A 121896-nucleotide genomic window follows, 5' to 3' on the forward strand; every position below is an offset into this window, starting at 1 on the left:
TTAATACAGATGCCAAACTCGTAATTCTAACGAAGGGTGACAGGGTCACCTTGAATCCCAGATGCTCACATTCTGACAGATGGTGCTGGCAAACCTGATTAGCTGCCACTGTGCCAGCGCCAATGCCACCTGCATCCCTCCCCAGCTTCAGCATCCTCTACCTCCATCACATGGCTCACACCCCACCCACTTTGTGCTTTTCCCAGAGTAGTCATTATCTAGCCACTTCAAAGGTAGAGCATTTGACTGGGAAGCAGAGGCTCTCTGTGAATGGAAGTCTTCCAAGGCCATGGGCGAGAAGTGGCTGGGGTAAGTGAAGGAGAAGGCCAGAACCAAGGGCCTCGAATAAAGAAGAGAGATGGACACTGGGAGATTGATAAACCTGAATCACCGAATGAAGAAAAGATCACAAATACATGTAGCGATTTGAGCCACAGGGACACGTCCAAGCAATCTAAAATGAACATTTATTTTGAAAAGCAAACAAAAAGGGACCAAATCATTTTAAAAGTTGCACCTTTACATACACCTATTGCCTATCATAAATTATCAGAAATTTCCCTTCTATGTGGTGCCCTTAGAGAAGGCACAGCAGTAACTAATGAATAATTTGCATAGCAGACTTTCTAAAACAATAAGACAATAGGATTTTAAATCTCCTTTCCCCCAGACATGCACACTATTTCTTCTTCAAAATCTCAATTTATTTCTTCTTTGTGAACATACACATATGATACCAGATCCTTGTGATAGAAATATGTATCTGAAGCCTGGCAAGAGCAGGGAGCAAATGAGGACAAATGATTACAAGTCTATAATATGTGAATTTTCCAACTCTCATTTTTATTTAAAGTAAAAATGGTCTAATTTTATATATAACAAATAGTTACTGCAAATATCAGAAATACTACTGAAATGTTTTTATTCGTAATGTCTGTTTTTTTACTTTGTTTAGGATACAGAAAAGGAAGAAAGAAAATAATGAATTCATAAATCACAAACCAATAAATATTTTACTAATTTACTAATTTAAAATATCAAACAATAATGAATAATCCATAAAGGAATGTTGATAGTGGCATCTAGATTGGGTTGCTTAGTATAGCATCTTTTGGTTTTTATGGCATCATTTTAATATATTGGGTTCATTCTGACTTTTAACATGTGGAATACAGGCTTTTCAGTGGATGCCAAAATCTTCTTCCCATGTTTATGTATGTACATTCATACGTGAGCCTGTCTTGTCTGTCTGTCTGTCTAGCTATCTAGCTGTTATCACCTATAAGCCGTGGTGGCGCAGTGGTTAGAATACAGTACTGCAGACTACTTCTGCTGACTGCCGGCTGCAGTTCAATTCTCACTGGCTCAAGATTGACTCAGCCTTCCATCCTTCCGAGGTTGGTAGAATGAGGACCCAGATTGTTGAAGTCTATATGCTGACCCTGTAAGCCGCTTAGAGAGGGCTGTAAAGCACTGTGAAGCGGTATATATAAGTAAGTACTATTGTTACTGCCATTACTATTTATCTATCTCTATAGCTATCTATTTAATCTATCATCTGTCTATCATCTCTATCACTATCGGATAGCCTGGGGTTTCAAGCTGACCCACAAAGTTCTTTGGTATGACACCTAGTGACTAGCACTGTGGTTAGGAGCATGAGCTATGTGCTGTTGCAGTACGGCCTGTATACTTCCAGTTAGTTTTACATGAACTTCTAATTCCATAATATGAAGCCAGTGTCCCACTTCATAGTTGGCTTTAAGAATTATTGTGGTTATTCAGATTTAGAATTTTATAATGTGCAATACTTACTTAGGTTTTTTTACATTGCTTTTCTTGTTGTGTGCTAATTTAACAGTATGCATTCAATTTATGTATAATATACAGTCAGCCATGTCAACACAAAGTTTGGCAAAAAGTCTACAATGCTAGTAAAATGTCAAAGATGCAATACAAGGAAGGAAAGCATACAAGAACATAGAATAACAGAGTTGGAAGGGACCTTGGAGGTCTTCTAGTCCAACCCCCTACACAAGCAGGAGACAATCCAGACAAATGGCTGTTCAGTCTCTACTTGAAAACTTCCAGTGAAGGGAACAGCATCTTGGCCAGAATGTGATGGCACAAGAAAGATGTGACAAAAAGAAATATAATGCTATCACGGGTAAGCTGTGTTTCATGCCACTTCAGTCCCAAGCCGCAACCTACTTGTCAGCCTAGGTTTATATCATTTTGAGAACTGGAGCAGAGCAATTTTTCATAGTGATTGACTTTGGGTACACAGTTTTAAAAAGCTGCCTCTCTTATCACCAAGAATTTTATAACTCAGTCCCATCTCGCACATTTGCATTAAGGAAATAGTGACCCTTACCATGCAAAAGAGACCCATACTTCCAATAGGGAGATGGGCAGTGTGATTCAGTTATCTGGGCTTAGATTATAGTGCTGGGGGGGGGGATTGGTTGATGAGAACAACAGCCAAATGACACTGTGCAAAACCAACCTGAGTTCCCATGATATACAGAACCAGAATTGTTGTAATGCCTAAACTTCTTTGCCTAGGACTTTCAGAGGCACTTTGTCTCGGGATACAAACAGCCAAAAGCCTCCTGTAATCCAACATGAGTCCCATAGGCATCAATAGAAGACCTGTCATCCATTATCTCCACTTCATCTTGTTACAATGGGATAGTATCAACATCACGTTAAGAGTTAGTACCACTTTATACTGCTTTGGTAAGACCCCTCTTGGAATACTGCATCTGTTGTGGCCCGCCAGCAGCCAGCAGAGCTGGCAGCAGAGTCGGACAGTGAGGAGCTTGGGGAGAAACTTGGGCCAGTCTTGGGGGCTGGGTAAACTCAGACGAGGGCTCTTCGTCGGAGGCAAAGAGGGAGCTAGACAGCAGTGAGACAGAGGAACAGCTGGAGCCTGTTCCCAGTGTGCGCATGTGCAGAGATTCCAGAAGACAAGAACAACTCAGAAAGCAGGGTTGACTTGGGAGTAAAGCCACACCTTGGAGGTGATTCGCCCTTCCCTTAGGAAACAAAAGAGGAGCAAACAGGGAGTGGGCTTTTGCAGAAAACATTTTGTTCGTTCCGTGACTCTGAGAGACTCTGTGCCAAGTTTTGCCTTGTACTGCGTTTGGAAACACATAGTGTTTCATGGCAGCTTGCCAAGTGAGATAAGGTGTGTTGATAAATATTCCTCTGAAAGACTGTTTGGACAGGACTCTACTGACTCTGAATGAAAGTAATTCACAGTTGTGTAAATTGCCGCGACCAAGACTCTGCTTCCTGCTTTAAGGGAGCCTAGGTCAGAACAGCATCCAGTTTTGCTCACCATAATACAAAAAGAAGTTGAGACTGTAGAAAGAGTGCAGAGAAGAGCAACAAAGATGATTAGGGGGTTGGAGGCCAAAATAGATGAAGAACAGTTGCAGGAATTGGATATGTCTAGTCTAGTAAAAAGAAAAACTGGGATTACATGAGAGCAGTGTTCCAATATTTGAGGGGCTGTCACAAAGAAGAGGGCAAAGACTCTGCTCCAAAGACTCTGATGGCAGGATAAAAAGCAATAGGTGGAAACTTATCAAGGAGAGAGCCAATCTAGAACTAAGGACAAATCCCCTAACAGTGAGAACAATTATTTAATGGAACAGCTTGCTTTCCAGAAGTTGTGGGAGTTCAATCACTGGAATTTTTAAGATGGGATTGGACAGCCATTTGTCCAGAAGAGAATAGAGTGTCCAGCTCAAGCAGGAGGTTGGACTAGAAGATCTCCAAGGTCCCTTTTAACTTTGTTATTGTTTGTTGCAGGTAACTGTGATGACTTGTTGCATGGTGTTGATGTCTGCAGGGAGCAATTGATATTGGGAAGGGATAAACTTCCTTCTGCAGGCAAGTTGTGGCTGGCAAAAGTTGGAAACTATTCCATCTTATGTCAAAGATTCAGGCCATGGCACTTCTGCTTTGCTTAGTGCAGACAGGAGAACAAGCTATGTCATGATAACTGCAGGTTTTTCCACTTCTCCAGTAGGAGTCCAGATTCAGCAGGCATCTCAGAAGTCTCCATAATCTGTTCCATCTCTCACAAATCTGCACCCATCTAGCCATGGCAGAGTCATCCCACACTTTGTGTCACACTTTAATTTTAATTATTAGGTTCACCTGAGTTTGTATGGAGAGACTCTAACCCCCAGAACCCACAGGAATTAGATATATTGCAATCTATTTAATTCCTGCCTCTTGTGGATGAATGCTCTGTTCACAATAGTGGACCCTTGGTATTAACTGTTCATTAAAAGATCTATTTTCCCCCAGATGGGCCTTGAATTCATTTCAGGTGATGGGTGCTTTCTACAGACCTTCAGCCAAGTGAGCTATGTGGATGCTGTTTTGTTTGCATGGGCTGTTCCTTCTCTCTTCCCCGTGCATTGCATTCCAAAGCAGGATTTGTGAAAGGTACAAAGAGGTTCTAATCCCTGCCTACTCTTGGGAAGGACTGGCAATGCACTGGGCTCTTGATATCTGAGCCACCAGGGCTGATGGACTGGGAAGCTCTGACTTTGCTGTGCCAACTGTCAGACAGGGTTCTCCCTGTGGTTCTGAGATCATTGCTCCCTTCCATCTTTGGGCTGCATTGGGGTGTTAGCACTGGCATAATCCTTGACTGATTCATGGGTGAAATGTTTCATATTTCATATTTCTGCTGAGTTCAATTCTTATTCAGGCTGAAAATTCACAGATAATGTTGGCAGTTTCATTGGCCTAGTAGTTATGTATTTCCCTACCTCCCTAGTGAAACCAGAGAATTTGCCTATACATACAAAAATCCATACATCCATAAAAATCAATTCTTCATCTCAGTAGTTTCGTAGCCAGGATAACCAAGACACCCATGAACTGAAGTTAGCATATCAGTTTATCTGGCTAGAATCCTTTGGATTATGAGGCTGAGTTTCCACCTGTGGTGCTTAGCTGAAATAGAACTTTTTTTCAGAATACACACAGTGGTTGACTCCTATACTATGATCATGTGCATTAATCTTCATTGGCTTCTGTACTGAAGCCATGCTCAGAGAAGGGCCTCCGGGTCCACCATCAGACTGGAAAAGAAAGTATAATCCTCTGCCACCAAAATAGTCTGTTGAAAGAAAGACCAGCTGCTTTACTCCTAGATTGGCAAAGGTTTCCTGGTCCATCTCCGAAAACATCTCATTATATGATAGGGGATGAGATGGGAACAGGAGCAGGTTTTGGCTCCCTGGCATCACTTAGCAGATGTCTTACATGCAACATTATTATTAGTAGACATCAAAGCTAGCACTCAGGGAGATTAATGGATCAAACAGTCACATCAGCTGCTACTCCAAACAGTTGGCTTCACTGGGTGGAGTTGTGGGACGTGGCAAGCCTGAGAATGCTTCCAAAGGGCAACTTATGGCCTGAATGGAGCCAGACACCCACCTTTGCTACAATGACTTAACAACTGCCAGGAGTCTTGGGCAAAACAGAAAAGTTACTGTTTTCTCCTGGGTGCAGATCAAACCTTGTTCTTGTTGCACTCATAAACAGAAATAATATTATTTACAACTTGGCTATGCATAGGATTACATAATACCTTTCAGTTTTGTCTTCTTATATTAAGGATGTTAAGCATTCATCTTTATAGGTAAAGGCAGTCTTTACCTATATAGCCAGTCTGGCTATATAGTCAGTCTTTATAGCCAGTCTGACCACCGGTATCCACATTTCCATCAAAGTAATCAACTTTCAAATACAACAGAAAATTGCATCTTCCAAACGTTTAAGAAACCGCACAGCTTCCTAATCTCTTTCTTTTTCAGACAAAATGTAACATGTGTTTAGGAGTAAATATTTTGAAATATTTGTGAGCTCCTAGATCCAGCTTCTTACTAAAATACCATTAAACATGTAGAATCCAATTCATGAAGAATACTTTAGATAGTATGAGAGTTTTAAATAATATTGCTAAGCAGCATCACTGAATGAATGTTGGACTTCTTTATGTCACCTTCTACAATAAAAAAAAGTTATTTGTATAAATACTTCACGTATGGTGGGGAATTTTTTAAAAAAATCTCAAGTAGCTCAGTAGTGCCCCCTTGAGTATCTGATGAATTGACACTATAACTATGAAAACTGAATAAACCAAGTCGCTACAGAATACAGAACAACAGAGTTGAAAGGGACTTTGGAGGTCTTCTAGTCCAACCCCCTGCTCAAGCAGGAGACCCTATACCATTTCAGACAAATGGCTGTCCAGTCTTTTCTTTAAACCCTCCAATGATGGAACACCCACAAATTTTGGAAGCCAGCCATTCCACTGGTTAATTGTTCTCATTGTCAGGAAATTTCTCCTTAGTTCTAGGCTGGATCTCTCTTTGATAGGTTTCCATCCATTCTTGTCTTGTCCTCAGATGTTTTAGTGAATAGGTTGTTCCCCGCCTCTCAAATATTGGAAGACTGCTATCATACTCCTTCTGTCACCTGACACCTTCTCTTTGTTAGACTAGACATATCTAGTTCCTGCAACCCATTCATATGTTTAACCGTTGCACTCCTTCTATAGTCTCAACATTTTTTTGTATCATGGTGATCAGAATTGGATCAGTATTCCAAATGTGGTTTCACCAAGACAATGTAAAGCAGTATTAGTACTTCATGTGATCTTGATACTATTCCTCTATTGATGCAGCCCAAGACCGCATTGGCTGTTTTGGCACCTGCAACACACTGCTGGCTCATATTTAAGTGTTTGTCCACTTAGACTCTTAGATCTCTTAGACTCTCACAGTTACTGTTGTTGAACCAGGTACCAACTAGTCTATAACTGTGCATTTAGTTTTTCATGACTAAGTGTAAAACCTTACTTTTATCTACATTGAATTTCATTTTGTTGCTAGGGTCCAGTGCTCGTCAAGATCTTTCTGGATTTTGGAAGATACTCAAGATCCAGAAAGATCTTGACGAGCACTGGACCCTAGCAACAAAATGAAATTCAATGTAGATAAAAGTAAGGTTTTACACTTAGTCATGAAAAACTAAATGCACAGTTATAGAGTTATGTTGCCTATCCCCCCCAGGTTGATGCCATCTGCAAATTTCATGACTTCCCCTTCTATCCCCTCATCTAAATCGTTTATCAAGAGATTGAAGAGTCCTGGGCCTAAGACGGAATCTCGGGGGTACCCCACTGGTTACTTCCCTCAATGTAGATGTAGCTCCATTGAGGACTATACACTGAGTGCAGTTTGTCAGCTAGGTAGAAATCCATCCAGTGGTGATGCGTCCATCCCATATTTTTCTAGCTTACCAAGAAGTTGTGGTCTTTTATAGTCCAGTAGAAATCTCCAAATTCTTTGCTAATTTTTACATGAAATCACATAACTTTTTATCATTCCAGTGCAGAATCATTAAGAAAATGAGCTTAACTATTAAGTAATTTTTTTTTAAGTATCATAAATCCTGATCTAGAAATGACATGTATTTACAGCTAGACAAAATTCAGCCTTCATTAGCATTCTTGGCTGTCAGGTCAGAAGTACTCCCAGGGAATTCCACTGTAAGGTAAAAGTAAAGGTTCCCCTTGCACATATGTGCTAATTGTTCCCGACTCCAGGGGGTGGTGCTCATCTGATTTGAACCGCTGAACTGCCAACCTTTCTATCAACAAGCTCAGCATCTTAGCCACTGATCCCCCCTAACAATTGAGCCACGGTGGCGCAATGGTTAGAGTGCAGTACTGCAGGCTACTTCTGCTGATCACCAGTTGCCAGCAGTTTGGCAGATCAAATCTCACCAGGTTCAAGGTTCACTCAGCCTTCCATCCTTCCGAGGTCGGTAAAATGAGGACCCAGATTGTTGGGGGGAATAGGTTGACTCTATAAACCACTTAGAGAGGGCTGGAAAGCACTGTAAAGCGGTATATAAGTCTAAGTGCTATTGCTATTGCTAATCGCTAAATGACCTAAGGAGTACCTGCCTAGACTAAGCCATGGCCCACTCTGCTTGCATGCTGCTTGATCTCCTCCAGATAGCTCCAGTTTGCATTTATTTCACTTCCCAGTTGCTGAATCTACTACAAATCACTGAATCTTGGTGGCAAGATTTTTAAGGCATTTTGAAAAATAAGGGCTATAAGAAATGATCTTCAAGGAGGGTGGTAGCCCCATATTTGCTGAAAAAATTCATCTCTCTCCAAAAGACATTTTTCTAATGAAAACCTCTCTCTCTTTACACGCACACACACACACACACACTTATTCACACCCCTATTAAAGCTTTCAAAATCAAGCAAATCTTTCTTCTTCCTCCAATTCAACAATTATGGGCGCCATCATTTCAAGAACTTTTATTGAACTTTTTTTTTTCACTTTCCTTGCCAACTGCATATTCTTTCACATGTCCAGACACTTAAAAAGAAACCATCTGTAGTTCTGCTCCATCATCAGTCAGTTATATGGGGCAAATATAAAAAAGAACATAACTGTAAATCACAATCCAGTAAGTCCAGGAGAAACAACACAGATGCCAGACAAAGAGCAAAAGTAAAACATTAGCCTTTCTTGGAATTGCAGATCCCATGTAACTTTAAATCAGAATTACAGAGTTGGAAGTGACTCTGGAGGTCTTCTAGTCCAAGCTCCTGCTCAAGCAGGAGACCCTATACCATTTCAGACAAATGGTTGTCCAATCTCTTCTTAAAAGCTTCCAGTGTTGCAGCACCCACAACTTCTGAGGCATGTCATTGCACTGATTAATTGTTCTATCTATCAGGAAATTTCTCCTTAGTTCTAGGTTGCTTCTCTCAGTTTTCCATCCTGTTTCTTGTCTTCTCTCCTGGTGCTTTGAAAAATAGGTAGACCCCCTCTTCTTTGTGGCAGCCTCTCAAATATTGGAACACTGCTATCATGTCACCCCTAGTCCTGCAACCATTCTTCATGTTTTAGCCTCCATGCCTTTAATCATCTTTGCTGCTCTTCTCTGCACTCTGCACTCTTTCTAGACTCTCAAAATCTTTTTTATATTGACCAAAACTGGATGCAATATTCCAAATGTGGACTTACCAAGGCTTTATAAAGTGGTATTAACATTTCACATGATCTTGATTCTATCCTTCTATTAATGCAGCCTAGGACTATGTTGGCTTTTTGGCAGCTGCAACACTCTTCTGGCTCATTTTTAATTGATTCTCCTCTAGGACTCCAAGATCCCTCTTGCAATTACTGCTATTGAGCCAAGTACCACCTATTCTATACCTGTGCATTTGTTTTTTCTTGCATTAATGTAAAACCTTACTTTTTTCACCACTGAATTTCATTTTCTTAGATAGGGCCCAGTGTTCAAATCTGTTGAGATCCTTCTGGATCTTGAAACTATCTTCTGGGGTGTTGGCTATTCCTGTCAGTTTAGTGTCATCAGCAAATCTGATTTCCCTTCTAGCCCCTCATCTAAGTCTATCCCCATCATCTAAATCTTTCAAAAACCTACTAGCTTCTTCACAGAAGGTCTTAGCATTGACAAAACTAAATCCTCCTGTACTGTATAAAGAGGGATCCTCACTGAACCCTGGCCTAGTTCTAAGGATTTCATTAGAACTTTTTATTAATTGCTTTTAAAATGAGAACAGTAAAGAGGGGAAAAACAAAAGGAACAAAATACCACGATACATACATACATTGTCAAAAAAGACATAACAAGTGCTTCAAAAAACTAAGGAAAAATAAGGGTGAAAATAATATATAAAGCATAATATGTTGTTCCAACAGTAGACAGTTACAATTATATATAATTATCAAACACAAGCATTATGCAAGTAGAGATAGATGAATAGATATATATATAGATGATAGATGGATACATCATCATTATCATTTTAGCCATTGCCTATCCACTATAGAATGAAGGCCTCTTCTACATGTTTTCAACCAATACGGTCCTGAGCTTTCTTTTGCCAATTGAGCCCACAATACTTGCCATCTTGTTTTAGGTCTCTTTCGTGTATGCTTTTATCAAGTGGGATCCATTCTATGACTGTCTTGGTCCACCTGCCATCACTTCCTCTTGCTATGTGACCAGCCCATTTCCACTTCAATTCTTTTACTCTCTTGATGATATTGTATACTTTCGTTTGTTCTCTAATCTATGTGCAGGTCTTTCTCTCTTGTCTTGTACAGCCAAGCATGTATCTTTCCATGGCTCTTCGTGCCACTTGTAGCTTTTGTATCGATTGTGAGGTTAGTGTGCATGTTTCACTGGTATATCTTAGAGGAGGGAGCATACACTAATCAAAAACTTTACTCTTCAGGCATAGGGAGAGGTTGTTCTTGAAAATTATGCTTAGCTTGCCAAATGCCTGCCAACCACATTTAACCAGCCATTCAGTTTCCTTTATTGTATCACCTACCATTGAGATCTGTTGGCCAAGATGGACTTCCGTGAAGATGGCCAACTGAATCACGATCAGGGAGGGATGCAATTTGTTCATGGTTGAAGAAGCCGCCGTTTCAAAATTTATCTTTCAAATGGACAGTAAGTTGTGCCTTTCACTTCTTTTCTACGTTAAATTAAAAGAGGCTCTCTTTAGTCACAGCTTGTTATGCCTTTTTGAAGACTTGCACGATTTTAGGGATTTCTTTTCTGTTAAATAACATAGAAGAAGGCTCCTAAGGCAAGCCAAACTAAGTAAGTATAGAGCAAAAAAAAAAAAAAAAAAGCTGACAGAAACATAAAGACTGAAAGCTGTGATTTTAGTTTATTATTGTAGTAACTTGTAGCTTGGTCTTCTTTGCTGTGGGTGGCTAAAATATTCTGATCCTGATTAAAGATAAAGCCAAGATGGAGGAACAAAATATTAGAGATATATTTGAAAGGTCTCTAAATAAAATCCATCAATTTGTTGACCAGCTGTGCTCCAAGGATGATATGTATATATATGTAGGTATGTAGGTATGTATATATGTATGTATGTATGTTTTTCTTTCTTTTTCATAGGTTTTATGTGTATTTCTCTTTAGCCAGGTTCTACCTACGTAAACCAAGATATTATGCAGCCCTAGTTCAGTGAAATCACAATTCACTAATTTCTGGGCTTTTTTTCTTCTGGCAGCCAGCAGCAGCCAGTCTCCCAATGGGCAGCAAAGGGTCTGCTGGCTGCCAGAAGAAAAAAAGCCCAGAAACTAGTGAATTGTGATTTCACTGAACTAGGGCTGCATAATATCTTGGTTTACGTAGGTAGAATGTGGCTAAAGAGAAATACATACATATATACATATATTTATGTAAGTTTTCACGGGTATATATGTGTGTACAGTTAATATCTCGGGTTTCTTCCTGTGTAATTGTAAACATATCCTTAAAAGGGTAGTAGCAACGTTTCGACAAAATCACATTCGTCATCTTCTGGCTGAACTTCTCAGTTTGGTGCTTATGGGCAAAATAACATTTTATTAACATTTTATTTAAATAACATTTGCACACTTTAAGAATTACCTTTATATATATATATATACATATACACACACATACATACACACACACACGTGTGTGTGTATTGTTTAAGTAATTCTTAAAGTGTGCAAATGTTATTGAAAATGTATTTGAGAGTACCTGTATTAAGAGAAAGTTAAAGAAAATGATGTACTAGTTTAAAGAAAAAGTTTGTGTTTTAAAAAGGATGTTTATAAAACAAAATATATATTATTCTATAAGGATAGTTTGGAGGGAGGGATCTGAATTTAATACTGAAGTTCAAAGCCTGTATGTTAAGAAGTTAAAGAAGAAGATGCATTAGAAAGTTTAGTTTAGCATTTTTTTTAAAGGGGGGAGGTGAAAAAAAGTTTTTTTCCCCCTGGTAAGGTCAAAGAATTTGAAAGAAGACAATGAATCTTATAAATAAAAATGGCAACAGTTCACAAAGATTACTAGGTGCAAATAGAAATATATACTATTTCCATAGCAAGGACGATAAAGCAGGAATGGTTAAATTGATTATTTTATTCAAAGAAGAAAATATACTGTATTTAAGTACGTTTTTCACTTGGATATCACTTCTGGATTTTGTGCTTGTGATGAAAAAAAATGAAACTTTGACTTTGGTTTTGATAGATTTGTTGTTCTGATCTGATAGATTTGTCGTTCTAGAAATGGCTAGAACGTAAAATGCGTAAAAGCAAAAAGTTGAGGCTGGAATATTTTTATCCTGTACTGCGCTAAGAAGAGCTGGAAGTCAATGGCTTTTTTCCTTTGTATCTCACATCTTCTTTTCCCTCTTCTTTTCCTTCCCTTAATTTCCTATTTCTTTGTATTTTGTATAATCAATCAATCAATCAATCAATCAAATAAATAAATAATAAATAAATAAATAAATATTGACATCTGTTGGCCAAGGTACTATATGTAGTGCTCTACCACGTCTAGTTCTAGTGAGAGAGGGGGGAGGGAGATATGATAGGTAGATAAATAATTGGTATTATACTTACATAACTATTGTTCCCTTTCATGGATCACTGCCTTGTCGTGGCGAAGAGGCTTGTTCAGTGCAATGAAGCTATGAGCTATGCATTGCAGGCAGTGGTGGGATTCAGCCAGTTTGCACCACTTCAGGAGAACCGGTTGTTAACTTTCTGAGCAGTTTGGCAAACTGTTTGTTGGAAGAAATCATTAGGGCAGAGAACCGGTTGTTAAATTGCTTGAATCCCACCACTGTGTCCACCCAAGATGGACAGGTCATAGCAGAGAGCTCTGACAAAATGTGATCCACTAGAGAAGGAAATGGCAACCCACTCCAGTATCTTTGCCATGAAAACTCCATGGACAATACCAAAAGGCAAAAAGAAATGACCCTGGAAGATGAGCTTGTCAGCGTTCCAGAAAACCCCAACTCCAATTAAAAACTCAGAAGCAAGCATTTTCTCAAAGTTCCATTTTATTGAAGTAGGTATACTGGCACATCTGGGAAAACCCGAATCTGAGTATTCCGGGTTTTCCCTCAGTAAAATTGAAATTGATTGGTTCTATGAAGACCTACAAATCTTCTAGAATTAACACCAAAAAATGATGTCCTTATCATCATGGTGGATTGGAATGCTAAAGTAGGAAGCCAAAAGATAACAGGAATAACAGGCAGGTTTGGTCTTGGAGTACAAAATGAGGCAGGGCACAGGCTGGTAGAATTCTGTCAAGAGAATATGATGGTCAGAGCAAACATTGTTTTCCAACAACCCAAGAGACGACTCTACATATGGACATCACCAGATGGTCAACACAGAAATCAGATTGACTATGTGCTCTGCAGCCAAAGATGGAGAAGCTCTATACAGTCAGTAAAAACAAGACCAGGAGCTGACTGTGGCTCAGATCATGAGCTTCTCGTGGCAAAATTTAGGCTTAAATTGAAGAAAGTAGGGAAAAGCACTAGGCCACTCAGGTATGAACTAAATCATATCCCTGATGAATATACAGTAGAGATGACAAATAGATTTAAGGAATTAAATCTGATAGACAGAGTGCCTGAAGAACTATGGATGGAGGTTCGCAACATTGTACAAGAGGTAGCAACTAAAACCATCCCAAAAGGAAAAAATGCAAGCAAAATGGCTGTCTGAGGAAGCCTTACAAATAGCTGAGGAAAGAAGGGAAGTGAAAGGCAAGGGAGAAAGAGAAAGATACACCCAATTAAATGCAGAATTCCAGAGAATAGCTAGGAGAGATAAGAATGCCTTCTTAAATGAACAGTGCAAAGAAATAGAAGAAAACAATAGAATAGGGAGGACCAGAGATCTCTTCAAGAAAATTGGAGATATGAAGGGAACTTTTTTTGCAAAGATGGGCATGATAAAGGACCAAAATGGCAGGGACCTAACAGAGGCAGAAGAGATTAAGAAGAGGGGGCAAAATTACACAGAAGAACTATACAAAAAGGAGCTTAATGTCCCTGATAAATACGATGGGGTGGCCACTGACCTGGAATGCGAAGTCAAATGGGCCTTAGGAAGTCTGAGCAACAACATTGCTAGTGGAGGTGACAGTATTCCAGCTGAGCTATTCAAAATCTCAAAAGACGATGCAGTAAAAGTACTATACTCAATATGCCAGCAAATTTTGAAAATTCAACAGTGGCCACAGGATTGGAAAAGTTCCATTTACATTCCAATTCCAAAGAAGGGCAATGCCAAAGAATGCTCAAATTACTGCACCATTGCACTCATTTCACATGCTAGCAAAGTTATGTTCAAAGTCCTACAAGCTAGGCTCCAGCAGCATGTGGACTGAGAACTACCAGAGGGGCAGGCAAGGTTTCGAAGAGGCAGAGGAACTAGAGATCAAATTGCCAACATATATTGGATCATGGAGAAAGCTAGGGAATTCCAGAAAAACATCTACTTCTGCTTCATTGACTATGCTAAAGTCTTTGATTGTGTGGATCACAACAAATTGTGGCAAGTTCTCAAAGAGATGGGAGTACCAAACCATCTTATTTGTCTCTTGAGAAATCTATACATGGGTCAAGAAGCAACAGTGAGAACTGGACACGGAACCACTGATTGTTTCAAAACAGGAGTAGGTTCTACTTACCTTTACTACCGGTTCGCAACGCGGCATGCGCAGAAGCGTTCTGATGATGTCGGGGTCGGTGGGCAGAGCCTCCCGTCGGTTTTACTACCAGTTCTATAGAACCGGTGCGAACCGGGGGCAACCCACCACTGGTTTAAAGTTGAGAAAGGAGTTTGACAGGGCTGTATACTGTCACCCTATCTATTTAATTTATATGCAGACCACATCATGAGAAAGGTGGGGCTAGATGAATCACAAATTGGAATTAAGATTGCCAGGAGAAATATCAGCAACCTCAGATATGCAGATGATACCACTCTAATGGCCTGCCAACAAAAGTGTGTATAGTCAAGGCTATGGTTCTCCCAGTTGCAATGTTTGGCTGTGAAAGTTGGACCATAAGGAAGGCTGAGTGTCAAAGAATTGAGGCCTTTGAACTACGGTGCTGGAGAAGACTCCTGCGAGTTGCTTGGACTGCAAGGTGATCAAACTGGTCAGTCCTAGAGGAGATCAACTCTGACTGCTCTTTAGAAGGCCAGATCCTGAAGATGAAACTGAAATACTTTGGCCACTTAATGAGAAGGAAGGACTCACTGGAGAAGAGCCTAATGCTGGGAACTATTGAGGGCAAAAGAAGAACGGGACGACAGAAAACGAGGTGGCTGGATGGAGTCACTGAAGCAGTCAGCATGAGCTTAAATGGTCTCTGGAGGATGGCAGAGGACAGGAAAGCCTGGAAGAAAGTTGTCCATGGGGTCGCGATCAGTGGTGGGTTCCTCCCAGTTCCACCCAGTTCCACCGAGCCAGTAGCGGTGACAATATGATGTCACCGAACTGGTTCTCTTTGTTCGGGAGCTGGGCCCTCCCGCCCCACCTGTGTTCTTACCTTTTATTTGGCCCCACCCCCAATCTATTCGCTGCCTCCCAAGTCCCAGCTGATGGCTAGAAGGAAAAAAACTGTTTACACTCTTGCCGCGGGGCTTCAAAGGGCCGCCCTACAGCTGATCAGTGTTAAAAGGCAGTGTGATGGTAGACCGGTGCCTCCAAAAACAAATGGGTAGACCGGGACGCTCGAAAAACAAATGGGTAGACCAGGATGCTCCAAGAACAAATGGGTAGACCAGGATGCTCCAAAAACAAATGGCTAGACCAGTACAGCTCTGCAAGCAGTTAAAAGCCTGGTAGACCAGTACCTCTGCTAAATCCTAAAGAATTGTCACATGACCATCAAGCCACACCCACAAAATAAGCCACGCCCACAGAACCAATAGTAAAAAAATTTAGAACCCACCCCTGGTCACAATGGGTCGGACACGACTTCGGAACTAACAACAACAACTATCGTTATGAGTCGTGGTGGCGCAGTGGTTAGAATGCAGTACTGTAGGCTACTTCCACTGACTGCCGGCTGCCAGCAGTTCAGCAGTTCAAGTCTCACAATTAACTTAGCCTTCCATCCTTCTGAGGTTGGTAAAATGAGAACCCAGATTGTTGGGGGCAATATGCTGACTTTGTAAACTGCTTAGAAGGGGGTGTAAAGCACTGTGAAGTGATATATAAGTCTAAGTGCTATTGCTATCATGCTTATTACTTACTTACTTTCTTACTTAACTTATTTACTTACTTACAATAATTACTTACTTATTGCTATTGCTATCATGCTTATTTATTTTGTATGTGTCCCATATTTTATTATACTTATCCATTCAAAGTTTACACATACACAAGCAATCCACCAGTCATTTCAAGAAAAAGATGGGTGGCATATAAATTTAACAAATAAATAAGAAAATCTACTCACAAATATAAATGTAAGAAGGTCTTCAATCCATAAAGTAAATAGGACTTACATTTACCTTTCCAATCCTGCAGTGTGTCAGTATTTTGGCTATTGTAAGGGCACAGAGAATCCATTTACATTATCCAGTTGTCAAATTCCATGTACTTGGTATGTAATTCAAAAGAATATTACCCTTTGAAAATTGTAGTTTTTGTCACATAGTTACATTTATATAGTTCAGTACAAAAATTTGTAAGTATAGATTATAAAACAGAGGTTTTAAAGAACCATTGTTCTTATTAGATTTCTAGTAAAATGCTATCCCTAGACAATCATTTCTGTACAAATATAATGGAGTCCAATAAATTCTAAATACTACTTTTTGTTGTATAAATCAGGATTGCATTAGAACTTGATAATGTAATCATTTTGATGGAAAGAGGCAAAATCGGAGGACTAAGTCCTATAAGACACAAGCCCTGGCATTGCCCTCTGCAAGAGAATGTATGGGGAGCCATAGGCCTTTAACAATTCAATGAATTGCTTTCCTGTGTCACATTAACTCCTCTCATTCATATTGCATGCTTTTCATCCATTCTTTCAGACTGAGTGGGTCTGCATAATTGAGAGAAGGGTAAGTATGGCTTTGTCCTTGCAGAATAAAAGGTCTGCTGGAACCCATGGCAGATTTTGCAACAGCCATCAGAATTACAGAGTTAGATATTCTAAGACACCAGAAGTTTCCCTGATTCTGTTTGTTGTTGACAGAGAGAAATGTACTGCAAATGTTGACTATTTTCATTCTTATCATTTCCATGTATCCTAATCTGGAATTTATAGTCAACCCTAGTTTGTTATAGCTTACAAATTCAACGATAACAACCATCAGTTTTTCTGATGGCCCCACTTTTACGTTTACATGGAAAAGCCAGAATCCTCACTATACATACTATTGCAGTGAAAATGATCCATGAATGGAACAATGGAACATGCCAACCTCTTCCCACTACTGGCCCACTGAAATGCATCCTACAACCATGTTTTCCAGCTTCAGTTCAGGGCCATGGCTGGGAGGGGAGGTCAAAATGTGTGTGCATCAGGCGCAATGGCGTAGCTCCATGACACCGTTTGAAGGATGAAGGTTAAACTCCTATGTACCTACACTGCAGTCACGATCACACATCGCCAAACAGGCCCTCCCCATATGCCTCTCTGCCCGACCCAATACATCTCTTCATTCAGAAACCACCCCTCCTTTTATTTTCCACATCCCAAACATCTCTTGCGCTTATTTTTCCTTGCGCTGTGAAGTTCTTTGCGTATGGGGCTGGGGGGATCTTGAAAGCTGCCTTGAAAAAAGGGGTGAAGAGTAAGGTGCTGGATCTCCATCCCAAATTTTTTTCTTCTTGCCCCCAACCCAACAAAACTTCACAAGACAAACAAGCATGCAAAGCTAAATGCATCATTATTTAAAGACACAGCAAAGGTGCCAAATGAGAGAGATCTACAGACCTCAGGAAGCCGGGACAAGCATTTCCATGATTCTTTGATACTGCCCAGGTAGAAGAAGAAGAAAAAATGCATTTGAGAAGTGGCAAGGAAGGGGGGAGAAAGAGGGGACCCCATGTCATCAACACCAATTGACAGGGCACCCTTGTGCTAAATCACTCCATTAAAAGCGGAGTGGGGTGGGATCAGCAGGAAGGCAGCCACAGCTCAAAAAATCTGAGGAGCCTTGGTAGTACAGTGGTCTAAAGCACCCTGTTATTAAGACCAGCTGCCTGCAATTACTGCAGGTTCGAATCTCGCCAGGCTCAAGGTTGACTCAGCCTTCCATCCTTTCTAAGGTAGGTGAAATGAGGACCCAGATTGTGGGGGCAATAAGCTGACTTTGTATAAATATACAAAAGGATGAAGGCTATTGCTTAGCGCACTGTAAGCCGCCCTGAGTCTCCGGAGAAGGGCGGCATATAAATCAAATTAAAAAAAGAAAGGAGTGGTGGTGCCCATCCCAGTTGCTTGGCTACCAGCATCCAACAGATTGACGTTGTCACAGTTGCTGAACCTTTGACAAAAAGAAAGCTAGAAAGGGGAAAAAATGGGAAATTGGAAATAATTTTAAAGTAAGCCAGCAACAACCTGAAACGCACACACCCCTTCTGTGGCCAACCCCAAAGTTCATCCCAGCCGAACCAATGAATTAAGACATGATTAAACCTTAACGTTATTTTTTCTAAGATAGTTAATGTTTAATCGTCTTTCAGTTCATTGGTTCAGCTGGAATGAATTTTGGAGTTGGCCACAAAAGGGATGCGCATGTTTGTGCATGTCTCTCTCTGGAAAGGTAGGTTACAGATCCTGGTAATAAGAACAGTACATTTCAGCCATTCCTTTTGCCTCCCCCCCCCAGTCCTCAAATGCTGCTGGCCAAGCCGGCCTGTCATCCCACCCCTTGCCATCCAAATGCTGCTGGGGAATGTGACACCGAGGGGGCCCCACTGCCACCTATACCGCCGCTGCCAGAAGCACCAGAGGTGTGTTTAATCATGCCACAGAGGGAATCACCTGTGAAGATGTGGGTCATGATGCATTGGTCACCACAGCAGCCTCTGAGAAGCAGCGTAGCAGCAGTATATCACCAGTGGAGGACCAGCCATGGACAAAGGCCCCTGTGGGTTAGCCAGGCTGAAATGGGCAAGGTCATGTGGCTGTGATGAATTGCCCTAGACCCCTAACACTTCTTTTAAGTAAGTTAACTGTACAAACATAGCCCATAATTTTTCAAACTTAAACTATTTAGTTCATATTCTCCATATTCTGTCCTGTCTCTTGCTTCCTCCTCATCCTACAAATTCTTCAACAGGCAGATCAGGTGTACCAATATAACCATGTTTTTAAGAGTTACCCACAATTTGCGATAGTCTACAAAATCTTAATAAAATCAATAAAGCAGAAAGAGTTATTTGGGGACATGGACACCTTTGCCCTTTCCATTATCCTCCAAATAATAACCCTAGCACCCACTCTGTAGGCTGTAACTGCCTTGACTCATAAGATTTTACTAAATCTATGTCAACCCCTGAAGCTTTGTGGTTAACAATATTTTCTAGGGGGCATTTAACCTCACTTTTCAGAATGCCTGTTTGTTGCTCAGTGACCAAACCTTTGTACGTGCCATTGATTTGGGGGTCCTTTTGTACAGTTCTTCTGTATACTTGTGTCATGTTTTCTTTACATCTTCTTTCTCCAGAAGATCTTTGCCTTTTTTATCTTTTAGCACGGTCATCTTTGTATAGAGATTTTCCTTGGTTTCTATGATTTTCTTAAATAAATATCTTGATTGTTGCTTTGACTTTCTATGTACATGATGCAAGAGTATTGGCAATGACAGTGGCACAAGAGGCACCTTTTATATTTAATGTTACTCATCTGGGTCCAATCCTACCCCAAATTGTCATCTCAAATGGTTTGGGTTGTGCCATTTTGTTTGAGGACATCTCCCATGTCTGCCTGTCCTGCTTGCAAAAGCTATGCTATATTAGATCAAATTGTTTGGCAAGGGGATTTTCATTCTGCCAAATCTGGATGGGGGGTATGAGGGACCTTTTAAAGAAAACTAAACAAAAAAGCCAAAACTGGTTAAACCAGAGACAAGTGAGTTGTGCTGTCTAGAAAGGGATTCCAGTGCCACTAATATTGCCCAACTAAAATATAGCAACTCTGCAGTGGTCCAGAATCCAAGCTGGCGAGAGCTACAATTTTGTAACTGTTCCAGTTTCCCAACTATTGTTCTCAGCTGCCTTCCCTAGCCTTAATCAATGCATGTTGGGTTTAATACAAGTCAGTAAAAATACTGTCTGGTGAATGGACAGTGAGCAAGAATTGACCAGTCAAAGAGACAGAGTTTCTCCCTGGGTCTATCTTCTCAAAGCCAGAAATTCTTCCTCCAGCACTTCTCAGGCATCAAGGTCAGGGAAGCTGTTGCTACAATTTTCCCTGGTGGTTGAAGCCAACGTATGCCTGCCCAGCAAGTGCAAGATTGCAAAACTGGCCCTGTCTTTGGGAATGACTAGGGAACAGCGGGATTGCCCCTAAAGTCAGTGTGAGTAACAGGTCCCCGGGGGACAAAGGCTTCCTCGCCTTTCTGGAAACGTTAGCGAGGAACAGAGATCAGAGGAGATTGGCTGGTTATTGCAAGTCAGATGGGTTTAGGGTATTTAAGCACCTGAGTCTCATGTCTGTAGCAAATGGGAAGCCAAGCAAGTTGTAATATAAAAGAAGGCCGACATCTTCACCAGATGGGTGCAGACAGATTGCATGTAAATATGGATCTATCTTCCAGCCAGATCTTTAGAGAGTGGCAGCCAAGGCAGGAGGGGGAATAAGGAGAAGAATGAGTGAAGGAGTCCTTTAGTATTGTGCCCTCTTTATAAAAAGCTTTAATTCTGGGAGAGAAAATGCTTTGGAATTAATGCTGGAGGGAGCACAATCCCTTCAATGGTTGATATGAGATAAACAACGGAGAAAAAGGGGGGCCAAGTCCCATCTTTTAAAACAGGCAAGTTTTGTTTACTGGGAAGTCGACTCTTGCATTCCCTCTGGCAGAAAAGCACACAGATGCACAGCCCTGAAGAGGTTACCCCAGACTTCTCAAAGAATGACACCCTCACCAGTGATAGTGCACCAGGTCAGCAATGATAAAGTTGGAAGATCTTCTGAGGGTACTTCTCAATGGACAGCAGTTTCTAGGGGAAAGGGACCAACCGTTGCTCTTGTTTTGAGGCCAATGAATGGCTACCACATTGGAGCCCTTATCGAAGGGGCTGCATTTCAGCCCATCTGCCTCTCCCATTGCAACTTGTTCTGCTAACACCCAACTCCCAAGTGACATCCAGCGGCCAATTCCATGCATTGCAAGATACCCTCCCCGGAATGGTTGTTCCCAGGGGACCTTGCTCCTCTTTGTGCATCTGTGGTGTCTCTTGCCTCCTTTTCTGCCAGGGTGTCAGCAGGGATGCAGGGTAGGAAGCTGAAAAGGGCAGGAGCAGCATGGCAGAGAGGATGAGCGGGTTGATGGTTGTCCTTTGGACAAAGAGGGATCCCTGGGAAGGAGGAGTAATGTCACTGAAAAGGGACTTCTTCCAGGTAAGCCAACTTCTTTCCCTTTTAGCATGGGATTAACTAGATGGGTGCTTTAATATGAGAAAGATTTTTATAAGAAGAAAGGAAGGAAAAGTCATACTTATTCTTAGTTATGCTCATTACAAAATAAAACAAATCCACTCTTGCTATAAAACATACAGACGTCTCTGCTTCAAACTGTTAGTTCACACTTATAAGTGTCGGGATGCTGTAAAAAAATCACATTCCGGTGCACTTAAATACATACATATAGATAACTTGTTGGGTGACAACAGGGAGGGATAGAAAAATTAGGAGGAATATTATCTGGATTTTAGATCTGGCCAAAACATTGCCAAAATATCACTGCCAGTGTCAGGAAAATTCAAGAAATAGTTGATTGATTTGATTTGATTTGATTTGATTTGATTTGATTTGATTTGATTTGATTTGATTTGTATATGTGCCCATCTTGAACAACAAAATTCTGGGCAGCTCACAACAACAATAAAACCAGAAAACAATAACACCAAAAGCTGGCATCTCTACTCTCCTTCTCCAATGTATCTACTGAGGCTCCAACATTATCCTATCCTAAAGTTTGGAATTCATTAAGTCCCAGATGGACTTAAACTTCTAGAAGAGTAGAGAGCAGGAACAGACGCCTAGGAATGGAAAAATGGAGGTAGATAATTCTGTACCCACCTTTCTGTTGATGTCATTAGTAGCCTTATTTTCGCTCTCAAACATAAAATCACAGCCAACATACAGTAGTTTATGACACCCCCCCACCCCCCCAGCAGCTTAACAGTTGCCCACCCACCTGTGTATTTCTAGAAAGAAATGTAGCTGTGGTTAAGCAGAGATGGACTGGTCAATCGTTTAAATTTAGAAATCCCTATGAACCATGAAGAAAATCAGAACGTAAGCCCAATAAACAAGTATAAACTTAAAATGAGAAAAAGTAAAGATTGTCTTCACGTAGCAAACACAATTGGGACCAACAACCTGGTCATTAAGCAAAGCAGTCAATAAGTGAAACCACTTATTGGTTTTCTATTGGGGGCAAAACCTTTGAATGTTAAATCAGATATATGGTTCTTGTTGATTCACATTATTACTGCAGCAAGATTAGCGTATGCGCAGGAGTGGAAAAATCAATACTTACCGATGGATTTGAAAATAATATATAAAATTAATGAGTGTGCGGAATCAGATAGATTAACTAGATTGATCAATGGTAAAAAAGATTCAGAATTTTATAACAGTTGGAAACTATAGTACGATTGGGTCCAGAAAAGGTGGGATAGAATAGATATATGATGATGTATATATATGATGGCAAATATGTATGTATAAAGGAATGACTTTATATTTATGGACAATGTAATCACATTATACCATGGTGGCAGGATTGTATATTTTATTTGTGTATTGGTGTATAGAATATATTAATAAAAATTATAATTAAAAAAAATAAGTGAAACCACTTGTGTTTATGATCTTACTTCAGCTTTCTTCTGCTTTATAAAGGTTATAAATCTGAGGACTGGTTGTAAGTTTACTTTTTCATCTCCACCATAACTGCAAGCAGTTGCTAAGCAAGGGAGTTGCTAAATGAGGCATACTTTTTTTTTTTAATTTGATTTATATGCCGCCCTTCTCCGGAGACTCAGGGCGGCTTACAATGCGTTAAGCAATAGCCTTCATACTTTTGTATATTTATACAAAGTCAGCTTATTGCCCCCACAAACTGAGTCCTCAATATACCTACCTTAGAAAGGATGGAAGGCTGAGTCAACCTTGAGCCTGGTGAGATTCGAACTTACAGTAATTGCAGGCAGCTGGTGTTAATCACAATGTTATCAGTCTGCTGAGCCACCAGGCTCAGAATTCAAATACTTTAGACTTAATTAAGAGTGATCACCTAGATCAGTGGTGGGTTGCCCCCAGTTCTATAGAACCGGTAGTAAAATTGGTGGGAGGCTCCGCCCACTGACCCTGACGTCATCAGAAGCAATCTACGCATGCGTTTGCTCGCGCAATCTCGTTGCAAACCGGTAGTAAAGGTAAATAGAACCCACCCCTGGCCTAGATCATTTGGAAATCAACAGAGGAAACCTATTGGACAATATAAATCCTTGGCCATGGCATCATATTCTTCTTGCATTCAAATGCCAGAGGGCAACCATTAAAAGTTCGAGAAGAGTGATCTCCTGTTTTCCAGGTAGTAAATCCACACATGAGAAATTAAACCATTAGAGTTTAAAACTGAGCTAAGTACACCGTGGGATTGCTGCTGAAAACCCAGGACATTGGGTCTCCCAGATTTTGGCTTCCCAACAAAACTCAACAAGGCTGTAAATCGAGTTTGGAAGATCAGAATGAAAATAAAATACCATACAAGAGAGTCTGCAGCTGAGAAAACCTACAAAGGCCTTTCCAAAGAAGCAGGAGAAACCCTTCCCTTTCCCTGTCTACCATTCCAGACATTCAGAAGCCAAGGGTGCTGCAACCCTATTCACCTCCGTCCCACACCCACCTTGGACAGTAGGAGAGAGCTAGCACCCACGTGCAAGCACAGTAGCAGCTTGGCTGGGCCATGCCAGCCTCCTGTTTTCAAGGCTGACCCGAGGACTCTCTATCCTGTAGGACAAGATGAAAGTGCCCAGGTGACAGAGTGCCAGCTTGTGCCATCTGCCATGGTGGCAGACGTAGAGGATTCCACCCATCTGTTCCCCCACTTGGATCGCACAGGAGGCAGCCTTGGACCTGCTTTGGAGATGAGCTCTCTGGGTGGAATCAGCCCACCCTTCTTTCCTCAAAGAAAGAGGCCTCAGAAATGACTTAACCCACCCTGCTTGACTGGACTCAAAAGGGAAAAAAATGCAGTTGCAGAACAGGCTGGGGCAGCAAGGAAATTAACAAGAGTCACACATTTCCCTGCTTTGTGGGGTGGGCGTGGGGGGTAGTGGGAAGAGGAGGAGGGTTGGGCCTACTTCTCATGTTTCCGTCTGGCAGCCCCAGTTCCAGACTGCAAAGCAGCACGTGCCACCAACAGGGAGCAGAAGGGCAGAGGGAAATTATTACACAGACACACACACCACTCCAAGGAGTCTGGGATTATGCCACTTTTCTAGGGCACTATAAATCCTCTCTCATCTTGGCAGCTTCAAGGCTTCATCATCTGAAGTGCAAAGGGCAGCTGTTTGTGTTCCAGAGATGAGGGGGCAGGTTGACCATGAAGCCTCCCCCACCCAGCTCCCAGCCTAGCTTTTCCCCCATGGCCTTGGAAATGCCTGTGCCCTGAGGGTCCTGGGCCAGCAGAGCAGCTTCCACTCCTCAGATGCCTCACAAAACTAAAGCCATCTCCACTTGGAACTCAGCATCCATCTTTCCAGGCCACTGGCACTTGTGAAAAAGGTCTCTGAACAGCTGGCACACACCTGTCCTTCAACGCTGCTCTGCCTGCCACACTAAATGGCACAGAAGAACCCAGCCCTCCTTTTTTTCCTTTCAACAATTGTGCAGGCAGGCAGCCTCTTAAAAACTTCATGGGGAGGAAATGAAGGCTGCAGGGTTGGTTAAAAGAGAAATACAAAAACTTGGCATAAGAACTGGTTGCTATTCTTAAGGCCCAATTTCTTCTTCCTCCCTAATCAATTCCCAGATGTGCAGCTGTAATAATTCTTACCCCCCCCCAAAATTCCCCAGTTTTGGTTCCATCTCCTCCTTCTGTCACCCAAGTTGAACCAAAGTTATTTAATTCAGGTGCTCAGAGGTGACGCCCAAATCCTTTGGAGGATTACCAGCTTTCTTCATATATCTTGTTTTCCATAACGTAAGATGTTTCAAATATGCAGCTAAGAGGTCAATGGTGACTATTGGGATCAAAGTCTGTACCAAAGGTCACAGTTTGCCTCCATGGATATGTCAGTTTATCCATAAAACCAGAGAAAATGCTATGTTGAGCCGTGTCTGACTGAACTGCACTAACTACAGCTGCTGTGGGGCAGCTACAAACCCATTGTTCCCTTTCCTCCAATAGGTTAGTGCAAACAGAATAGAACAGAGCAGACAACTTCAGCACACTAGCAAAGGGCGAATGTGTGGGGCCAATGATCCAGCCGTTCTGCTCAGGGCAGCATCAGCTGGACCACCTTAGTCAGGCCAAAAATGAGATCCATCCTTCCACACTAAATCAGTCCTCCTCACTTCCCAACCAGTAGAACAAATCAGGCTAGTTCCAGGAAGAAGCGGATGGCCCATTGTCCTGGGCTGCCTTTGTGTGCACCTCATGGGTAGGGAGGAGACTCAGCCAATGTTCCCCTGTGACCAAGCTTGCTGGCCAATTCCCACACTGCCCACAGCCCCTTAGTGACCTGCAGTCATCTCTGTTTGGTGGCCTCCTGACATCTGACTAGCAAGAACTCACGGAATGGGAGGTATTCATAATTAGTCATACTTGTGTAATGAGTGATCTACCTTTCTACATTCAGTGTAAACACCTCAGACATTGGGAATGGAGGCCTACAAGTAAACAAACTGGGCTTGCATCCCATTTATGAGCTGAATTGAGCAAATGATGCCGACCCTCTGCATGGAAAGATTTGTCTACTTCTAACGAGGCCAAGAGGATGCATTCACCAACAGGGACAAAGATAGTAGTACATTGTTAATGGTGCAGGCAGGATGCCATAATGCCCAGCACATATTCCCTCCCCCCTCCAATGTACACTGAATTCTGTGTTCCACAGTGAACAGTCATGATAATCCAGAAAAGGCAGCAGCATGACAAATCCATTCTAGTTCTGTGTACTTGGCAAATGAAGACTGGGCCTGCGCTGATGCCATTTCTTTTTTTGGGACTTCAGATTCCTACCTACACAGATGTTCTTTCCCTTTGTTACCCTTCCATTGATTGCTTTGGAAACTGCATTTCCTTCTTGTGTTTGGGGGAAGCTGATCTAAGTGCACTCATTTGACGTTAGCTTACTGCTGAATTACAGTTCAGTGGGGGGAGGGGGTCAAGTCTTAATGGACTCCACAAGCTCAGTTCGCTTTGATGTGATTAAGGATTTTTCAGCTGAATGTTTTTCCTAGGTGTACACAGGTCAGAAAACCTCTCTCCCTATTTTCAGTCCGGCTAGTAAACTGGACTCCGAAAATAAACAGCTGGCTGCTTTCTATCCATGACTGAGCTGCAGGCTTAGAAAATAAATCCTCTCAGTGGGATCTCTGTGTCCATTCTCAAGCTACTCTTTATGGAGGACCACCAGATGCTCTCTGAACTTGGTGGCATCAGTCAATTAGCCTGGGTAGACCCAGACTAGAGATTTCCTTCAAGTAAAGCATGAAAATAAAGTAGCTGCTTAGTGGCAGGTCAAGTGGAAGGAAGGAAATCTGTCCTCCTGCTGCCAAGTACAATTTACTATGTGGAAGAACACATACCACTCTATCCTGGACTGTACTATCGGTCTTTCCTATCAGTTTTCTCAAAGCCTGCTGGATATCATTGCAGTCTCCATGCATCTGGAAGTCTCCAGGTTGGGGAAGAAAACTTTAAATTATTGGATGGATGGCCCAAAGCTCCTTCTGTCAAGGATCTCACCATCTGTTCTCACAGATGTATCCTGCATGAAAAAAGGAAAATGCAGCTATTTTGGATGCTGTTAAGGACAGCATAGGAGGCGGCACAAGAACTGACCCTGGTGTGCAGTGCTGCTTCTCAAAAGCCTATTTGTTTCAATGGGGACTTTCATGGGAAAATGTCCTTACTGGTTGCACTTTCCTTGCAACTCTCACTCAAACACCAAGGATGTGGCTCACCTTGACCCTGACACCATAATCCACTGTAGGTCAGGTAGCTCTGACCTTCAGCATGTATGTCTGCCAGGGGTGGGTGAGGTGGAGAAAGTGTGTGTGCGCACTGGTGCAAATTTGTCTAAATCAGTCCTGCTTTCTCTTGCTCAAAATCTATTTCCTTTCCATAATTTTGCTGGTGAGATACAAAAACAGGTGGAAGAGTCCATTTCCACTGGTCCCATTTCTGTTGGCAGAGGCATCTGTCAGATGTCCAAGTTATACAAAACAACTTGACAGACTGAATTTAAAAGAGACAGGTGAAGATGATCATTCTCCTGCAGGGGGGAGTCTTTCTACCATAGATTTGGGGCAGACAGTAACCTGCCCCCTTGCTATGGATGTAACAGTTTTGCCCATCTCCAGGATGCAAGTCAATTCAGGTCCTACCAAACTACTTCCAAAGCAGGCATTCTGGGTGTGGATTGACACATTTTTTGGAGCTGCCCCTCTTCAGAAAAGTAATGCTCCTTTTCCCTCCATCTCTTGGGAGGACCTCAGTATGTCTAGATAGCAGCAGCTGGATAGGTTGAGAAGATGGTGTTCTTCTGCATGGCTGGAGGACATGAGGACAACGCCGTGTATGTGTGCATGTAGCACAGCCCAAAAACAGCAATATTACCAAATGGCCAGGCTAAGATGCCAGACTTAACCATCTGTCATGCCTGGGTCTGTTCTCCACCTGGCAGAATTAGCAGCTCCCACTCAGCTTCAGCCTTGCCAAAGCCTCTGAATATAACATATAAAGCAAGAATTAGGAGAGAGAAAGAAGTCCCTTAATTAAAAAGGGAGGGAGAAAAAACCCTCTGCAAGCAACTATAAATGACTCTGTAACCTCTACATCTATTACAAATGGCAACATAACATAAAGGCTGTCTTATTCCTTCATATAGCACACACCTTGGTCCAGCCTTCCTTTAATTATCTGAGCTTAAGAACTGGGGAAGTCTGAACTGGGAGCCCTGAATTTCTATAAGTCATGATGTTTGTAAGTTCAGGCACCCATGTGACCGGATCTAACTTTATATCTTGTTTTGTTTGTTAAGCAAATTAACCGAATTCATATATTCCTACAGGCATTTTTGGTTGGAAACCAGCAAATATATATATATAAATCGCAATAATAAATATATATATATATATTAGGAGTGCTGAGAAGATATTTGCAGATCCCTCACATCCTGGATATAAACTATCAATTCCTTCCTTCAGGATGACACTATAGGGCATTATATACCAAAACAACTACCATAGACAGAGTTTATTCCCTTGTGCCATCACTCTGCTGAACACCTAATTCTCCCAGTGCTGCTGCCTAATGTCTATGTATGCTTACACATGTAGTGTGTATTAATTATCCTTATTATCTTCTTTACTCACCATCTTTTGATATTATTATTCTGTTGCTTTGCATGTACACTGAAAGCCTCTATACCAGACACAAATTCCTTGTGTGTCTAATCACACTTGGCCAAATATTCAGTTCAATTCAGTTCAATTCAGTTCAACATTGTAAATTGTGGTTCATGTGACTGTGCAACATTACCACCAGCCATAAAGATGAGCCAAGCACCCAAAATGCAGTAATATAACGGGGGGGGGGGGAGCCATTGGAACTCTGGAAATGGGTTATAAGTAACTTTTGGGGGTGTTCATTGTAACTTCAAACAGACACCAAGTGATGAGTCATTAAGTGAGGACCATCTCTATCATTGGGATGATGCATGGAAAGCTCTTAACGGGCCCCACATAAAGGTGCTAAACATACATTTCTAAGCCTTATTCACTTTATTCATATGTTTTCATCTTAAAAACATTCCAGACAAGGACCAGGGCACTAAAATTATACAGAATTCTGATCTACTCCCTGAATAAAGGGAGATAAAACTTGTTATCATTCTTGTCTTCCATCATTCACTGTCAGTACTTCAGTACTGCATCATGGCACCAGTTGAGATATTTTCAAATAAAGTTGGATGGAAGCAGAACACCAGGTACAAGAAGTTGGCTAACTGACTGATTTACCTCAAGCCAAGTAGTTGTTTTTAGATTTTTGGCCCTATTTTGCCAAATGAAATTACTAAGAGCTAAAAAGTGGCAAGTGAATTCCTTTTAACCACATTGGTTCAGGCAGAGGCTTTGGGGGAAATTCTCATTGGATTCCTGTCCTGAAGAATGGGCCGGGTGTGATGCTAAATGTTATATGGTGGGGTCAGGGATCCAGAGTGGGTAGGAATCTCTCACTAGGCAAAGAGGGCTAAGTTAAGCTGTAAAGGAATACATCCTTCAGTTCATTACTTGTTCTCTGGTGATAGAAATCATGAAGACACTGAAGAAAGTGAAGGGTGTTGTCTCCAAAGAGAAATATTAACGACAAACTAATAGGCTTACAGAGAAAAGAGGAAAATCAAGAGATGAGACAATGAGGTGTGGGAGAGGAAATCCTAGCCAGTTGTGTTCTCGCCATTGACTAATTTGTTCAGCTGAACTGAAGCATTTAATTAGCTTTTTTTTTTAAAGGAAAGTTGGATTCCCTTAAATTAGACTGGCTGGGCTGACTTTGGGGGTGTTGAGATGGGAAGAGTGGAGAGGATGATGTGAGCTGGTAATGGTGAAGAAGTAAAGAAAAGCCATTTGCCCTCCTTTTTCCTCCCTCGCCAGCAATTCCCCAGGGGACCGCAGGTTATTAGCAAGGCTTTTAAGCTTTCCTATCTCACTCCCTCTTTGGGGAACAGGAAAGGAGATGCCAGCTAAACAATTAAGTAAAAGGCAGTTTAAAGTTGGCGAATGCTACTAGGGAAATGCTGCTTTTTAGACTGCAAATTCTGGCTGATGTGAAGCTACTGCCAATGGCTGGCAGCTGAAGGAAAGACAGAGACAAGGATGGTGAATGACAAAGCAAAGAAAACGGATTGCAATAAAAATGACGATGGGCAGTACTGAAGTTGGTGGGAAGTGTGAGTTCTATAGTATTCAGCACTAGGTTCAAGAGAAGTACTGCAAGGCCTGAAATAAGCAAAACTCTAGATTAGTTTCACAATATTCACTTCAGTGACTGAACAACCTCCAAACAGTGATGGGGTTTCTTGCCTCCAACCACAGGACAAACATGTTCTGGCACTTCTCTTTTAGTTTGGTCTCCATGACTTGATTTCATCTCATCCCCAGGTCATAAATAAGAAAAGCTTAAGCTGCCCTTTGTGGAATGCTGGCTGGGGAATTCTGGGAGTTGACGTCCACGGTGCTTAAAGCTGCCAAGGTTAAGAAACATAGATCTAAATACCTACTTTTTATAGATGAGACAGTGATTCCTACTGTGTTAACCAAGTAAGCTTTATTTAAAGTCCAGTAAGGATGGTTGTTTCTTATGTTCTATAATCTAAAAACATCATGAACTTTATAGAAAATATAAGCCATTATTATTATTATTACAACAACTATATTTACTATATTATTAAGCCATCTGTTTAACTTGGATTAGGACTATATTAGAATTGTGATTGGACGGCTAGATTCATTGAAATAACAAAAAAAATTGCTAGAAAATGTGGATAGAACAAGACTCTCAGAAAGTTGGTGTAAGTACCTTTGATAAAAAGAGGATAATCTATAACAGATTAATCATTTATAAACAGCATACTATAAATATGAGAAAAATATAGAAAAAGATTAAAACCAAATTATCATTCCTTGCTTCAATATTAAACATCTATTTTTATAGTGTACAAAAAATTTGATCAATGGAAAAATAACAATTCATATAGCCTGCAAGACTAAGTTTATATATTTTATTGTTAAGGATTAAAACAAAGATGAAATCTCTGAAATAAAATCTCTGAAATAAGCAGCTTAGTTAAAAAGAGATTACAAAACTAAAACTTAATACTTGGGTTTAAGCAAATTTTGAGGGAAAAAAGTTATAATAATACAAAATTCAGAACATCAGCCTTATCCACAAGCTGTTACTGAAGTATGATTTAGAATCCAAATAAGTTAAAAACCGTATGATTGAATGGATGCAAAATCCAAACAGAACAATTTATATACTACAATGGGAATATCAATGGACGATAAAATATTCAATTTACTGTTAATATTATACTTAGAGAAGACAAATACAGAACATCTTGCTGTATATATTGTTTCATTGCTGTCAGCCTTACAGGTAGACGAGACCAAAAAACAGATGCTGTGTGGACCTAAAACTACTTTGATTCAGATTTACCATAGTACAGAATCTTAGGTCTGCACATTTCCCCTTTCCTCTTTTATGTATCATGGGAAGGGCGGCATGTGCCTGTCCGAGATGTTCTTGTAACCTTTCCTCTCATCTGAGTTTAAGCAATGTTTATCTACATATTACCCTGGTAACAAATCTTCCTCTCTCCATAAAAGTCACCCTCTTTATTTTCCACAACTGCTGATTGTCAAAATGGACAATTCATATTCCAGTTGGAAACACAATAATTAGGCCAGATCATTATTAAAGGTAAAGGTTCCCCCGCACATGGGTGCTAGTCGTTTCCGGCTCTAAAGGGGGTGCTCATCTCCATTTCTAAGCCAAGGAGCCAGCGCTGTCTGAAGAAATCTCCGTGGTCATGTGGCCGGCATGACTAAATGCCGAAGACACACGGAGTACTGTATCTTCCCACCAAAGGTGGTCCCTATTTTTCTACTTGCATTTTTTTACCTGCTTTCGAACTGCCAGGTTGGCAGAAGATTGGAAAAGTATCAGCTCACTCCGTTACGCGACGCTAGGGATTTGAACCGCTGAACTGCCGACCTGATCGACAAGCTCAGTGTCTTACCCACTGAGCCACCACAGAAATAAGGAAGTTACTTATTTGCAAATTCAAATTTAATTTTGCATGTATGTGTTTACATTTCTTTCAACTTGATTTTTAATGTCAATTCCCAATTTGCTTTATTTACACATAGGAGTTTATTCTCTACCATTTTGCTGTCGTAAAATGACCTTTTTTAGCCATAAAAATATACATTGTGCAACTCCTTCCCTATTAGGCCTACCTTATTAATGATTTATTCTGACTGATAAGTCTTATTATATTGCCTTATGCTAATAACTAGAAACTGACTTGATCAAGAATGTTTCTAAAATGCCAAACTGATTTGAAAAACTACCTGATAAGTAAAACATTATCCCAAAATAAAAGAAAAACCAACTGGTAAAGAACTTAAAAAATAAGAAACAAATGACAAAAAACTAAGTAAGAATTTGTTCAAAAGAAAGTTGTAAACAGATCATGTATTTGGAATATTAGGACTTTTGCTAAGATTTTTGAAGAATTGAGTAAAGAAAATAATTGTTCCACAGGAACATAAATTGTTTAGTCTATCAGGAAAGACATTACTGGCTGAAAGTTGAAAACAAAGCAACAAAGAAACTGAGACTTTTTGAATATAGAATTATGCCACTAGAGGGGATTCAAGTTCCAGGCAGGAAAAGGAAAAGCGAAATTTATAAAATGACAGATAAAAGTATGGCAATTCAAAGGTTTTTGAAGAATTGGGACAAAAAAATTATAACTAATCTGCCAGCAATAATCTCTGCACCTGTAAATGTATTTTTTAAAGAAGAGATGAAAAATGTGAGTAATGACAATGTGGAAAAATTTATGGAAAACAGGATGGTATCCAATGCCATAGACAGCAAAACAAAACAAAAACAAAAAAACCCCCACCAAATAGATCTGTGATGGCAAACCTATGGCACAGAAAACCATCACTCCAGGAACGCCAGCCGTCAGCCATTGCTCTTCCAGGTTCCGGTGTGCATGTGCACTGGCCAGCTGGTATTTGCGCGCGTGGAAACACAGGAAACCAGAAGAGCAGCTCCCTGGCAAACAGGCAGGCGCCAAGAAGCTGAGCTTCCTGTTTCAGCGCATGCATGCGCACATACCAGCTGGTCTTCACACACATGCGCGCCAGAAACTGGAAGACCAGGTGACTGGCGCGCATATGCATGCTGGAAACTGGAAGTTCAGCTTCCCGGCCTGGGCATGTATACCAGGTAACTGCTCTTTTGATTTCCGGCGCTCCCACCTGCACCCATGCTTTTTAAAAAGTTTTTCTGTCCTTTTTTTTACTTTTTTCTGCTATTATTTTTATAAGAATGTTTTTTCAAATATTTAATAAAAGGAAAAGAAAAAAGTGGGTTCTAAGCACTTAGAAAGGAACAGGAATTACTGGAAGATAAAAAAGTTTATACTAGACACTTTTTTTTTGACAAGTGACTAGAAGACCAAGGAACTTCTATTAGATGCATGTAGTATACCTAGATTTCAGTGGAGGCATTTAATAAATTTGACCACTTACTTGATAAAAGAGAACAATGAGGAATGGATTCTGTTAATGGGCAGGTTTGCAGTTGATTGTAACAGTCATATCCACTGGCCCTTAATGCATCTAGGTGTGCATAGAGGGTGGGAGAGAGGAGGCACACACCTCAGGATATTGTTCTAAGTGAACTGTTCTCTTCAACATTTTCATAAATGATTTAGATGAGGGAAAAGAAAAAATGCTTAACAAAAATGCAGGTGATAATTGTGAATGCAGAATAGATTTAACCTGTAATCCCGAAGACAATTAGACTTTGTTTTTCCTTGAAGACGTTTCACTTCTCATCCAAGAAGCTTCTTCAGTTCCGACTGAACGGTGGACAATGGAAGGATTTATATTTCTTGCAATCATCTGGTTGTTAGAACTCATTTCTGAGAGTCATTGAGGCCACTTGGAGGTTTATCTGTGCCCTCAGGATCTCCTGAATAGTTCCACACCATTTGCACTATTTAGGTAACCTTGAGGGCACTAGATTCCAATTCATTCAATTTTCTGGATAAAAATTTAATTTACAACTGGAACCTCAGTTGTTGCTAAATTGAGTTTTAAACCAGTCCATTTCTCTGACTAAGTCAGAAGACAGGGAAGGAAGTTTTTAAGAAACGGGACACAATGTGTCAGAATACTGTTGATTTAAAGATTTCATCAAATTTCTCCCAATGGACCTCCTGTTTTTTCACTTAATGTTACTTTTTCTTTTAGTCCAGTAAGATGTAGGATGCTCAGTACTACTACCGAAATATTATTTCTGATATATCCTGAAACTATTGATTACTTTTGTCCTAGAAGTGTACATTCATAGTCAGACTTATAGAAATATACTTCATCATGCAGTTCCGGAATAAGGTTTTAATCATACAGTAGTATCTTGGATACACGAAGTTAATGTATGGAAGTCATGGTCTTTGATTGTGACTGAGCACTCATTAACAAATGGAATGATGCAATTTGTGACACAAATTATTTTTTAATTTTTCTTTTAATTAAAAGGTGGGGTTTTTTTTTACTTTATTCTCCCAGCCTTTTCCAGGTGATTGATAAAGGATAAGATTTCTGATGGAGGATTAAATAATACATTTCATTAATAGAGATGATCATTATCAGAGAGATTATTGTTTGACGTAAAAATACTGGAGATGTCAGAAAATAGTCTATGCTACTGTCCATGCCATTAGATATTTTTCACTGTAGTATCCTCCTATAAATGTACTGTATATACTTGTATATAAAACTCATCTGTGGATGACTCTCAAATTTTTAACCAAAATACCATAAAAATGCAATTAGCCGACATGCACTTTTCATAGTATTTTGCTTAATAATTTGAGGATTTATTTATACATGGATGGGTTTATATACAATTATATATATTCCATTATATGTGGGAAGTATTTAAAAAATATTTAAAGAAACTATTATCATGATCCACTTTCTATTATTGTACTGTATTTTATTGTATTTCACTGTATACTGTATTTCACTGTATTTATACTGTATTTCATTGTCCACCCAAGGCCTTCATTTCTATGGCATCCTGCTTGTAATCCACAGATCTGCATTAACATTAAATTGTTAAATCCCCATGATGATGTTAAAATTGCTTTTGATAACTTGCAATAAAATGGAACCACTTGTAACTTTAGGGACATTAAGGGAAAAGAGGATTGAAAACAAGGAAAGTCTGAGGAAAAAAACGTCTACAACAGATTTGCTGCCCCATCCTATTTGCTAAAAACAAAAAAAACCCACCCTCATCTGGTCAATTTCAAGACATTAGATTTTTTTCATAGTGGCGGAATACATTACGCGCCAGCTCTCCCCAGAGGCCGAGGTACCCGCATTACTCCAAGTTGCAGCTAAGGATAGAGTAGCCGTAATAGGATACCCAAATATTTCACATTGAAAGCCAAATCTGGCCCTAGGTTCTGCCTCAGTTTACCTTCCCAATAAGCAACTGAGGCGGAAGATTATTTAAAAGGAGTTTATTAGGGTACCCTCATAAAATGGGATCTCTCTCTGACAAAGGAGAACACACCCCCCCAGCCCCACGTTTCTCTCTCTATAGTTTAACACAACAAAGAAAATGCAAAATGTTACAAGAGAGAAAATAAATCAAATTAAAATACAAAGTAACTATGTTACTTAACAAATTACAAAACCCATGTCATTTGCCTCTCACACGAATTAGTTTCTCAGACAAAAAGCCTGTTTCTCGGACTGCAGTGGCGCTGCAATTGAGGAACCTTAGCAGGAGATTCCAGAAAAAAATTAGCGCTGTGCAAATCCTCACATAAACAAATCTCGTTAAGATGCATCGCTCCTCTGAAGCCTTCCAAATCCTAATTTCGATTTAACGAAGCCACGTTGTGTCGTAAAGCACTTGCGTAAAGATGCATTGCAACTTTTAGAAACATAATGCAAAGATAAAAAATATGACATCGGAATCAAGCTCAACTTTGTGTCAGGGCTTCGCTGTTTCTATGACGAAATACCTTCACCGCCACACAGCAAACCTCCATGACCGTTCGGAAAGTTCCAAAGATGGAGGCGCCCGCGGCGAGGAATAAACTTCAAAATGGCGGCCGCCATGCGCTGGCATCCAAGATGGCCCCGCCCACGAGAGGGGGGAGCTAATTCCAAGATGGCGCCCTCTATAGTTCCGGTCACCTGCTAAGCGCGTTGCAACATGGCGGCCCGCGGAAGTCGGCTGCTGCTGGGTGGCGTCCGGCTATATAACGCCAAGCCGCTTAAGTTACAACTGAAGGGAATCTATCGGGCGGACCCTGCCGATCCCTGTACTCCGGCCTGGCAACTGACGCCCGAATATGAGGCCAAGCTGTTTGGGCGGCACGGGAAAGCCTCCGGGGTGGACCCGACCCGGTTGTGGCCGTCGCTGGAGAAGCTGCAGGAAATGGAAGCTGAGGAGAGAGCCTGGTACCCGTCCTTGAAAGAGATGCAGCAGTCGCTGGATGCCAAGGAGAGCGAGGCCGAAGCCAAGCAGCGACAGAAGTGAGGGAGGCAGAAGGAGGGAGGTTGCGGGTGGCCGCTTTCGCGAGACCCGAGGGCAGCCACGCGGGGAAGCCTCTCCAGCGATGCAATTTCAGCCTTCGGGCTTTGCTGGGTCGTTTCAGAAGGGAAGGACTGTTCTTCACATAAATCCAATCCAGGATTTCTTAAACCTTTTGCTTCGGGAGGACCTCAAAAGATCTTTTGCTTTCAAGGGTTGTATTTCAACATAGGCTGGCAAATAATTTTGATTTCGCGGACCCCTGAGAAGATCTTCAGGAACCTCCCAGGCTCTGGAGCCACACTTTAAGAAACGCTGGTCTCATCAAAGGAGCTGTGTAAAATGCTTGGTTCCAGGGGCCCATTTGCCACTGAGCCAACAAACCAAATGCTTGGTTCCAGGGGCCCATTTGCCACTGAGCCAACAAACCATGCCACAAGGGAATGGCCCTTGAGTTGGCCTTACTTGAGGCCCAATTGCACATCCTTGGTTCCGAAACCCCATCAGAGAGGTTGTTGCAGAATAATGGGACTAAACAGAGGAAGGCCTCCTGCAGCAACACGAAATGAAAATTATATACCTCTGATACTCTTGGTGTGGGGATAAGGATTTGTGAGTTGCAAAGGGTGGATTAGCAGATCTCCCACAGCAGAGCAGCATCCATAAGCATTTGTTCAGTGTCCATCTTTTGGGCAATTATTTCTGCACCAACAGAAATCCTTTTGTTTTGGTTTTTTCATTTTGCATGTTTAAATGTAGTTTGCTTTGTAGATGTTTTTACTCTGGGTAATTTCAACAGTATTTGAAGGATGCTGGTAGAGCTGTCCTCAGAGGCATTATTTGGTGTACCATGAGTTTGAAGCAAAACACCTGATAAAATTTAGAGCAAACAATCTTTGTATTAATAAAAACTAAGCAAAACTGAGATTGCCATGCTATGGTTTAGTGTTGCTGCTCTTGTCTGGTAGATCAGATCCAGAGCAACATGCTGGAGGATTGGTTTGCTTAGGCAACTTCTTCTCAGGTGCTGTCTGAGTTTTTATTCTTCCCTCTCATGAAGTGGTGGAAGTGCCAAATGAATCAGGGCATGGTATAGTAATCTAGACAAAATGAAAGTAGTATTGATAGATGACTTTTTTTGTAGAGCAGTGTTTCTCAACCTTGACAAACAAGAAGTGTAGATTTTAAATCCCAGCTGGCTAGGGACTTCTGGGAGTTGAAATTCACACATCTTAAAGTTGAAAAATACTGCTGTAGAGAAATATGATATTCTATATGAAATTGCAGGCTCTTTTAAGGAGCACATTTGCAATTTGAGTAACATGCTCATGTTAGATGGCAGGTAAAATGGCATTTATGTGAAGTTTCCACTGATTGTAACTTTGGGATTTTTTTACACTACTTTGAGGACTCAAGTGGCATAAAATGCAATTTGTAAATTGCTGGTTTAACAGGTTAAATTGAGCACCTCTCAATATTTTAGATCAGTGTCATGGTATCTCTATGAACACTATCCAAAATGAATATTTTAAATTGTAAAGCTATAATAGACTTGGGTGTTAGAATAACTATTTAGTATGAACCTATTCACCCATTAAAGTGAAAATGCTGAAAATAAATTGAAAACATACTTTCTATGTCTAGAGCTGTATAATGTTTTGTTTCATAGTTTTGTCTTTTGCTTTATAGAGAGGAGGCAATTGCTGCCAAAATGGCCAAAATGCCACAGATGATAGAAAACTGGCAGAAGGAAAAAGAGAAACGCAAGCTCAAAGAACAACAAGAAAAAGAACGACGGCGGTTGTTACTGGCTGAGGCCCGGGAACAATATGGCTATCACCTGGATCATCACAGTGCTGAATTCCAAGAGATGGTGTTAGAAAGAGAGAAGATTAAACGGATGGAGCAGAAGGAGGAGAAAAAACGTATGAGGGGGATTCTGGCCAAAAAAGCAATGGAAAGCAAAATTCTTTCCTCAACTCCAGATAACAAGGAGGAGATGGCTGAACAAAAGGATACCTAAAATACTGTATTATCAGTCTTTGAAATAAATCTGCCTACAGATTGTGACATGTAATTCTCAGAGGCCCAATCAATTTACTGCACTTCTCATCATGCATTAAAGGCCAACTTAGAATTCTTATGGAATGTGGAATGCTTCACTGTATAGAACAATCTAAAGTCCTTTCTCTGCTCTGCCGTGACCATTTGGAACTTCAACAATAGATTTTTTAATAGCAAATGCATTCTCTGAATTTCTCTTCTCTCTCAAAAAAGCAAGTTCTGTTTGCACCATGTAGCTCAGGGGTCCCCAACCCTCGGGCCACTATTGGGCCATTGCCTATTCAAAACAGGGCTGTGAAGCCGCTTACTCCCAATGCTCCAAAAGTGGAACAGTGGGAGCAGAAGCTGAGTGGGACGAACATGCCCTGCTCAGCTTTTTTGACTCACCAAGGCTGCCTGCGCAGGGCACCCGATCTGCTTTTCAAATATCGGGCAGCCTCCATGAGTCTGAAGGAGCATGAGACTGCGCTCCCACAGGCTTCTATTCTCTGCGCCAAAAGCTTTTGCGAAGCTTCGGGAGAGCAGTCTCGTGCTGTTTCAAGCCTTCTGTCCCTTTGCAAAAGCTTTTGGCATGGAGAAGCCTGAAGGAAACAGTGCTCCAAAGGCTTCTTTTCTCTCTTGTGTGAGTGGAGCTGCATGTGTGCATGCCAGCACACTGCTTGTGCAGCCTGGTTCCCCCCTACCCCTACCACCCCCACCAGCCCCCACCAAGTCAGACTGCAAAGTTTGGGAACTACTGAGCTGATTGCCATATTCAATTTGTTGAATAAATATAGCTGGAGTTTTAAGTAAAAAAATATTTACTTTTAATCAAATGGCAGGATGTGGTTAAATACACACACACACACACACACACACACACACACACATTAGGCATCTAAAAATAAGTCAGGTTGTGTAAAGATAATGGAGTCCACTGACTATAGGGGCTGGCACTCATCTCCATTTCAAGGTCATTGAGCCTGCGCTGTCCAAAGACATTTCTGTGGTCATGTGGGCAGCATGACATAACCATCCTACCAAAGTGGTACCTATTTTCTCACATTTGTATGCTTTCGAACTGCTAGCTTGGCAGGAGCTAGGGCAAGGATGGGAGCCGCCTCCACAATGCTCAGGTGTCAAAACTGGGCTGTTGGCTTTCCAGCTGAGAAACCCAGTGTCTTAATCACTGAGCCATAGCACCACCCTAAATGATTATTGCCTAGAATTTTGGCTGGATGTTGTTTGGTACATTTCCTAATGGTAACATTACTAAATTTAACTTGAAACATTGTCATCAGTAATAGCCACAAAGGAGGAATGTCTCTGACATTATTCCTTCAGCCTCTTGTTAAAGGTAAAAGAATGTAAAGTATTGAATCTACTATAGTTGTATATGGCGACAAAAATATCAGATGAATGGGCCAAGCAATAAACTTGATATTTTTCCCATTCCTTGATCAAGTTCACTCTTCTCAGTGTGTGTAGGATTCACACTAAGGATGTACGTAAATAGACATGGACTTGTTCTATGAAAGTCTGCTCTGAATTTTGGCATATTTGCTCCATTCACAATTCTATACCAACCTTTCAGCATTATACCTTTATTTGGCTGAATTCATGTTGAGAATCTGGATTGAATGCCATTACGCTTCCTGCAGCATTCTATACAGCTGGGATAATTGAGCCCATCAAATAAGATGGATTTGCTGCATCCAAGCAAAACAATTATTTTGGCTTGATGCCTCCATCTTTTACAGATGTTCATCGGTTTTAAATTTTTCCTTACAATAATTATGAAAGGGACAATCCACCAAAACTGAAAAAAAAAAGGGGGGGGGTTATCCACTGAACACTTTTTGCACTAAATAGCTGTGCCTGAGCAGAGGAATTTTGAAAACACTGTATACATAACCCATTCAGCCTTAACCCCCCTATGCACACTGTAGCTGAAGGAGAGGCTGATGCTTAGTGTGGCATTGTGTAAAAAGCAAGATGGTAGGCTGCCTTCACTACAAACTGGTTAGCTGAGAAGATTTTTAGTCCAGGTACACAGTGGCAGATTGAAAAAGATTTGTATCAGTACCTGTAATTTAATACTCTGGTTCCCTCTAGTGGTAAAACTAGCGCAAACTCATTCAATCTCGGAACAGCTTTTATTTTGATAGTGCTCCTAATGAGTGTATTAAAAGTAGGGAACCAAAGAGAAACTATTCAAAGTAGATCAAAGTTCTTGCCATCTAACAATATTTTAAATAAAAGGTTTGTTTTTTTCTTTTGTGATTAATTAGGTCCTCAAAATGGCACATACCTGCAGAATCATTTAAAGGTCTCTTGGGGTCCTTATTTTCTACAGGATTTTGGGAAACTGATGGTGATACTAGTTCAAATCTAAATGACATATATTCTCCAACCTACTGTTGCTATTTCCTTTGGAAGAACTATTGATACAATGCATATGAACAATTATTTAGAGGAAGCTTGTTTTGTGTATTTATAAATAATCCTTTGTTTTAAAGGAAATATTACAAATGAAAGGTAGTGAATACATAGCTTAACTCATAGCTTTCGTTAAGCATGAAGCAAATGTATTTAAGATTAATCAGTACTAGAACCAAGATTCTTCTCATTACTAAATTATATTCATTTTTCAAATTATAATTCAAAAATATTTTTGAGCTATGAATTTTCACATGCTTTATTTTGCTATTTCTTATTTTGATGGAAGCAGTATTTTGTGTGCCTCTGTTTTCTTACATGGTGTATTGTCATAGCTTCTTACTATTATATCATGGAAAGTAGTAATTTACAGTAATTTGTAATCAGCTTGCAGTAAATTAGGTCTGAATTCCCTGTTCCTCGTGACAATTGGATTGAGATGTCTGTAAAAATACTGTATATGTAAATGGCTGCATCATCCTGAAGATAAGGATTAACTGGGCTCATCTTTGGCTGGTGCTATTCAACCTCAACCTACAGGATGGACTGAAAAAGGTAATCAGATTTGCAGATGAAACAAGCTGGAAGGAATGGCTAATACTTCATAGCAATCTTAGCTACTTTAAGATATCTGGACATCTTAAAGACACCAAGGTTGAGAAACATGGATTAGGATGAAACTGACCGTGACAGGTTTGTGTGTGGGACAATGCCAGCAGAGTGATATTGGGCAATGACAAATACACCGCCTTGTATGGGAGTAGGAAAATTCATATAGAAAAGGGTACAGGAATAATGACAGGGATAATTAGATATACTACTGTGTCATCAACTGAACCTGAGTAAGCAATGTGAGACAGCATCTAAAAGGGCAAATGCAATCTTCAGCTACATTAATAGAAGCATCCAGATCACAGGACGTAATCATTTCATTGTAGTCTCTGCTGGCCAGACCACTTGGGGTATTGTGTCCTGTTTTGAGGATCCACTTTGAGATGTTGGTTTAAGGTTAGACAAAAGCTATCAAGATGTTAACGGATCTGTAAACCAAGCACTTCATGCAATGCCTGGGCATGTTTTGTTCACAAAGGAGAAAAATGATATAATAATCAACCAATCCAAAAAGCTGTTGTGCAAGAGTGGGTCAATGTGTTCTCTGATGAAGGTGAGAGCAAGACAAGAGTCAGTAAATTAAAAAGAAAAGGCTGAATATTAGAAGTAATTTCACGATGCCCAGCGCTATTAAGCAGTGCTTAATTCTCCCTTGCTGGAAGTTTTCAAATGAGGATTGGATTGTCACTTGTCAGAGCAATTTAGAGGATTCCAGGACTAGATCCAACCCCTGGACTGGATGATCTTTGAAATAATATTTACTCCTGGCAACTTCATGGACAGGTCCATGCAGTTTTCTTGGCAACATTACAGAAGTGATTGGTCATTGCTGCCTTCTAGAATATTTTAACTTTCCAGTTAAAATATCCCAGAACTGAGAGTCATTGACTCAAGATCATCCAGCTAGTTTCTGTGCCTAAGCGGGGCCTAGAACCTGGGTCTTACTGCTATTTGTCTAGCATTCTAAACACTGGGTCACCTTGGTTTTCAAGGTGGTTTATAAGATCCCATGCACTCATACTTCTATTATTTTTATTATTCCTTTAGGAGCATAATGATGAAACATGACAAAGAACCAACACCAAAGGATAACTCAAGTAACAATAAAGATAAGTGTTTTAGCAATAAATCTACAACACAACAGAAGTAGAATTGATTTCATTTATATTCAGTCATTGAAGAATATGCCAAATTCTATATTTACATATTTTCAAATGTGCTTTTCTGTGCCTAATTATGTTAATATGCTCACATTATGTGATATAACATTATCTAATTGAAGTTTGCTCTTAGATTGGACAAGAATTAATATGATCCACATTGGGCAAACAAATCTTATGTTTAATGTATTTGGAGGTAATCATGCAAGTCAGGGTTTCCCCAAAGGTGCTTTTCTAAAAGGCAACTGGACTTCCTTGGTTTTTGGAAAACATTTTGCTTCTCATCCAAGAAGCTTCTTCAATTCTGTAGTTCAGGAAAAAAAAACCAAGAAAGGCCAGTTGCTTTTTGGAAAAGCACATTTGGGACAAATCTTATGCTATAATGTTTCAGGAACACATGAAATGTATTGGTCAGTAGGATTAACCCACATCCTATCTTCAGAATGTCATTTGATTCTATTTTGGCTAATAAATGAACTGTTAACTGTTTCTGTTACTAGATGTAAGTGCTACTGTAGCAAGAACTGACAATTTAAATACCACTTAACATAATAGACTTTACTCATTCCATGAAAATTGTTCTTAGGAAAAGGAATACTAACAACAAAGGTAAGGGAAGCCAGAAGAGCAAGTAAAAACAATGAAAGATAGTATGTTCAAATGTCCTGACCACACAATAAAAGAAGAGATGCCAAAATGTCCCCTTTTTGCCTTTCCATCATTGTTAATGCTAATTACACCAAATATAATTTTAAAATAAGGACTGCAAACAAGTACAACAAAAACCACATCGGCTTATTGGCTTAACTGTATGTCTAATAAGCAAGTCCTGAGTAATAGTATGGCAAGAAGTGTCCTGGGTGGATGAGACAACCAACAAAGGCATTGAAACTGCTTTTAAAAAAAGAAAAAAACCATATTTCAATATCCCAGTGAATCTGTGGAACCAATCTTAGTTGTTAATACAATAATCAGATTGAAAACTGATAAGATCCATCAACTGTTTTTGACAAATTGATCAGCAAAGAAAATACTGGGCCGAGTATTGATGTGAACAGAATTCTGGAAGTAGTTTTGAAAATGTCTAAGTCCAGTTACTATTCTTCATTCTGCAATATAAACCGCTTCCTGATTTAAGGGATTTTGGTCAGATTGTTTGCACCCATCCCCAATGCTGTAAACATTTTAAATCACTTTCCAACATTTAGAAATGTTCTTAAATAGAGATTGAGCTGATTAAGTTTTGTTTAAAAAAAAACATTCTCTGTTCTTTTGAAAAAGAGAAAGGCCACTGTAGAGAGTTGAGGTTCTATTATGTTTCCAGCCAAAACTGGAAGTCTTTGCTAAATTAATTGCACTATTAAGCTAACTCCCAATGTGACAGGAAGGACCATCTGATGTGCCTTGCTGATTAAGGAGCACAGACTGAGAAAGAAAGTGGGTGAGGATTTCACATGAAATTTTTTAAAAAAATATTAGGAGGCTGGAACATCCATGTTATTTCAAAGTTATGATGAGATTGAACAGAACAGAAAATAGGACAAATGTAGCCCTCATTTGGGTTGATTCTAACAGAATATATCATGGAATATTGAAGATTGGCTGCTCCTGTCAGCTTCATTAATTAGCAAGCAGCATTTTCATAGCTACTCCCTGATTTTGGAAGCTGAAATCCAGTTAGGTAAGACCCATCCGTGCTCATCATAAGACATCAAACACTAGGCCAGAAGCCCAGTGGTATAATTACAATACACTCCTTCAAATAGGCCCACCCCAGGAGGTAGACGGCATCCCAAGCCCTCATATTTTGGCAGTTCTTTCTTTGGTCCAAGCACCCCTAACAACACTTTGTGAGGAAACCTGTTGCCTTAGGAAGGACTGGTTCCATCTGCATCATTTTCTTCCTGGTTGGCCTTAAGTTTGGACAATACAGCATGGATCCGGAACAGTGTTCGTGACTCCATTGAATAATTTTTGTAGTTGTTCCTGGTGGGAAAAGCATTCAACAATTGTGATATCCCTTATATCAAACCTGTATGTATTCTGTACACCAAAAACTATTTCAGGAATCCAGGTATTATCTTACAGGATAATATTTGATATTTTGTAGAAGTGTCCTAAGGTAGATGTCCAAAGGACAACTAAGCATCCTACCGGGTCAGATAGAGTGGACACACTCCTAGTTCCTTCCCCAAATGTTGTCCTCTGTTGGGATCTAGGAATTGTGCCTTTTCCCTGGCAGCCCCTGTCCTATGGAACACTTGCCTTTTGAAATTTGGCAGGACTCCATTTTTTTCAGCCTTCTCTAAGGCTTTGAAGACCTGGCTTTTCCCCCCAAGGATCAGGAGAAGATTAGATGATGGTACATTAGCATATATGGCTGCCAGGTGTTTGTAATTTCTAATATTTTATGTTTTAATTGGTTGGTTTATAGTTTTTAAAATAATTTTATATGCGTTTTTTTTTTTCATTTTTGATTGGGGTCTACCAGAGGTGGGTTTCAGCAGGTTCTGACCAGTTCTGTAGCGAACCAGTAGCGAAAAGTTTAAGTAGTTCGGAGAACCAGTAGTAAAAATTCTGACTGGCCCCGCCCCCCTCTATTCTCTGATTGGGAGGGAATGGGATTTTGCAGTATCCTTCTCCTGCTATGCCCACCAAGCCACGCCCACAGAACCAGTAGTAAAAAATTTTGAAACCCACCACTGGGGTCTACCCAGAGATGGTTGAAAAATGGGCAGCTATGTAAATGTTTAAATAAATAAATGTCTAGATCAGATGAATGTAATCTAATAAAAAGAAATGCAATGAGCAACACTGGGAAATACACACTTGCTTATTAAATTACTAATCAAGTGGTTTGACTCAAAGTAACTAAGCTGAGAACTTGCTAGTTCTTAGTCCTACTTAAACTTACTAAGAACTTGGGGAACAGAGGAAAACGTAACTAGGTAGCTAGCAAGCACCTTTGGGCCCTTCTCTCCATGAGATTATAAAACTGTCTCAAATGCTGTTAAGCTACAAAGTAACTATATCTTCCAGGGAAAAATATTATGAGATATGCTGAGTGTTTACTTACTTGGCTCTCCGGAGCAACTGCACAGCCTCTTCATTTTGGCCTTGTGCCACATACAGCAGACTCAATTCCAATAGTGCATTAGGTACCAAGTAATGATCATACTTGATCTTCTTCTCACTGTAAGCAGATAGAAGGCTGGAAGCTTTCTAAGGTTTGCTGTAGTGCAGCTTTCCCTGATATCAGCCCTCCAGATAGGTTGGAATTAAGTTCCCAGAACAGTCAATAATGCCTCACACTCCCCACCCCCAATTTCCCCCCCAATTTTTCTATTTTTTTATCAAAGAGACCTGCATCGTACCTGCTATGGATAGCACTGAAGCACGCCTCGGCCTCCGTCAAACTGTGCAAATGCTTGAAGACTAGACCTTTGAGAAGTAACACGAGACACTGGTCATCTACCTGGTACTCACTGGCTGAGGAAATTGTGGGAAGAGAAATTGAAAGAGCAGAAGAAAAGTTAACCAGGCTAAGCAGTTACTGCATATTCTACTTTGCAGAAAGGCTAATTGGCAATATTTCTATTCATATTATTCACGTAGCAGGCAGGTTACTCACTGCTTGTACAGGTAAAAACGGAGCCCATACATCTCCCTGCACATCTAGAACAGCTTGTTTGTGATGCCAAAGAGCTAAACTACAAAAACAGATTCCCCTTCCAAAATGTACAAGGAGATGTTTATTATTTTTAAAAATCAGATGAATATCCCACTTTTCCTCCAAGACTTTAGATTCATACATAAAACAGAATTATAGAGCTGGATGGGCCCATAAACATTATCTAGTTGATTCTTTTGTACAATGCAGGAAAAATCCAATTTTTCCCTACAGCCAGTGATGGAATTCAAGTAATTTAACAACCAGTTCTCTGCCCTAATGATTTCTTCCAACAAACAGTTTGCCAAACTGCTCAGAAAGTTAACAACTGGTTCTCCCAAACTGGCTGAATCCCACCACTGCCTACAGCAGTCCAGTGGAATAGGCTGATCTGAGAGAATGATTAACCAAAAGTCACCCAAGCTAATTCAACCTTATTTTCAGGGACAAAGTATTTGCTAAACTACTCTTACCAAAAGCACCATAATTTAGTGTTAGGGTAAATAAGAATGCCCAGCAAAGAGGATGGGGTTCTAGATGGCAGGGATTCACAAAAAGTATTCCCAAAGCCTGTGGGCAGTTTCTACCAAAAAACTGAAAAAAAAAAGTTGAGGGAGGGGAGAGTTGCTATGAAAAATAGCTCCCTGACTTTAATGTAGACTTTTGTCCCTGCTGCTTGATTTAATATATCTAATTCTCCATTTCTCCCAAAATATCCCCAAGACTTTAATATGCATGATTTCCTTTTTGAGTTGATAGACTTATTTAAAATGTTAAAATCATGTTTGACACTCATGCGAAATGGATGCTGGGGAGGGGAATTTGCCTATTCATTAAAAAAAAGTCACAAAGAGGGACAAAACCACTTAAAACACTTATTGATCAGAATATAACCCATCACTTATTCCAGGTGTTTCTTATAGAATGATTCTTTTCCTAAACATGGGTTTCGGTTGTTAACCATTTCTTATTTTCTGAGAAAGCATGGCTGTAAACCAGAGTCATTTTTGGAAATAAAGATTATGCCAATGGTTTTGCAGCCTGCTGATTCCTGTATTTAAATTGAAAGATGAGGTGGGTCAAGGAGCCTGATGATGTCTCTGTTGCTAAGCTGGGGAATTTCTGTCTGTTGACACCAACTTTGCTCTACGTGTAGGAAGCCAGCGTGCTACCTGGTGCTTCTTGTAGCTGCTTCTCAGCCTGTATCAGAGTGTCTAAAGTTCCTTCCAACAACTCTTGCTGCTTGCCCAGCACTGTAAATCCATTCCACATGTACATCATTTCCTGAAAAAAAGATAAAACCAACACAGAAAGTGAAGAAGAAGTGAAAAGAACGACTAGGTCAAAAGGACTATGGATAGCAGTGTTCCAATATTTGAGGAGCTGCCACAAAGAAGAGGGGGTTCATCCTATTTTCCAAAGCAGCAGAAGGCAAGACAAGAAACAATGGTTGGAAATTAATCAAGGAGAGAAGCAATGTAGAACTAAGGAGAAATTTCCTAACAGAACAATGTAGAACTAACCAGTGGAACATCTTGCCTTCAGAGATTGTGGATGCTCCATCACTGGAGACTTTTAAGAAAAGCCTGGATAGCCACTTGTCTGGAGTGGTATGGGGTCTCCTGCTTGAGCAGGGGGTTCAACTAGAAAACCTCAAAGATCCCTTCTAGCTCTATTATTCTGTTACTTAGAATTGTGGCAGCAGCTATAAATAGAGGGGGCATATTTTGTCATTCTGCATCAGGGAAGAACCAGTTTGGCATAGTAGTGAAGGCACCAGGCTAGAAACCAGGAGACTATGGGTTCTAGTTCTATCTTTAGATATGAAACCAACTAAGTGACCTTGGGCCAGTCATTCTATTTCAGCCTTAGGAAGGAGGCAATAGAAATATTGCCAAGAAAATTGCAGGGACTTGACCAGATAGTCACAGGAGTCAACATTGATTTGAAGGCATACTAGGGAACCAAAAATTTCATTCCTGAGCTCCCCAACATGTGAGCCAAGCTATAGTGTATACTTACACATTGCTTGCAGATTGTTTAAGATTATTAATTTTATTTTGAAGGAATCAGTTGGTGGAGGATCCACAAGCGAGGCCTCACAACAGTCCCCTACTAATTTCCATTTTAACTACTAACTGCCTTCAAAAGATGGTGACTGCATTCCCCTGCACATTCACAGCCAGTTATGGATGCTTTTAGCAGGAAACAAACCTAGTTCCTTCTTTTAAATGTGTTATTAGTTTTAAGGTGACCTAGATCTCTTTATCTTCTAAGCCAAAAATCCAGGTTCCATGATAGTCAAGGCACTAGTGTTAAAGTAGAGCTTTTTTTCCCTTACTGATTCTGAAGATCTTTTAGGATGCAGTTATACAATTTAGATATGGGTTTGAAATTAAGCTCTGTGCATACAAAAGGCAGAGAACTCAATCTAGTGTGGCAAATGTGCTTTATTCCTATAATTTTCTACTTCTTTAAAAAAAACATATTATAATTTTACTGAGATTAGTTCTTCACCTATAGATAAAATGCTATCTGGGAAAGAGTAATAAGTTGGTTTCTGTTCTGTAAAAATCCTGCCATTTGGAGCATGAATATCCATTGTTGGCAGGCATTTCTCTGACAACTCTCAATTAAGTAGAATCACAATAGATCTTAGCATCTTGTTTCTTGTTATATTATAGTTTTGCAAGGCAAAAAGATGAAAAAAAACCCCATTACTTTTGTATATATGCATCTGGTACATGAAATAAGTGCGCGTGCACACACACACACACACATGGTACGTACACAAACACATATATATGAATGGGAGAATGTGCCCAAGAGTGTGTTTCTCAGTTGTGTATATATACAGTATGCAAACAGGCTTGCCAGATAATTTAGGAAGAACATCCATTCCAGATTTCACTTTTGACCTGCAGTTCATGGATCAAATATAAAGACTGTCAGCTTAGCATAACTGTGAAGGAACCTTCTCCTGCTTTGAGACTCTGTGCTGCGAAATAGTAGAGATCAACTTTCTATCCTTACCAGGGCTGGCACAGGTAAGGGAACAGGGTCACGCGATTTGTAGCGCCTTGCTTTGCGAATGGCAAATTTCTCTGTGGGTGGTGATTTCCCAGCAATTCTCTGTTTGAAAGAGGAAACCTGCCTGTAGGGTAAAAGTATGGAAATTACTGAAGTTTCACAAAGGCAGGTATGTGGAAATTAAAAATCCTAAGAAAGTTTAGAAAGAGTTTAATCCAGTTCTGTCACATCAGACTTTAAATCACAGTTTTCAGTCCTTTACATGTAGTCCTTTAAGTAAGACATCGATTGTGCTTCTGCCTTTTGACAACATTCATTCACAAGGAATTCATTCATTCACTATGCAAAAATGTCGGTGGCAAATCCATTGTAATTCTGCAGATTCCTAACCTTGAGAATTTGTAGTCAGTTTTACCATTGGAACAAGGGAAAATTCTTTAAATCTGCCTGGGGAATTTTGGGAGTTGAAGTCCACACATCTTAAAGTTCCTGAGGCTGAGAAACAATGTTTTAGAACATTCATCTTAAATTGCTCCCAACTTTTAAAATCTCTTACCTAAAAAGTTCAACCTCTGCTTCACCAAAGGGCCGTGGCTCATTAGCAGGAAGCATGCTAAGGAAGGCAGCTTTCATGTATACATACATTGCCTGCAACAAAGTAGAACATTACAGGATTCTGACAGGGGCCAATTTATTTATTTACTCATTTAAAACATTTATGTAGCTGCCCATCTTATGCCAAACTCTGGGCAGCTCCCAAGAATTAAAACAACATAAAAACCTGTGCCCATCTTATCTGGCATTCTTCTTTCCCAGCAGCCAGCATTGTCATCTCTACAAGATAGACCAGGCTAAGAAACCAATGCCAAGAAGATGGACTATTTTTATTGTAATAGTCATAGTAATGGAATGTTGCAAGTCTGAATGCAGTTCCCCCTTCCTCTCTTTATCTTCATGTGAACTAGGAAGAACGTGTCTGAGACGTTTACTGAAATTAGTTTCTTGGCCTGGGCTCAAACCCTGTTTATCTGACTGTTGTCTGAGTGGCAGCTCTTCCTCCTGTCCTTCAAAGCCATTGCCTATGTCCTCTATAAGCATGGAAAGAGGCACAATCATCCTCTTCCATTACAGCTCCCCAGGCAGCTATTAGTTGTTAAAATATGATGACTGATATACAAGGTAGTAAACAAGGAATAATCACAGATAATACAGAATTTTATGAATTGTTCAGCCCCATTTGAAAACTATTTAAATTAATGGTCATTGGATTTGCCACATCTCATGGAAGCACCTGGCATAATTTAACAATATGTTGTATAATGAAATACTAGCTTTTTTCAGCCCTGAGTCTCTTTTCACTTCAATGAGTAATCCAAATTTCTGATATTGTAGGATAGGGGAAATCTGCCATATTTTCTATCTCAAGGCAATTTAATAATTTTCTTCATGCTTACTTTTACCCACTTCCACTTCAAAGTAAAAAATCCTAAATATTCCCCTTGCTAGAGAATTAATCTAATCCTCTAAATATTATGGTTGCTCTTTAAAAAAAATTTTTTTACAATATTCTCCTTAAGGTATGGTAACCATACATAATGTTCAAAGTATAATCTTACCATCTGTCATAATGCTGTGGTTACATTGACAGTTTTATATTTAATTCCCATCCAATGAATCAAGCATAGAATTTGTGCATTCTCTCTTTTTATAACAGTTGTTTTGAGCCATGCACTATGACCCCACAGCCCCATTCGTGATCACATGTTGCTACCTCTTAATAGATAAAGGGAGTATGAGACCTCAGCACCAAGGTTATGGTACATCACTTCTGAAAGTGTGAACACACAGTTGACTTTGATACCAGGCTTCAAAACTGGAAGAATTGGTGCTGAGTGACTAAAGGTGGAATCAACAGGAAAGGGCCAACAAACTGCCAAGGTTTCAATAACTTTGATGTACTTTGCCTTTTTTTTTAGGAAGAGATTTTCAGTTTCCATAATTTGGTATAATGTTTGAATATTTTGCTCAAATACACCTGGATTGCTCTTTAATTGCTGTACACCTTTCTAACCTTAGACCAGCGGTTCTCCTTGCTCAGCAGATCTGCGTAGAAGTACGCCATCTTCCACATTCCTTTGTAGGCAAAGCACCACATCAGTTCCCAGTAGCACATGTGATGAAACTGCTTCCAAGCTTGCTGTGCTGAGCAGCCCTCTTCAAATTTCTTGATGGCCTGGCCAGGGAGGGAAAAGTCCAAAAGGAAAAGTATGAAGGGTTTAAAAAAGTTAACATTTTTACTGGCAAGGAGGAAACAGGGTTCATATCAGTGGTGGGTTGCTACTGGTTCTCCCCAGTTCTTGCAAACTGGTAGTGGAAATTTTGAGTAGTTCGGAGAACCGGTAAATACCTTTGCCTGGCCCCACCCCCAATCTATTTGCTGCCTCCCAGTCCCAATTCATCGGCTAGAAGGAAAAAAATCAGGGCTCACTTGACAAAGAAGAGGAAAAAAAACAAGACACCTTAGCTTTAAATTGAGAAGCCAAGAAGCCTCCCAACTGATCGGCTAGAACCGATCCGCTCCTTGTAAACCGCTTGGTAGTGGTAGATTGGCAATTGAGGCCAAGCTGCCTGAAAGTGGTTTCCAATGCTTTCGGTGGTGGCAAAGCGGCAAAAAACTGTTTAAACTTTTGCCGCGGCGCTTCAAAGGGCTGCCCTACAGCTGATCAGCGGTAAAAGGCAGTGTGGTGGTAGACCAGTGCACTCCCAAAACAAATGGGTAGACCGGTGTGCTCCAAAAACAAACAGGTAGACTGGAACGCTCCAAAAACAAATAGGTAGACTGGAACGCTCCAAAAACAAATGGGTAGACTGGTACGACTCTGCAAGCAGTAAAAGCCTGGTAGACCAGTACCTCTGCTAAATCCTAAATAATTGTTTGTCACATGACCATCAAACCACACGCTTCAAAGGGCCGCCCTACAGCTGATCAGCGGTAAAAGGCAGTGTGGTGGTAGACCAGTGCACTCCCAAAACAAATGGGTAGACCGGTGTGCTCCAAAAACAAACAAGTAGACTGGAACGCTCCAAAAACAAATGGGTAGACTGGTACGACTCTGCAAGCAGTAAAAGCCTGGTAGACCAGTACCTCTGCTAAATCCTAAATAATTGTTTGTCACATGACCATCAAACCACGCGCTTCAAAGGGCCGCCCTACAGCTGATCAGCGGTAAAAGGCAGTGTGGTGGTAGACCAGTGCACTCCCAAAACAAATGGGTAGACCGGTGTGCTCCAAACACAAACAGGTAGACTGGAACGCTCCAAAAACAAATGGGTAGACTGGTACGACTCTGCAAGCAGTAAAAGCCTGGTAGACCAGTACCTCTGCTAAATCCTAAATAATTGTTTGTCACATGACCATCAAACCACGCCCACAAAGTAAGCCACACCCACAGAACCGGTAATAAAAAAATTTAGAACCCACCCCTGGTTCATACAATACTGGAGGTAAGTTTCTTCTTAAATTCAACTTCCTAAAAAAAACAACATAGCTTCCTTTTTAAAAATAAGCAATCACAAAGCAATGAGGCCTAGATGTTTGTTAAAATAGATTTGAAATTTGGGATATTATGATAATTCAGAAATACAGCGATACCCAGTGATTGTCTATGTGTCATTACTCTGAATTTAGAGTTGAAATAATTAGATGAAAATTTCTCTTTGATGAATAGTAATTGAGATGTGTGGGACACAAAATTAAATCCTGTATTCTGAACTATGTATGCTGCAACCTTCTTCATCTTCCATCCCAGCAAGTGGTGGGTCTGAGAACAGGATGTGCTAAGATGACGATTGTTATCATGAAAGGCAGAAGCTTAAAATTTTCAACATAGTAATATATCAGACCTAAAAATAATTTGTAGGATGATTCAGACATACCGTCAGAACTGCCATCTTCATCTTAGCGTTTTGCTTGCATCTGCCATGAATTGTTAGGCGATGGGGGAAAGAGGAAATAGGCAACTGGCATGTAGAGGGTAGAGATGAGTTAAAGGGAATGTGGGTTGACAGAAACCAGAGATGTGAGAACCAGCCCTTTCCAGTCTTCAAGGCCACGGAGCCTTGAAGAAAGGAATGCAATTTGCAACAAGTGGTACCAAACATCTGAGCGGTTCCCAAAACACCTATGCGGCATGCCGCTAGATGAAGCAAAGCGGCCAAAGGGGGAGGGCTGGGGAGAAGCGGAAAGTAACTTTTTGTTACTTTAGTTTAGAACTTTAGTTCTAGCCTGCTTCTATTGCAACTATGAATCCTTAGTAAAAGAACCTATCACTTCAACCAAATGGAGTTGAGGGTCTTTCTTTTCTAGGGACTTAGTTGGGCATGCCTGACACATACCCTCCACGATGGTAGAATACATATTAGTTAAATTCCTGTTCTGATCCTACTAAAGCACCTCACCTCATTGATGTTCCCTTTGATTTCCTCTATCCTCCCAGCAAAGAACAAGAAAATGGCACTCTGTAAAATTAAAGAAAATGATACTCAGGTATGGGGAAACAACTATAAGCAATATGACAAACCCTATGTTTGTGGATTGATCCACTGTATCCCTCCACATTATCCATCCAAAGCCATCTTTACTGGGATAAGAAATCTTATCAAAGGTGATAGCAAAAAAACTAGCCTGAGTCCCAGAGTCCTCATGGCGCATATATCTCATAGTGGGGAAAGATCATCTCAAATATTTCTATACCACTTTAGATAGATTAGTTCCACTTTTATCTGCCCCCCCATCCTTTAGAACCTTCTGAAGCTTTTAATGCATGGGTGACAAACTTTATTATTTATTATTTATTTATTAGTTCAATGTATATGCTGCCCTTCTCCGAAGACTCAGCGCGGCTTACAATGCACTTATAGCAATATCCTTCATTCTTTTGTATATACCTGCTTATTAGGGCTTTTGGCCCCCCATAAGCGGTGTTTCTACAAAGTCAGCTTATTGCCCCCACAATCTGGGTCCTCAATTTACCTACCTTGGAAGGATGGAAGGCTGAGTCAACCTTGAGCCTGGTGAGATTTGAACTCGCACTAATTGCAGGCAGCTGGCAGCTAAGTCTAACAGCACTTAGTCTGCTGTACCACCAAGGCTCCTAAAACTTGCGGCGTCACGTTGCTATCACGTGATGTTTCGTGATGTTTTTTCCTTTGCGGAGCTGGGGTGGGTGTGACCTACACATAACACATCTGGCCCATGGACCACCAGTTTGACACCTGTGTTTTAGTGCATCAATCAGTGTTTAACCACATTACCTGCCATATCAAATTAACAGATTTTGCCTTAAAAGGAATGCCTAGCAAATCTTTTAAGCATTGCTACACAGAAGGTAAGAGTTTGAGTTTAAATGTACCACATTTTTTTTACTGAAGCTCTAAATGTAAAAGGGCTGAACTGAAATATTCAGAGCCTTTCAGAAATTTAAGGAAGCCTAAGATACTTTCAGCTTTTGACGCCCTTTACTGTAAAAAAAATTTAAAAACTGGAAACAAAGTAAAGCACCAAAAGAGAGAAATGTTATTTGATTATCTTTAGCAAAAGAAAATAAATATGAATCTAAATCTGAGTTTCCTTTTGGGCTCAAGGCTCAGGTTAAAAGTCCCAAACTCCTCTCCACTGCAGCATAGCCACCCCATTGGCCTCCTAGATGCAAAATGTAAAACATCATGCCTTCTCCCACATCTAGCTCTGTTGCAACTCAAACATTTCCTTACAACCCTAAGTAAGAAAAGAAAAATCTAACTGATCCTTCGGTTAGACACAAACACAGGCAGAAATTGAGTGACCTGAAGGACAGGGCAGTCATTTGGATACCATTTTACCTGTGGATAGCGGGAGAGGTATGGCTTCAGTAGGGCCTCAGCCTCTGTGAAATCATCTTCACCAATCCCTGGGGACAACACAGAGTGATAAAGGTGCATAGCATGAATAAGGATAAGACAGTCATAAGTTCATGATCCCCAGACAGACCTTGAAATATCTGATTAGAGACTGAAGATATTCTTAAGTAAACCATACTTTATGGTTATCCCTGAGAATATTGCTTTCTTGGGTTGCTTGAGTTCCCAGCTGGGTCAGGCAGCCAATCCTGACGATTTCTACTACAAGTCCCTAAAATTGTAGCATTTCAGTCCCATTTCCTAGCTTTCTCTCAACCTCTTAAGTAATCAGCCAGAGAAACAACACAGATTGTCACTGTTTGCACTGAAACCCTCTTGACATTAAACTGCAGAAGGTAGCCCTCTTTTTTGAACTGATTAATAAACATTTATAAAAACACATTTCATGAGCTTGCTGAATTCCAATTATCTCACTAAGTCTTAATGTGAATCATACCGGATAGGGAAATATAATTATACTACTGTATTTGCAAGAACAAAAGCCTACTTGCTTTCTTGCAGAAATCCATCCCACTATGACTGAATACTGAGCAGACTTATACCTATTAGGTTAGACCAGATTTCTTCTTCTTTTTAGTTCAGCCATAGCTATGCTGATGCCTCCCATTAGAATTTATTTTAGTTAATTGCATCAAAAAATGTACCGTATATATCCCCATTAATTGACCTTATTCAAAATAAGAAAGCCACCCCCCCTCCCAAAGCAGCGATCCGTTGGGGGAAAGAGACCCAGTTCCTTGATCATGCTGCTGCCACATCCCCAATGCTTCTCTCCAGTGGAGGGATTCACTTACCTAAGATGAAGGTAAGGAAAGTATAGTAGCAGAGAAGCAACATTGTACAAAGTAGAGCCCGCAGGTTGGCTGTCGTGGCCCCCTGATGTAGTTTTTGCAAACCAAAATCCTGAATGGAAATTAGAAATAATATTCAGAAAACTGAGAGAACCCGTGGAAAGAAAGAGAAGAAATGTTGTACCCATTTGCAGATAAATTCAGCAAAGGTGACAAAAAAACAATTTCCCCAGATACAGAAAAGTATTCTGGATAGTGCACTGGTTTTGGTGACCTTTATGGGATTTCAAATTGACCATATGGAGGAACCTGGCAATTAGTGCCCTCACCCACTAATGCATTTCTGAGTTCATACATAATACTAAGTTATAAAGTACTCTGGCTTTGTTTTGTATTAGCATGGAATTCATACTTATCCAATTTAATTATATTACAAATTACATCTCACTATTGGTTCAATAAACCATGAGTTTAAAATTTCCAAGCTAAGGGTTACATATTACCATAGCTATTGCTTCATTACTATCTCTAAAAATATTGCAATCATTTGGATTGTTTCAGCCCAGTTAGGTTAACCGCTTTTAATCTGTTGCTCTCTAGCATTCTATTGATCATGGTGGTGGGAGGACAGGAAATTCTTGTCTAATGCATTGAGAAGACACCGTACTAGGGAAACCCAGAGAAATATGTTTTTGAGGGTTTAAATTACTGTATCCTCAAAATTAAATTAGTGTACCAGTGTCCTCTCACAAAGCAGTTATATGTCACCAGATACCTTCTGCAAACCCAAATAATGCATTCATAGCCTTCAAACTGGCACTTGTACCTTGTCCCCTGAAAACCCAGCAAATTCCAGAAGTCTCAAAATCCGGGGTGGAAAGAGGGAGAGAGTCTGTGGAAAACACATAACATAAAAGATAACAAAGACACCTGTAAGGAGTACATCCTCTTCCCAAATCTTCAATGTGTCCTTCAAAGTGAAAGACCTTTTTTCAATATAATCAACTCGGAACCATTTGTTGACATTCTCCACTACAAAGCCCTCCACATCCTCTTCCCCACAGTTTTCTTCCATTGGCATTATCTTTTTCCAGGAAGGGATTCTGGTTTGCTTCTCTCTTAATAGTAAGCACCCATGCTGTATTACTTCAGACTTTGGCACTGTACTATACAAATAAATGTTCCTCCACAGCAACATTTGATTCTATTAAAAAAAAAGCTCTGTCTAAAGAAAAGTAGAATCATAGCAAAGGTTTCAAACCTATATTTATCCTTCTCATAATACTTTTTCTTCTAATGGAGTGACATTTCAACGTATGTCTCCAAGTGAATTACTTCACTAGGAACAGCCTGAATTATGGGAAAGTCTGAGCTGCTGATCACATTTTGTCCACTGGACTCAAATCATTCTATAACAGAAAAAGATTACATCTGGAAATGTACTAGCTGATCCCAAATAAACACAAGAAGAATGTGCTAGAAGTAAAATTGGGATTAGAGACATTTTAATTTATTCTGAACCCAGAACAAATCATTGCATTCCAGACGTTTTACTATGCTTCAAATCCAAATGTATGTTTGGTTCAGGCACAGACTACCTGGAAACAGCTGTTCAGTGCATGCAATAGTTTATGCACAGTGTTTTACGCATGCATAATTGGGACGTATACAGTAGTCAGAGCAATGATGCCGTAGATGAAGTTAGATCCTTGGCTTAATGGTACTCCTTCAACTGTAGACTACATGGGTACATCCATAGTGCTTCATTTTTACAGCTCTTAAATTCCTGATGTATTAAAGCAAAAAAGGCAAAATAAAAATTCTGAGTTCTGACAAGGAAGAAAAGTGCTGGAATGTGACCAATTCCACATTTTAAATTAATTTAGTCATAGCATTATATTGGCCTCAGAAATATGATAGAGCTTGCTTTTGCTACCAAATACATTTACTTGGAAATAAACACCATTTTATTGTAGTGATCAAGTAGAAGTTATAAAATGAACATTTCTAACCACACATACCTCTCCTTGATTGAATAACAATAATACTTGATCAAGTGTTGTACAAAATCACATTGCATTAAACTGTATGCAAAGTGCAAATCAAATTGGCCCAAATTTGCTTCTATGTTACTGTCTATAAAAATAGTGTAAGATGGGAAGATGGGCAGAACAAGAAATGAAGCCAGAAGAGTCCTCCCTGGGCTTCACAGGGCTTCACAGAAGAGAACACCCTGTGTTCCCTGGGCAAAGGAAAGAAGTCTCATGAAGACCCCTGCTTGAGTTATGCCCATGTCCACACGGAATGTAACGCAGCCCCTAAAGCTGACTTCTTGGCGCCTTTGGGGAGAAAAGTTGCTGGGCAAGGCTTAGCTTTCTTCTTAGCAATTAAGACAGTGGTGGGTTGCTAGCAATTCACCCTGGATCGGGCGAACCGGTAGCGGCAGCGGGAGGCTTCGGCCACCCGCCTGGATGCTTCTGCACATGCGCAGAAGCATTGCGTGTGAGCTCGCACGCGCCCACGAGCAAACCGGTAGCGATGGGTTTTGAAACCCGCCCCTGAATTAAGAGTAACAATCTTGTGGAAGGCTACATTTAATCTTTCATGAATATATTTCTCTGACAGATGAAGCAAAAGAAGAAAAGTACAGCAGTAATAATTATGCAAGTATTTCCGGAAACCACAGCACAAATGGCTATGGAGACCCAGAATCCAGCAGCCAGACTGGAGTGGGTGTCCTGCAGTGAACCAGCCAAACTTTGAGATCCCTCCTCTATGCAACCTCTGACATTTCGTCTTTATGCAAGCTAAAATGTCAGTTTGCCTTGAACGAGCTTCAACACCTTGAATGAGCTTCAAAGAGGGTTCTCTTGTAAGGGTATGGCTTCAGCAAATACGAAGGGGGAGGAGCATCTTCACACCATGGTAAGCAGCCTGTATGTATGAACCTGCCTCATCTAGGTAAAGGAAGTTAGCAGAGAGTTGTTGCTAAAAGATTAGCCAAACTTTGGAAGCTGGTTGTATGACAAAAAGAAAAAGACAGGGGAGGGCCTTCTCTGTGGGGGCACCTACCCTCTGGAATCAGCTGCCCCCAGAGATAAGGAGAATCCAAGACCTCGGTGCCTTCCGCCGTGCCCTTAAAACCTTCTTTTTCCAGCAAGCCGGGCTGGCCTAACACTTTTTAAAATGTTTTTAATTGTCTGTTATTGTTTTTAATCATGGGGCCAAATTTATATATATCTTTTTAATTGTATTTTAATGTTTGTAGTTTATGTTTTTATTGGCTGTTCACCGCCCTGAGTCCTCAGGGAGAAGGGCGATATACAAATTTAAAAATTAAAAAAATTAAAAAAAATAATTAAAGGCACTTTTCTAATCGAATTGCCATAATTGTGGTCTGTTGTCATTTTAAACCAAAGGGGAAAGGACTGACAGTTGTTTCATTTGCTTCTCTGAATGCTTACTATTGGACACAGATGAACTGAAAGTAGGAACAGCAAGAATGGCATGAATAATATTAAGAATATGAATGGAGCATACAGTTGTGATTTTATGTTTCGTCATTAACAGTGACAACCTTTCAGAAATGAAGGACAACTTATGTTAAAATAAATTATTAGATAAAAATGCAATAATAAATATTTGCTAGCTTGAGCATATCCTTGAGAAGTCACATTCCTATGATCATAAACCCTGTAAACCAGCTTAGGCTGGTCATACAAGACCAAGTTGTTGGGCAAGCTAGTGAAGCTAAATGCTAGAGTTCATCAAAAGAATTTACTGCAAAATGCTGTAAAAATGTTAAATTTTATGCAACTCAGCTAATGAGACTAGTAACAAAGCTGCCCAGACCTAGCTGCCAATTATGTATCTGACTAAATGGTTTATTTGAAGGATATGTGAATTCCATTCCCAATAATTCCTTATTGCCACAAACAAGATGAGGTCAACCTATTCTCCAAAGAACCTGAAGGATACTAACCAAGGAAAGAACCAACCTAGAACTAAGGAGAAATTTCCTGACAGTGAGGACAATTAATCAGTGGAACAGTTGCCAGCATAGGTTGTGGGGGCTCCATCGCTGGAAGTTTTTAAGAAAAGATTGGACAGCCATTTGTCTGAAATGGTGCAGGGTCTCCTGCTTGATTAGGGAACTGAACTAGAAGACTTCCAAGGTTGCTTCCAACTCTGTTATTCTGTTAATATTAATCATTATCCTGCATTTTAGACTTTGTTGCCCAAATAAATATTGTGGTGACGTCAGAAGCCACAAGGTGGACTTCCGATACTCTCTTGTGATCCCCATTCTCTCATTCTCTTCTTTAATGTAGTTTCTATGCCTTTTTGCCTCTCTGAATCCTCTTCAGTTCTTTTTCTCTACTACTTATTGTTTCCTGTTTTTACAGACAGTGACTGTTTTAGCTGCTCCATACATTCCTCTTCCCTTTCTAAAATCAACCTTTTCCTGATCCCAAGTATTGTGAGTTTGCTACACCAGCACCATCATAACACCACTTCAATGTTGTCTAATTCTGCTTCTCATGTCTTACAGCATTATTTCTCTAATTATCCTTTCTTCAATTCCTCTTTCTGTTCACAAGCAATTCTCTTTGCCACAGGGGTGTGTCCAGTACAAGCCAGAATCATATCATGTGCATCATGATGTCATTGTATAAATCATGCATATACATAACATCATTTGCCCCCTTGTCCCCTCACCTTTGCCTATGGATTCCTCTTCCCCGTTCTTGAAGTAGTTCCTTATTGAGCACAATTTTCTTTTTACATAAATATGTGTAATTTACTAACCAACTGAATAATTTATCAGCCACACTATTCTTGGTCAATCAATCTATATCATAAAGGTCTTGGTTTTCTGTATTGGTAGGCTAGCTGCTCTCCCTCTATACAAATCCATCACATCAAATTTTTGGACGTGACTATGGTCAGCATAGATATTATGCTTAAAGAAAAAGAGATATTTCTAATAATTTTTCACCACTCATTTCTGATATCACATCCCAAACCATAGAACAGACAGAAAACAAGGAATGAATTTAGCACAAGATCAGTATACTTAAACCATGAGAAAAAATCTGACATTTTGGTTGGCAAGCCTCAATGGAGTGGGGTTGGCCAATGAGGATAGTTATGCTATGGTGTAGCTCCATCAATTTTCCATCACTCCAGAAATCCTTTTAGTTCTGGAGTAATTTATTTTTCTCAAATCTCTCGAATCCCTTTTTAAAGCCATCTAAATTTGTGAATTTTACCCCACTGTATGAAGTGAATATCACAGATCACCTAAGTGCTCTATGAAATATTGTCCCATTCTGCATCATTGGATAATCCATCATTTGTTTGTGTTTTAGTTTTATAAGAGATGGAGAAGAGCTTCTCTATCTTTAGGAGTTAAACTAAGAGCCAGATTTTCTCAGAGCAGAAAGATCAAATCTATCAACAAGCAACAGCTACACACTTTCGAAACTAAAAAGCACAAGGCAAAAGTTTGATTAAATCATGGGAAAAGAATTAAAAATAAGTGCAGGAATTAAACTACAATAAAAACAGGCAACCCAATCAACTGTAGTAAATGGCTACTACTGTACATCCTAGTATGCAATACTGTAAAGATTCTTCACTACATCATATGTTATAGTTTGAGCTGAAGAGTGTAGTCCACCAATGCCAACTCAAGAACTACTGTCATTCTTATAGAGAGCCTGATGGTGTTTAACTTTTTTACACAATGCATAATTTTATGAACTTCTATGACATCCTGCTTTTTCTCAGTTAAAATACCCCATGCAATGTAACCTTTACTTATAGGAGAGTTTTTTCAGCCCTTTGAGGTTTTCTTCCTGCCAGCCCTGTTGGCTAAGGCTCTCTGATATATGATAGCACAGATAAATACCTGCTGTGAAAAAGAAATTAGAACCAATTATCCCAGACACAGGAATGAAGAAAGGGGAAATAACCTGGGGTGCTGATCTTCAAAGCTTTCAAGCAATTTTAGCTGGCAATATCTTAATACAGTACCTACTTAATACCCACAATAAGTGCTGTTCTCTCCACATATTTGTATATCTTTCTCAACCTGTACATTTGCAACTACAGAACAGCATCATAATGCCCAAGTGAAAACTAAGTGAGTTACTTCTGGAAAAATTAATGGATTGTCTCTTGGAGTTCAGTTTTTGTCATAAACACAATTTTCTATGCCCCTTAAGAAACTGTGGAAGTTTTAAAGTATCAATTTTCGCCTAGAGAAAGTACAAACTTCCATTAAGCCAACTCATCAAAAGAAAGAAAAGTTTAAAACTCTATATGTATTATATTACTCTCTGCAATTCTATCCATATTATTATATATATATTTTTTAATAATTTTCAATAAAAAAAAGAAGAAGAAGAAGCTGTGGAAGCATACTCAACTCACCAAATTGAAGGCACCAATGCCAAGAGCAATCCCCCCCTCCAGATGGATACGAACAGAGTTTGCAGGCAAGCAACTAGGTTGGATAAAAGCATTCAGCTCTCTGCGAATATAAAAAAGGTTACAAAATTCCATTGCCAATTTATCTGCCTGAAATTACATAAAAAGAAAAGGGGTTCTATTTCATAGACCTTTTTCACTCTAAACCTGGCTTTTAGTCATACAGGGAATTCAATTCATTCCCTAAGACACTCTACAGATGTCCAAATTTAAACCTCTAATCCAGAATAGAATAATGCTTGTCTGGAAGATAAACATATATAGATCAATAAAGATGGAATTGATACCTACCAGTATTCCAGCATTTCAATTACTTAATTATTTTGCAGTGTGGCTGGCCGATGAGGTCCAAAAAGACCGAAATAGTGCTATCCCAGTCTCCCATAAGTCTCAGAATAAACAACACAAAATGTCTGACAGGCCTGAAAGTGATGATTGGAGATATCATCCCACTATGGCCATTTAACAACTTTATCTACATAGGAAGAAAACCCTGACCACAAAAATATCATATATATATATATATATATATATATATATATATATATATATATATATGTATGTATGTATGTATGTATGTATGTATGTATGTATGTATGTATAAATATATATGTTTTTCTTTCTTTTTTGTAGGTTTTATGTGTATGTCTCTTTAACCAGGTTCTACCTACATAAACCAAGATATTATGCAACCCTAGTATATATATATATGCCATAGACTCAAAAGATAACACAAAGGATAGTAGCTGACATTCTTTTGCACTACTATATCTCCATTCATTTTAGAAAGAATCACCAAAAGCCCCCCACAAAAAAATTTTTTTTTAATTTTTTATTAAGCAAAAACATAAGACAAAAATACTTACAAACATGTATACATAAAGACAATACAAAAAAAAAGAGAAACAAACTAACTAACTAACAACTAACATTGTTTCAGCCTATCGGCTGACTTCTAGAAAACTGTTGCATTAGTGATTATTTTCTGTTTCACCTCTATTTCTCTATTAGAGATGTATTTTATGTGCTTACTTATTTTTACTTTTTTACATGTCCAAAACTTAACTTTATACTCTATTTTTAAAATTTTCTCTATGAGTAAGTATCTATTACTTCTATACATCCTTCTAATAACAGTTCTAACTATTTATACATACAGTCATGTGGTCTATCTCCTATGTGATTCTCTGTGTTTCTTGGTTAGGTTTTATATAAGTATTATTTTATCAATCCTATCTTTCCCTCTAGCCAGGAATACCATCTTTGCCAGACTGCATAATAATCAGTGTTCTCTTTCTCTTGTAGCTCTTTTGTGAGTCTATCCATTTCTGCACATTCTGTTATTTTTGCAATTATTTTTTCTTCTGTTGGTAATAGTTCTGATTTCCAATTTTGAGCATATACTATGCGTGCTGCTGTTAAGATGTGAATAATGAGATATTTTATCTCTTTAGTCTGTTGTGGTGTGGTCATTCCGAATAAAAAAAAATCCGGTTTCATATCGACCTTCTGTTTCATTATTTCTTCAATCATTATCTTGATTTCTTGCCAGTAATGTTGTGCTCTTCTACAAGACCACCAGAGATGATAATATGACCCCTTTTGTGATTTGCATTTACAACACATTGGTGACACATTTGGAAACATTTTCGCCAGACGTGCCGGTGGGAGGTGCCATCTGTAAAATATCTTGTAGAGGTTTTCTTTATATGGTATTGACATTGTCAGTTTGAGATTTTCTGTCCATAATTTGTCCCATTTTTCCAATTCTATGTTGTGGCCTATATTTTTTGCCCATGTTATCATATTTTCTTTGACCGTTTCCTCCTCCAATTTATAGTTTATTAAATATCTGTAAATTTTGGTTATCATTTTCTCCTCTGTACTTTTTAATATCTTGTCTAGTTCATTTGGTTCGGTCTGAAATCCATATTGTGTCCGGTCTGCTATATATCTTGACTTCATTTGACGGTATGGCCACCAATCGATAACTATTCCCTGGCAATTCTTGCCTCGTGTCTAAGTCTCCTTCACTACTCAATAATTCTTGGTAATTCCTCATTTTTCCTATTTCTATGGTGTTTGGGTAGATTAAGGCTTCCATGGTCGACAACCAACGCGGAATCTTAGTGTAGTGTTGTTTTCTGATTTCTTGCCACGTTTTGTATAGTGAGCCTCTGATAATGTGCCGCTGAAAATACCCGTGTTGCTTATCTATGCTGTCCCATAAGAAGGCGTGTCAGCCCCAATTCAGATCAAATCCCTCTAGATATAACATTCTCTTGTTTTTTAAGTCTATCCATTCCCTAATCCAATTTAACGATGATGCTTTATAATATAACTCCCAGTCCAGTAAACCGAGGCCTCCCTTCTCACGGGTGTCCTGTAAGCATTTTATTTTAATTCTGTCCTTCTTTCCTTGCCAGATGTATTTCATTATTATCTTATTGAGATCTTTGAAGAAATCTTTTCCTGGGCCGATTGGTATCACTTGAAAGAGGTAAAGTAATCTCGGTAATATGTTCATTTTTACTGATGCTATTCTGCCCAAAAGTGACAACTGTAATTTGTTCCATATTTCCAGATCCTTTTTATTTTTTTCATCAATTTAATATAGTTATCCTCTCTAATCATTGTTGCTTTTGTAGTGATCCAAATTCCCAGGTATTTTACTTTCTTTACAATCTGTATTCCTAATTCTTCTTCCAATTTTGTCTCTTGTGTCTTAGTCAGATTTTTTGTCAAGACTTTAGTTTTTTGTCTGTTAATTTTGAGTTCCGCTACTTTGCCGTATTCTTCTATCTTCGCCAGTAATTTAGTTCCTGCTATTTCTGGTTGTTCTACTATGAACACCATGTCGTCGGTGAAGGCCTGTAATTTATATTCCTTATTTCGTATCCATAATCCCTTTATGTCCTCTTCCTTCCTTACCTCATTTAGTAAGGCTTCCAGCGATATTATGAATAGTAAGGGAGATAATGGGCACCCTTGCCTCACCCCTTTTTGTATGTCCAGTCTTTCTGTCATGTCCCCATTAATTGTGATTCTTGCAGTCTGGAAGGAGTATACTTTCTTAATCATTTTTAAAAATTTGTCGCCAACATCCATTAACTCTAATTGTGCTATGAGGAACTTCCAATTCAAATTGTTGAATGCCTTTTGCGCATCGAGAAAGATTAAGGCTATTGTTTATCAATTTGTTGTTCATAATATTCTAGAACGTTTATGATTGTTCTCGTGTTATTTTTTATCTGCCTCCTTGGGACAAAGCCGTTTTGATCAAAATGTATATAGTTGTGTATAATTGTTTTCAATCTTTGTGCTATAACTGTCATGAATAATTTATAATCAACATTTAGTAGCGAAATCGGTCTGTAGTTCTTAACCTGTGTCCGGTCTGTGTCTTCTTTGGGGATAAGTGAAATAATGGTTTCATTCCAAGATTTAGGAGTTTCTGCTTCTAGTAATGCATCATTGAAGACTTGGAGGAGTATTTCATCTGTCGCTGACTGGCAGTTTTTATAAAATTCAGTTGGAATTCCGTCTGGGCCTGGTACCTTGTTGTTCTTCTGTTTCTTCTGGGCTTCCATCAACTCTGTCATCGTAATTGGTTTATTTACTATGTCTCTATGGGTTTCCTTCAATTTTGAGATATTTGCTTCGCATAAGTATTCCTTGATATCTCGGTCTTGGATCTTCTCTTGTGAATAAAGTTTTTGATAGAATTCTTTAACTATACGTTTTTTATCTGAATTCGTGTTACATATTTGTCCCGTTTCATCTTGTAGTTGATATATTATTCTCTTCTCCCTCTCTTTTTTCAGTCTGTACGCTAACCAGCGACCTGTTTTGTTTGCGTATTGAAAATGTTTCTGTTTTGCCATTTTCATTTTCTGTGCGATTTCTGTTTGCATGATTAAATTCAGTTTATGTTTGGTGAGGTTCAGGTTTGCCTTTATTGTTTTATCATCAGGTTGTTTTTGTAACTGTGATTCATATATGTTGAGTTCTTCTAGTAAATTATTCCTTTTTAGATGTTTGTCCTTATTTTTTTTAGTTGTGTATGCTATGGTGAGGCCTCTTATGTAGGCTTTTGTAGTGTCCCATAGATTCTGTAGCGAGGTCTGTTCCTTTGTACAGTATTTAATTGGAAGAATATTTTGAGTTCCTTCTTGATCATCCTTATATATTCTTTATCTTTTATTATTCCAGTATCCATCATCCACCTCTTTTCCTTGTGATAACCTTTCCATATTATTTTTATAGGATTGTGATCGGCCTAGGTATTTGGTACAATTTTGATATCTCATATTTCTTTTCTAAGATCTAGTGTCACCCAGGCCATGTCAATCCTAGACCATGACTGGTGGGGGCTTGAGTAGTATGTGTATTGTTTAATTCGTTTATTTGCCTCTCTCCACCCATCGTATAGATGGAATTCTTTGGCCATATCTTCAAATGTTTCCGGTAGGGTTCTCTTTCTAGTTTTATTTTTCCTGTTACTACGATAATCGTCTTGTAGATTCGCAATTGCGTTAAAATCCCCAATAATGCAAATGTTCTCATATTCCAGGTCTTTAATTATGTCATGCAGTTTCTTGTAAAAATCCCTCTGGTTTCCGTTGGGTGCATATATGGATACTAGTAATATTATTTTTGTTTCTGTTTGTATTTCAATTATTAAGATGCGTCCTTCCGTATGAGTATATATCTGTTTGGTTTTCAGGTGATTTTTAACATACATTACTACCCCTCTCTTTTTACAGTCTCCTAGGGATGTATATAATCTTCCTAATTGTTTATTTTCCAACAATTTTTGTTGCTGTCTTTTAATATGTACTTCTTGTAATGTTATGATATCAATATCAAGTTTTTGTAATTTTGTAAATATGTATTTCCTTTTCATTGGTGAGTTGAGTCTGTTTATGTTGATCGAAATAATTTTTAATTCTCCTTCCATCTTTATTTGGGTTTATCTATTTGTTATTTTCAACTTTGTTGTGTTTCTGGTAACTCTTTGTGTCTTTTCCCTCATTCCCTCTCTCTCCATTCTTTCTTTCTCCATTCTCCTTTTATCTTCTTGGTCTTTTTCTTCTCTTTCTATTCACTGTACCTCTTGCCTCCTGTGTTCCGTTTCTTCCCTCCTCTCTTGTTCTTCTTCACATGTGAAATGTTGTTCAAAGAAATCTTGAGCCTTCTCTAGATTATTGATCCTATACTTTCTGTCCTCCCAGGAGATAAGTAGACCTTCTGGCATTAGCCAGTGAAATTTTATTTTGAATTTATTTAACTGTGTAGCTAGAAAATTGTAATTTCTTCTTTGGTCTCTTGTTCTTCTCGGTACTTGTTTGAGAGTTAAAATTTCTCTTCTCTTGTACATGGTTGTCTCCTCTCTCATTTTCCTATAAATCTCTTCCTTTATAAATTTCTTCGTGAATCTTATGTGGATTTCCTTGGGTAACTTATTCTGTCTTGCGTAGTTCGTATGAACCCTATATATTTCATCTATTCTGATTCAGAGTTCTTCCTTATCCCTCTGGGTTGCCTTTGCCAGTATCTCAATCATTGTTTCCCCTATATCTTCATCCTTTTGCTCTTCTACATTTTGGAATCATAGATAAAAAGATGCCTTCTCCATTTCAAGATAAGTTAATGCGTCTTCCATTTCCTTGTTAAACACCTCTTGGTCCTGTTCCATCCTTTCCATTCTATTAGTTGTATATTCTATCCCCCCCAAAAAAATTTTTAGTCAGTTTATATATTTTACAGAAGGACATAGGCACTACAATAATTTTTAAAAATGGGTAAAATATCCAAAGGAGATTACTTAAAAATTTGGCTATGTTAATTTTAAAGTTATATATACTTTTTCATCTTGGAATTCAGTATAATAAAGCACAATACTGTGCTGAAGGAGCCACATTGCTATTCCCAGTGTTAAATAATACAAGTTGAGACTAATTCAAATTCCACTTTTCCATGAAATTCATTGAGTAATTTTGGACTCATCGACCCCACATGCACACCACTAGGATAAAATGGTCCAAGGAAAATCAAAGCTATCGTTTCAATCTCAACAGAAGAAAAGCAAAATCTAAAGAAAAACTAGGAATAAATACATATGAGTTGATTTGGCAATATGTGGGCCAATATTCATCTTCTCATCGTTCCCATCACCCATCTCCTCCCACTTATGACTTTATGACTGTAACTTTGATGCTGGTATCCTTATGATTTGTATTGATATTGTTTCCTGATTGTTTATTTGTAACGTATGACTATCATTAAGTGTTGGAGCTTATGATTCTTGATGAACGTATCTTTTATTTTATGTACACTGAGAGCATATGCACCAAGACAAATTCCTTGTGTGTCCAATCACACTTGGCCAATAAAAAAAAATTATATTCTATTCTGTTCTGTTGTTCTGTTCTGTTCTGTTCTGTTCTGTTCTGTTCTGTTCTGTTCTGTTCTACTCTACTCTACTCTACTCTATTCTGTGATTAAAGCATCATGCTTTATGTCAGCAGTTCGGTGGTTCTCCTTGGTTCTGCCAGTTATGTGTGGAACCATCCCCTCTAGTCTCAGTTCCTCTTCTCTGTTCCTCAATTCCCTTTTGGCTAGGATGGGTATTGGATGAAGGAGTGCCCACAGCCTTTCCCCCTGTTGATTAGGCAGTTATTCAATCAACATGCAAGAACAAGCACATAACTAAGAACAAACTTAACCAAGGCATTCCTGATTATAGAACACTATGGAAAACACAACTGAAAAACTCAGTTCTTTAGGTTGCTGATTGTTTTTGTTTCTTTGTTGTTCACCGTGCAGTTGACCTGTTGACCTAATAAATGTGCTAGCAAATAGTTAAACAATGCTGCCATCTAGTGGTCCAATGGTCCAATTGTCCATTGGAGGATCAAGAGGTAGCAAAATACTGAAACTGATTAACTCATTTTAGATTTAAGGCATGTAAATAAAAGGATTCAATTCTTGTATTTCAGATGAGACATTCCTTGGCAGTGGTTGATGCTTCCAGGGAGTTCTGGGTCATTTCTTCTTGTCATCTTGTTTTACAACTTCCTCATTGATTCCCAGAGCTAAACCTCTTTCTTAAACTCCAGCTATTCAAAAACATGACAATCAGAAATTGTCATGGTCACATTGGTCCAGATAACCATCAGAGAAAAGCCAAGAATGACTGCATAAACAATATAACTCTTTGCTGCCACTTAGTGGTTGAAAGATTGTATAGTCGATCCATAGTTTTAAAAAATCAGATGTTGATGGAAAAAAACAAAGGAAACAGTTGCAACATACAAAGGAACTAGGGTATTGTACATGACAAGAGGCTTTTAATATGAAGGATGATGTTGGATGGGGCTGGAATTTTAGTTGAGGGGTCACCAATTTTTGCCATAGGAATGTTGTGCTTAACATGTATGGACAGCAGCAGAGCATGGATCCCTTCTGGATGCATTGTAAGGGTTACACTGTGAAGGCACCATGATTGAAGGAAGCATGATTTTCCTTCAGCTTTAGGATGGGAAACATCTTTGTTGCTATAGCCTATATCTCATCAATCTACAGAGTTTAAATAGAGGGTAAGATTTAAACATTGTAATGCTTCCTCTTTACAGAGCAGTCTTGTGCCTCTGGTCATCACCTAAATATGCCTGTCTGTGACAAGTTGACCAAAGACTTTCCCATTCCAAAATGTGGCACGTGGAGTGTTTCATACCCCTCACTAATGCTCTTTCTCATTCCTACTTGTGACTTTACCCCTTCATTTACCCAGACCTGCCTTCCCAACTCACCTGTAGATGAGGTAGCTGTTACGCACCTTGATTCCTCCTTTTATGAAATTAACCATGTTTTCATCCTGTAAGAAGCAAAAAGTCTCCATGAATAAAACAACCTCCATTTGCTGGATGTATATCTAGGCAATGCCACTCCTAGTCACAAAGCACTTCATCAAAGGCATTCATCACACTTGGCTACCAGCAGGATGACTGCTGAAGTGTTGAGGCTTTATCCCCCGAGCTTGCTTTCATCAAAAGAAATTAATCTCAAGATAAGTGGGGAAAACTGAATCTCTAAACAGTTATCTACATCTGACTCCCTTGCCTGGTTTGTTTCATAGCATGTCTCAAGCATTTTGCACTCTGGTTCTGTTTTCCACCAAGCAAGCTAATACAGTTCTCATACATGGGTGCAAGCTGTGTCTATGGAGGTGTCAAAGATGGCAGGAGTGCAGCTCCGCTCCTTTTAAAGATGCAGGTGACACTGATGCCTGTACAAAAGGAGCTTGCATTGTGGACATTGCATTGTGATACTCACCAACCATCTTGCTGATTTTGATATACACACACAGACATTACTGAGCTACAGCCTTCAAGTGAATAGTTATTTCAGTGTTAGAAGTTCCTAACACTGAAATTACAAGGACTAAAAGGAAAATTGGAAAGTCAAAAGAGCAGTAGTTAGGAAAAAAGAGTGCTTTTGCTCCACTTGTCCTGCAATTTCCATAGTTAGCACAGGTATTTGGTTAACTGAGACTGAAACTTTCCAGTCTAGTGTAGTGGTGAAGGTGCTGGCCTAGAAAACAGGAGACTGTGAGTTCTAGTTCCCCATTAGACATGAAAGTCAGGTGGGTGACTTTGAGCCAGTCACTCTCTCTCAGCTCAACCTACTTCACAGGTTTGTTGTTGGGCGGGGGGGAAGAGGAGGAGAAAGGAGGATTATGAACGTTCGACATCTTCAGTTACTTATAAAATAATAAAGGTAAACTAAAATTCTGATGAACAAACTCAATGCACAAGCTCTAATACAGGAAGAAAAATGCTGAAATATATTTCTTGGATTCTGTCTTCCAGGTTTCTTGTACCTCTCTATCATAGAATTCTCTCTCAGAGTTGGGAACTACTGTAATAATGGGATAGAATTTGCGATTAAGTTTGAAGGGAGAAGAATTTTCTTACCTGGAGGAAGATGAGGGCTGCCCGGTGCAATAAGCATTCTGCATAACATACTTCAGCATGCAGTTCCTCTGTAACAGGGAAACATGGATTTAGGGAGTATGTGCAGTATTTCAAATATTGTCTTTATTATTCATCATAGTAACTCATACTTTTGTTATGTCCTACTTGAACTATCATAATATGCTCTCAGAAGCTTCAATTGGTCCAAAGTGCAACAACCTGTATGTTAGTCAGTGGGAGCACATTACACACTAGTCAACATGTATGGATTATAATTGGGACCAGAAACTTTGTTTCTAAGTGCTGTAGCACATATGGGTAGTTTGGTGGAAAGAGGCAGGAGTCCCGAGTAAGGAACTCAGGGGAGCATGGGAGGGGTGAGCAGGTGCCATACGGGATGGGGAACTGCCAAGGGCAGCTGCCAGGGAACACGGGCAGGTTGGCATGGGATCCAGAAAGGCCAGCAGAAGGTGCAGGCAGATCAAAAGAGGCCTTGGGTGGGCTGGCAGAGATCGCAGGAAAGTAAGGGGGTGCTGCAGGTGGGCACGCACTGCAGAAGGTAAGAGGGCCAGGAGTGCCACAGAAGTTCCTTGGGAATACTCCATAATAGGCTTCTCAGGAGAAAAACAGCAGGAGTGACTTACTGGGGTGACTTATAACTTCCCTGCAAAATTGCCCATTAACTTTGCTTGTGGGAAGCCAGCAGGGAATATCACGAATTGTGATCACCTGATGAGATTCTCTGTGACATTGTAATCATGAGCTGGGCACCCAAATGCTATAAGTTATCTAAAACACCAGATCTAGAGATGGCCTTTTATGGGGTGGAGTGGACAATATCTTTCTTGCAATTAGATGTTGACATCCTCCCACATTTAGGAAACTATCCCTCCCTCATCAGTTACTTAAAAGAATCAAGAAAGACAAACATCCAGGCCACAGGCAGCAGAGGATACCCTAAAGAGGCTCCATTTCCTCGGAGGACACAAGAATCCCAGATAATGCAGTACCACCTTTCACTAGATCCTGCTCATCTGGAATCAAGCAAGACCTGAGTGGATTTATACAACTTTACACATACTCCCTCCTATCCTCCAGCTTTTCCTACATTAAGACAATTAAAATATTGTCTTGACTCTCAGCACTTTGAATTTTAACTCTTCTCACCTTCCGTACAAGCATCTCCACCTTGCCGACTAGAGAAGGTACCAGTCACAGTGGTTTTCCTCCGAAATCTGTCAGGGGAACCAAAAGCAGCTGAATTACTAGGTTCTTCATCCACCTTTTCCAACCCCTCACCCTAGGACAGGGGTGTCTAACCATCCTGGAAACTGTAAGGGTCTGGCCCGCATCACTTTGGCCCGGCCCCTGCCATCCCAGTGGACGTGCGCGCGCACAGACCCAGTTCTCCATCGCCGCATGCAGAGCAACTAAAATAGTCTGTGGGACTATGGTAAAAAAATAGTTCAGACCTTCCAACCTCGCGAGATCTTTTTTTTTTTTTTGTGAGAAGTTGGAAGGTCCGAATTATTTTTTTTTCTGTAGTCTCACAGACTACTTTAGTTGCTCTGCACGTGGCGGCTGTGAAAGGAGCTGGAAAGGTTAGTGACAGGATGTGGCTGACCTGGGTGGTGGTGGGGGGGGGGTTGAGCGTTTAGCCTGGCTGGCTTGGCTGAAGGGCCCTCAGGTAAGCCGGGGCGGGGCGAGTGGGACAGTTCTGCACCCCCTGCCTTGCTTCATCCTCCACACACCCCTTGCTTCGTTCTTCACCACTTCTTCTCCTTGCTTGCCACTGTAACCTAGCAGGAGGCTAACTAATGCACTGGTGCGACGGCCACAAAGCAAGGCGGAGGGTGCGGAGCTGCCCCCCCCCCTGCCCCGCACCGGCTTACCTGAGTGCCCTGCCAGCCTGGCACTGAAGCTCCACAACTGCTGCTGCAGCAAGACAGAGAGAGGGAGAGAGAGAAGGGGGGGCTCTCCAAACTCTGTGTGTGTGTGTCTGAGAGAGAGAGAGAGAGAGAGGGAGGGAAGGAGGGAGAGGGAGAGAGCAATCCCTGCTTTAGTTGGGGCACCCAAGCTGCTGGCAGCAGCGCAGGCAACAGGAGCCACCTGAGCAGTGAAGGGGGTGGGGGTGGAGTACGAAGCAAGGAAGGGGAGGTGCGGAACTGCCCCACCACCACCACACACTGTGTCAGCTTCCCTGAGCGCAAGAGAGCAAGGAAGGAAAAAGAAGGAAAGAAGGAAGAGGGACGGAAAAAGAAGGGAGGGAGGGAGGTTATAATGAGAGAGAGTGAGAGTAAATCCTGCCTTAGCACTTGGCCACCAGCAGCCCTGCTGCCTTATGCCATCCTCTTGTCCCCTCCTGACCTCTCCTGGTGGTCTCCCATCCTATCATTGAGGATGCTTTGGTTACAAAGCCAGGTCTCCTCATAAGGAGATGGAGTGGGCCTCCCTCTGACCCCTACACTTCCCCCCCCCGCACACACCATGAGCAACCTGGCCAGGGAGAGCAAGCACAGCAGCAGTGGGAGCTGGCCATGCCCTACCATGGCCACACACCCCCTCCCACCACCCCAAAGTCAACCACAATCCTGATGTGGCCCTCAATGAAGTTGAGTTCGACACTCCTGCCCTAGGAGATCACTTTCCACCAGAAGCCATTAAGCCTTGTACTCCAGCAGCACCTTTAAGCAATCCTCTACTATTTCTCCAGGTTACATTCATTCCCCAATCATTTGTCCTTTTGCACCCACATTTTCATCCCATTTTTAAACTAAGAAGGGAATAAGCATTTAGAATTGCAGATCTCCTGCCTTGTTCAAGGAAGAATTAAATATCCACCAACTAATGCAGCAATCAAGCCAGACTTTGGGGAAATACTGGTTATTTAGAAGCAACATTTATGAGCTGAACAACTTGCCATCCTCTCTGCAGCAGTCCCAGACCATGGCTGCAGAAACAAATCTTCCTATGCTCCATTTCAACGGTGTGTGTGAACTACACACCTCTGACAGATCTCCTGGGCTTCTTTCATGGTATGCCCTGCATGGATAATATCTTCATGTTCAAAGGTCATCATGGCTTGCATCTCCAGGATGGTGGCATAAATTAAGGCATGGTACATGCTCTCTCCAGTCCTGCCAAAAGGGGTCAACAACAAAAGACAAAAGATATGGTTCAAGGCAATACAAGGCTTTGCTGATTATACTTATATGATACACACACACACACACACACACACACGCACACACGCACACATGGCATAAGGCATTAACAAAGGAGGTGGCTTAATATTTGGAACACAGAACATCATCAGAGTAGGAAGGGACCTTGGAGGTCTTCTAGTCAAACCCCTGCTCAAGCAGGAGACCCTATACCATTTCAAATAACCGGCTGTCTCTTTTTAAAAGCCTCCAGTGTTGGAGCTCTCACAACTTCTGAAGGCAAGCTGTTTCATTGGTTGATTGTTCTATCAGGAAATTTCTCCTTAATTCTAGGTTGTTTCTCTCCTTGATTAGTTTCCATCCATTGTTTCTTGTCCTGCCCTCTGGTGATTTGGAGAGTAATTTGACCCCCTCTTCTTTGTGGAAGTCCCTCAAATATTGGAACACTGCTATCATGTCATCCTTAGTCTGTCTTTTCACTAAACTGGCTATGTTCAATTCCTGCAACCATTCTTCGTATGTTTTAGCCTTCAGGCCACTTTTGTTGCTCTTTTCTGCACTTTTTCCAGAGTCTCCACATTTTTTTTATACTGTGTTGACCAAACTGGATGCAGTATTCCAAGTGTGGCTTTAGCAAGATGTTACAAAGTGGTACTAACACTTCATGTGGTCTTGATTTTATCCCTCTGTTAATGCAGAGGTCTAGGATTGCATTGGCTTTTTTGGTGGTTGCAGCACACAGCAGGCTCATATGTAAATGATTGTCCATTAGGAATTCAATGTTCCTCTCCCAGTTACTGCTATTGAACCAAGTTTCACCTAATCTGTATCTGTATATTTGGGTTTTTTTGCCTAAGTGTAAACCTTGCTTTTCTCTACAATGAATTTCATTTTGTTAGATAGGGTGCAAGTTAAAGTCTGTCAAGAAGTTTAAGAATATCCAATCAAACTAAAACTCTTCCATTGAATCCTACAAAGTCCAATTACCAATTAAATTCAATCTGGGAATCAAATCAATCTGGGAATCAAATCAATGCAGTTTTATCAATACCAGCACAGAAATCTACAAATGTAGCTTTTTTAGTGTAGTAAAGTGATCTAGAAAAAGTCAACCGTAATAACACAAGGGCTATCAATAGATTCAAACTCAATGTAATTCATTCTAATCTTGATTGTAGGAAATATGACTTCTGCAATAGAGTAGTAAATGTCTGGAACACTCTACCTGATCCTGTTGTTAGTCTCTCTAATCCCCATATCTTTTACCTTAAACTGTCTACCATGGACCTTTCACGTTTCTTAAGAGGTCCCTAAGGGGGCGTGCATAAGCGCACCAGCATGCCTACCGTCCCTGTCCTACTGTCCCCATTTATATGTAATCATTCTATGTGTTTACGGCTATGTTTTGCCTATTTATATCCTTTTATTTGTGCCAAATTTTTTTCGTGTGTCCATGTCTATGTCTACACTGTTACTTGTTTCCTTGTACTTGTTGACAAATAAATAAATAAATAAAGTCATTTTTGAATTGTGCATGGATTTCAACTATTTCTCCTAATGTTTTTTCTACTCTCCCTGCCCATCTGCCCTAGTGCTTTTGCAATTGGTACCCCGTTATGTACTTTCACAGTTGATTTATCTATGGATTATCATAATTTGGGTAATCTAGCCATGCTCTATTAACATACTGTGTTAACAGGCTAATCCATAATATGATTCGTCTGATGTAACTTGGGTTTAGGGTTTAGCATTCATTAAATGAATGCAGCTTTGCCATCAGCTTTTGCTAATGAAGAGGAAAGAGTTACTGCTTACAAGGGTGGCTTCAGATTTCATCAGAATCAGTTTTGTAACACAGGCTTAAACTAGAATGGACAGCAAAAATCAAATGCCTCTAGTTAAGGCATTTGTATGTATGTTACTTTTCTAAGCTCAAAACTTAGACAAAAATAAAGTACATTTATTAAAATACAGTAAAAAGTATCTTTCATTTTAACAAAATGTATTTTGTTAAATGTACAAAATACATAATGTATTTTGTTAAAAGTATTAAAAAGTGAGTCAACATAACAATTAAAGTTATCCAATATGACCATTGTATTCATTTTACCTTGTAAAGACCATCTGAGATACATACATTTAGTAATCCTTTCAGAATACATAACAGTAAAAAGGGCATGCTTTCCATAAATGTTTCACTTCATAGAATGACAGCTGCAGTAAAACAGTTTCCACACGGATTTCCCTAACCTTGTTTTAAATTATAGGAGACATAAACACTGTGTTCCTAAACTGCACCACTGCACAATCTTTATATACTTTGGGCTTGAATAAGACCTATTGCTAAATAAATACCTCTTCCTTCTTTTCCCTACACACAGGATGCATAACTTTCTCCATCCTTACACAGAGCAGCTAAAGAAATGCCATGGGGGTGCTGAAGATCATGCAGCAAAGAGCTGCTCTTACTAGTAACAGCCATGTGACCTTCAATAACATTTAATTCTAGATTTTGCCACCCGACCTACCAGCACAAACCTGGCCTCTCTGTAATAAGCCTCTTAAAACACCAACTTCCAATATATTTTTAGAATACCGAAGCATATATCCTGCTACCTTCCCCACAAGCTACATGAAATACTTATGAGCTGAGTCCCTCGCAGAGGAACTAGACAGCTGCTTGCATATGAGCATTATGGAACACTAAGCACTGACTTTTCTGGAGAAGCTAGAAGGACATAGTTTGTCTTATTTCAGACTTGAAAGAAGACTCTAGCAAACCAGGCTAATTTTTCCCCCTTCCCCATTTGAGTTTATTCAAGCTCAGTGTCTGAGAAGCAATTCTCCTTCCATTGCATCCCACAGATTTGCTTCATCCCTATAGTTGTGAGCACTGTAATTGGGGTTCTCTAGTTGGAAAGCGCTGGAGGAGGATTTACTTCAACAGAACAGCTGGAAACCTTGGTAATAGTGGGGGGACAGGAAGCTGATATCCTGCACTTGTCCTGTGTGCAGGATGAATCAGCTTGGGCACTTCTGATTTACCTGGGCTGCAGCATTTCCAAGCTCTTACTGAACTGGTTATGCAGGAAACAATTCAGTGCCTCCATGCACTCAGCTAAGGCAGTCTCCAGGGAAGTGCTGCGAGTAAGAAGAGAGGGCTGGTTATCACAGACGTTCTTCTAAGATTTGGAATTACACACATTTTCTAGTAACTCCTGTCCATTTAATTATTAGTTTTTAGCCAGTTGTAATGGGACCTTCCCTTAAATTGAACATTTGATTTGGATGAGACAATATTAAGGCAAAGGCACAGATAAAAGATCTTTTGTGGACTTCTAAGTTTTTACTATTACTGAAAAATGTGGTCTAAGACATCAAAAGAGGCATTGATTTACCTGTATGGGAGAAACCGCTCTATGAGTTTTAAGAGCAAACTGCAGCATTTAATTGTAGCGACACTCCCCCCACCCCTGAAACCATTCCCTACCATTAAAGATGTTATATTTCAATAGAAACAAATAATATCCTCATTTAATTAGCCTCACATGAGCTGTAGAAGGTGCCCAAATAGATAGGAAAGCAATAACTTTCTCATTGACTGATAAAAATAAGTGTAAATGTGCCCTGCTTCTTTTCTAAAGCTGTAAGAGAAACTTCCCAGATCTGAGGGCTTCCCTCCCTCCTATAGGGATCAGGAAATGCCCTTCCTCTGGGGTTCTTGAAGGAAGTGGTTGGCTACTTGTCACAATTGTTTAGCTTAGGTGTCCTCCCAAAGACAGAATTCTTACCTCTGACAATACTAAGCAAACACGGTCTTTGCCAGCATAGTTACCCCACCTTACTCAAACAGGACTGGCCTTTCAACAAACTCTCCAACTGTTAAACTAGCAATAGCACTTAGACTTATATACTGCTTCACAGTGCTTTTACAGCCCTCTCTAAGCAGTTTACAGAGTCAGCCTATTTCCCCCAACAATCTGGGTCCTCACTTTACTCACCTCAGCAGGATGGAAGGCTGAGACAACCTTGAGCCTGGTGAGATTTGAACTGCTGAACTGCAGGCAGCCAGCAGGCAGCAGACGTAACCTGCAGTACTGCACTCTAACCACTGCACCACCACAGCTCTTAAATTAGGTTTTAGGCTGCCACCCCTTTCTAAAAAAAATTTAGAAAACTTTTCCTGTAAATGTAGCAACACAGAGCTATATATTGGTGTTGACTTGGTTTACGTGATAATTTATCTAGCTTAGTTTCCTCTGCATTAATCTATTGTAGCTCTTCAAGATTCAAGACAAGGGTTTTCCCCAAATATAGCTAAAACATGTCAGGAATTCAATGTGCAATTCTTCTTAAAAAGAGGACACTAGAAATACAATCACACACCATTTCAGTTTTAAAAAACGGGGGAGCACTTAGGAAACTACAGTAGATTTATTTTGACTGAGCTCAAAATTATAAAGGGTCATGAGTAGGAAATAGGAGATGGTTATAATTATCAAGAAAGTGCACCAGCAAATAGCTAATATATGTAGAATGTTACTAGGGTGAACAGAATGTAAACCGGCAAAGGAAGCAAAAAGAAACAAGGCACATGTTTGTGGACATGAGAACCAGTTTGTTCTAGTGGTTAAAGCACCAGGCTAGAAACTATGAGACTGTGACTTCTAATTCCACCTTAGGCATGAAAGCCAACTGGGTGACTTTGGATCAGTCACTCTCTCTCAGCCCACAACATCATAGAATGGAGGAGTCACCAGAAACTCTGACGTGGTGCTCTGTGGTCTTTCCCACAAAGATGCATTGGGGGACGTTTTCCTGGAATGTTTTTCTCAGCAGCCCCAACTGGATCTAGCCTATTTTTGAACCTGATCTTTCTTTTTCTAGTTTCTCTCCCATACCATATTTGGTTCTGCTCTGTTCCAGTTTTGAAGAATTATTCTGCTGACAGAGAGACATAGCCTCCCCCACCCACCCACCCCAGTCCTTTGCATAAAGAGTGTTTTTGACTCTGCTGAATGTAAAAAGAAAAAGAAAAAACAAAGGATTACACAGTATCATCTTTGCATTGTTCTTCTCCCCAAAAAGGAATGATGTCCAAAAGAAGTTAAGCGGAACAAACTGACACCAAGAGAGAATGGCAACTCAAGATATGGGAAGACATAGCAAATTTGGCTATCAAGAATACGTTTAAATGCTCTTACTGTATGCATGGAAACATTAAAGTGCTGCTTTTCAAGACTGGCTAAAAATGATGCCAGTTGCAGGAACAGCTGGCTGCATTTTTAGTCCTTGTTCTACCTCAGCAGTGAAGCAGAGCAGAGGTTCTGATGGTAGCATCTGAGAAAGGGAGAAACCATGATAGAAAATGCTTTCTTTATGCCAATTACTGGCAGGAGTCTGAGCATTGGAGAAACAGCAGCAAAACAGTGGTTCTCCTGCGGGAAGAGAAATTAGGAAAATAGGTCTTCAACTGCCATTCCATGGGAGAAGTAGGTATTTCGAGTGCCAGGGAAATTTATCCCCCAAAGACCTGTTCCCCAACCTTCTCTTCACCCACTGCTCCTATTACCCAAGCCACATTCCTGCAGAAAAGCTGCCCATGAGTGCCAGCTGAAGAGTTATATGGAGCCAAGAGCCCACCAGAGAAGCAGCTCCATCCATATCTGTCCAACACTACAGGACATGTCACCTGGATATATAGCAGAAGCACACAGATGGCACACCTTGAAACAACCATTGCAGGCTCTTATTCACACTGGCCAACAGTCCATTTCTGACAAATGCCAACATCATATATTTCTAATTGTCTATTAGTTCAGTATTGGACACCTGGTCTACAGTTCCACAATTTAGGCTCTGAGGCATAAAGGGTGATGGCCAGCCATATCTCAGGGAAGTGCCTTTGCAGATGGCATTCCTGTGGTACAGTGGACTTTCCATAGGGGACTGTGGGACATTTGAATGTCAGAAGAACTTACGCTTAAAAGATTTGCTTCCCCTCCTTGTCTCACCAAAGGTTGTCAGAGCAGTGTGAGAGATGGCTTTTGCTATAGAGGAACATTATCCCATTGCCAAAAAGCAAATGACTCTAAATGTTAGAGATGGGACATACCTTACATGCTTAGTAGGAAACAGGACAGGTCTCCAACTCTAAATTAATCTTAGAACAACCAGCTGCAGATTAAACCATGAACGCAGCTTACGATGGAAGAACTGGAAAAACACTGTTTGCAGCAGACCAAGAAACTATGAAAGGAAATTTCTTTTGCAGGGATGGGATGAATGGCTGTCTTCACACTGGGACCAGAAGGACACATAAATGAGCCCATAGGCCCCAGAACCAAATTATCTGAAATCCTAAAGAGGTTTGGGAAGTTTATCATCTTGGAGCAACTTTTTATAGTGTTTGAGAAAGTATAGAGTATGGACCTAGTGCTAAAAAATTGGAGAATGGGAAATCCTTAACAGGAGGAAAAAAGAAGATCTAGACTAGTCAACTTAATGTCAATTACCAGACAAAACTCTGAAACAGATAAATAAGCATCTGATCATTGAGTATTTGGAGAAGAATGTAATTGCCAGACCAACATTTCTTTTTTGGGACAGAGTTTAGTTTATTGTTAGAGTGAATGAGCATAATGTAACTTCATTTTAGCAAAATATTTAACAGTTTTTTATGAGACCCCAGTAAGGGAGATGACAAACAGTGAAATGGAAAACGTTACTATTAGATTAGTACAGAACCAAGAAAATAATTATACCCAACAACGTAAATGACTGGCTCTGCATCAAGCTGAAGACATCATTGAAAGCATATTTCAGGGATCCAATCTAATACCTATGCTCTTCAACATATTTATAAAAATGTCATAAGTCAAGAACTATCAGTATGTCCATAGCACCAGTCTCAAGATGATAAGGGATCTGGAAGATAAACTTACAAGGGATGCTTGGAGGCACTATTCATGTTTTGCCTGGACAAAAGAAGACTGGGGTAAGCTGTAAATTAGACCACAACAAGTTTCTGCCAGTTAAGTGGCAGAGCAGTTTAGTAGTGGGAAGCAGAGTTGATGAGACCCATGTGCCCAGAGATAGCTTCACAAGTGTGAGGGGAGGTGGTATCTTTGTATCTTCCCTTTAAAGAAATCCAATGAATTCCACAATGTAAGAATTCCTCATTATTTCAAAGGATTCTAAAATAGCCTTACTGTTAGGTAACAAAACTGAGAGCTTAAGAAAGGTTCTGTCCATCACACTACCAGGCACAATAATCAATATCAGTTTAATGGACTTTGCAGTTTCTCATGACTATAATGTTAGGTACTAATATTAGGACTATTAACTAATAACCAATTAATGACAATTCCACATCAGTCTACAAACTTATTTTGCAATGTGGTAACTGCAGCAGAGTTCTGCATCGATATCAATTTAACTTATTCAAGAAAAATGCATACCACTAAATTAAGATCATATCATATCTGCTTTGTGGATAGTGCACCTAGTTGTAAGAAACACAGAAGAATATAGACAGCTTTGTGTTTTTGTATAGAATAGCAGGTCTAAATAAAGAGTGTACCAACTCAGTGAGTGAGGTGGTTTATCAGTTACTAGTAAACAATGGGAGCAAACAGCAGGAACAAAATAGGACTACCACTGGCACCGAGTCCTGACAAAAATGGAGATGATCATTAGATGGAAGCAAAGAGATACAGAAAGGTTGTCATGTATGATTTCTGCAGCCCAGATATAGTAGTACTCCCACTAAAAGGTGGTCACCATCCAGTGGTGGGTTTCAAAATATTTAACTACCGGTTCTGTGGGTGTGGCTTGGTGGGCATGGCATGACTTGGTGGGCGTAGCTTGGTGAGTGTGGCAGGGGAAGGATACTGCAAAATCCTCATTTCCTCCCAATCAGCTGGGACTCAGGAGGCAGAGAATAGATGGGGGCAGGATCAGTCAGAATTTTTACTACCGGTTCTCCGAACTACTCAAAATTTCCGCTACCAGTTCTCCAGAACTGGTCAGAACCTGCTGAAACTCACCTCTGTCACCATCCCAGTAATTAGCAAAATGCAGCATGTACAAAGCCAGGCCATCCTTCAGCTCACACACAGGGCATAATCCAGTTCTTTCTGAAGGTGTCTATGCAAGAACCCAGTACTATAGAAAACTTTTATCTCCCTGCCACTTTAAAAATCTCGTGTTTTCATTTCATTTTCATCAGCAGGTTTGAATGCATTTGTACCTTCATTAGATACATTTTTATATGGGTATTAGGCAGTGGTGGAATTCAATTTTTTTTATTACCGGTTCTGTCGGCGTGGCTTGGTGGGTGTGGTGTGGCTTAGTGGGCGTGTCTTGGTGGACGTGGCAGGGGAAGGATACTGCAAAATCCCCATTTCCTCCCTACTCCTGGGGGGAGGATATTACAAAATCTTCATTCCCACTCCTCTCTGGGGCCAGCCAGAGATGGTATTTGCCGGTTCTCCGAACTATTCAAAATTTCCACTACCGGTTCTCCAGAACCTGTCAGAACCTGCTGAATAGCACCCCTGGTATTAGGGGACCAGAAGAAGTGCTTAGATATATAATCTATAACTTAATTAGCCAAGTACATGATGCACAACAAATTCAGTTTGAAAGCTATAAAAATTGTCTGTTAAAAACAAAAATTCATGCTATATCTCTTCAGCGTAAAGGTTAAGCCTGGGAAACTCTGATTCAAATCCATTCTCACCAATATAAATTGATCAGGTGAACTTTTGTTCAGTCACTTTATCTCTCAGTCTAACCTATTTCACAGAGGAGTTATTAATGGGTTTTAAATAACTATAGAATCAGTAAGATTCAAGGCAGGTAATTGTGAGATAAAAGTGGAGGAGAAAAAGAGGTGTGCATACTGATTTGTGTTCCTGGAGAAAAGTTGGCACATAAATCTAACTAAGCAACAGCAACTCGCTTTACGAAGGATTGTAATTTTAAGATAGCAATTTTAAAAAGTAGGATTTCAATTTCCTTGATTCCCCCAACAAATATTGTAGAAATTGTAGGCCTAAAGAATTAGGGACACTGGGTTTTCTAAACAAGGGTTAACTGATATATCCTATAAGGAAATCCTTTAACTTTTTTCAATTTATTTGTTTTGCTTTAATTTGGAGAAGTTAAAATTAGTAACAGTGGAATGCTAGCTGCAATAGAATAACAGAGTTGCTATCCCCCATGCTGCATCTCTGTGATAAATTATTTATCCAGATGAATTTAGTAACAAGTTATAATAGCAGTAGTATCATAAATCCACCTAATCAACACTGATTCAAGTGAAAATAAATTAATGCCAATCACTTCCTTATTCAGAGGTTGAGCACTATCTTTTTCATAACCACAGCTCCAGAAGAAGAAGCTCACTCCAAACTTGGGTGGTACCTTATTTCCTGATTTTTTTTTTCTGTAGGTTAATTTTTAATTCTATTAAAAAGGAATTTAAATTGGGATAGGGACCCATCTGAGAGTTCTGCCTTGAGAGTTCTACTTACAGCCCTGCACTGGCACAATTGACTTGGGCAGTTGCTGGGACATCTGGGTGACTGTTATTAGAACTAGAATGCTAATTTAAATAGGTCTCTGGCACACTCCATGTAAGAGCGGCTGTTCTAGTTCAGAAGGGTGACAATACCTGTGTATCACAAGCAGGGAAATGGATCTGCCTCTAACAATTTCTACTATGCTGATGCCAATGTGGCAGAGTGGATAAAGGGTTGGGCTAGAGATTAAAAGACTTAGGTTCACAGCTATTGACTTTGATAGATTTTGGGCCAGTTACTCTTCTTTAACTCAATTGCCTCTCAAATTGTTATTGTGGGGATAAATGGAAGGAAATAACCGGTGCTTTAAAATTCAACTTTCAATTTTAGATTTCAGCAGGCAAATTTTCAATTTTGCCTAATGTATTGTATTGCTTAAATTGAACTTCTATTGGGGATGCAGATATGACAAGACAGACACCTTCGATTATATGATTAGAATTTTCAGAATGGAGAGCTTATAGGTAATAATTATTTGCAAACTCCTCAGGAGCATAACTGAAGCAGATTTCACTTGGGTTTGGGAAAAGTTAGAAATAAGCTCGATATTTAACTGCGGAAACGTCTGTGGTCTGGATTGGTTAAATCCCTATCGCAGTTCCCACCACCCAGCCTCGGAACGGGATAGACAGGGAAAGGAAGGAAACCGAGATGAAAGATCCTGAAAAGCTGGATGGGGACGAAGTCAGCAAGCGGGCTTCCCTGGCGGCTCCCGGAGAGCTTCTTCCGGCGTCCCCTCCCAAGGACCCCCTACATCTCTCCCAGCCATCTCCCGCCCCGATCCTACTCCGTCCCAAACCTGCCATCCCCGGTGGTTAGGGATCCTACATCTAGTCAACTGCCAGCTGTTAGGAATGGAGTAGCGCCCATTTTGGAAACTTTCTACCGGCTTAATAAATCCTTCTCTCTGTATGGTTGTCAGACTTTTGTTCCGCTCGCGGGGAACGTGGCTGTGTTTCTTTTCCGAAGAGCAGGCGCTGGTAGGGAAGAGGAGCGGCACTTGTGGGCTCCTCTGTCTTCGGGGCTAGCCTCGGCTTGGGAAGTGGGGGTCTCCCCCTGGAGGGAGAGGGGCAGGCGCAGGATGCTTCGTGGCCTCAGGCTGCCCAGCGTCTCGAGCCGGAGCCATCTTCGCAAGACGGGCCTGGCTCAGCGGGAGGGGCCCGGAAATCCGCACCTCACCCCCTCCGTCCTCGGCCGCTTAGAGCCGCGTTCGTGCCTCCGGTGGGAGAGCGCGCTTTCCTCGGGTTCGTTGCTCTCGTCGCCCGCCCGCCCGGGAGTGACTGCATTGCGGATACCTGAAGCGGGCGAAGCAAAGCGCTCCCCTCGCCAGGAGGAAGAAAAAGAAGCGGGGGACGGAAGAAGGGATGGAGCCGAGCCGACGGCTTTCTGCACCCGCGGCCGGCGCTGCAGGCCAGCCGCTTCGCCCACCGCCTTACCTCGTCCTCCTGTGGTTGCTTTCCAGAGCCATGCTGGAGGCATCAACCAACCAACCAACGAACCCGGTCAAGAAGCGAGACTCGCGGCTGTCGCTCCGAAGCCTGTGAGACGACACGCAGGCGAAGCGGCCGGTCCGGCCTGGGCAGACTCCGCCCCGCAGGTGCCTCGCTGCCCCTACCTGAGCCGCGCTGCGTAGGTGACACCGCTGCTCTGCCACCGTCTCTTTTCTCGCCCCATCGCGGAGTTTCCTTTCAAGTTTGGTGGAAGGTGAAAGCCGACAGCGCCACACAATCGCCTTTGCCCTTCCCTATTCCTCTTTCCCAGCGATTGCTACTTTCTGTATTTGTTTTTCCTGGGGGGGCTCTTAAAACCGCTTCCCTGTAGGAAGGATTTTGCCTGCCCTCTGGCTAGTCAAGCCAAAGGAAAAGGTCTATCTTGATCCCATCAACTCTTAAGGAGGGGAAGGGAAGCCCTTGCAGCAACTCTACTGAATTAAGCAGGTCACTATTACTACATACAAGATGCAAGTGGCAAGGCTGAGACTGAAAGATTACAGGTGGTCCTCCTTTAACAACAGTTGGGATCTCCATGGCTTGCTAAGTGAAACCACAACTGTGGCTATGATCTCACTTCAGCTTTTCTTTGCTTTACAGATCTGCAAAGAACAAAAATGCAAGATTTTGTCATAAAGTTACTTTGTCATCACTGTCAGAGTAAAGAGTTGGAAGGGACCTTGAAGGTCTTCTAGCTGCTCAAGCAGGAGATACCATTCCAGACAAATGGGTTGTTCAAGGACTAAACAAGATTATTCTACTATAATATAGTGGAAGTTTACAGTTAGTCTTTTATGACCATTTAACATCTATTAAAAGTTACAGCAGTGAAACAAGTGATATACAACCAGTCCTTGCAGTTATGACTCACACAGTGTCTTTGAGACATGTGATCAAAATTTGGGCACTTGGTATCTTGCATGTATTTATGACAGATACAGCCATTTACAATCTTCTCAAGGAGTTTCAGGCAAAGTCAATAGAGAAAGCCAGATTCACAATGACCATGTGATTTAATTGCTATGGTAAAAAATATAACATTGGGCATGACTCACTCAACTGCATCACTTAGTTCTGGTCCCAGTTGTGGTTATAAATCAAGGACTACCTGTATAGTAGAACTCTGTTTCAAATCAAGGATGTTTTACTATATTAATTGATGTCAGTTAGTTAGACCAACTCAGAAAACAGAAACTACCTCTTCCTCAAGTCAGAGCACTGAGATCATCCTTTCACAAGCGATTCAATGATTAAACCTGGATACTCTGACCCAATTTAAGACCTTTTGATGATATTCAGCTAAAGCTTCTGTGTATATTGTAAAAGTATCCAGGCAGAGCTATTCTAAGATGTTTTGCTGCCTAAACCCTAGAACAAAAGTTAAGCTAGTTTCTCTCTTCTCTGGGTTTATCCCACATCCTAGGGCGGCAGACTAATTTAGAAGGTGTAGACAAGCCATATAATCTACTCTCTCCTGACTTCCAGCTTCATCACTCGGACAGGCTGTTGTTTCCAGCCCCAAAGATATAGCTATTATTGAACCAACAGCCACCATAGCAATTATTTTCATGGGGAGAACCCAGGGCTCATTGGACTAGCATATAGAAAATGATTAAAATAAATGAAAAAATCAAAACTACTATGCAACTAGGAAAGTGACCATGAATGGAAATACTAGATTCCAAATAGATAGCATTAGACAACCTATTTCTGATTCTCATTTTTCTATTTATAATTATGTTCTCCTTGTAACCCTAATCCATAATAAATATAAAGCAAGAGAAAAGCTATATATTATTGGCTTATTTATAATGTGGCTTTTTAAAATTATACAACTTCCATTTTCTTTCAGGTTTTTATTTCACTTATAAGGAAAAAATAAGCATCATTAGGAGTGGCGGGGTGATGGTGGGCAGTGAAAGCACCGTAAATTGGCCCAGTTGTTCCCTCTGCTATCAACTTTGTTAAAGGCCATATAGTGAATACATCAGCCGCTGCTTTAGGGTAACAGGATGCCATGGAGTGAAATGAAAGTATCACATGGCTACCAAAAGAAATGCCAGCCTCAACTGCTTCCCTGAAATGTGTTTCACAAATAATAAGAGCCTTTTCATGTGTATCTCCTGTAAGAAACAGGGTTGCTTCACTATCTCCCATTGATCTGTTCAATTCATAATGTGGTCAAACCTGCTTTTTTTTTTTAAGAAAAAAAAGTGTTGGTGAACAGGGAGATGGTATGAGGAAGTCCAAAGGGGAAATACTTTAAGAAGCTGGTTATCTGTTTAATAGCAAAGAATTACATAATTTTTCATATAACTCAAGAACTATGTTTTGTATAATCAGATTTATGTGCACGAATAAGAAAGAATCCTACATTCTGAAATAAAGATGCAGCTCAGCTCCCAGTAAATTAAATTAAGAATGCAAATTCTTCATAATTTTTGAAGTTTTTTTAAAAAAATGGATATACAAATTTTGCAGCATTTGGTAATTGCCATGTGATGTTTTTCTAGTGCAGAACAAAGAGGCTTATGGTTTTAAATTTCCAGAGAAAAAATTCAAGTCAGTAGTTGCGCATTGCAAAAGATTTATGGCAAGTTCTACTATCATACTTCTAATTGACATGAGTTAGTGTTGGTCAATATAACTGACAATGTATTTACTAAGTATACTGTACACTCATTATAGTTAGTACATAGCAATATCAGTAGTAATAGCAAAACTTTCTATAAAATCCAGATCAATGTTTCAAAGAAGCCATAGCTTTTCAGATTTGGAAGCTATGGATAGGCCATATTGTTCATTTTATTAATGCCTTTGAGTCAATATTGACTCTTGACAACTGCCTGGACTAGTTCCGGCAGTTTTCTTCACAAGAGTTTGGAAATGGTTTGCCCTTGCCTACTTCTTAGGGCTGAGGGATTGACTGGCCCAAAATCTCCAAGCTGGCTATGTACCTAACGCAGGACTGGAACTCATAATCTCCCAGTTTCTAGCATAGTGCCTTAACCACTACACCAAACTGGCTCTCTATATTGTTTATTACGGAGGCATATATTTTACACCAAATTACTTAGACAGTACATTCATTTAAAAAACAGAACTTCATATATAAAATGTACAATAATTAGGAGAAATCTGATATGTTATTTGAAGCTGTAAAATAAAAAAATGGCAAAGTCTTTAAAAAAATTTAAAATTTCAAGATAATTTAGATAAAGATATATATTTAAGATAGAGATATTTAGAATTGGAATTTGTGTAAAGAGGTTTAATAGGTTAGAGATACAGATGCAGAAAAGTTATTAGTATTGAAATTTTGATATGTTTGTTTTTGGTTGTTTATATTTTTTGTTTTTTTGTTTGTATGTGTGTTTTTTTCTTGCTTTTTTTGTGTGTTATATTTCTTTTTGTACTGTGTATTTTAATCTTTGGAAATTTAATAAATATTTTTTAAAATAAATTTAAATTTAATCAGACATTCTCATAAATAATTGATTTGGAAAACTCATTGACATTTTGTGTTTACACCTACGTTCTTTTACGGTCACTTTTTTTTAAAAAATAGAGCTTTCTTAATTCAGAAACAAATGCACCTCAGCCAATAATTGTAGAAATTATGGTGCTGGAGCTTCTAAATCATATTCCATTATAATAGACATATTTCAAATAGCTGCCTTTTTCCCCTTGATCATTCACATCCAGATCTCATTTACTCCCCAAATCTTCAAGTACAGCCAGCTATTAATAGAAAAAATGAAAAACAAAAAACAAACCACAATGGTTCCCCAGAAATGAAGGAAGATCCAGATAGTTTAAAAGAGGTGGCTATCAGAAAAAGAGATTTCATTCCAACAGTAGGATTGCAAGATATAATCAGTCCACCTGAAGGGATACAGCAAAACCTCTTCCATGATACTTCCACAAAAGCCAAGAGCTGTTGTTTCATCTCATAGCAGCAATCTGGCCTTTCCACTGCCAGCCCAGTGATGCCTCAAGAGGAGGTTCCTTAGCAACTGCAATGCAAAGCCCCAACAACAATATTCCAGAGACCTGTCTTCTGCCATCCACCCCTGGGGAAACTGTGGCAAGTCACTCTCCTTTGCCGCTATCTAGTGACTTGCCAACAAAGCTTTAAGCCCTGAGGGAAATGGACAGCCTAAACTGGGATTGGGAAGGGACAAAATAGATTCAGAAAAACAATATCCTTCTGTGAAAAGGGCTATCTCTCACAGGAAAAAAAAACATTGGAACACAGCTAATTCAGATCTAGCTAAGAGCTACCTGAGTTGTTGCAAGCAGATTCCACGAGGGCAGGAAAATTCTTATCCTTTTCAGAAGGCTTCAGTTCAACCTTGAGACTCTCTACAGCTGATCTTAGGAAAACTCCTTTTTCAAGTAGTTTAGGCACTTAAAAATGCTAACCAAACTTTCCAGTTCAAGGCAATTCAATTTTATTTCTGCAATTTTCTTTGCTCAAATCACCTTACACATCTACAGAGAGCAGCCTAGAGGTTTTGAGTCACCATTTCTTGAAGAGCCCCATATCCTTTTACACTTTTCTCAGGCTGAATCCACAAATCACCATGCTTCTTTATTTTACATCCTCCACTTTAAATTCATGAGAATTTCATTATCATTACTTCAATGATAATTTAGGGCTTCGTGCCCTAAATCAGCTTTTGCCAATTTGGAGTGCTGTGGTTGTGTAGTTAGCTACACAACTCCCAAATCATCAGCATCAAATCTATCCATAGAACACCAAACAGGGCAAGGGATCACACAGGTAAAGAATGATAATATTAGTGCAAGATGATACATGCCATTAATGTACCTCACTCTCAGTAGGCAATGCTTTTAAATTAATTATGCAGCATCAGGGAGTCTTAATGTGATTGTGTTTCAGGTCATTTCTTTAAATTATAGCTATGCTAATTTCACATGGAAAGGAAAAGGAGCATTTTAGGACAGGGGTGTCAAACTCATGTCATCATCACGTGATGTATCAGAACTTTTTTCCCCTTCACTAAACAGGTGTGGGTGTGGCCAGCATGTGACGCATCCGGCCCACGGACCAGGAATTTGACAGCCCTGTTTTAAGACATTTGCTGATTTTACCATGCCCATCAACTTTTCCTGTGAGGGTTTTTTTTAGTATTCTACATCAAACAGCTTATCATCAGCAAATATGTTCTTAAATAGAACAGATATCAACATGGCACACTCAGTGCTTATATTCCATATCCATGCCCCACTACAATGATTTAAAAATATGTTCTAATCTTATGACTTGAATAATGGATTAAATCTAAACCCTGTATATTGTCCATTTTCTAACAAGTTATCCCTAACCATGTAACCATTTTTCAAAAGCATTTCATATGAATTTCTTCAACTTTCACCTTTGGATCATTCCTACATAGGATTTACTGGGGAGGAAACCTCTCCATAATAGACAAGCCAATAAGAAGAAAACAGGTAAGATTGAAGAAGCTGTTGGAGACAAAAATAGTCAAGTATTGTAGTAGCTTCATTAAGTGCGCAGGTTTTCAACTTTGAAAACCAACACTACTTTTTAAATATATACCATATATACATTCCTACATTATATCCTTTCCCATAAACAGTTCCTTCCATTTGAACCTCCTTTCAATAAAGTTCCAAGCCTTTGCCTCTCTATGTAGATGGTACTCTTATTCCTATACCTTAAAGCTATAGCCAGGGTCAAATTAAACAGAATCCAGACATTGGCAAATAATAACAGGTCTCATACAGGAGAGCAGATGGTGCTAGAAGAGAGGGAACTGCTGTTTCTGAGTGTTAATCTCATGTAATTAGCCAATTTGGGAAGAGGCAGCCAAAAGACAGCTGATAAATTTGTGTGTTTGCCCATACAAATGCAAACATGCTTCCTCCCTTTGCTACACAGTCAGCAGGCAGTGAGCAAAAATGAGCAAGTCAGATTTGAATTACTATTCAGAGGACACCTGCCATTAATCATAATCTTGCTTGGACAGGCCACCCAATTTGAGAATCCAGCTCTCAGCCAAAATTATCTGGGCACTGATAGCACCCATTTTACTGAGCCAGTTCTACACATGAGATACTCAGGACATCAAAAGCCTGTAAGAAGAGAGAGGCATCCAGCCTGACAAGAGCAATCTTTGTGTAATTGAGCAAAGGCCCCAGGTGGTACTGACCAAAAGAGACCATTATGGAGCAAATAACCACCAATGTGATTGAAAATTGCTATCAAGCAGGGAACATTATATCAGATGAGCCAAGCTTTTTCTTCCTGTCTGTAGAGAATAAAAGATGAGTACTTTATAGTTCTGGATAGGCAGAATTGTCAGCTACTAAAAATTGGGCACAAACTGAATCCTTAATTTTACTATATAGGTAGTCCTCAACTTACAACCATTTGAAGTGATAACACTGAAGTGACTTATGACTGGTCCTCACACATTACCATCACAACATCCCTGCAGTCACCTGATCAAAATTCAACAACTGGCATGTATGTATCATGATTGCAACATTGCAGGGCCACGTGATCACCATTTGGAACCTTCCCACGTGGCTTTTTGACAAGCAGAGTCAATGGGGGAAGTTGGATTTAGTTAACGTGATTCACTTAATGATCACAGCAGAAAAGGTAAAAAAATTGAGCACAACTCACTTAATGACCACATCACTTATTGACAGGAATTCTGGTCCCAGTTCTGCTCACAAGTCAAGAACTATCTGTATGACTCAAGGCAATAAATGTAGCTGAGATCACACATCAAATTGAGCCATAATTGAGTTGGCTACCTTTGGATTAAGATATTAAGTGAATCCATCTATTGTGTGTGTAAACTGTGGCTCATGGTTTAGAGCAGGGGTCCTCAAACTATGGCCTCCGGGATATGGCCCGCCAAAGCAATTTATCTGGCCCGTGTGTCATTCAGAACCAGGTGGAGGACACACGGCGAGGCTCACCGCCTTTTGGGTCCAGCTCTCGGCTTCTATGCGGCCTCCAGGCGGGAAGCCCAGAAAAAGTGCCTGATCCGGGCACATAGCCTTCCAGGAACCTTTTTTGGGGTCCTTCTCCTCATGTTTTGGAGCAGCTTTGTGGTCGATTTGAGTGAAGGCAAAAAAAAGACAGGCAGACTGACAGTGGCCTGCTGACGTCAGTGGGGAAGTCGGTTCCAGACTCCAGAGTTCTAGTCACAGGACTGGCCCATTGATCGTGCGGGAGCAGCTCCTTCATCCGGGTGCACCTGCCTGCTGGGGAGCTGCTGGGCAGCTCGTGGTGAGGCTAGAGATCTCTGCTGTAGAGGGTGGTACAAGAAGTGGTGCAAAGAGTAGCGCAGCCCGTGCCAGCCAGAGTGAGGTAATGGCACTGTTGCGGCAAGGTAGGGTGGCACAGGTGGGCTGAAGCAGCAGTGGTGATGGCCGGAGCTTTAGTGTGGGAGCAAAGCACCCCTGTACTTGCCTTTGCACGGCAACAGCATTCCACCTTCATCAGGGTACATTTGCGCTCAAGGCAGCCCTTGCCTCCCACCGCTTTTGGGCTCCGAGCTGCAAGCCACATCCGGAAAGCACTGCAGCAGAGAGAAGTGGCCAGGGATGATTCTCCACCACCTCATCTCTTGCCGAGTCTGACGGGAGCTGCTTCTAGCCCTTGTTGGTGCTGGGTGCGCCTCGGTTGCTTGGGGAGATGCGCGACCTGCTCTCTGCCCTGAGACATTGGCCTGACCCGGTCGCAGCTGCTGCTGCTGCTGTTGCCACCTCCATGGCCTGCCTGCTACTCTCGCAGCGCCTTGCACAGCACAGTGAAATTTAGTGCGCTTAACAATGGGGGAGATGGGGAATCCCCTTCCTCTTGGAGCCCATCACAACACAAAGCCACAATGTGACCCTACCCCACTTCCCCTGGCAATAGTAGCGGCATCGGCTGCAGCGCAGATCGAGCCAGTGTCTCAGGGCAGAGAGCAGGTTGCGTGTCTCCCCGAGCAACCAAGGCACGTCCAGCACCAACAAAGGCTGGAAGTAGCCGCCCACTCTTTCCTGCTGCAGTGTGGCAGCAAGACCCAGCTAGAGATGAGGTGTCAGAGAATCAGAATCAGAATCAGAGAGAGACAAGAGACAGAGAAAGAGAGAGAGAGAGAGAGAACAGTCAGAGATAAAGAGAAAGGGAAAGGGAAAGAGAAAAAAGAGACAGAGACAAAGAGAGACACACAAACAGAAATAGACACAGAGAGAGACAGAGACAGAGAGACAAGAGACACAGAGAGACAGAGAGAAACAGAGACAGAGAAATTATATTGTTTCATGGTTTTTTTGCACTACAAATAAGGTATGTGCAGTGTGCATAGGAATTTGTTCATGTTTTTTTCAAACTATAGTCCAGCCCCTCAACAGTCTGAGGAACCGTGAATTGGCTCCATTTAAAAAGTTTGAGGTTTAGAATTTTGTGTGAAGACAGTTATTTTTAAAAAAACCAAGTAAACCATAGTAGCATGATGTGTGACACCACTATCCTTCATTCTTCAATTTCCCTTGCACAAAGGTTTGCAAATTCCCTTTCTAAGGCAGCAATGCATGATTTAGCAAGTTAGCAGCCAAAATACAGAGTGAATATCCACTAATTTCCATCCTATATCTTTCTAACAAAGCAGTGCAATGCTTTGGACTGTTTCAAACACGTGCTTCAGAGGAAACAGATCATGAAAGTTATACTTGTTTTCAACTCTTTAAAGCAGTCATGCAACCCAGGAAAAGACACAACTGCTTTAAAAAGTTATAGAGAAGTACAAATTTCACACTATCATACCTTTAGTAACTTGAGAAATCCAGTTTCTTCCAAAACAGAATTGCTTTGCTGAGAACTCTTCCCATCCAAATAATTCCCTTGAGAAATAAAGAACCAGACACATTCACTGAAGGAGCATCACACTCCTGCCACTGAGCAGCCTCAACAACTTGTTTATTTCACACTCCATTCACAGTGCCTAGAACATTTCAACCAGAGACAGAAAGGAGGCATAGACAGAGTTCTCCAAGCCAAATTAGACCAAAATGAAAGTTGACAAACATAACAAAACAACAGGACTTTCACTCAAGAAGAACCTGCAAACTGAAGTTGTAACATTTCCCGTTTTATGAAGAGCCTTGGCAGAAATCTCTTACCTGGTACTTACCAGATAAACTTTTCAAAACATTTTTGTTTCATTGTTTTTCAAAGTCTTCTATTTCCAGTTCTTTCTAACTTTAGCAAAACAAGCAGCAGTTAAGTTTTTCTTTCTCATCAAGGCCTCAGTATCAAAAACATTTCATGCTGGTATGCATGTGCTTTCAAATAAAAATTTTGAGTTTAGTACCTGAATTTTTGTTGCAAGTACATCAGCCATCCCCAATCTGGTATATGTAAGATATGTTAAGTCTGTAAATTCTATCCACTATATTCACTCTGGTTAAGTGATTAGAGTGTTATAGTCCAACATTTCTGGAGTACCAGATTGGACAAGGCCAATCTACATATTTTGCTAGTTGTGTGTTCCAGTTTTTTGATTTTACATACTTTATCCTGGGGGGTGGGGGGATGTGTTTGTTTGTTTTGGTTCATCATGAAAAGGGACAAGGAGCAATGAGTACTACTGAAAGCTCTCCCTTAAATCCCAGGCTCTCAGGCACAAATAAAGCATTCAAATCCCACTTTGGGGCAACACACTCTCATCAACTCATTCCAATATTCAGCCATCTACTTTGAAGAAAGCTATAATTCAGCATGAATGTTCTTGCTTGCTGATAAGGAAGTTGGAAATTAAGAGTCTGGAGCAAGCAGTTAAGGTTGAGCATGCATGCAGACACCTTTCACTGCCATTTTGAAAAGTATTTCTAGGCCAAATACAAAGTCAGAAGCAGCTTTTCAAATTTCTTTAGTACCCAAAGATACCATGATGCAATCTAAAATTTTAATCAAGTAAAATTTCCACCTCAAATAGCACTCATAGGTTATAGCCTAATTCATTGGATGCTATTTAAAAACAATTCTTCAGTGAACAACATAGCAGAACTGGTCTAATTCCAGCACAATCAGGATAACTTCCTTTCCACACAATATAGACTATATCCTTTTAGGCCTTACGTAGAGTGCCTAACTCTACATAAGTGCATTTCAGTGCCCTCCAAATGTGATAAACTTCAACTTCTAGAATCCCTAGCTAAAATAAATGAAGTCCAAGACATACAGAGGGCATGTGGCTGGGAAAAAATACTGTGAACACTGGACACTTTTTCAAACTTAAGAATTAAATTTCTGCTTTCCTCCATGCCTGCCCACCAGCTTTGAAATCAAATCAAACTTATAAACAATATATTGCACACTGTCAGTCATAGTCACACAACCATGTCACACAAATTAGCAGTAACATATGGCTTCAGAATTTATTATTGGAGGCATAGAGGCAATACTCTGGTTCTCTTTGCAATGGGCACCTGCAGAGGAAAGAATGGGATTCCCAGGCTTCTTAGGGGGATAGTGGGGAAAGGCAGCTTAGTTTATCAAAGGAAGCTGGGGATTTAACATGTGATAACTGACAGGTTTATTGAGGTTCAAACCAGAAACAGCTTTGACTAACATTCCCACAGAAAAGTAAATGATGATCTAAAGTTTCTATAGTTTTGTATCTACAATCTATGTATTAAAGCCAATTTCCCTAGCTATCAAGAATTTTTTTCTCAGAAGTCAGTTCAGTTCCAGTTTCAAAGGTATAAATAAAACAGGCTCTTTCTTTACATATTTTTCTATTAAAATATTCAGGAAAATGTCAATTTGATCATTTTTCAAAACTAAAAAAGGAAAACATATCAAATATCTAATACACAACTATTTTGTATTAGTTTTGTATCCCCAACTATTAATGGATTCTCTTTTGGGGAATCTTTAGATTAAAAATATTTTGAACAAGTAAAATCAGAATACTAGGGAGGAAAAACTTCTTTAAAATTCCCACAACACAGAAATAGAGAAACAAACATGTGTTTCAAACTATCTCAAGATACTCAGTTATTACAGGGGTTTGTAAAATCCTTTTTTCCCCCTACTATATTAAAGTTTGTGGCTCCAAATTCCTAATGTTAAAATGATGGATAATAAAAGTATACATGAATGTTATACAGGCAATCCCCAGGAGCTAGACTTCAAAGCTAGGTGTCTGCAGAACAGACTAAAACCATGAGATGCCCTTAAAAAAGAGAAAGAACAAACAAAAAGTTTAAAAAAAAACACAGTGTTTGAAGTTGGATGAGTACAGGGAAACTGTTTCCTTGATATTCTTTGGGAATGATTTTAAGAGCAGTGTCAGAAAACCATAGATGAAGGTAGGTAGTTGCCTTATTGGACGATGGCAAAAAATACAGGATAGGAAAAAAAAACCATGGGATCTTTGTGCATAGAATTACAAGATATTCCATAACTCTGGCACAGCCTCTCCAGCACAGGAACAAATATCAAACAGATCATCAGAAAACATATCACTTACCTAACACAAGCCACCCTTTTGAATGGGGTGAACAACTAAACTGATTTCAAAATGACATTGAAGGAAAGCAAAGGGGAGAGTACCAGCAACAGAATTAATTGATGGGCAATAAGTTCAGCATTGTAGCAATGTGCACTGGCGTGAAGGGGAGATTTTTTCAAACAAAAGAGCAATTTGTTTGCACACATGCAATCGTGTGAGATGGGAGAAGGTCCAACAGCACCCATCTGCTGTGTCAACCTTTCCCTAAACACCTTGCCTGTCAGTCTAAGGATTGTTGTAAGATGCAGCTGGGCTCAAATGCCACCCTTGTTTTTGAGAAGAGAACAGAAGGTCCATTTGTTCTGCTTTTCCCCTAACTGCCCCATTTCCAAGGTAGAGTATTTTCTTCTAGCCAGCAATTCATCAGGGACATTCTCAAATCATACCATCACCACCCAACCCAGTAGTGCCCCTTTAAATAAACGAATATTTATATAGAGAATTTTATATAAAACTCTTTTTCTTTATCACTCGTCATCAAAGTTCTGACTCAGCAGGAAGTTGGCTGCCAGATTTTCATTCTTCTCACAAGCAAAATATGCCTGGATCACCAGACTCTCAGGAAAGCCCAGGGCCTTTAACTGAGAGAGGGGAGAAGAAGGGAGAGGGGGAAAGGGGAGGTACAAAAAAAAAAGAAAGAGAATGTTAAATGTTACTAATGGCAACAATCTACTTTTTCAGCAAGGAACCAATTGTCAGTAATTTTGTCATAGCATATTGAAATAAAAAAATTAACATAATTGCCTTTTGAAATTCTACATAGATACGGTAAATTTATGACTGCCTGCTTTTTTTGTAACTTTGCCCTAGGAAGGGGCAAAGAGCATTCCATAATATTTCTCTTAAAAAAAGACACAATGGAAGAATGTAAATTATCATTTGTAGGCTTAATACAAATCTCAGGGTCTCATGCTTTTTGCACACATCACACATTTTTCTTTTGTTTTAAATTAAGAGTTCTCTTGAAAATGTGGAACGTTTAACTGAACTGATTTTTCATCTCTTGCCATGCTAGCTTAGCCCCATTTCTCCAATTCTCCTCATGCCAGTAGGTATAGCTTCTTTCCAAAAAATCCCTCCAAATCCAAGAAGAATCTAATAGTGGTTTTAGAACAAAACATACATGCAATTAATCATATTTATGCAAAACAGAATGTTAATTTTAATTATGCACTTTAAGTATAAATATGTTTTTCTTGCTGTTGCAAATGATTATGTAGTATTCTGACATGGAGCCTTCTCCATTCAACTGAACTACAACAGATCAGAAAGAATCTCCACTACAGGAAAAAAAGCAGGGTCAAAATCCATATTTCAAATTTTTTCTTAGAGAAATATAAGAATAAAAAACAACAGCATTGCAATTTCAGAGCTCACATTCCAATTAGCATATTCCACACAGTTGATTCTCGCAGTCATTATCATCAGAATCTAGTCCATACTCCAGAATAACAGAAGGTGATTAGACTTTAATGCTGAGCAAAATCCATAAGTAATATTGCAAGCTCAATCCCTTCTGTACTGGTTGGACTAATGTTTCTCTAAAGAACAAAAAGAATGATCCCTATTTTAGCTGTTTTGTCAGAAGTGCATGCCTTGAGACTAGGAATGATTCATAAAGGTTCCTAAAAATTGCAACCAAGCTGTATCAGCTACATTTGATTTAAATTGTGTTTTTAGTTTTTGTTTAACTCACTATTTTTTGAGTGCAATCCTAGCATGCCACTGAAAGGTCCAAGTATACCTTCAACCCCAAATTAGCTATGCATGCCTTTATTAAATTGTTCTTTATGTCAAGAAGGAAATTCTTAGAAGCAAACCCCCTACTGAAAAAGTCAAGCCAAGAAAGACCAAGAATACCCTGAGGTCCTTTTTTCCTTGCCACTGCCCCTTCTTCCCTAGTTCAACACATTTACCCTTTCTATGGCTTCTTTTTCCTGAGGCGTAACTTGGATGTAGTTCATCTGGGGAGCTTCTTCCCCAATAGCACCCATCTCTCCCTCAATGTCTGCGATGTCAGCCATTTCACCCAGAGGTTCGTTGAGCATCTGAATGAACTGCTCCTGATGCTGACTAATTTGCTGCGAAGGAAGAACGCTCACTGTTATCAAACACTCTCTGTAAGTACATCTGTGCAACTGGCACAACATATAGTACATGTTGATGTAACACACCCACATAATTGTCTCCAGTGCTGGGACTTTGATAGAACAGCTGAAGGGAACACACAGGAATACATGCCCTGCTGATCTGTCTTCCTTCATCTGCTTTTCCCATTCTTAGCCCTCTTTTTTCTCAAGTATCATGAACTTGCATCTGCTTTTCAAGCTACCCATATATAATTAAAAGCCATATTAAACTGCTGATTCATCAATGACAAGCAAGGCAGCCCTTGCTGCGATTGTTCAAATTTACAATGGCACTGGAAAAGTAAGTTTATGACCGGTGCTCGTACTTATGACTGTAGCCTAAACTTGTGATTGCGATTTGCACACTTCAAGCCAGCTTCGACAAGCAGAGCCAATGGAGAAGCTAGCAAGTCAGTCATGTGATATCTCACATAATGACTGAGGTGATTAGCTTAATAACCATAGTGGAAGTAAGATAAAAAAATTGTGATAGTCATATGAAGTCTCACTTAACAATCATTTCACTTAGCAACAGAGTTGCTTGTCCCAATTGTCACTAAGAAAGGACTAACTATAGCTAAATCTTCAGAACCAGAAAGAAACTGAGGCAAGATTGGAAACAACATAATGAAATGACCCCCCAAAACAAACATCCATCTCAACATAGGGTATAATTCTCATAATCAAAGCCACAAGAAGAATTGAGAACATAACTGAACATGTGGCACTGATTAGCAGATGAAGCAGGGAAACATTATGTGCTTTGTCTCTTAGATTATTACGATTACCCCCTCCTCCCCACTGAGAATCAAAGAGACTTATGTAGAATCTCCAAAAGCTAGAATTTCCTTTCACAGTAGCTTACATTTGCTGCAATGTTCCCAGGAAGAGGGAAACAAAGAAAGTCCAAAGAAAGTTACCTGGAGCAGCTGAGGGTTCTCTTGGCCTAACTGCTGCAGTAAAGCTGGGAGCAAAGCTGGATTCTGCTGTATCACCTGCCTCATATTCTGAAACTGGGGCTGATCTCGCAGAAATTCCAGAGGGTTCTCTCCTGTAGGTCCAAGGAGTATTAATGCCATGCATCCAACCACAATGATAGCAATCAGGGAGAGGGTATTAGAATGTCTGAGGATTGTGCAGAAAGGAATGAGCCACTGTGCCTTCTAGAGTGAACAGCTATTCCCACCACACCAACTGCTTGAATTTCCTTATATGTCCTAATTAGAATTTCTACTCAGAAAATGTTCTATGTGGGCATGAGAAAAAGACAACTCACCTTCTGGTGCAGGCTGATCTTGGGGCTGGCTCTCCTGGATGGGAGCTCTCTCAGGTTCTGGACTACCCGGTATGCCCTGCAAAGTTAAGAAAAAAGTAGAATTACAAAACTATTCCCAGACTGGTTTGATTGATAAGTTGTCTAGAGTGGCTGGGAAACTGGCCATGAGCACACAATTATAAGGGCAGAGATTGCAATCTTCTCTAAATTGCAGAATCAGCCGTGGGTGGAAACGGTGTAGAAAATTTACTAACACTGTATAATGTTTCTATTATTGGCTCAAAAACCAGGAAAACTTTCAGAGAAGAGAGAAAACATTTTCATTTTTCAAATCTCTCTGTCCTAAAATTATAACCCATTAACAGCTACTACCTGCTTGTGCTGCATTCAGTTAATTCCATTTACTCTTCACTATTTCAATTTTCACGACTTAGATAACTTAATTTTTTTCTGTATGAACAACGAATGTAAGACCACAGGATCAGTTAGGTTCATGTGGCTTTAGAATTCAGTTGCATAAAATTTGCTTTGCCTTTCCATCCTGAGTATGTTCAGTTAGATATTTGTAAAACAACGACTTCTGGTAAAAATATGCAAGGAGACATCCACAGAGAGACATTAGCTATCATGGAAGTCATTCACTTCAATGTCTCACAATACTGTATATTGTATGACAAAAGATCTCCAACGCTCATTTTCAAATTTGTTTTCTTAGCAAGTACAGAGTCAGTATTGGTGATATGTGGCTATCACTGAGATCACCACAAGAGATTAGTTGAAGGGAGAGAAGAACTTTCTTCAGCTTCCTATTAGATGTGGCAGAAGATATATTTACAAAAACAGAGATTGATTCACTGTATTGTGTGTGCAAATGTCATCCCACAAATGCAGATATAACAACTAAGTTAAACAGGAATATACAGTCCTGTTCCAGTTGCTTTGAGGTACATCTGACCCCTAGCCACGCTTGTTAAAGCTTGCAAGAGGCATACTTCAAAATATCCAGAGAATCAAAGATTACCTACTTGACAGCAATTTATTCTGAGACACACCTATCACTCATGCAAGCCTGTTGTTCAGCCAGTGGCCAACTAAGCCATATATCTGTTTAGATAATCAAGTCCTTGGCAGGCAGCACATTTTGATTGTCCCCTGCATTATACACTGGCAAGCATCGTGTGCAGAGCAGAAGCCTCTGATTTGATCACACTTTAAGAGGACCCGCTTGGTTAAAAACTAGTGTTGCTATAACTTCTCAAGATAGTAGACTAATGGAATGAGGGAAAGGGAAACCAACAAAGAGTTTGGCATACAAAAAATATGATTCCTTTGAAGAAAGGAAGAAACCTCCCAGGCATTTCAGCAGAATAAATTATTGAGTAGACTAAATTCAGTAGTTCTCCTCACCGTCAGCAGGTATTCCACAGCTCGGTGTGGGTTGTTGTAGCTCGCCCGTAGCGCTGCTACTACCCGCTCTCGCTCATAGCCCATTGACATGATTTCAGTCAGCATTGTCTCATATTCTGAGCCAGTAACTGAAAGCACAAACAAAAGATAGCATTGTATTATTGGGAAAGCCTGCTGTTACTTTCTTGACTAAAAGAAATCCAAGCCTTCCCTTCCTCTCCAAAGAGCAAAAGCAGGCAAGCTTGCATTATTGCGTTACTGAACAATAATACAAGCACCAACTCTCTATTTCGGGGCCTCAAATATTTTTGAAAGCTAGAGGCAGAATGGAGGTTTCCAGTCCCTCCCCACCCACAAAAATCCTTAGTAAATCATTGTGCTTGGATTTCAGCTACAATGCTATTTCTTTCACAGAGATGTAGGTTCAATATTCAGGATTCCTGGCTTTTAATCACCAGTTAGCTTTCTTCCAGAAATGAGAACTGAAGTTCAGAATTCTTAGTTTTCAAAGCCAATGCTCCATGCTGTTTTGCTCTGGTTATAACAGCCAGAAAGAGGCAAGTAGGCTGAATTACAGATGAATCACCCAAGACATTTGAATCTGGATGAAGAGAATTAAACTTCCAAAGCATCATTTGTTGATTCTTGGGAGTATGGAATGAGAGCCACTTCAACAGTGAAACAAATTTCATCCTCATCAATTTTCATCTACACTAATAGTTCTTAACATTTCCAGACTGGAGATAATCTGGGCTTAAGTAATTAATGTTTTATTAAAAAAAGAAGAACTGAATTCTACTAATCAATGTGTGCTAGATCTAGGTATAGCAGTAAGGTGGAAACGTTCATTCCATTGAGGCTGATGAGCACATTTGATATTTTGAAAATACGTATTCTCATAAAATGATTTCATAGTGGACCCAACCAGTTAGAAGGATCAGTTTATCAAAGTATCACCTACTACTGTCTCAGTTCTTTCTTCCTGCAAGATACTTCCTGCCACCTCTACCTGTCAGGGTTCATTTTCTGGAAAGGTAGGCAGACGTCATAATAAAGTAATAGGCTAATCTAATTAATGTTTATTTTTATTTTTTTTAAAAAATATGGGATCTATTTAAGAACCACATGCATTGTTCAATTAAGGCAATTAGGCTGCTGATTGTTTTGCAACATGTCAGTTTTTTTAAAAATGAATCTAATGGAGCAGAGATTCTGTTGAATACCCGTGTTAAAGTTAACAGTGGCTCAAGACACATTTTAGAGCTAAAGGGAAAAGATGTTAACCAGCAATGGCCATCAGAGGGCAGTAGATTCAAATTGAATTCTTTCTTTCAAGAAGCTAGCTATGATTCTCTGATGTAAGAATGTAGTAGTTGAGAAAGAAGATGCTATAGCCCAGTAGCCCCCAACCTTTTGGCCACCAGGGACCGGTTCCATGGAGAGAGGATTTTTCGTGGACTGGAGGGGGGTGGTTTCGCATGCTGCCTGCATCCCACTGACGGGGCTTCACTTGTTTGCACGGCCAATTTCTGGCATGCAGCAGCCCGGTATTGGTCCACGGACTGGGAGTTGGGGACCCCTGTCATAGCTCCAATCACAAAACAGCTAGTTACAGTGAAGCTGTTAAAAATTGATTTCTTTCTTGGTAAATGAAAGTATTCACCTACCTAAAGTGGAAGCTGCATCATCTTCACGTCCCATGCTACCTGAAGAGGGAACAGAGCTGCAAATTTAAGAGAGAGAAATAGTAGCTGCGTCCTTCCAGATAACTGGACAAGAAAGTTGAAAATCCAAAAATAATTCTAAGCAAAAGAATGGCTGAATAAAATCTCTCTTGTATGCCTAGCTATGACCAACAATCATCCAACTACTGCTATGTGTAAAGATTTTGATCACGTCCGCCTTTGACAACTGGGGTCATCAACAATTAATCATTTTTTAAAAAGGGATAGGATGAAACTAGCAAACCCTAGTGATTAGGTTAGGAGTCAAAAATTAGCACTGAGGCTTTCCAAAACATACGAAGTACAAATAATACTGAATTTTCAGAGCTATTCTTTCATTCTGAAAAATCATTCTAAAATTACTCTAATCTAGTAAGAGTTATGGGATGATAAGATAAGCCAAACTTACCCAACTGTAGATTCCAGGGGAGAAACAGTCACTGACTCTTCAGGAGGCTTTTCCTCACTTGATGGGGATGCTTGAAGGGGTGAAACGGTAGCTGCCGTAGGCCCAGAAGAGGGTGTGGGTTCTGAGGTGGCTGCTGCATCAGTGGGTGAAGAAACAGGAGCTCCTGAGCCTGTTTTGTTCTTAACAGAAAACCAAAAGGAGCGTCTCAGGTAAGGAGGTGAAGCTCTTCCACTCTAAATTGCTATATCATGAAGAAGGGTGAGCCTAAAAAACTGCTCTTCATGTACTGATTAGTATTGAAAACAATGTCTATAATATCTTTTGACTACCCACCCCCAATCCTGAAGTACCTAACAGACTAGTACCAGTACCCCATTTCCTAATAAAAATGATTTTAGCACTATTCATACAAAGGGGAACTGCGGAAACACAGTAGCCCTTTGAAACAAGAAAATCATTATCATGAAGCAAAGGAGATGCTCAACCATACCTTGGTGACCATCACCACTACGAAGTTCTTCTCATCAATCTTGTATTCCTTGATGGGGACATCATCACTCAGGATCTTGCCAGCATATATAAGCTTCTGGCCTGACACGGGGAAAGCTTCCTTGCCCTTTTCAGCCTCAATCTTCTCCTTAAGTACTCGGACCTGTGGGTCAAGACCAAGCTGGCTCCACCATCCACCTTGTACTGAATGCTTAAAGGCCAATTCTTTCTATCCCAACAGTGTTGAACTATAGATGCAAGTGCCAGATGGAGAAACGTGGCATGGAGAAGCTGCTGAATGCAAAGAGTGGGTGATGCATTCGGGGGTAGAAACTGAGAAATGGCCTGAGTGCAAGAACTTTAAATGACACATCACTATAACTAATGCTTTTTGAGAATCCATTCCTATTCATTAGGAATGGCAATGGTTTCTATAAATTGTTAGGAAAGATAATCCTATTGTCTTGAATCCCATCACTCCCAATCTCCAAACCAAATACAAGGATATCTGGAATTAATGTTTTTATTTTGCTTCCAAAAGCCCTAGTTACATTGGCTAGGTACTGTTCTCTTAAAATGATGTTCATTCCTTCTTATGCAATACACTACCTGAGAACTGTCTTCTAACAACCAGTATTCCATTTGTTGAAATATTGCACTCTATAATCTGGGCAAAGAAACTATTTTGTCACAAATGAAGGCAAATATACATGTCCCAGGGTAATGTTGCAGGATCCATTCTGAGTTGGTCACCGGGACCAGAGATTTTGTCTTCCAAGCTTTCAGACTCATGCTAGAACCCATCTTCAGGGAACTGCTAGAGAGAGGTTCCCTGAAGATGGGCTCTGAAAGCTTGGAAGACAAAACCTCTGGTCCCAGTGATCAACCCAGATTGGATCCTGCAAACTATTTTGTCCACGAAAACCAATAAAAGGTGAAAAGGTGAAGACTCGCCTTATTGATGAGATGGGCAGCATATAAATTCAATAATATATATCAGAAATAAATAGTTTTTGTTCCAAACAGGAAAATGCTACTGACAAATAAAAAGTAATAGTTATGTTACATTATCCTTCCAGGTTATATGGAATATTAATAATTGTTTCCTTCACTGTTCCAATTCATCCCAAAGATATGAAAGATGAGGCCAAAGCAGTTTTAACCTGACCTAATGTTTTTGGGTTTTTTTCCAAATGTGTTGACCCAACTCTTGGAACCTCCAACAAGCATGATCAATTTCCAAAATATCTAGAAAACTCCAGATTATGATCGGTAATTTTTTTCGTACAACCTAAGTACTGTGAAATGGAACAAAGACTAAATTTTATTACATCATTATTCTGAGACATACTAAAAAATATAGATTCAGAGTGTATAGTTATTTCTGTTACTTCAGATTAATCAGGTCATTACATAGAAACATCTCCCACTTACGCAAAGGAAAATCCTCCAGTTATTGAATTGCTTAACGGCATATTGAGAAGTGTTGCACACTACAATTCTATCTCGCAATTAAACTCTTGAGTACAAATTTCATTTGCTGTGATACTAAAGGACATGGAGGGCTGTTCATTAAATGTAATACGATAGTATTCATCATGAATACACTCTCTGCTGCAAAATTGAAAAACTATGTGCAATGATAGATAATCCAAGCATTACAATCTTGAATTTAAAAACTCTTTAAAAGAAAGTTTTAAAGTAGTACTCTTCTGATAATATACTCAAAGTGTGAACTCCCAGTTTTAAATCTTTCAGGGCCATATTGAGGGGGATTAGCATCTATGGCTAAACAGTAGTGTAGAATGTTTGGGGCATATTCCAATTTTACTGATCAGTTTACTAAGGTGCAGAAATCCTTATATACCCTGTTTCCCCCAAAATAAGACATCCCCTGATAATAAGCCCAATCGGGCTTTTGAGTGCATGGCAATAAGGCCAAGCGCTTATTTCAAGGTTCAAAAAAATATAAGACAGGGTTTTATTTCCGGGGAAACACTGTACATACACAGACATAAGTCTAATGTAAAATTCTAAAGAGGACTTCTCTTTTCAAAAATTTAAAATAAAAACAATTACTCTGTGGACATTCTTGGTGTTGTTAAAAACCTAGCAAAATGTGAAGATGACAATATGGAAGCTCTGAGCTAATATACCTATTCTCTCTGATGTATTCTAACTTTTAAAATTCCTTACACTGGCAGGACTCTTGTGAGCAAGGACTAAACATTCAATTCTCACTCTTCCTGGAGTGAACAGCAATTGCTAGCTATGTTCCAAATGGTGAGGGAGAACTTTGCTTAATATTAAAGGCACTTTCTGAACTGAAATAGGTGCTCTTACAGCAAAAGCATCCAAATGAAAAGGATGTTGTGTGTGTATGAATATGAATATTCAAGTTTTACAACAACTTTATAACTCGAATGTAGAGACACAATTAAGACCAAACTAGAAATTGGATAAATGTAAGTCTCATTTGCAACAACAGATGTTTCCATAATCACTGAGTTTAAGGACTAGAAGGGACTTAGAGATCATCTAGTCCAAACTCCTGCCCAGTTCAACCATTGTTTTGTAGCTCAAAGCATTGTGTTTAGTAGAAAAAAAGTCATAATGATTCTTGACTCAATTATTTTCTGATATGTATTGTTTTAATATCTGGAGTCATTTCAACATTATTTCATTAAAATAGATTTAAATCTGACAAATCACTATAATGCTGCAACAAAAAGGTCAGAAAAGAAAGCCACGGGATTCATTGAAATAATGTTTTCACAATTGAAGAAAAGTTGATAAATAGGAATGCCATCGGCCAAGACCATACTAAGTAGAATAGAAACACAAATGCTTTAGGAAAGAGGGATATCAAGAAAGGTGTGATTGGATGGAAATTAAGACTCTCTGAGGTGAAAAAAAGAGAATGTTAAAAAACAGAAAATATATGGGCATGGTGATAAGGATGATAAGAAGTATAATTATCTCGGTTAGACTTTTTTATTGTACCTTTAATTTCTTTTGGTTATTAATTATTACTGTATGTACTGTTTCCTGGCACTTTGCACAATACAGCGCAACCCGAAAAAGGAATAGCACGATGAGTATATATAACCCGCGGACAACATATCATTTCATTTCAGGATTGGAAATGAAGGCTAAATATCAAGGAAATAAGGGAACAGCGTGTAGCTATCCGGCTCCTTCGCGGAAGGAAGCCGCATGAAAACCGGAACAACGGCACGCTGTTCCCGTGTGGGACTTCAAGAGGAAATGAAGAAAAAAAGCAGGATTGTTAAATATAGCAGAAACACAACAGAGGAGGAGGAGGAGGAGGTGTCAGGAGTTATTAAAAGGGAGAAAAGGAACCTTTTCCTTATATGCCTGGGCTGGTTGCGATGTTCTCTTTTTAAAAGAGTGACATCAGGAGAGGCAGATTCCAGATCGGGGAAAGTAGAGCAGGGCGATATAAATCCCCTCCCAAATGAAACACCGGGAGCGAAATTCACTGAGAAGCAAGAGGCGCTTGTTCAAAGATGATTTCGGGAGGACGCCTAACGGGGCGAAGCCACGCACAGACGGGAGGAGGGCCGGAAGGGGAGAGGACCAAAGACCCGCCGCCCCTCACCGTCTCGTCAGGCTCCATCCGGATCTTGAATGTCTGCTGCTGCAGAGTCTTCAGGGTGACGGTCACCGCCATGGCGAGGGTTGGCGGAGGGAGGCTGCGGCGAAAACTGGCGGTTCCTCCCAACGGACTCAGCGGAGGCCCCCCACAACATGCAACTTCACGACGCCGCCATTTTACGCGCACTTCGCGCCGCTTCCGCTCCCAGCCTGACTATTCCCACGTGATGAGAGACAGGAAAGAAGCTTTCAACCATAGAGACGGAGAGGAGCTACGGGCCGCTTCTCCCCATTGCTTGGCTTCCGGTTTGTCTTGGGACTCTAGCGTTCCGAGGCGTAGGGCTCCCGGAGGGATCGGCGACGTTCGACTGACGCTTTAGTTAGGAGGGAGAGGGACGGTAGCTGGTGAAGCGGGGGATAGAGCAGGCTCGGGTTTTGGGGGAAAGGCTTTTTGTTTTGCTAGAAATCAGTCGATCCAGGGCTTATTTCCAAACATTAACAGAATCGACGACCCTGAATACCACATGAATTAAAATTTGCTGCGTAGCCAAAACTTTCCGACTCTTGCTCAAAGCGGAGCTTTTACTTGTATACACAAGATTACCTGTACTGCAATATCAAACTATTGTGGTCTACTTCTCCGCAAATTTGCAATTAAATCTTGCAGCTAGCTTGCCAATATCCCATTCCAATTTCCAGAGGATAGCCATCCCACGAGGGAAAAAAGGGGTCCACTTGGTATTTTGTTTACTGACCTGACCAAATCAAGAGGACTGCGTTCAAGTACAGAAAATGAATGCACTCATCAAATATTCTTCTTTAATAGAAGCATGTCTTCCATCTTGCCATGCTTTACTTCTCAGAAGTCTGAAGGGGTCACTCAATATTCTCAAAATTCCACAAGGATCTAGCTGTTCTCAGAATATGAACTACTATAAGGGTCATATACTACTGTATATTTTTCCATTCCGTTGTATCCATTTCTCAGACTGCAGTTTTCTTGGCAAGGCTTTCAAGTGGTTTGTTATCTCCTTCCTAGGGCTGAAAGCAAGTGGCCCAAGATTATGCAGCCAGCTTTGTGCCTAAAGCAGAATTAGAACTGACAATCTCCCAGTTTCTAGCCGAATGCCTTAACCACCACACCGAACTGGGTCTCCAAGTATCTGGTATCACCATACATTATAATACCAAAAATGTTTGTTAAACTGCGATTCCCATCTAGCCCCAAGCAATAAAGACAACAAAAGATCAGCATATGGGCCAGACGTGAAGTTTAATTTAATAGAAATTTTCTTCAATCTTCCATACATTCAAGTGTGAACAAGTGGGATGACCCATCTGATACTGTTCTTTCCACCTCCAGAAACCCCTCCCACCCTTCCTCTCTACCTGAAGAGAGACCTTTTAAATGTGAACACCCACCCCAATTCCTATTCTTACCTTCCTGCTGGGGCTCTACAAACAGCTCCCTGAACAACCCAACACCCAAGGAAATAGGCTAAAAGCTAGAATTCAGAATTAAAAATTAAATTTGCTCAGAACACTCTGCTTTTGAAGCACCTAATCTGTATAGTAGGCACCAAAGGACGGTGCCTATTCCCTGACTGGAGTCAGGATCTCTCGATATCAATACCACTGGCCTTACACATGGTATAATACTGGTTGTCTCAATTTAATGTCTTTGAAATCTGGAGCTACCAAGCCCTCCCACCGCCCCACCCAACACTCCCCTGTACCTTCAAAGGATAAAGGCAAACTTTAGATGGACACAAGAGTTTTGCTTTTTACATCCATTGAGAAGGGCTAGTAGAGGCAAATTTTTACTGAATAAGTGGCCACAAAGAGGGGGAAGGGTCAATGGTATAATCCCCTTTCCAAGGGCTGTATTCCTACAATTAGCCTTCTTCTGATGCAGGTTCTAGTTTCCCCCCCTACACACATGAATGAGTAATTGATGATATTTGGGAAGGAGTTAAGACAAACACACCAATAAAAAAGAAAGTTCTTGTGTCTCATAGAGACATTACTGTTTTCCCCTCTCCTTAGTTGGGTTCAACTGCATGGTACAAGTCCAGGGCAAGGCTCAACCAACAAGTATACCCAACAACCCCCAATCACAGCTCGTCCTTCAATGGGCCCTCTGTTTCCTCTTCATCCTCTTCCTTTTCTTCCTCTTCCTCCTCCTCTTCTTCCTCTTCATTATCTTCACCCTCGGGTTCCTCTTCTCCTTCCTCTTCTTTCTTCTTCTTATCTTCTTCTTCCTGCTTCTTCCGCTGCTCCTCATCCTGCTGCTCTTTCATTTTCTTTTCAGCATCCTAATGAGAATTTAAAAGGAAATACATTATTGAATCAGGACTTGCTGAAGAAAGCATCACAGCAAACAGGGCCAGGCAAGATTTTTTTGTTTTATTTTATAAGGATTTAGTGAGATAGATTGGACGAGAGAAAAACTGGCTCCAAGTTACTCAAGTTACCTTGCTTGGCTGAGGCTTAAAATTGCATTTCCTTAGCCAAAAGTATCCTGACAATACACAAAGAGATTTTAAACCAGTACTTTTCAACTTCTGCAATCTTGAATGTGTGGACTTCAACTCTCAGAATTGGCTGGGCCATTGCAAAGAATCCTAAGAGAATGATCTCAAAGTTGCAAAGGCTGGGAAACAATGTTTAGACAAACAGATTGACATCTGACAGAATTTGGAGAAAAATGTAACTGGCTGCTGTGGGAACAAACAGGACACGAACTCAAACTGGTCCACAATGGCGTTTTTTACAGACTTATATCCCATGCTGTGCCTAACATATTTCAAGGACAATTCACAAATAGAAAAAAGCTTTTAAAAGGTTTTTTGTAAATGTAATTTGCTATTAATCAAAATGCAAAATACTTTTCTGCAGAAACATGAGAACTTTAATCTCAGCCTTTAAAATATCAAGTCTCTCCCGCATTCATATGTGCTTTCATACAAGGAATGGGATTTGGGCCAAGTCACTAGATGGTTCACATCCCTTTCCAAAGTTCAAAATCTTAAACATTTGAGAACAAGGTACAAGTTTCCCAAGCTTTATAAAAGCCAAATATTATTTCTTCTCTATGAAGAAACATTTCCCACCTTAGTAGCACCCCATGTTTCATTGCCAACTTCTTCAGCAAACTTCTCATCATCAGTGATCAGGAAGTTGTCAAAAATTGTGCCAGATTTCACCTAAAACACAAGAAAGAACTGTTAAATGTTATAGCTAAAGCTTATCAACATTTTATTTATTTATTTATTTATTTGTCATATTTCTATGCCGCCCACTCTCAGAGGACTCTGGGAGGTTTACACCAAAGACAGTATACTAAATAGCATATTGCCCTCTAACAATCTGGGTCCTCATTTTACCCACCTCGGAAAGATGGAAGGCTGAGTCAATCTTGAGCCGGTGAGATTTGGTCAGCTGAAGTAGCTGCAGTACTGGACTCTAACCACTGCGCCACCTCGGCTCTTTTTGACAATTTGTCAAGACATTTGTCAGCATAACATTCATTCCTATTGGTTTCTGACCACCATTCAAAGTGCTTCTGATGGCAGTTGCCAAGCACTTGAATTTTGATCATGTGACCATCGGTATGCTGCAATGGCCATGCGAAAACAATCATGAGTCACTTTTTTCAGTGACATAACTCTGAACGGTCATTAAATGAATTGTTGTAAATTGAGGACTACCTATATAGACTAAAGGGGAATATTTATTTCACAAGTACAACTACAATAAGTCTTTATTTAGTGACTTTTCAGTTTTAAGGGTTGCCAGTCACTAAATAAGGACTACCTGTATAGCAAATTGTAGATTTAGAAATATATGATTTGTTGTTTAATGTACTGAAGTTTCAAACGTACTTTTGTTGTATTTTACATTAATTTTCTTCTTTAGAATAACATCTTAAAATATCTTAAGTCTCCCAGAATAATATAGGAACTAGAAAAAAAATTCAGAATAATTTGTAGTAGTCAGTTACTAGGACAAAAGGTTTATTCTTTCAAGCTTTCAGGCTTGTGCTGGAGCCCGTGCTCAGGAAACTTCTCTCTCCTGAATGTGTTCTCTGGGCTGTTCTGCTGGCTGTATTTATATAATGCCTGATTGCATGTGGCTTTTAGTTGTTAATTAGGGCATTGACAACTAGCCCCGCTCCTTAAGTATCTGGTAAGCTTTTGGTAAATCAGCATTTCTATTGACTGACAATGAGCAGACTTCAATCATTTCTCTGGCTATTTTTGTCCCTGCTCAGCCATCAATCTTACAATGTGCTATTGCTTAGCACATTGTAAGCCACCCTGAGTCTCCGGAGAAGGGCGGCATATAAATCAAAATTTAAATTAAAAAAAAAAAAATTAAAAAAAAAAACCTTAGTAGCTGTAAATTGAATGTATATCCTTGTTCATTGCAATGTAAGGCTATCAGTAAATGTTGATCTCATATAACCGCTAATAATAGAAATATAATTTGTAGTTTTTATAAGATACAATCCTCAATCATCAGAACAGCTACTGGAGTCATTTGGCTTCCCCCTTTTTAAAAGATTTATTGGAAAACAAGCAAGAACTTACCTGCCACAAGTCCAAACCAATAACACCAAAGTTCTCATAAAAGTACAGATTTGGATCAGGGGTATATTCAGGATTATCTATCTCGGGATGAATCCATTTCCCTTTGTAGTTGGGGTTGTCTATTTGACGAGGTTTCCATTCTCCCTGTGAAACATTGAATGTTTTGAAATGGAAAATTCAGAGTACATCAAATTCTATAACTTTATTATTATTATTATTATTATTATTATTATTATTATTATTATTATTATTATTATTATTATTTATTGAATTTGTATACCGCCCTACTCCCGAAGGACTCAGGGATATAGGGATAGCAATATCCAGCATTTGGTATTTAAGCATGTGTGTATAAGATCAAACAGCCATTCCCCTTCTGTGGTCTGCCCCAAATGTCTTACACATCCAATTGGCTTCCAGTAAGTGCTTCAAAAATTTCCAGAGATCACAGGGCTACTCAACTAAGACCCTAACTCTGAAACATTAACCTGGGCCACTCTGGGTTATGAGACATTAAGGAGTCTCTTTGACTTGTGAGCAACTTTCCAAACACCGAGAAAAAAAAATGTTCATATTCATACCAAGCTAGATACCAGACACAAAAGGTCTCATGAAAAGGCAGAGGTAATGCACCATGAGATAATGCAAGATTCTTTCAATCCTGCAACATCTAAGGAAATGAGGGAATCTTCTGAAAATGAGTTCAGTACTTTATATTTACATCCCTGCCCCTGGATAATACAAGCAGCCAGAAAGATCACACCACCAGGAACCCAGCAAGTGATAAATGCATCAACAGGTAAAGGGTTAATGCCAACTGCCTAAAGAAGCAAGGTTATGAAAGAATAGATGGAGCCATACGTAGTATTCTCAGCAATAGACTCCTGAGGCCAGGATAGCCCTTATCCTTTATGAAAACAGATGCAAATCTTCCTCTGCCACAGGGCTTTGGGAAGTGAGCTTTACAGAAGACAGCATATTTTAACGATTTTAATATTTATGGTTTCAAATAGTATTGCTGCAAGCTGCTTACAAGTCAGATAGCATACAAGCGACTAACAAATTTTTATTTAATCCATATTTTAAGAATAAAATGCTTTTAAAATAAAATATTAGTGGGTGCATCCCTTTCTGACAAAAAGGAGAAATCTTTTATAAATATCTCTTTTAAAAGGCCACTTCCTAGTCACCTACACATTACAAACTATTATTACCTTGTATTCTGGATTCTGGATTACTGGTGGTTCCCACTCCCCATCCATCTCTTCATCCCAGTCCTCGGGTTTCTTGGCATCAGGATCAGGAATATGTTCTGCTTTATCCCAGTCCTGTAATATAGATGGAAAAAAATCCCTGTACAAATTTTATGTAATTTTTTAAGTCTACCCTCTCCATTGGTCTTCAATAAAATAAAACAATCCATTTCTTGACTCTTCTTGTAGTAAAACAGTTTTTTTTTTTTGTTTAGATTATTGAGTAAGAAACACATGGTTATAAGCCATTAGCACCTACTGACCTCTGGTTTTGTATCTTCAGGATCATCTATCTTTGCTCTTTCATCCCAGTCATCTGGTTTCTTTGCATCTGGATCCTTAATTTTCTTTGGTGGCAAAAAATCCCAGTCATCCTCCAAGCTGCCAGACTCTACTTTATTGTTGTCAATCTTAACCTCATATGTATTATCAGGTCGAACAATAAGGGTATATAGATGGCTGAACTCATCATCCTATCAAGGAAATTATACTGTTAGCAAATTCTCCTCTCTAGCCCATTTAGTTTTCCTCCATGCTCAAAGTTAGTTTCATCAGAGCTACCATACTGCACTGCAATACCGCTCTTTAGCTCTTCTTCATAGAATTTATCACCTTTGTCACTCTACTCTTGAACATTTATATGTTTTCTTTATCAAATTAATATGTCACCCATCTCACTATTCAAAGCAACTCGGTTGGTGCACAATAAATCATAAACATAAAAATGAACAAGAATTAGATAAAAAATTAGAAAAACAATTATATGGCTAACTTTCCTAAACATTAAAGTGCCATCATGGAAAGGAATTCCTATTCTCACCACCTCCCAATTCCAAATACTCACTTTACAGCGAATATCTTTATTGATCAGAACATTTTTGCCTTTGTAGTTGAAAATCACATGTACTTTCTTAGTACCTGGACCACAGATATCAGGACCTAAATTGGAAACAAACATCCAGCTGAGTCTGTATTGAGAGAATCCTGTATCATCTCTCAGAAATGCATCCATCATTCCATCAGCCTTTCCCATTATCAATCTTCATACATTTAAAATTTGGGGCATGGTGAAGGTGACAGCCTAAAATGCCTATGAAGCTGTAAATATTAAATGTGCTTTTTTTTATAATGCCTAATTGCTATGAGAAAGAAAGAAAACAGAGTATTTAGATTTTCTCTTTCTGGGGATGTTGTGGGGGTGGGGGCATGAGGCAAAAGGGATACATCAGACCAATATGAAGATGGCATAGAATTATGATACATGGATCATAGCCATTTTAGCAGTAAATGAAAATTTGTATTACTTCCATAATTAATGTACATTAGAATTCTAGGCTCTATGAATATACTAATAACTCTAATGATCAATAAAAACGAGTCAAATATAGTTAAAACTGAATACCTAATCATAAATTCAATCCAATTTATCTGAAACTTATGAAAACTAATATTTCCTGCAAGTTTTATGAACTGCCAATAGAAAAGGAAGTAATGTTACTGAGAGACTATAATCCATAAATAGCATTTGTAAATATATTTGCTCTTAACAGATGACAATATTCATTTGTGAATCAGTCTCGACTCCTGGTGACTGTCTGGACAAGTTCCTAAATTTTCCTGGTAAGATTTTAGAACTGGCTTGCCCCGCCTTCTTCCTAGGGTTGCAAGAATGATTAGCCCAAAGTTGCCCAGTTATTTCATGCCTACATCAGGGCTGGAACTTAGTTTCCTGATTTCTAACCTAGTACCTTAAACCACTACACCAACTGGCTTTCTTGACAGTATTAGGAAAATTATTCTCAGAAGATTATAGAATAAGCATGCTTTCAACAATAGAATACACATGCTTTCAACCTGGCTTCTTGTTCATTGTTCAGAATCACTGTCAAAGTGAAACTTGCAATATCCCCAAAAGTATCAGCTAATCAGAAAGACCATTACCAGTGTTATTTACACCATGAATGGGTTCTTCCTTGTACATCAGAAACTATTAAGTGCTGAGAGGTATAACCCCACAGGAACCCAGACCAGCTTTAGCTAACATTAGAAACAGCTATCCATAGTCTAGCCTCTACTTACAGTGTAACAGTGTGAAGATGCACTGCATACTATGAATAGTGCTATCTATGTGCTTGTGAAAGGGATAAGAAGTGAAACTGGATGAACAGGCTTGTCTATTTGTGTAAAGGTTGTAGAGTAGCTCCGATTCCCCTCACAAGTACTATTGATTTGGACTACTTATCTGAAAGGGAAAGTTGGATGGGAGGAAATTCACTATTCTACAATCTAATTTATTATCAAGGAATGATGTCATTCCCTAAGATATGTGCTGTTTTAGGAACATATTTCATTAACCAAACTAGATTATTGCTCAATACAACACATCATGCAAGATTGGCAGTTATTCCCCACTCTGTTTAATAGACATTCCCATGATTACCTATAGATTCTTACAAGGACATTTAGTAATCTTCAATTTGCTCCATGAGCTCAGTGGTTGCCCATCTTACAAATTATCATTAAATAAAAAGCAACTATTTCTTGTGCTAATTAATGACTGCATAAAATTAAAGATTAAATGACCAAGCAACTATCTTTCCTCAGTTCCCAAGGAGGCACGCACCAAACATGATGTTGTATTCAGAATCTCCATGCATGTCTTCTTGCTTCAGGATTGAAGGGAAGAGTTTTACATATCCACCTCCACAATCAATATTTTGCTCATGTTTTACTGTGAACTGCACCACCAGAGTCTTGTCCTTGTTGCTAAAGGAATCAAAGCTAGCAGAAATGGCATAGAATCGAGCATCTTGGCTTGTTTGAAGTCCTGGTAAGATTAAAAACAGAGTTAAGCCCTTTGCCTGGAATAGGGGTACTATATTGATTACAGATAACCCTTAAGACAAAAAACTGCAATTTGATTTCAAAGATACAATCAGTCCTCTATATTAACAATCAAGATGCATCAAAAAGCAATTTCAGGTACAAAGTAGTGTATCAAAGATTAACCAAGTAAGCTTCAACATATTTGCTATCAAATATTATTCTGCTATGAAGCAGCAGAGGCAACATGAACAGTTAAGCTACTTAAGTAACTGAAATCATTGACCAGTTTAATGATGCATAGCACTATAATCAAAGCCTCAGACCAACTGTGACTTATTCATGATCACACAATTACATCGTCTTCTTACCTTTGTCCTTCTCTGCATCTCCATAGAATTTGCCAGAAGTATGTATGAATTTTCCATAGTCTGATTTATGCTTTGATTCTACCCAACGGCTTGTCCAAGCATCTAAAAGGAGAATAAGGCCACACAATTTGAATCTGAAGCGTTATAAAGATTCAAAGTATCGTATTTTTTGGACTATAAGACACATCGGACTATAAGACACACCTAAATTTACAGGAGAAAAACAAGGAAAAAAATAGTTTTTGGCCTCTGCGCGTCAGATTTTCGCCCTCCCTGGCCCCTAGAAGCATTCTCCAGTGTTCCGCACGGCCCGTTTTTGCCAAAAACAGGTCCATTTTTGGGTTCCCAAGCCCGCCGCACATAGCGCTTTTGCCCTCCCAGGCCCCGAGGCACTCTGCAGTGTTCCGTACAGCCTATTTTTGCCAAAAACACACCTGATTTTGGCCTGCAGACTGCTTCGGGGGGCCGGGGAGGGAAAAAACATGACATGCGGAGGGCTTGGGAACCCAAAAATGAGCCCATTTTTTTGTGAAAATGGCCCATGCAGAGCACTGCAGAGTGCTTCTGGGGGCCTGGGACGGTGAAAATGTGACGCACAAAGGGCTTGGGAGCCCAAAAATGGGCCTGTTTTTGATGAAAACTGGCCATGTGGAGCACTGCAGAGTGCTTCTGGGGGCCAGGGAAGGCGAAAATGCGAGCACGGAGGGTTCAGCAGGCCAAAAACGCCCATATTCGGTCTATAAGATGCACCTAAATTTTCACCCACTTCTCGTGGGAAAAAAGGTGCGTCTTATACTCCAAAAAATATGGTACACTATTTGTGTAATGCTGGAATACTAACATTCCCCCAAAGTTTAAATGCAAGGCAAAGATTTCTTCCTAAACAATGACCTTTGCCATTCCTGCAGTTTCAAAGAGAATGATTTTTGCAACAAGTTTCCCTTTTTCCTCAGTTAGTTTCTACTTTGTTTTGGAAATGCCAAACTACAGGAATACTTTGTATCTGTAAGGTATTACTAATGGAGAAAAAAGGCCCACATTTCTGACTAGTCTTAAACTATTCACTAGAAGAATTTTAATATCATTCTATGGATAGGTTTATTCATCAGTCCCAACAAGTACAGTGGAGTTTATCTTGGGAACATGGCATACACTGCAGCTTAAGTCATCAAATGGCATTATTGGGCCTTGTTTTGAAAGATAGTACATTCAAATATTTTAAAGTAAAACAATATGGCACAAGAGGCACCCAATTCTTACAAAAGTTTTATCTCAAACATCACCAATTCAAGTTTATTCCAGTGCAGCACATTTGGTTCTGTACCAGATACATAATCCAAAATCAATGCTACTAACTGCCATATAAACTGCAGGTCACCCTTGACTTACAACCACAATTGAGCCCAAAATTTCTGTTGCTAAGCAAGACAGTTGTTAAGTGAGTTTTCTCCATTTTATGACTTTCTTGTCGTAGTGGTTATGTGAATCACTGCAGTTAAGTTAGTAACATAGTTGTTAAATGAATTTGGCTTGTCCATTTGCTTGTCAGGTTGGAAAAGGCAATCACATGACCCCAGGACATTGCTATCATCAAAAATTCATGCCAGTTGTGCCAAGGGTCCAACTTTTGATCACATGACAATGGAGCTGCTGCAAAGTCACTTTTTTCAGTGTAGTAGTAAGTTGAGGACAGCCTATATTATGATTCTCGATGTTATATACTTTAGGCTACAATGCAATAGAATGACAATGCAGGACTACTCAATGTATTAAGTTATTTATTTAACAGAAGTTTACACTTGCCATTTTCAGTATTCAACAATGGGCGGTTTGTGTGTTCTAGAGATATCCCATGGTGATCTATTTAGTCCATGTTCTATGTCCCCATGGCCCCTTCTGATTATGGTTTAATTATCAAGTCCCCAATGGATCCCTGATCTAGACTACACACAACAAGTTATCACATCTGCTAAATTTCCCTCGACAAATTTTCAACATCTGATATCACTTCCCCAAAGTATTTTTAAGAACTACAATCAAACTCATTCCCTCTTGACATATTTGTCTAAAATGGCTGTGACATGATCACTTCACCCTTCACCAGAATTGCTACATTAATATAAAATCCTTGGCATAAACTCAGGATAGATATTTAGATCTCTATTCCAATATATCAATTAAGATACTGAGCTGAAACAGAAAATATAGAAATTAAAATATGGTAATCTGTATCTACAATTTACTTCACAAAGAGTTGATAGAGGATAAAGCACATATACGGTCTTGAGCTTCCAAAGGAAACCTGGGAAATAGAGTTGAGTAAAATTTTAAGCCACTGTATACAATATATATGGATCTATATTCAGATTTTTTTTAAAAAAAAAAATCCGATCATATCACATTACAACCCCGAGCCACCTATGAATACTTTTCCTCTTTTAAGGTCATTTCACCCTCCTCTTGTCAATCCAACGAGGAGCCAAGTGTTTTGAAAGCTCGCCTCCTTCACAAAATCCCACAACCCCGCCTGCTCCCGCGTGCACCTGACTAGATGCAATACGGCCATGCTCTTAATCTACGTGCCGAGTTAGATCAGGGAGATATTAATCTGCCGCCGGCCGTTAAGACCTGCTAAAAATTATGCTGTTCTAATTAGCACATCATCCTCGAGAACCTGCAGGAACAGCACAACTTCCTGAGCCGAAAAAGAGAAAGAAATACGGACAATCTAAGATGGCCGGGAATGGGTGGGGGGTGGGTGGGTGCACGCAAAGGCGAGAAACAGAAACCGAGACAGTCCTCGCAGCACGTAGGCATCTGCCTTCAATCTGGCGGCACTCCCAAAGCCACCCAATCTCTGCCCATATGCCTCCACTGCCACCCCGGGCCCGTAGTGACTTGCTCGGATTAGAAACCCAAAGGGCCCCGGGATTATTCTCCCTTAAAATCAATGCTCTAAAAAAAAAATAAGCCGACCAACCAATCCTCGACCAGATACTCCTCATTTGCATGTTGTTAAATTCCTCTCCCCATCCTAGAACCACTGCACCGCCACCTCCGCCCCTGTCAACGCTGGACGGCGTCTCACCTCCATCCCCGAATTCCTCCCTGAAGTACTGGCTAGGTCCGGCCGACACCAGAGCCAGCAGAGAACAGAAGGCTAGAATGGGATTCATTTTGTCTCCGCTGGAGGAGAGGCGCCTGGCCCTTTAAGAAGCACGACCTTCACCGAGCTACCTGACAGCGATGACCGAACAACTGCAGCCGGCTAGGTGCTTTCGCCACGCTTTTATAGCGCACTCAGTGGAACGCCTGCCCTCGCCGTGTTCTGATTGCGCGTGCTGATCCGGACGGGCATTACCATTGGCCTGCCGGCTGTACGGCGGGTTGGACTGCTCCTCCGAACGTTGGCGTCCCAGATGTCTGCTTCCTATTGGATACTGGACCTGGCCAATGAGGCACGACCACGCGTTCGGGGAGAGACCTCCCCCCCCTCCGCCGTGTGTGCGTCACCGGTTTTTTTGCACAACCCCAAGTGTGGCTAACCACTTTTAAAGAGCCAGGTCAAGAAACCTTTCTTCGCACCTAGCTCTTACAGCAATCTTATTCCAGCCTGGTCAAGTAGCAAGAAAATCAGCAATCGAACAAAGTCAGTTCCAGCTTTGAAAAAAATTACACGAACAAAAGCTTAACCCTTGCTTTCCATTTGGTCACGTCCTGGGTTGATTTAACTCAGCATAGAAAAAACCAATTGTTGTTAGTGGATCAACAAAAACTCAGATCAAATGGATTGTCAGCTATCTTTAATGGGTGCAGATGTTGTCCTCGAGTTTTTGCTGCTTTGGACAGAGTAGCAAATAGTATCTCAAGTCATCTAAGGGTGTCTGTGTTATTTTAGTCCCTGAAATAAAAACCCTACAAGCACCTCTCCCTGGAATTATAAAGACATCTGTAATAATTTGTTGCAATTTCATGCACTGTGGCATCTAATAGCAAGAGTTGGCTTTATAGAAGAGGCTTACAGAGCAGGTGTTCTTGCAAAATACATTCTGTAGAAACTATATATTGTATCTGATACTGAAATATCTGACAAAAAGAGAATCTGAAA

General features: G+C 40.0%; 5 protein-coding genes across 11 annotated transcripts; 2 read left to right on the plus strand and 3 right to left on the minus strand.

The window, feature by feature from the left end:
* Positions 1-34669: 34669 nt before the first annotated feature.
* GADD45GIP1 (GADD45G interacting protein 1) lies at positions 34670-40205 on the plus strand. The gene is made up of 2 exons (XM_034434489.3): positions 34670-36712; positions 38400-40205. The coding sequence occupies exons 1-2, from the start codon at positions 36390-36392 to the stop codon at positions 38731-38733; spliced, it is 657 nt and encodes a 218-aa protein (XP_034290380.1). The 5' UTR covers positions 34670-36389; the 3' UTR covers positions 38734-40205.
* A 2746-nt stretch (positions 40206-42951) lies between these two features.
* Positions 42952-86326, minus strand: LOC117675628 (tetratricopeptide repeat protein 39A-like). 4 transcript variants are annotated; one of them, XM_034434485.3, is made up of 18 exons: positions 86074-86230; positions 78096-78191; positions 74892-75023; positions 73054-73121; positions 71887-71954; positions 70723-70787; positions 62852-62951; positions 57240-57305; positions 56417-56525; positions 55545-55612; positions 54123-54182; positions 51736-51897; positions 50221-50312; positions 49668-49788; positions 47807-47918; positions 46339-46453; positions 46041-46157; positions 42952-44950 (listed from the first exon to the last, which is right to left on the minus strand). In XM_034434485.3, the coding sequence occupies exons 1-18, from the start codon at positions 86103-86105 to the stop codon at positions 44833-44835; spliced, it is 1701 nt and encodes a 566-aa protein (XP_034290376.1). In that variant the 5' UTR covers positions 86106-86230; the 3' UTR covers positions 42952-44832. The 4 variants fall into 4 exon arrangements, with proteins under 4 accessions (XP_034290376.1, XP_034290378.1, XP_087744688.1 ...); XM_087888562.1 differs by lacking the exon at positions 86074-86230 and adding an exon at positions 86253-86326 and having other exon boundaries at positions 43508-44950; XM_034434487.3 differs by lacking the exon at positions 78096-78191.
* Positions 85430-89590, plus strand: LOC148115276 (uncharacterized). Its single transcript, XM_087888564.1, has 2 exons — positions 85430-86266; positions 86728-89590. Exons 1-2 carry the CDS (start codon positions 85719-85721, stop codon positions 86789-86791), a joined length of 612 nt encoding a protein of 203 aa, XP_087744690.1. The 5' UTR covers positions 85430-85718; the 3' UTR covers positions 86792-89590.
* A 5462-nt stretch (positions 89591-95052) lies between these two features.
* On the minus strand, positions 95053-108934 carry RAD23A (RAD23 nucleotide excision repair protein A). 4 transcript variants are annotated; one of them, XM_034434482.2, is made up of 9 exons: positions 108754-108934; positions 105133-105294; positions 104643-104821; positions 104177-104211; positions 102510-102637; positions 101103-101178; positions 100747-100877; positions 99614-99778; positions 95053-98278 (listed from the first exon to the last, which is right to left on the minus strand). In XM_034434482.2, exons 1-9 carry the CDS (start codon positions 108823-108825, stop codon positions 98165-98167), a joined length of 1062 nt encoding a protein of 353 aa, XP_034290373.1. In that variant the 5' UTR covers positions 108826-108934; the 3' UTR covers positions 95053-98164. The 4 variants fall into 4 exon arrangements, with proteins under 4 accessions (XP_034290373.1, XP_034290372.1, XP_087744689.1 ...); XM_034434481.3 differs by having other exon boundaries at positions 104177-104232; XM_087888563.1 differs by lacking the exon at positions 105133-105294.
* A 1069-nt stretch (positions 108935-110003) lies between these two features.
* On the minus strand, positions 110004-121417 carry CALR (calreticulin). Its single transcript, XM_034434480.3, has 9 exons — positions 120877-121417; positions 117789-117890; positions 117218-117421; positions 115439-115533; positions 114858-115067; positions 114556-114669; positions 113342-113485; positions 111863-111955; positions 110004-111064 (listed from the first exon to the last, which is right to left on the minus strand). Exons 1-9 carry the CDS (start codon positions 120962-120964, stop codon positions 110864-110866), a joined length of 1251 nt encoding a protein of 416 aa, XP_034290371.2. The 5' UTR covers positions 120965-121417; the 3' UTR covers positions 110004-110863.
* Positions 121418-121896: the final 479 nt, after the last annotated feature.

Source organism: Pantherophis guttatus, chromosome 2 (assembly GCF_059756535.1).
Source record: "Pantherophis guttatus breed Tessera chromosome 2, ASM5975653v1, whole genome shotgun sequence".
In the NCBI taxonomy this organism is placed as follows: Eukaryota; Metazoa; Chordata; class Lepidosauria; order Squamata; family Colubridae; genus Pantherophis; species Pantherophis guttatus.

What these genes read in the sequence shown, in the direction of transcription:
- GADD45GIP1 (XM_034434489.3), top strand. Translation starts at nt 36,390, where the DNA reads ATGGCGGCCCGCGGAAGTCGGCTGCTGCTGGGTGGCGTCCGGCTATAT. An exon ending in GAAGCCAAGCAGCGACAGAA is followed by an intron (nt 36,713 to 38,399) that starts GTGAGGGAGGCA and finishes TTTGCTTTATAG; the next exon opens with AGAGGAGGCAATTGCTGCCA.
- LOC117675628 (XM_087888562.1), bottom strand. Translation starts at nt 86,311, where the DNA reads ATGGGGCGAGAAAAGAGACGGTGGCAGAGCAGCGGTGTCACCTACGCA. An exon ending in ACCTACGCAGCGCGGCTCAG is followed by an intron (nt 78,192 to 86,252) that starts GTAGGGGCAGCG and finishes TCTTACTCGCAG; the next exon opens with CACTTCCCTGGAGACTGCCT. An exon ending in CAGCCCTCATCTTCCTCCAG is followed by an intron (nt 70,788 to 71,886) that starts GTAAGAAAATTC and finishes TGCTTCTTACAG; the next exon opens with GATGAAAACATGGTTAATTT.
- LOC148115276 (XM_087888564.1), top strand. Translation starts at nt 85,719, where the DNA reads ATGCTTCGTGGCCTCAGGCTGCCCAGCGTCTCGAGCCGGAGCCATCTT. An exon ending in CCCTACCTGAGCCGCGCTGC is followed by an intron (nt 86,267 to 86,727) that starts GTAGGTGACACC and finishes TTTGCTTTACAG; the next exon opens with ATCTGCAAAGAACAAAAATG.
- CALR (XM_034434480.3), bottom strand. Translation starts at nt 120,964, where the DNA reads ATGAATCCCATTCTAGCCTTCTGTTCTCTGCTGGCTCTGGTGTCGGCC. An exon ending in ATAAAGATATTCGCTGTAAA is followed by an intron (nt 115,068 to 115,438) that starts GTGAGTATTTGG and finishes TTTCCTTGATAG; the next exon opens with GATGATGAGTTCAGCCATCT. An exon ending in AAACATGGGGTGCTACTAAG is followed by an intron (nt 111,065 to 111,862) that starts GTGGGAAATGTT and finishes AATTCTCATTAG; the next exon opens with GATGCTGAAAAGAAAATGAA.
- RAD23A (XM_034434481.3), bottom strand. Translation starts at nt 108,825, where the DNA reads ATGGCGGTGACCGTCACCCTGAAGACTCTGCAGCAGCAGACATTCAAG. An exon ending in TGATGCAGCTTCCACTTTAG is followed by an intron (nt 102,638 to 104,176) that starts GTAGGTGAATAC and finishes TTGTGCTTTCAG; the next exon opens with TTACTGGCTCAGAATATGAG. An exon ending in AGAACCCTCAGCTGCTCCAG is followed by an intron (nt 99,779 to 100,746) that starts GTAACTTTCTTT and finishes CTTCCTTCGCAG; the next exon opens with CAAATTAGTCAGCATCAGGA.